This window comes from Primulina eburnea, chromosome 1 (genome assembly GCF_022965805.1).
Source record: "Primulina eburnea isolate SZY01 chromosome 1, ASM2296580v1, whole genome shotgun sequence".
NCBI lineage: Eukaryota > Viridiplantae > Streptophyta > Magnoliopsida > Lamiales > Gesneriaceae > Primulina > Primulina eburnea.
Window position 1 is genome coordinate 6,320,227 of NC_133101.1, and position 109,045 is coordinate 6,429,271.

Genomic DNA, 109,045 nt, shown 5'->3' on the forward strand with positions numbered 1-109,045 from the left:
ACTGATTTATGTTATTTAGTTGGTTATGTTTGCTAAAGATCATAGTTATGGTTGCGATTCTATACCATTGTCTGTTTCAATTTCTCACATCTATGAATCATAACTGACTGGTTGGTCATCTGTATCAGTTGTTGTTACTCTCAATCTCGGAGACAAAAATAATATGTGCAAAGAATAACAGTAAATCGAGGCAAGGATGTATCACTCGTCCGCAAGACAAAATTGCCCGTATACCAGTGTTTTATGTTTGTGACAATCGTCTTTAAGATACAACGATTCAATCCAGATAGTGCAGCACAACAAGTTCTAGATGACAATGAACAACAGTATGTCTGAACTCTCAAGTTTCGGAAAAAAATGAATGCAGCGAAATGAGGATGCAAAAAGTATCTAATGAATGTCTACAGAGGACTATCTATAGAGTGAGTATCATAAGCCAATGGACACACCCTTCTGTCCAGAAGACACCCTTTTACCCAAGGGACACACCTTTCTGTGATAAATCAAGGGACATACCCTTCTATGGTAAGTTACAAACAGAGACGAACGGTTGCGCAAGAAGATAGACAGTCACACGAGATGACGCACGGTTGCGCTCAAACTTAGAGCTAATAAATTAGATTTTTCTTGGCACATTTTCCAACGTAGGACAAGACACATTTATCAATGTTCATTCACCACTCATACAAAACTAACATCAGTTTGGATTGCGATTTCGGATTTAAAACCGGAAATAAGAAACCATTTCATTCAAATTTTTAGAGACGGTCTCGGTTTCGGGTCATGGCTCGAAGGGAAAATATGATAGGATCTTCGTGTTGCTGACAGTAAATTCATACTCTTATGGGTATTTCTCTATTTAAGCCTTTTAACAAATACCATATTCCAGACTTAATTATAACAAATCGCTATTTTTAACTCAAAAAAAGTAAAAATATTCAATTGTTACAAAAATAATCCTACATTTTACTCTTGATTAAAAAATTATACATAGGCAATCTTAAATCTTTTCAACAATTTTTACAGGAAAACTTGAGATATGAAAATATTATCTAAAACCAACTTCAAATTTTCTGTCAAAATATCATAATATGTTAACATAATTGAAAAATCAATAATTTCTATTTGACACTTTTTAAAGAAGTCGCACTCATGCAAAATGTGCCACCATTGAATAAATATCACAAACATTACTTTGCCCATCTATAGGATGGTTTAGTTTAAAGGAGAATATGCTTCATTTTAGTGGAATTTACAATCGGAATAGACAAATTGGATGTGATCCACCACATATATATAGGAAAACGACCTAATCGATCTTCAATATTTTCGTAGTTCCACAAGAATTAATTAATTTATATATAAAGTCCTAATTAATAACGAGTTATTTTCAATGTAATTGAAATCTTTTATTTTGATTTAGGGGAGATATTTCAAGTAAACTTTCCATGTTTATTTTTACTAATAACATTTCTTCCCAATTTCTCATGACAAGATTACCATAAAATTTCGGAATTTTTTTGCATATTTAGCATACATAAGATCAAATAAAGCAAATATACGCGCGCGCACACATACAAACATATATATATTGTCTTATCACGACATAGATATAGCAACTTTTGAGTACCGTAATGTTGCAATGCACGATGGAAAATATTTCAATATTGTAACGTCCTTGACAACATAACGGGAAGCTATATAAGTGGATTATAAGCAATGTATGAATCGCCGAGAGTCGAGTCCAAAGCCATAAGAGATCCATGGTCGAAAATCGCGGTATTCTGCATCGATCTAAGCCCGTTATAAAATTTGGCAGAACGAGGGATTTTGTAGCTCTCGGACGAGGTACAGTTGGAGAGATCGAGTATCGTCATGTCATGAATGCTCGGCCTACTCTTGTCCTTGCCTCTCGAAACCTGCCTCAGGTAGTATTTCTGGGCATGGCTAGCTACCTGAGTCGGCGTCTTGGAAACCACGAAGTTTCGCGATATGCTCCGCCAGTCGCCTCTGCCATGCTTTTCAAGTCCTATAAGAAATCGTCTGCAATTCCATCCATGGATCGTTAGATCACTAAACAGTCCACACTATAGAAAAACATAGTTGCTAATTGAAGTGGCTGATTTATCTCTCGTTTTGCAATAATTTTGAGCATTAAGCATAGAGGGCAAACATGTATTTTCACAAACTAATCTAAGCTATGGCTGATATTCGTCATTTTGGCACCACATCAATCCAACAAGACACGCACCATGATTAAAATCTCCAAAAAACATCAAATCTAAAATATATTTTAATTTTTTTTTTTTGAAAAATTGGGTTTTAATATTAACTCCATTTATCAAATTATTTCTCAATTTACTTATTCAAGCTACTAATTAGTTAAATTCAAGAACACTAGTTTAAGTTACCGCCATCCCATGAACTAAAATCTTTTTTCTAATAAGCATACAAAGCAAGAACACAACATATATGGTAATATGGAGCCAAGAATTTAGTGCGAAACAGGAAGAAACTAGCTCGAACTCGAACTCGAAAAAAAATAAACGAGGAAGTTTTCGATCAGCAAGTTTAATGTAAATATATAAGTTCGCTAGATGATTTCATATATATATATATGAAGAGAATTATATGCATGACCTGTGCTCGTCCTCAGTCCAGGGCACCCCTTTCCTCCTCTGTGGAACACTAGTCCTCCCCCTCTTCCTACACATGACATGATCAAACACTCTTCCATCTTCCAAATCCAAAGTAAATGAAGAAGACAGGTAGCCCGGGATCGGAACCAATCCTGCCTCGATATTGCTGACGTCTTCGACCAACTCCCTGTAATGATTCATCACATCGCACACCGATTTTCCCGGGATCACGGACGCAACCTTAAACCATCGGTGCGGGGTATTTTTCTCGTCGTACTTTGCGAGAGCACGCTCGAATAGCTTGTTCTCTTCTTTCGTCCATGGCGTGCTCTTCCCTTGGTGGATTGGCCAGCTCGAATCTTCCGGCATATACGGAGTCGGACACAGTATTCTCTCCATGTCTTCATCACAACTTAGTAACTTGATCATATGCTGTAATAAAGTGATGGGGATAAATTAGTTAAATTTGCAGAGAGAGAGAATTTTTTTAATTAGATGGGATTCCTGCGATGAATATAATAGTACCTTTTATAGAGTGGCAAGAACAGAAGAATCGTGAAAGGCAAAAACTTGTGTGAGATAGTTTTACGAGTCGTATTTGTGAGACATATCTCTTATTTGGGTCACCCATGAAAAAATATTACTTTTTATGTTAATAATATTACTTTTTATTGTGAATATGGGTAAGGTTGACCCGTCTCACAGATTATGATCCGTGAGACGGTCTCACATGAGACTCACTCATCTTGAAAAGCTTTATCAAAAATATATATGGTCTCATATCAAAACTCCATAATTGATTATTCGTATGATACATATTTTTTCTTATGATATGATCAAATGTTAATATTCGACCGGAAATTCTAATCCTTAGACTTTTTTTTCAAATAAAATAATCTTCAGAGAAAATAAAGAAATTGGGAACTGCTCAACTTATCTTATGATTTTGATAAGAGGGCTGATCAATATGTTTGATTTGTTAAGGTAGAATTGATCAGTGATTTCTCTGTCCATACAAAAAGAAAAGTTTGCACTCTTTGTCACGCTCATTTTTTGTCCACAAATTGTAATTTTAGCTACTTGTATTTATATTTTCCCAGTTTTTACTTTTTTCATTAAACTATCAAATTTCAATTTTAATCTTGTATTTTTTTTAATTTTATTCATTTTTCATTAGAAGCAATACTGATTAGATATTGTATATGTTGAAGTCGTATCATTTTTATTTTAGCCTGATATAAAAAAAAATTAATTCTAAAAAAAATAGTTGACTATGACTAAAATTTGATAACATAAAAATGCAACTCACCGAGAGTCAAATAATTAATATCAAAGATGTGATTTCCTGTTTATAAATTTATTAGATTATGTAGGTTTGGTTGAGACTTTGATCCAAATTAATCTCTTATTGGATAAGAGTTAATATTAATATCGAAATCAATTTTGGTTGTTTTATAAGAACCACCAATAAAAATACAATTCCACAATCTTTTCAAGATATACATTGAAGCGTTCGAGTTGATCACGCGGCATCTTTGAGCAAAAACTCTTTTGAGATTGTTTCATAAATCAATTTTTTGATATATTCTATTTGAGTCACTTATGAAAAATATTAATTTTTATTATAAATATAGACAAGAGTGACCCATTTCGCAAATAACAATCAACAATATCTTACTCAGATTTGATCTGAGAAACAAATTTCTACTTATATCAATCTTAACTGGTTTTTATCTTAAATCCATTTTAATTTTATTATAATTTCTTAAATACTATTCTCGTTGTTATTTATTATTTTTATCTAATATTCTGAACAAAATATCAAGTTTAAGTTGCTATTTTAAAATTTGAACTTTTCACTTTTAGTGCTTTTGTAATAGGTAAAAACTTGTGTGATATGGTCTCACGGGTCGTATTTGAAAGACCAATATCTTATTTGGATTATCTATGAAAAAGTATGATTTTTTATGCTAAGGTTATGTTTGGTGTATATGATAGGATAACTAATTCGATTGATGAGAAAACTTAAGGTAAGGATATATAATGTATAGTGATGAAGAATGTTTTGTTTGGTAAGATTTTAATGAGTATGATAAATTTTACATTTTTTGTTGTTGAGACAAAAATATCCTAAACTAACATTGATGACAATTTGGTATATAAAATGATATTTGTAGCAATATTTTCAAAATCATGTATTTATTTTATAAAATTTTAAATTATAGATTATGTATAATCTGATAATTTATTTTTTAATAAAAATTAATATGATTTTGTATTTTATCTCATTTTTTTCTCTATTTTTTTAAGCTCAGAGGATGATATGTGGATTTTTAATTATTTTTTTTCTCTATTTTTTAAATTTTATTTAATTTCATCATGAAATTATTTGTGTGATGTGTGTGCAAATAAAAATACATAAACCATCAATTGTGGGTAAAATGGTAATTTACTTTATACTTTAGGAATTGGATTATCAATCAATCCTCTCAAAACAATGGGATGTTTTTTCACCCAAATAGGTTTAATTTTTTTATAATGACCTTCATGATTAATTGGATCAATAAAAAATGAGACAAACATGAGTTTAACAATCTATCTTTTGCTTATCACTCATACCAAACATATCCTGAAAGTATTACTTTTCATTGTGAATATGGGTAGGATTGACCCGTCTCACGGATTCTAATCCGTGAGACGGTCTCACATGAGACCGACTCTTTGTAATATCGTTTGCCTCGTTTCACCTTTGTCTTCTTTGTGTTTTTGGCCAATTTGATTCAATTGGAAATTCAATTTTTTTTTTAAAAAAAATAGTTGAGCTGAGAATGGTTGGTATGACATATGAAAATCACACTTTTTTTGCTTTAGTTGTAATTATCTTATGTGGAAATAATAATTTTTTTGAGTAGAGATATACAGTGAAACATACATTTTTTATGTGCTTCATATTCATAGTGCATATCTATGCGAGAATCGATAAGTTGACACTCACCTATTTTATTACATCAAATAGGCGAGTGTCACATAATCAATGCTCACATAAGTATGCACGATAAGTATTCAACATATCAAAACTGAATGAACCTGATCCTAGTACCGATTCTACAATTGTTTCATGAATGATTTTCTTGGTCATCCCCAACTTTATTTATAATAGATATTTCTTTCTGGTTTTTTTTTTAAAAAATAAAAATTACTTTTTCAGACTCAACTACTAAAAAAAGATCGAGGTGAGAAAGGCCTCTCAGTTTTCTTACATAGAGGAAAATTGTCAATGTGAGAACCCAAAATTTTGGAAGTGTAATTTTTAAATATAGACATATATAAGAATTTATTTTCGAATTATGATATTATTGTAAAAATAATAAATTTGAAAATATTAAATCATACATTATATTCAAAAAAATTTCCAAGCCAATAAATACATGAAATTCGAAATCCAGTGAAAGGTACACGATGAATTAAGGCTCGATATCCAACTAATTAGAAAGAAATATTATATACAAGGCAGTTTTCATGAACAATGAAGCACCTCAATATTTTTGGAATGAGCATCTCGAAATTTATAAAAGGAGCATCTCCAAATTATGAAAAGATATCAATCGAATTATGATAAGATTTTCACATCTCTCTATAAATAGGAGAAGCTTTCATTCAAAAATTACACATCTATTTTCGAGTTTTTGCTCCAAATTTTCGAGATTCATATCCAAAATTCTACTGCAGTCATCAAAGTTCTGTCCAAATTCAGAAAAATATTTCTCTTGCAAAGTGCACATAATCCGATCTCCATTGTTCGGAATATGATAACCTATATAAATTTCAGCCAAATCCAAACGATTACTTTTTATTTTATAGCCTTCGTAAGAAAAATGTTCAGATTTTAGGCAAGAACATCATACCTACCGGTTTTCGTCCATAAGCAGGTCAAAACGCCTTCCAAACTCAATCTCCACTGTTTATAATGTATTTGACGTAATTATGAACGTACTGTAAAAGTTTAAGCCCGATCCAAGGGTACAATAAGGCATAAGAAATTTTACAAGGCGGCTTCGGTAGATGTGCTGCTGAGTTTTCGAAGTGTCGGTTGCATGATTATTCTATGGTTTCCGAGTTCTTCGTGTTTTCTTCCATATCTAAGGTAAGTGGGCTTGTTTTAAAATATTTTGTATATGAATTATTTCGTTTTTGAAAGTTTCGGTCGAACACCGTTATTCTGTTTTTACCTTTTCTTGATACGATTATCGTATGTTTTACGTTTTGGCACTGTGAGGATTCAACTGGATATGGGTGTGAATTCCAATATGCATGATATGTTTATGACCATTACACGATGGGATTGTAACCATTATATGGCATCGCTCCCCCGGAGGATAAAAAATTAGGGACTGATATCAGTAAACCATGGAAAGTAGAGGAATCTTATTGTCTTGGCCAAAATTATGTTTATGGTTATGATGATATGTTATGAGAATCATGTTATGAATTATATGGTATGTGGTTTTTCGAAATTCGAGGGTATTTGTCATGTATATGCTCGAACGATATCCGCTTAATGAGTGAGGATCATACCAGTCACCCTTACTCTAACCTTCCAGGATAAGTCAGAAGATGAAATCGAGGAAGATGAACAAGACAAATTTTGGGACTGATAATAAAATGATCAAGAAGTTTATTTTAGTTTTTGCTCAGTAAATTGTAAACGCATATGCATATTTTTATTGTTTAAGAATCTACGTTGTAAAAACAATTTTATGATTGATTATGACTAATAAACATGTTTTTGGTGTATACTGTACTACGAGGCTTGTTGTTTTCAATTATGTTGTTGTAAAAAAATGCTGGTGTCGACTAACCCTGATCTTGGGCGTGACGTTTAAGTCGTTTTGACAAGAGCCGATGTAGTCCACTCCGATGTCGTTTTCGACTAACCCATCATACCTACCAGTTGGGAAAGAAATGGGTTAGATTATGGAAAAGCGCCGATGTAGTCCACTCCGAAACGGCCCGACGATTAACATTCACAACTTGTTGTGAGGAATGGTCTGAAAACGCGAAATTCATTCATTTAGATCTTCGAAATTGCGTTTTTGCTGTCTTAGAAAAGTTTTGTAGGACTCATTACTTTTGGTAGGAAACTCGGAATTTAATTCCGTCAACTGTTCTGTAATCCTCTCGACGTATTCTTTCTATCCATGGGTCAATGTCCAAGCTTTCTATTTTTGGAAAATTTTCGAAAAATCTCGTTCAACGCGTTTTTTTGTACTGCTTATAGGATTTTTATGGAATTGTATTACAGAGATAATTGGTATTTATATACATTGTTGTGAATATACCTTTTAGAGATAAATCGACTTAAGCTTTTGACTTGAGATGAAAGATTTGATTTGTGGATGATAAGTTATTTATGAAAACTAATATGAGAAAAGTTAATATATGAATGTATATCATAAGTTTTGGGTATTCTACTACATAAGTTGATTTTGTGTCAATAGTTAACTGTGTCGGCATTAATTTTGGGTTATTAAAAATGCTAAGTGCTAACTTTAAATATATACGACATTGAAATATCATGTATCAAATTAATGCGGGAAATAATATCTTCAGTTTAAGAAATTTATATTATTTTAAGATAACTAGTAGGCTATGACCTAATGTAAATAAAATAAGTTATGAGATATTGGTGGATATAAAGGAAAGCACAGCACCATAAGTTTTGACCTTTTTTACGACATTAAGAATGATTCAAGAAGAATGACATTCAATAAATTCCTTTGTGTTAGAGCTTGATAGGCTCGTGGTCTTAATAAAAATAAGATTTAGTAAAAGAATAATTATTTGAATGACTAAGTTATAATTTTTGGGATTTAAATCAATACGCTATAAATCAATATTGAGTTAAGTTTCAATATTCTATATGAGTTCTAATTTTTGATATATTAATCTGGATAATTTCAAGTTAGAATAAATCAACATCAAATCGCATATATTCAGCGCCGACTTGATTCAATGCACTTTGGTAGATTTCGACTAACCACGGTCTCGGGACGTGATAACAAACACAACTACACTCAAAGTAAATCAACTACGATAGAATCCTGAACTCAAATGATATTACGCACGCTAATGTAATGTAGACATAGAGTCAGTATGATGTTGACGTATGTAATGTCATACAACATTCTCGATGAAAAAAAGAGGAAAATTATCAAGAATTGAAAAATATTATACTACAACGAGCATTATAATATAGAAGCCCAACATCGCGCTAAAAACAATGCAGAGGACCAAAGGAAAGTAGTTGGCAAACTCTCATACGCAATACCAACATTACTGCTTCGTTAGTCTGGATAGAATGCCAAGTTGATCTAAACTAACACGAGAAGAACAAGAACACTCACTTGCATGGTATGCCAAGGCTGTGATAAATCTCGCCATACCAACGGCCAAAAATTAAACGAATTGAAGGCACACAGACGAATTGATGGAAAATAATATTTTTAGCATAAAAAAATAATATTTTTTTCACGAGCTAGGTCGATTCAGATATCTCTAAAATAATTTCTAAATATTTAATTAAAATCACTTAAAATAAATTTTTTCAAACACTACTTAGGTAAATCCCGATAAATGGGTTAGACATAATAATATTGGCATTGAAGTGGGCCGACACCCAGAAAAAAGCCCACCTAATTAACCGAGGCTGGTAAATACATCTGGTCTTCACCTGACTAGTTTATTGGGCTTTATGCAGTTTGGGCTTCAAAAAATTTTGGTTAATGCATGCACTGTATGGCTTAACTTTCCTGTAAATAAATTAAATATTTGAGAATCAGAATATTTATGTATTTTCGAATTGTAACTTTATTATTATACTTCCACTTTTTATGAGCGTTAATGGGATTTTACAGTAGTTTTTTTTTTTTTTTTAAAAAAACTTAAATTTTTTTTTTCATAGCTAACTAAAATATTGTTATGAATACATAATTTAATGATTAAATTTTTACATACACATAAACCGCGCGCACAACTCACTAGTTTTTATAATGGTCATAACATTTCTTATACCCAAATGAAAATACCAAAGAATTAAAATTTGCAATAATTCAAGCCTTGAAATAAAAAAAATGATTTTTCTTGTTTTTTAAACTTTTAAAAGATTTCTGTTGGACAGAGCGTTTGTCGGTTTAGCAAAAGATATCACTGGTAGTAAAAACACAAATTTAATTTTCGATTCCATACATAAAAATAAACGTCACATTTTGATTGATCTCCCAAGAGATATAATTATTGTATCCAACAATGCATATTTCAATAACTGTACATAGTGTAATCCATGTGAATCAACACATGATCTTTGATCTGATATCAACTATATGACCGAATGCTACCCGTTTTAGCAAAATATATATCTAGTAATAACATAGCAATTCTAATCTTTTAAACCATATACAAGCTCGAACGCTACACATGATGTCAGGATGAATAATTATTGCAACAAATTTTTTTAATTGAATTAGATGAAAAACTTTATAATTGAGTACTTATATCTTAAAAAGAAGAAGAAAAGTTAAGTAAAATGAAAATAAAAATCATTAAAGGAAAAAGAGACAAGACAATGCATAGTTTGGGGCTTTCCGAATGAAATTAAAAGAAGTGGGGTCAATTTGGAATCATAGAAAAAGTGGAGCCAAACTAACAAACGACCCTTGAATAATCTATATTAATGAACTGATCTTTAGATAAATACTTTACATTATCTCTAAAATGATTCTGCACGAGGGGCTGCTTAAAGTTTGCATTGTGTAAATAATGATATTTCCACATACTATTTTTACATGAATAGAGATAGTTGACTCTTTTTTTAAAGAAAATATTCAATCCGTCTCAATTTATATCTACTTCTTTTCTTTTTTTCGATTTCTACTCACTCTGTCCCAATTATATCGATTTTTTTTTCCAAATATATTATAAGCTTTTTACATAGAGTAGGTCTTTTGTGAGACGATCTCACGAATCTTTATATGTGAGATGAGTCAACCCTACCGATATTCACAATAAAAAATAATAATTTTTCATAGATGACCCAAATAAGAGATCTGTATCACAAAATACAACACGTGATACCGGCTCACACAAGTTTTTGTCTTTTATATATAGTACCATTTTTCAGTTTTTTTTTACTGATATAAATGTTGCGTGCAATAATTGTCCCTGTTTGGTAGAGCGATCGAACCGTGGTGCTTGAGCTGCTGTGCGGTTTAAAAGATTTGAGTTGCATCATTACCACCAGCTATAGCTTTTGGTAAAGCGGCAACCGCTCGGTCCTACAATTGGTATCAGAGCCAATGTCACGGGTTCGATTCCCATTTATTGCAAGGAGTGCAATTATTGAGAGGGAGATTGCTGGGTGCAATAATTGATCCCTGCTTGGTAGAGCGATCGAACCGTGGTGTTTGAGCTGCCGTTCGGTTTAAAATATTTGAGTTGCACTATTACCACCAGTTATATCTTTTGGTAAAGCTGCAAGTGCTCAGTCATACGATAAACCTATTAACTAAATTTTGGAAAACGTACAACCATTATTGGTATGAATTAAATAGAGATAATCAAGAAGTTTTCTTGTAAACTTTATTTTTTCTAATGATTTTTTTAATCTGTGGAAAAATAAACAAATCTATATATTGTGAACGATGGAGTATTATTTAAAAACATAGATTTGCTTATTTAAAAAAAGTGTCATAGTTCTTTGGCTGCCCAATTGCTTGTTTGGAATCAAAGTCATTGACTTAATCATGACAAATAAATTAATCAAGAGATATTGATTCAATTATGCTCAAATATAAAGTATAATTTTACTTGTGAGGATCAAAAGTTTAAGTAAGTTGGAAATCAACCTTTAAAATAAATTCAAAAATTGTTTATTCTTCTATAGTTCTATTCATCATGAGACGGTTGATATTGACTCTTCATATTGGATAAAGAAGCAATTTAAAATTGAAAATTTGCTACAAATTTTGGAGTTTAGGGATATTTTTTTTTTGTGTATTCAATATTTTTTATTGTATATTTTTATATTTTTCATTTTAGTTCGTCAAATTAATATAATGTTTTACATATTGCATATATATACTTTAAAATAAATTTTTCCTGATAAAATTTTGGTATTCCTTACATGAGTTCAAAGGTAATTCTATTATCGGAAAGAGGTGGTTTTGAACTACAATTCTTAAAGAGAAACCGATCAAAATGTGTTACTGAGTTACTGCATAGTTTAAAATTTTTTAATCGTATTGTCGCCATCAATTGTACACTTCGATAAATGACAAACGCTTGTTCTTACATATAGTTTGATGAGTCAAAGCTCATAGTGTAAAAATTAATTTGGCAATTAGCACTGAGAATCTTATTAGATGCTCAACAAAATTTGAAGGAAATTAAATGAAAATTAAAGTTTTATTTCTATGAAATTTTACCCATCAATTTTTCGATTGACAATATAATAGTAAAAATTAGTACGAGAAATATATAGTCAATGACATGAATTCGAAGTAGTGCTTTGGATTTTTAATTTGTTGAAATATGTTATTAAATGATGTGTGGTAGACATCTTTTCGAATCTCACATAATTTTTTCTAAAGTGCTTCTTCCATTTAAATTTGTACTAATAGTTTTAAAATTTTAATTTTTGGCCAACTACTGATGATATGTTTAATTATATATATTCAATTAATTATATATATTCAAGACATGATGATATCAAATGATGAGTAGGTCTCTTGTGATACGGTCTCACGAGTTTTTATCTATGAGACGGGTCAACCTTATCGATATTCACAATAAAAAGTAATATTCTTAGCATAAAAAGTAATATTTTTTCATTAATAACCCAAATAAGAGACCCGTCTCACAAAATATGACCCGTGAAACCGTTTCACATAAGTTTTTGCCTCAAACAATTCACTATACATACATAGAGATGTGTGTGTATGTGTATTGCTTAATTTAGAAAAAATAAAATAATTTTAAGATATTAAAACTTAAAGTTTAATATTCTATCAACAATTAAAGAAATAGATTATTTATAAAATTCATAAAATTAAATTTTGCATATGAAGAATCACAAGAAATCTAAAGTTATATAATTTTCTCATTGAGTTAATAAATCAGAATTATACAAAATTTCACTTTTAAATCTTGATTGGAATACATATTTTTCTCAACTTTTGACCCAATCTTCCAATCATCTAAGTTGAGAAAAAGGAGAAAATGGAATTAAAATTTTCACGTAGTAATGATATAGGAATCTATGGCGACTTTAGGCCCTTAATTTATAGATGAAGCCGGAAAGAATCATTTCGACTTTATCATATATTAAATTTTTTTAATATTTCAATAGAAAATTAATTTTTCATGGCTTGAAATTTTGACTTTCTAAAAAAAATCGATTTTCCATTTTATGTAAAGTTTTAATCTTTCATATTAACGTGACTATCACATGTGTATTATCACATCACAAGTCTCGAAAATTACTAAATTACCAAAAATTAAAAAAGATATAGTACTGATTAACTCTATAGGGAACAAAAAATGTAATAAAACATACAACATACGAATATAGAAACAAAAATTACAATTTTCTCATAATTTAGACTTTTAGTCTTGCTAGTTGTTATTGGGGATCAGCATGTGCAGACCGTCGTCTTTAATTTCCACAAATTTAAAAATTGAAATTTGTAAAATTATTTTGAAAAAAATTAATTTTAATTTCTCCCATAGATTTTTATATTGTATGATTTAAATGGTGTTAAGATTGGTCTGAGATTACTTAATATGTGATTCATGGTTTGGGTTAACAAGTGATGAAAATAATCTTGATCTAAACCGGTTAGTCGATTAACTTTAATTTATGTGAAATTGTGTAAATAACTCAAGGTGATGCAACCGTATTTTAGTCAAATAGATAAATAATACATGAAATCGATAAGGATTGTGTGTGTGTGTGTGAGCATTGACTGTGTAAAAGAACTTAAATGAATACACAAGTTTGTTTCTGGAAGTTCCAGAACCAAATCTCTCTATGTCTCGTCTTCTTCTGTCTGCAGAAGGATATTAATAAAAGATTTTGATTTATACAAGTCATTATACAAACCCATGTTATAAGTTGTTACATACGTAACAATACCTACCTAATACAATTGTCAATAAACGTTACGTAGTACTTTTTCCCTCCTCTAGTTTACACAAATTTTAAATCACCAAGATCATTATGTAGTTCTAGAGGAGTTGTACATCTTTAATTTGATAGAATGGAAAAGCGTTTTGGTCATTTTTTATTCAGCACATATCTCGCATTTATGTGCTGAATAAATGTTGTATTTAAGAAACGATTATAAATTCATCAAACGTCGCAGATTATTAAAATTTACGTGTCCTATTAAAATTTACACAAGTAAACAGAATTACTATTAAAATTTACACAAGTAAACAGAATTACTACTTTTATTGCCATTAACATTATGAAGAACTCTTGTTACATTTATCTTGAAGAGGTTCTCATCGAGATACATTTTCCCAATAAAATTATCATTTTGGTCATTACAAACTCATTAGACTCAAATACTAGTCTAAACCCATTCTTGACCAACAACGAACCTGACTCGAGGTTTTTGCTTATGTCTGGAACATGAAATACATCATTAAGGGTCACTTCTATCCCTGACATCATCTTCAAGACCACATTTTCAAGTCTAACTATATCCAGTGTATAGAATTCCCCGTGTAAAGTTTCTTTTATAAGAACTTGGATTATACGTGGAAAAACATCTCTTTATCGGAGTATATGTATCGAGTTGTACCTGTATCCACCCACTATTTGTTTGGGTTATCTACCATGTTTGCCTAAAAAATAGCCGCATATAAATTAATTTAAAAAAATCAAAACCATGTTTGTATTTGTCATAATTCGCTGACGTCATCTTCAAGACCACATTTCCAAGACGCTGATGTCACACTCTCAATTGAGAATCCTAGCATACTCGGTCTGTAGAGACGAAAAGCCTTAACTTATCTAAAACCGATATGTGATATGACAAACATGCATGAAGATAAACTCTAACTTCCACAACTATTATTCTTCATCTTCACGAGTCGAAATGATCTGAAGGTTGAGCCTTTGACGTAGATGTTGAAGTCATGATCTATTATGCTCGGATTTATTCCTCAAATGAGCTGATATGATCCTGTAAGGCGTAAGCATTATTTTGGACGAACCTATGCTTGAAAGATTGAATATCCATTGTGATTTGAAAACATTATCCGTCACTCTCTGGTTGAGGTCTTGAAGTTTCTCCTCTGTATAACAGCTTCTTTGACGTCCAAATTGTGTTTGAAAAATCTTATTGTACTTTGTTTTTTACTGCAGCCGCATTAATTACTTTCGGCTCAATGACTAGTTGATTTAACATTTTTTTCATCGGATGGATTTAGGGTTTGGAGCCAACGTATGCCTAAGACTGGCATCTTATATATCAGTTTTTTTTTGTTTTCGATCGTCAGAAATTAATATCCTATCAAACGAATACTTATTTATGATATTTTTGGGTTTGTTCTTATAGGAATTGAGCAGATTATCTTATGCGATGAAAGGATCGCCCCATGTTAACTATGACAAAAACTTGTGTGAGACGATCTCACGGATCGTATTTTGTAAGACAGATAGATATCTTATTTGGGTCATCCATGAAAAAATATTACTTTTTATTGTAAATATCAGTAGGAATGACCCGTCTCACAGATAAAGATTCGTGAGATCGTCTCACAAGACATCTACTCTGTTACTCTAGGCTTAAACTACATAATAGGAGGAGTTCACCATTTAGATCTAATTTTGTCCGATATAGCACGAGAGAAATTGGTAAAGCCAAAGCGAGGAACCACTAGTATCAATTTAATTAATCTGCATAATTTTTTTTGTTAATTAATTTAAAATATTATCTTATTCACCAGTTTGTTCAAATTTGTCATGATCCCGCGATAAAAAAATAGAATTAATCACATTATCAACAATTGGTGGCCAATTTCTTTTCATAATGAAAGCAGCCGCAATAACATAATTAATATTAAGGACACAAGTGGTTATGATGCTACTGAATTAAATTAATTAATTAATTACATTTTATTCTAACCACCACATCATTAACTAAGGGTTTACCCTAAGCTTTTTGTTATTACACCTTTTGTTTCTTCTTTTCTAGTCGAAAAAGAGTTAGTTACTCACAAGACAAAAACTTGTGTGAGACGGTCTCACGGGTCGTATTTGTGAGACGGATCTCTTATTTGGGTCACCCATGAAAAAATATTATTTTTTATACTGAGAGTATTACTTTTTATTGTGAATATTGGTAGGGTTGACCCGTCTCACGGATTATGACCCGTGAGACAGTCTCACATGAGAATCACTCTAGTTACAATTGAGTCTCGAATCCGAAAACCTATTCGATCTGATGGACTTTATATGTGTGAATGAATACGGATCATTGGATGCAATGTTAAGCTAATCGGTATAATTGTCATGGAAATTGGTTTAGTTAATTTGATCATGACATGATATATAATTAAGGGAAAATTAGTAAATTTGGTCATTTTTTTATTTTTGAATTTTTTGTTATCTACATTGTTAAGTTCATTTTTCATCTGTTATATTTGCTTCTTTTGCAATTTAATCTTCTTATTTTCGCATTATTCTAAGGTGACGCTGATGTGACATTGCCATGATATTGATATGTCCAATACCATATTAAAAATTCCATGAAAACATATTAAAATTACAAATAAAAATACCAAAATTGTCAAAAATGAAATATACTAACATATAAAAGATCAAAATCACATAGAATAATACGGGAAAAGAAATTTTTTCCCTATAACAAATACTGTCTATCAAATATATCTCGATAAGTAGAAAATACAATGGTATACTTAACCGATTAATTCTAAAATAATAAAGTATATATAATATTAATACACATATTAAAATATAATGTATTAATGTTTAATTCACAACCTCAACTCATGATTTTCATTTTTCTAAATGAGTTGGTTCCTCCTCATTATTTACTCATTTCACTTCCTTAATTTTCTTAATTTGTTTCCTTATTTTATTCTTTATTGGTTACTCTTCTCCTACTATACATTCTTATTCCCATAAAATTTGAATTTTCTCTTGGTCATTTTTTAATAGTTAATACTTACTAGGTATTAATTTTTGGATTAAACATTAAAAATTTTAAATTTTATATGAAAAAAGTTAAAAATTACAAAAAATTACATTTAATAAAATAACATATTCTAACTTCTTGAATGATATAATCATCCGCATAAAAAAAGAACTTCATCGTCTCTTTCAAAATTTTTTTTAATTTTAAATATCCTTTTGTAATTTTGGGTTCAAAATGTGAAACTAAAACTAAATATGAAATTTACAAAAAAATTGAGTTGTAACATATTTGTAACATATATTCCTAACATTTTTGTGTGAAACGTGATAATTTTAAAATAGAATTTAAAATGAGTAAAAATTGAAAGAAACAGTCTAGTTTTATTTTTTGTGGATGATTTAGCATTTATAAAGATTTGGGACATATTTTTTGGAAAATTTAAATTCTTTGTAATTATATCTGATGCCCCCAAAAGAATCCGGGCCCGGGTAAAGCTCCCGACCCAGAGGGTACTTGAACTCGGGTGAGATGCGAGCAGGGAGGAGATCCCAAATTACGACTATATGCAGAGAACCGTTATGAAAGGTGGATCCCGGATCTTCAGATATCAGGCGAGTTATGCACTCAAGTGTCAGAAGAATTCCCAATGAACTACTCGGCAAGCCATCACCCGGGGTAAAAGCTTCCCAGTCCCAGAGACACCTCAGGGGCCCCCGGGTGGAAAGCACCCGGGAAAGAGGCTCAGTCTCTCCCTTACAGTCGCGTCTTCCGGAAATATCGGAACCCCTCATCCCACATTCTATGACAAGGTCAACACTTAATACGTGGCCCACTATTTTACCACGTGGCCCACCATCCCGAATCGTGGCCACCACTGAACTTTGTGGGCAAGTCACCTACCTGACTCATCTATAAATACCCTCTGTAGGTACTGCACAAGGATGTAACTCTTCTCTGGATATTCACAATCACTCACAAATATTCTTATTTTCTCTCTAAGTCTTCCTTTGCGTGCATCACTGACTTGAGCGTCGGTCTGTGGGAAATCGTAGCTAAAGACGTAGATATGGTTACCACTCGTAAAACTACCGGGAACCATTCTGGTCCTCACAATCCTGAAGGAGGTCAAGAAAATCCACCGCCCAGTCACCTCCCAGAGGAGTTGTCTCAGTTAATAGCTGCTGCGGTCCAAAAAACCCTCGCCGAAAGGGCCCTACCTGAACCCAGCCAGTCAAAAGAAAATGAGGCAATGGGAGAATCTCCTCCCGAGAAAGAGAAAGACAGAGAGGAGAATTCCCAGGCGTTTTCCAAAGATCCTAACCTCACTATGGCCCAGGAGCTGGAAGATTTGAAGAAGAAAGTGAAAGAGTTGGAAGCCAAAGCCGGGTCATCTCATATTTCAACCCCGGCTGGTTCCCATGGATGCCCCTTCTCCCTGGAGATTGTAAATGAGCCTCTCCCTGTTCATTTCAAAGCCACCAAGATCCGGGAGTATGATGGGAATTCAGACCCCGATGAACATCTCACCCTGTTTGAAAATATGGCAATGCTGCATTGCTATTCTGACAAAATCAAGTGCAAGGTATTCCTCACCACCCTGGTGGACTCTGCCCAGAGGTGGTTCGAGAAGTTGGAGCCCCGGAGCATACAATCTTTTGCAGGTTTCAGAGACACCTTCTTGCACCACTTTAGCAGCAGCAAGAGGTACAAGAAGACTGCTTTCAGCCTGTTCGAAATAAAGCAATCAGGTGATGAGTCTCTTCGGACGTACATTCGCCGGTTCAATAAAGCACCCTGGAGGTGCCGGCTTGTGCTCCTCAGACCAAAACTACAGCGTTCACGCAAGGACTCACGGAAGGAGATTTTTTCAGGTCCCTAGTGAAGAAGCAGCCTGGGAATTTTGAAGATCTGTTGTCCCGAGCAGAAAAATACATAAACATGGAGGAAGCACAGCGGCAGAAAAGGAAGTCCACCCACAGAGAAAGAAGTGACCGAGTTGGGAAAGTTGATGACAACGCCCGGGGAAATAATCTTGGGCGTTTCTCTCGATACGCCCCCATGAAGCCGCACCGGGGGGAAGGAGTCCATCTGTGCGACGGTGATCGGGGAGCCAAGCTATACCGGTCACCTCCAAGCCTGCCACACACTCTCAAGATGTGCTCCTATCATGGAGAGTGTGCTCACAGCACGAGTGAGTGCCGGAGATTGAAGCGGGCCCCTTCCCAGTCGGGCCTTGGGGAACGAGCACAGTCAGAGAAGAAGTCCCGGGGACCACCGTGGGTAAATAGAGAGGCGGGGCATCGGCCGGGGGATAAAGGTCCGGTCAGGCAAGAGAAGGATAACACTGGTCAAACGTCTCAGAACCGGGAGAATAAAGATCGGGGAGGATCACTAACACTTGGGGTGATTAAAATGATCTCGGGGGGATCAACAGATGGAGACTCCAACCGGGCCAGGAAAGCACATTCCCGGCATGAGAGTTTTGGAGTGGATGATGCAGTAAGGAGTGAAGGGCCGGCTATTAGCTTTGGCCCCCGGGATCTTCAGGGAGTCAGCCTCCCACACAACGATGCTTTGGTCATCCAGGCAAAAGTGGCGAATTACGATATTCGCCGGGTTTTCGTCGATTCTGGAAGCTCGGTGAACATCATTTTTCAGGAGGCCCTGGACCAGATGAATTTGGAGGATTATCAGTTGCGGCCAGTAGAAACAGCCTTATTCGGATTTGCTGGCCACACTGTTTATCCTCGAGGGGAAATCACTCTGCCCCTCACACTGGGAGTCGAGGAGCTCAGAAAGACGCTAATGACGGTTTTCACCGTGGTAAATGTCCCTACCTCTTATAATATCATTTTGGGCAGGCCAGCTATGAACGCCCTTCGGGCCGTGGCCTCGGCTTACCACCAGAAGCTAAAGTTCCCGGTGGGGAACAGAATTGGAGAAGTAAGGGGGGACCAGCCATCCTCCCGCAAGTGCTATGCAGAAACTGTCAAGATCGAAAATAAAAGAGTCCGACGAGATGGAGAAAGCAGGAGGTCAGGGAAGGAGGAGGTGCATTCTATCCAACAGGTGCACATGGTGGAAGGTGAGGAGCAGGAAGAAGTAGGCGTCTTACCCGGACAGCCCATGAAGACAACGAAAATAGCCCGAGATCTTGAGCCAGCCACCCGGGCCCAACTGCTACAATGCCTAGAGAAGAATGCGGACATTTTCGCATGGTCTTCATCAGAGTTGGTAGGGGTCTCCCCTCACGTGGCGGAACACCGGTTAAACATCATCCCGGGCTCCCGGGTGGTAAAACAGAGAAAGAGACACTTTGGTCCCGAAAAGGACAAGGTGATTGCTGGCCACGTGGAAGAGCTATTGAAAGCCGGACAGATCAGAGAGGTACAGTTTCCCACCTGGTTATCCAACGTATTCTTGGTTCCCAAGTCAGCCGGCAAGTGGCGGATGCGTTTTGACTTCAGGGATCTGAATAAAGCTTGCCCAAAGGACTGCTACCCCCTGCCCTAGATTGATCAGCTGGTGGACTCGACATCAGGGTATGAGTTGTTATGTTTCATGGATGCATACCAGGGGTATCATCAAATCCCCCTGGCCCGAGAAGACCAAGAGAAAGTTAGCTTCATTACTTCGGGGGGGACTTTCTGCTATGTGGTCATGCCCTTTGGTTTGAAGAATGCCGGGGCCACATACCAAAGGTTGATGGACCGGATATTCGCCAAGCAGACCGGGCGGAATATCGAAGTCTACGTAGATGATATCTTGGTGAAATCCCGGGCACACCCTGACTTCATCCCGGACCTCGAAGAGACCTTCTCCACTCTTCGGGAGTATGGGGTGAAGCTGAACCCGGCCAAATGCACATTTGGGGTCAAGAGTGGCAAGTTCCTCGGGTTCATGGTCACCGAGAGAGGAATTGAAGTCAATCCGGAGAAATTCAGGTCTATCACTGAAATGACATCCCCAAAGTCAATCAAGGATGTACAGAGACTCACGGGAAAAATCGCCGCCCTGTCACGTTTCATTTCCCGGTTTGCACACCGGAGCTACCCTTTCTTTCAGGCTCTGAGGAGGGCCCAAAAATTTGGCTGGGATGAAAAATGTGAAAAGGCTTTCTAGGAATTGAAGAATCATTTGGCCGGGCTCCCTGTCCTTGAGAAGCCCGGACCCGGGGAGAAGCTTTGGGTATACCTTTCTGCCACTGAGCATGCTGTCAGCTCTGTACTGATCCGAGAAGAAGGTACTGATCAAAGGCCGGTCTATTATGTGAGTCATGCACTCAAAGGGCGCGAGATCAGATATACAGAAGTAGAGAAGGTGGCCCTTGCCCTGGTGATCACAGCACGAAAACTTCGCCCCTACTTCTTGTCTCATCCCTTCACTGTGCTGACCAATACCCTTCTAGGGAGAATCATGACTCAGCCAGAGATCTCGGGAAGGTTGGTAAAGTGGACTGTGGAGTTGGGAGAGTATGACATCGAGTACCAGCCTCGGCGGGCCATTAAGGCCCAGGCCTTGTCAGATTTTGTCACCGAGATGGTTGTCCCCGATACCGTGGGGGTTTGGAGGATATTTGCAGACGGGGCTTCCTGCAAAAACGGCAGTGGTGTGGGAGTATGGCTGATATCACCCACCGAGGAAAAAATACGGCTGGCAGTTAGGTTGGACTTCCGGGCTTCTAACAATGAAGCCGAATATGAGGCTGTTATCGTCGGAATAAAAGCAGCCCGTAATGTTGGAGCTAACCAGGTCATTATTTACACGGATTCACAGCTGGTAGCCCAACAGGTAAAGGGAGTGTACGAGGTTCGGGAGGAGAAGTTTGTTAAATATCTAGCTATCATCAAGGAGTTATCCACACATTTCGTAAGTTGGAGCATAGAACAAATTCCCCGAGAGGAAAATACTGAAGCAGATGCCCTGGCGAAGATGGCAGCTTCGCTTTCCGATTACCAGGAGCCGGGCATATCTTATCACACTAACCTGGTATCTTCGGTGGATACCGGGACTCCTCGCGCCCGGGAAGATAACTGGACCACCCCCATCCTCGACTACATCTCCCAATCCTATCTGCCCGAGGATATCAAGGAGGCCAGTCAAATCAAGAGGAGGGCAGCACGGTTTGTTGTGATTGATGACCGTCTTTACCGGCGATCTTTCCAGGGCCCCCTTCTCAAGTGCATCGCCGGTGATGAATCCATTTATGTTCTAAGGGAGATCCACGAGGGCTGCTGCGGAGATCATATTGGAGCAACTTCCCTGGCTAGGAAGGCTTTGCTTGCCGGGTTCTGGTGGCCTACCATGCATCAAGATGCTGCCTGGGTAGTCCGCTCTTGCGAGGGATGCCAAAGGCATAGCAACGTTAACCACCACCCGATTGCCTTTATGAAGCCTATCTGGGCATCTTGTCCTTTTGACCAGTGGGGCCTGGATATTGTGGGATATTTTCCTGTGGCCCGAGCTCAGAAAAAATTCCTGCTGATAGGGATTGACTAATTCTCCAAATGGGTAGAGGCAGAACCCCTGGCCAAAATCACGGAGGAAGAAGTTCTTAAATTCCTATGGAAAAATATTGTCTGCCGATTCGGGATACCCCGGAAGCTTATATCTGACAATGGCAGGAAATTCCTGGGGAATAAAGTCAGAACTTGGTGTGAGGAGATGAAGATTACTCAGGCTTTTACCTTCGTTGCCTACCCACAGGCTAATGGACAGACCGAGGTAACCAACCGCACTATTGTCCAATCTCTCAGAGCCCGATTATTTGGAGTTGGTAAGGATTGGGTAGAGGAGCTGCCCAGTGTTCTTTGGGCATACGGACTACACCTCGAACAGCTACCAGGGAAACACCATTTAGCTTAGTGTATGGCTCTGAAGCAGTGCTCCCGGCTGAAATCGGGCAAACTTCAGCTCGGATAAAAACATATCCGGAAGACAATGATAACGCCCGTGCCAGTGAACTTGATCTCATCGAAGAAAGGAGAGAGAGAGCGGCAATCAGAATGGAGGCTTATCGGCGTCCGGTGATGAAAGCTTATAACCAGAGGGTCCGACACCGAGAATTCCAGATCGGAGATATGGTCCTCAAAAGAGCGAACCCGGCTGGAGATGTTGGCAAACTTGATGCCCGATGGGAAGGACCCTACAAAGTGGTGCGCAGAGTCAGCTCGGGCACCTATTATCTTGAAGATGGGCAAGGCCGTCCTCTTAAAAGACCTTGGAATGCTCTCCATCTTAAGAAATAATTTTCTTAGAAACTCTTGTAAATTTATTAATTATTTGACAATAAAGGGAGATCAAGTTCTTGGGAAGAATATTCTTAAAGCCCGGTAGGTCCCGAACCCCGGCACATATAAAGGGCCCGGGTGATACCATGCCTCGGCTTCCCTTCAAATTATAAAGGGCCCGGGTGATACCATGCCCCGGCTTCCCTTCAAATTATTGAGGGCCCGGGTGATACCATGCCCCGGCTTCCCTTCCAATTAGTATTAAGGGCCCGGGTGATACTATGCCCCGGCTTCCCTTCAATCTATTATCAAATCAGGGGGTCCGAAGTCTCGGTTGCCTAAGTTGATTAACCGTCGGTACTAAACAGTACTAAGTGTTATCATTCAGATGTTATCATAACCAGGTTATCTTCCTACACTTGGCAAATTTTTCATATTCACAAGATAGCACGAAGACACCGGGGTGAATGGAAGATATCTCATTAGATTAAGTAAAATTATTACAACTACCAGAAACAGAAAAAGTACTAAACATCTAAGCGGCAGGCTCTGGCTCTGAGTCCTCTTCCGCCTCGGATTCTTCTTCGTCCGGGAGCTCAGCACCATCATTCGGCAAGGAGTTGACAGCCCGGGCCAAATCTAGCAGGCCTTTCTTCTCCAAAGGAAGAAGGCCGGCTTCTTTCACCTGCTCTTTGCATTTATTAAAGCCCGCCTTGAAGTAGGGAAAGGCTTTATCTATCACTATCTGCTGGAACCCTGCAGTAGCGAGGAAAGAAGCCCGCCACCCCTCCTCCAAGGTGGCCCGAGCCGCAAGATCCGCCTCCCGGGTTGCGAGAGTAACCTCCAGCTCACCCACCCTCTCGGTGACCATCACGAAATCATCCAGGGCAGCCCGGGCATCCAAATCTAGTTTCTCGGCCCGGGCCTCTGTCTTCTCCAGTTTAGCTTTCAGCGAAATGATCTCTGCCTGGGCCTCTTCGAGCTGAGCCTGCAGGAAATTTATGGTGGTGCCCTGGCCGAGGAGGGCCTCCTCATGAAGGTCTCTAATATGAGCCAAGCGTGCCAGGGCATCCTCATGAAGAGCCGTGGCGGAGGCGGCCCTTGCCTCTGTGCTCTTTTGCAAAGAGCCCATCTTCTCAAAGGCAGCTCTAGCCATCTGCCCACTCTGCAGATAAACGAAAAGTACATAAGGAAGAAAGCCTACCAATAGGGCAAAGAAACAAAGGTGGAAAAGAAGATACTTACAGCCAATATGAGGTTAAAGCTCTCCAGCATGAGATCTCCTGCCTTCGCAGTCTGAAAGATGGACTCTTCGGCAGGAGTCGCCACCCGCTTCAACAGTTGGAATCCCATCTTTGAGCTTCCAGCCGAGAATATAGTCTCGGGCACTGCAGGGGGGGTGGAAGTAGTGATAGAAGGGACCTGAGGAGGGTCGGCGGAAGACACTAGTGGGGCAGGCGCAGACCCCTGAGCCACCCGGGTAATCACCCGGGGCTCAACACGGACAAGCTCTTTTGAATCTTTCCTTTTTTTGGTGGTCTGGAGGGGTTGGTCCGGGGACTCGTCCTCCTCCTCAATCAGGATAATCCCATGCTCCTGGGACCCGAGGGCCTCGGCAGTCCGAACGCTCGGAGGAGTACAAGCCTGCCCACCCTCAGCAGGGGCCCGAGTCTCCTTTTCAGCAGGCACTGGGGGTGCCAGCCCCCCCTCGACCGGGTTTTTCAGTAGTCACCCGGGATGTAGACCCCTGGCGCTCCTTGGCCTTTCCCTCAGCAGCAGCGGCCTTCCGGGCAGCCTTCTTAGCTGCCCGTTCCTCAGCCAGCTTTTGGGCGAAAGCCTCTTTCATCTCGGCGTCTGCAGGAAATAAAACCACTCATCAGAAACAAGTAAAGCAGAAAGTAAAGGAAGTACGATAATGGCTAAACAAGGAAACCTACCGGGGCGGGAGGCATCGAACTCCTCGATAATGCGGTCGGTAGGATCCCCCGCCCGGGGCTCAGCCCATAGGCCACCAGTAGCTTTTCACTAAGGAGGGCAGAGGAGTTATACACTTTACTACCTACCACCTCCTCACTTTGGGTGTAGGAGTCAAGTGTGCGATAATTTTCGGGCAGACCCGGTTGATGGGGAAGGGCAGAAATGAACCCAACCGGACATTCGGGGAGATGGGAGGGACGGATGTAAAAGAACCAGCGTTTCCACTCCTTGACGGAAGAGGGAATATCTCCGAAAAGTTTCTGATGAGACCGGATTTTGAAGGAAAAGGCGTAATCGCCAATATAGCAGATAAAGAAAAAATTAAAGAGGGAGGGCTCGAGGGTGATATCGGGATGCATAGACATCAGCGTAAAAAAGCAGGTCATCATCCTAATGGCATTAGGATGAAATTGATTAAGAGGAATATCCAGAAGGGAAGATATCCCAATGAAGAAGGGATGAAAGGGAAACCTGAAGCCATTGGCCACCTGGTCCCGGAAGAAAGTAAGGTATCCTACTGGTGGTTGGTCAGCCCGGTTACTAGGGCCCGGGATGACAATATCATGGGTTGTGGGGATGGAACCAAGGAGGCGGATCTCCTCGGCAGATTTGGCTCGAAGGGAGCTTACCATGGTAGAAAACCATGGCAAGGGGCTAGGATCACCAGACCGGGCGGGAGAAGGAATAGCCCGGGCTGGGGGTTTTGAAGAGGTAGCCTTTTTCTTTTTCTTATGGGTGCTTGAAGGCCCAGTCCCAGGGGAAATTTTGGGTTTCTTAAGGGAAGGAGGAGAACAAGTTGGATTTTGGGGGCGATAGGTGGAAACAGGAGAGGCGGAAAGCGGGGAATTATCGCGCATGGCATCTGACTCAAAGTCTGAGGAGCCCCTGCGATTCTTATCCGATGTAGAAGAAGTGTTGGAAGAAGACATGATTATGAAAAGAAGAACTTACGCGGATGGGAGGAAGAATGGTAGTGGGAACACCGGGGAGTGATCGGAATTTTGGCAGAGTTGCAGACGCGGAAGCTTGGTTAAATTTGACAAAAGTAATGAAGGTTTGGGGAAGGAGGTATATATAGGAGTAGGGAAGTGATCCAGACCATCGATCTAGCCATGATCCGAGGGTCCACATTGGCTTTGAAAGACGCACCGGATCATGGATCTTAGCCGTTGAAGTGGATAGGTATTAACGATCGGGATGCACCTCGTAAGTTGTGCAAGGCGCATGAAAGGACGTGTAATCATGAAGGGGTCAGACTTATCAGATCCTCGGGAGACGGAACACTGCCGACCGTTGGAAAGAAAAAGGGGGGCACGTATCATCCTGGCATCGTGCATATCATTCAAAAAAGATAATTGGCATGTTACTTCAAGCCCGGGAGGTTTAAGGCCCCGGCGTGTTATTTTAAGCCCGGGAGGTTTAAGGTCCCGGCAAGTTATTTCAAGCCCGGGAGGTTTAAGGCCACGTTAAGTTATTTTAAGCCCAGGAGGTTTAAGGCCCCGGCAAGTTATTTCAAGCCCGGGAGGTTTAAGGCCCCGACAAGTTATTTCAAGCCAGGGAGATTTAAGGCCCCGGCAGGTTATTTCAAGCCCGGGAGATTTAAGGCCCCGGCAAGTTATTTGAAGCCCGGGAGGTTTGAGGCCCCGGCAGGTTATTTTAAGCCCGGGAGGTTTAAGACCCCGACAGGTTATTTCAAGCCCGGGAGGTTTTAGGCCCCGACAAATTATTTTTAGCCCGGGAGGTTTTAAACCCCGGTTTTTTACTTTAAAACCCATAAACTTGAAGGAAGTACACAAGCAAAGTGCGCAAAGTAAAATTTTATTAATAGAATCGGTGAAATATTGCAGTGGCTAGCTTAGAGCCTACATGATCCTCCCACTCCGACATCCAGCTATGCAGCTCAGGGAAGGGAAGGTTGGCAAAGGACTCGGTAGCAGCAAGCTTGCGTAGCTGTTTCCACTCCTTCCGCAGCATTGCCTGCAGCAGAACTTGATCAGTGGCTAGCTCGGCCACGTGCGTCGCATAAAATATCCGTTTGTATCTCCTGGCCAGTGCTCTCTGTGGCCTGGTGAAAGCCAGACCATCTTGGACTGATTGCTCAAGATTATGAATCTTATGCCAAGTGGACATGACTTTCGCCAGAATAAACTCCTCGATGGTCCTCTTCAACGACTCTAAATGAGCACGCGTAGAGGGTGGCAAGTGGCCATACGGGCTGCTGTTGACGGTAGTTTTGCTTGAACTCGGCATGTTGAAACGATTGCTCTCACTTCGCCTTCATCTACGTATTTATAGGCAGAGGGTAGGTAGTCTGGAGGAAGCCGAAAAGTTTCCGACCATGCGAAACGACTCCGTATTTATGGAGGAGAGAGATTAATCGCAACCGTTGGCTTAAGCATACGTGTCTGATCAGGAAGCGCCTCGTAAATTGTTCCAACATAAAAATTTTATATGGTTATGACACCAGACCACAGACCGGGAAACCTTAGGAAATCGACATTGTGTGAAGCCCGGGGAGCAGGAAGCCCCGGCATTTCGTAAAGCCAGAGAAGCTCAGGCCCCGGCGTGTCATTCACAACCCGGGAAGCTTGAGACCCTGGCATTTTGTGTTAATTTCCAGGGAGGTATTAAGCTCAGGATTTCTAGTAAATTATTTCATCAGATACTTCTAAGCAATCCGTGATATGGGTGTAAATTAATAGACCTAAAGCGTTATATCCGAGCAGTGACAGAAAAAGGGGAACCGAGATAAATTTTTATTCAACCATATACATTGGCCCGTACTACATCGTTATATTTCTCTTCTATGACAATTATTCGTATTTTCAACCAGGCAGACAGAGGGGCGGTGGAACCTTGCATGAAGCTGAGAGAGTCGACAATACGCTTCAGGAGCTTCAGTTCCTTCCGGAGCATCAGCTGATAGACATCGCCATCTGTGAAGATGTCCGCCCACTCAGCCATGCGTTGTTGTTTGCGCACTTTCTTCAGTTTGGATACCAGGGTAGGGGTGGTGGCTTCCCCAGAATCGTAAAGAAGTTGCAGCCCTTGGAGCTCTTCCCAGTAGCGAAGAACTTTATTAAGCACTTCATCTTCTATAATGGATTTTTGGACTTCCAGATTGGGCTCCGTAAGGGCTTCAGTCACCCCTGGAGTTCTCGAGCTGCTGGCACCGGCCATGATAGCTGTTGGAGTAATCTGCTAGTAATGAGGAAAGGATCGGGAGGATGCCATCTATATAGGATGAAGAAGAGTATCCTGATCATTGATTCTCGAAGGTGTGAACGGCTAAGATGAATATTGGAAGTTGGACCAAGTAGGCGAAAAGACAGGCGTGAATCTCGAGATATCATAACAGTCCTCGAAGCACGAAAGCTTGCGGATAAGTTTGAATTTTAGGGCTTACGACAGCACTGACGGTAGTATCCACATCTTTAAAATTCTAAAAGGCTCCGCTGTAATTGGAAGTGGGCTCTTTTTTACTAATCGGGACAGCGAGATAGACTCTAGCCCGACTTTTTTAGGAGGGAGTGGTGATGCCCCCAAGGGAATCCGGGCCCGGGTAAAGCTCCCGACCCAGAGGGTACTTGAACTCAGGCGAGATGAAAGCAGGGAGGAGATCCCAAATTACGACTACATGCAGAGAACCGTTATGAAAGGAGGATCCCGGATCTTCAGATATCAGGCGAGTTACGCACTCAAGTGTCAGAAGAATTCCCAATGAACTACTCGGCAAGCCATCACCCGGGGTAAAAGCTTCCCAGTCCCAGAGACACCTCAGGGGCCCCCGGGTGGAAAGCACCCGGGAAAGAGGCTCAGTCTCTCCCTTACAGTCACGTCTTCCGGAAATATCGGAACCCCTCATCCCACATTCTATGACAAGGTCAACATTTAATACGTGGCCCACTATTTTACCACGTGGCCCACCATCCCGAATCGTGGCCACCACCCGAACTTTGTGGGCAAGTCACCTACCTGACTCATCTATAAATACCCCCTGTAGGTACTACACAAGGAGGTAACTCTTCTCTGGATATTCACAAGCACTCATAAATATTCTTATTTTCTCTCTAAGTCTTCCTTTGCGTGCATCACTGACTTGAGCGTCGGAGTGGATACGCCGGAACAATTTCCGGCGCCCCACTAACGTTATGTGATTTCAGGATTAATACTCAGGCCATCCGGGCGTTAGTCCTCAGGCGACAGGGAACTCAATCTTCCCAGACCACCAGCAACTCGCAATAAAGCATTCAAATCGCACATATATCCGAACACCCGACTTGGCAGATTGCACACCCGGCTACTATCCAATTTGTCCGGTCGACATCAATATCATATAAAATTTGATGTTTTAATTTCATCGTCTAAAATTGAGTTCATGTATGTAAATAAATATTACTGACTAAAGAACAAAGAGAACATTCAATTCTATAAGAATAGAGTAAATAACCAACAATAAAAAATTAATAAATAAGAAAGAAATCGAAAATAAGAAGAAAAAAAGTAAATAAATAAATAAATAAGAGTAAAGAAGAAAAGGACGGACGAAAGAAAATGAAGAGTAGAAAAGAAAAAGGAAAAAAAAAAAGGAAAGAACAAGAAAAAAAATAACATGACACGTGTCAATTGATTTGAGAGGAGTAAAGTTTCGGGAAGAGCAGAGACTCCCCACGCCGTACAGATATTGCATGCACAAGCCAAAATCTTAGATATGAGGTCCAAGTAAGATCTTGACTTGTGTCAAAATAGGACAGTTGTCAAAATCCTAACTAGTGTATGTCATATTTTGTCCAAATGATAAAAATTAAAGATCTAAAAATGATTTTATAATTAATTAAAATGGATTTTTATAGTAATTTGGGTAATTATTTTCCTAAAACGAGGACGAATACGAAGTACTTATTATAGGGTCTATTGTCCTCAAGTCACAAAGGAGCGGGTCCCGGCTCGGGGCATGACATAATGGTATCAGAGTCAGTCACCGGCAAAGAACACCAGTAAATAAGTGTTATACGGGGAAAAGTGCTACGTGCATGAGAGCCACCTCTTGAATCTGCGGCAACATGATGAGAGCCACCTCTTGAATATGTAGGAGTCACCTTTAGATTCTTGGCGTTGGTGGATCGAAATGTCAGACTACAACGAAGTGTTCGTGTTCTGAAAGAAGTCGTCTCATATAATAAAAATTAAATATTTAAAAATGTGTTTATAAGGAGTTACAATAGACTTCTACAACAACTTGCGTTAATTATTTTCGTAAAACGAGAACGAATACAAAATAGTTGATATAAGAATTCTTTGTGCAGTCACGCAAACATGAACATGGGCTCGGGAAGTGACAGTGCCGATTGCATCTGCGGGGATAAGATCAAATTCTCTCGTTTTATCTCTCTAGTATACTTATTTACTTCAACGGAATGAATCCCTTTTAGGCAAAAATTAAATGATACTCTTTTTTAATTGATGATTAGATAGTGACGTTTAAGTGGCACCAACAACAAATAAAGTGACAAGTTGATTTTAAAATATTTTTACTGATTATGGACTGCATAATTAAATTGATGTCCTATGATTTTAAAATATTTTTACTCAATATGGACTGCATAATTAAATTGATGTACGAGGAGATTTCGTAAAATATTTTAAAATCAATTGGTTGATTAAAAACGATGCATAAATCTCGGATTTCAAATGAAAATAAAAAAAAATTATAAACCAAAGGTTAGGATCGAAATATTGAAATATTTTTCATTTAGAATTCTGATTCAATCCCTATATAATTCGAAGACGGAAAGTTTTGAACATAGAATTCCATATCAAACTCTTGTGGATTAAATAAGGATAGATTAATAGTCAAATATTTATCGTTAAAATTTTAAGTTGTTTTGATAATTATTTTGATCCGGTTTAAGATCCAATTTTATGGATAACTATTTGATTAATAAATTGGATCTTAAACCGGATCAAAATGATTATTAAAACATCTTAAAATTTTAGCGATAAATATTTGACTATTAATCTATCCTTATTTAATCCACTCAACCAAACACACCCTTAGTGTAATATATTGTTTTGTTTCACATTTAATCCATACTTTTTGCTAGATTTCTCAGCTGACAAAAACTTGTGTGAGACGGTCTCAAAGGTACTATTTTATGAGACGGATATCTTATTTGAGTCATTCATGAAAAATTATTACTTCTTATGCTAAGAGTATTACTTTTTATTATGAATATCGATAGGGTTAACTTGTCTCACAGATAAAAATTCGTGAGATCGTCTCTTTATAAAGACATACTCTTCTCAGTTTTAGATCAATAAGCGACATATCAATAAAACCAAATTTATAATATATTGATTAGACTACCAAAAATATATATCAGTCCAACTTAATGACCAATTTTAAATTTTAAATTTATTTATTTATTTATTAATTAACACGTGTGAAGCATTGGCTCGTGCGTATTGTATGTGCATGGCTCTAACTTCTCCCTCTCCGCGTATAAATACCTCTGACACTTCAACGGAGTTCGCAAATTTTGTCTCCTCACTTTTCTTGAAAAATATAAAAATCAACCAAAGATTTTGCTCTTATTTTTTCCGAATCCGAATTAGTTGCATACGAAAAAGATAAAGGAAATTGTGCTGATTCCTTTTCTGATATTCTGATATATCTTTGTTCATGGCAGTAATGAGGATATCATTGTCTGCCTGCAATCAAGTACAACCACTGGTTAACTTTCCGGGTAGTTTGATCAATATGGATCAACTGATACTTACCCGCCAACGCCGGAAGGACAAGGTGGTGGTGGTGATTGGTGCCACCGGCACCGGTAAGTCTCGGCTTTCGATCGACTTGGCTAATCGTTACGACGCCGAAGTTATCAACTCTGATAAAATGCAGATTTACAAAGGTTTAGACATAGTAACCAATAAGGTTACGGATGAGGAACGTCGTGGAGTGCCCCATCATCTGCTCGGAATCGCCCCTCCCGACGAGGATTTCACGGCAGGCGATTTCGTGTACCATGCATCACTTGCTGCCGACAGAATAACGAAGAGGGGCCGGTTGCCGATCATCGTCGGAGGGTCGAATTCTTATGTGAAGGCACTCGTGAACGATGACATCGAGTTCCGGAACAAGTACGAGTTTTGCTTTCTTTGGGTGGACGTTTTGATGCCAATCCTACATTCTTTCGTCTCGAAAAGAGTCGATCGAATGGTGGATGCTCGACTGGTGGATGAGGTCAAGGAGTTTTTCGACCCCTTGGGAGATTATACTCGTGGAATCCGGCGTGCTATCGGGGTACCGGAGATGCATGAGTATTTCAGAAATGAACCATTTCATGATGATGAAAGTAGGGTTAAGATTCTTGAGGAGGCTATCAAGCAAATCAAATCCAACACTTGCATTTTGTCTTGTAGACAACTTCAAAACATTTTGAGATTGCAGGGATTATTGGAGCGGCGGATGCATCGCCTCGATGCCACTGAGGCTTTCCTCAAACATGGCGACGAGGCCAATGAAGCTTGGGAACGATCGGTGGCAAAGCAGAGTATCAAGATCGTGGACCGTTTTCTCTCGAGAACTAATACCACACAAATCTCCTCAACCATATCGCCAACCCACATGCCAATTATGGCACCGCCAGTCCCATCAATCTTTCTTGGATCCACCACTGCCACTGCCGTCGTGACCGCCACCCGCTAGTGTGACCATCATTACAAACGACAATTTCTTGAGACGTTTTGCCTAATAAAATTCATTGTGTTTATGTCTTCAATCCTGTGTTTTCTTGTTACACAAAAGGAGTGCATATTGAATTTGAGAGAATAAAAAAATGTTGTAGAGTAGCTTGCACGGTTTCACTCGAGAAACAAGAAAAGAAACATCACGTGGAAGTCCACGTGGCGAGCATGGATGAAGCCATGTGGCAAGCAAGTAAACTTTTCCCCCCCCTTATTTTTCGTGAGTTTTTTTTTTTCTATGTTACACCTGTCGTATTTACGGTGTTTTGATTTGATCAAATTTGTAACTTTTGTTATCATGTCACCAAGTACTCATATTGGTCATCCGTACAACTGGGATCTTTTGGAACTAACTATTAATAGGTCCTATTAGGGATGTGTAAGAAAGAAATGATTATAAAAAAATGATATAAATGGCCCCTGAACTTTGTCAAATTGCAAATAGGCCCCAGTTCAAGTGATGTATTAATTCTTGGAGTTGACAACTCTATGGTATAAAATAAACTTATCGAGTGGTTATGCGACACAACCATCTTCTTTTTCAATGTTTTCTTTTTTTTTTTCCCGCTAAGATTGGAGTATCGTATTCCTTGTGGAATCCAATTTTGCTCTTACCAATCATTGAAAAAAATGCAGGCCAGTTGCTCAAGTTCTATATGTCGATTCTTGTTTCCGTTGGCATAACGGGTTCGTACAAGAGAACTTTTCCGATAAGAATTTTATAGTGGGAATATTGCAATCTTTGTCGTCTTTTAACAGTATGTTTGCGTGTCATATAAAAATTAGTTTAATATTGTACGTGGCACGTCCCGGGCTCATGCTCGTAAAAGCACGACTACACAATGAGTTTCTACAAAAATTATTTCGTATTTATCGTTTTATGAAAATGATCAATTCAAATTATTATATTAATCTGTTTTTAATGAAATTTCATTATAAACTCATTTAAGGTGTTATATAATATCACAACATCTTTCAACATTTTGACCATTTTAATCTTTTTTTCATCAGATTGTCGACGTAACATTAGATACATAAATGTCATGTTTACCTCAAGTTAGCGTCATATTGGCGGGATGTTATTGTCATATGAGAAAAATGACAAAATTGCAGGGAAAAACGACAATGAACTAACCTATAATTTAACAATATAAAGAATACAAAGTGCAAGTACATATCAAAATTATAATTTTATTTTTGTAATTATACTATTTTACGAAAAAAATGATTATAACAATGAGAAATTTGGCTTCAGTCCCCAGCCGCCTTTTTTCTTTGTTTTCAGTCCCTAGGTACTTTTTTAGTACCACATTTCCACATGAAGTGTACCACATTTCTACATGAAGTGTACCACATTTTGTATGAAATAGTACCACAATTTTGTGGGTAGGGAGTGAATGCAAAGAAATATTATGATTGGGGATTTTTAAATAACTTCCCCTTATAACAAATTGTCACAAGTCCACTGAATTTCATTTCAAAGTTATTCATATCATTCTGACAGATTGAAATTTTCAATTTTTTTAAATAAAAAATTAATTATTATGTAAAATAGTGATGGGAGTATAAAGTATTCTACATATAGTGTTATATTTTGATACTTTTAACTTACAATATACACTGGTGAAGAAACAGAACTTCTTGATATTTTGATTACATCAGCAACATACAAAGTAGAAGAAGAAATGTTATATATTAGGAAAATCTAAAATAGTTTGAATTAATGAGAAGCAGCCAAATAGATTTATCTCTCTTTATCTTAAACATTTGCAAGTTTATCAAAAACAACAATTATAGATTGTATAACTCAAATATTTTAAACTATATGACAGTCAAATCATCATATTTTGACGTACCCGATCTATACATATAATGAAAATATATGACAAAAAAATAATTTTTTTCACTCAAATCAAATTATATGACACAATATAATTTTTGCCATAAAAATAAACTCAAATCGGCACAAATACAAAACATTTTTCATAACATAATTAACAAATACGATATTTCTGAAGTAGAAAATAATATTTTTGCCATAAAAATTGTTTTTTTTTAAACTCAAATCGGCACATATACACAACATTTTTCATAACATAATTAACAAAAAACGATACTTTCGCAGTAGAAAATAATATTTTAGATATTAAAAAAATATTTTTAATGTGTCAAATACTTTTTACTGAAACCAACATATGTTAAATAATATGTCTCCATATCATAATTAAAAAAAAAATGAAAAATTTTCAGTGAAAATTAATAATTTGATATAAAAAGTAATATTTTTATGGATCGAGCAGATGTCTCACAACATTAATATGTCAAACATTATCACATGAGCTTTTGTGTTCTCCTAATAGAACATCAATTGTTTATCAATAATTTCATACCAATAATTACACTGCCATAAAACGTATAACAATCAAATATGTGAAGATCGATCATTTGTCGTCCTATCAAAAAATATAATCATCTGGAAATTGCATTGCACGGTGAATATACAACTGTAAATTTTGATAATTTTTGAAAAAAAATTAATTAGAGAAAAACTAAAATTCATATGTAATTTGTAACTATAATAAGGCAATGCATGTCGCCCGCATGGGCTTAGCTCAGTTGGTCAGCAACAGTGAATCTTGGAGCAATGACCAGTGATCGAGTCTCGCAAGCGGCAGTGTGGGAGTTAAATTTCCTCCAATGAGAGGAGGCTCCTTGTGCGCGGCGTAGCATAAGGTCTAACTGCTGCTGGTTGTCTGAGTCACCATGATTTACCTCCTCTCACATTCCTGTCGGGCCGGGGGTGAGGGGTGGCTAATGTGAGCGATTTCACCTTTTTTTGGAGCAAGGCAATGCATGTCAGATAAAATGCAACTTTCATCCTAATATATTTGAAAGAATATTTGTTGGAGATCGATGAAATAAGAGTAAATAAATAACCACTTTTAGGTTTCTAATTGTCTTTTAAAAATTATTCTTTTTTTTCTGGAAAGATCTTCAACTTTTTCGAATTCCACTCGGTTTTTACGCTGAAAGACAATAGATGATTCTTTGATAAATCAATATTATAATTCTGATTCTATTCTTAAACAAGACTATGAAAACGAATATATAATTATGAATAATAATTTTGATAAAGTCCACCAAAATCGTACCCAAAAAATATATTTAAAATTAGGAATAGTAGAATTTAAAGTTTTAAATCTTTCTATATAATTAGAGAAAATGCTAACACAACATTCAAAAATGCTAATGTGAGATCGAAGACTACTCATGACTTGTCCAATGTCACTTCAACAATCAGACCAAAATAGAAAAAAATTAAAATTTAATGCACAAAAACCAAACTTCGAAAAATTAATGGACGAAAACCAAATTGGGCAATTTATTGGATAAAAAAATTATTTATATATGTATGTAGATGCATAAATAATTGGAAAAAATCGTTTTCGTTCGCAGGATCTGCGTTGCAGACGACAAATCCTTGTCGATTTGTTCACTTTGCTTAGTTTGTTGTAGTAAATGAGTAGATCTCATGTGAGACCGTCTCACGGATCTTAATTTGTGAGACGGATCAACCCTACCCATATTCACAATAAAAAGTAATACTCTTAACATAAAAAGTAATAACTTTTCATTGATGACCTAAATAAGAGATCCGTCTCACATATATGACCCGTGAGACCGTCTCACACAAGTTTTTGCCGTAGTAAATTAGTTTGTGATTCTCTACTTGTATTTGGCTTCTAGTCGCTTCTCTGTTTGCAATTTATTTTTCTCTTATATTTAATTTAACATACATAAATATTGAAAAATAGTAATGTAGCATGCTGTTACATATAAAGGACTAGGTGAGTAGTACGGAAATAGGGTGCATTTTTCTCAATGAATATGCATCATAAAATTGACATTTGATGTGTTGTAAAAATCCCACAAAATATTTGTCAATGGCGACAGTGATTTGGAATAAATGGAAATGGAACAATTTAAGGGCACCAAACAGTTGTGAAACGATGTTGCCCGTATATATGGGATCAAATTCCTAATCATTGTTAACCAAACACTTCTCAATATATATATATATATATATATATATATATATATATATATATATATATATATATATATATATATATATATATATATATATATATATATTTGATATAACGTACCTCCACCATGGGAGTACTGATAAGATAACATTCACCTATTGGATGCGATGAAACATATAAAAAATATGTATCAAATAGTTGAGTGTCACATCTTCGATACTTATACTGAGTGAGTGTGCAACATATATAATTTTGAATCAGATGAATATAATAAATTTGAAATCAATAATTCTCAAATCCTTTTATACAAATAAAACCTTAATATTTCAATTTGGAAAAGCCCAAATGAGAGGCCCATAGTTTAATTAACTTGCTTCGATTCTATCACAGGCCCAGCCCATAAAATTTAGAAACAAAAAAAATATATATTCAAAACTTCTTTTTTTTGAAAAAAAAAAAGAAATAAAAAACGAAAACCTAAATTTTATTTTAGTCCTCTAGTTATGATTTGCTTTATTGTGTTATGTGTGTGCGTGTGTATATATTCATTTTAAAAAAAAATTCCGACAACCATCGTTTTCATGATTCTGTTTATAAATAACGAAATTACAAATTTGGTTTTAAGTTTACCTAAACTTAATTTTAGTATTCTATTTAGTCAAATCAGGGTTTTAATATTATAATTTTATTTGCTGATGAGAAAATTTATTCTTGGTATTCTGAATAACGTGGAACAGCAAATAACAGTAAGTCGAGGCAAGGATGTATTTTAGTCCTCTAGTTATGAAAAACTTCTTTTTTTTGAAAAAAAAAAAAGAAATAAAAAACGAAAACCTAAATTTTATTTTAGTCCTCTAGTTATGATTTGCTTTATTGTGTTATGTGTGTGCGTGTGTATATATTCATTTTAAAAAAAATTCCGACAACCATCGTTTTCATGACTCTGTTTATAAATAACGAAATTACAAATTTGGTTTTAAGTTTACCTAAACTTAATTTTAGTAATCTATTTAGTCAAATCAGGGTTTTAATATTATAATTTTATTTGCTGATGAGAAAATTTATTCTTGGTATTCTGAATAACGTGGAACAGCAAATAACAGTAAGTCGAGGCAAGGATGTATTTTAGTCCTCTAGTTATGAAAAACTTCTTTTTTTTGAAAAAAAAAAAGAAATAAAAAACGAAAACCTAAATTTTATTTTAGTCCTCTAGTTATGATTTGCTTTATTGTGTTATGTGTGTGCGTGTGTATATATTCATTTTAAAAAAAAATTCCGACAACCATCGTTTTCATGACTCTGTTTATAAATAACGAAATTACAAATTTGGTTTTAAGTTTACCTAAACTTAATTTTAGTAATCTATTTAGTCAAATCAGGGTTTTAATATTATAATTTTATTTGCTGATGAGAAAATTTATTCTTGGTATTCTGAATAACGTGGAACAGCAAATAACAGTAAGTCGAGGCAAGGATGTATTCTCTGTCTTCAAGATGAATTGCCCGTACACTAGTGCTTTACGTTGGCGGCAATCGTCTCTAAGATACAACGACTTAATCCAAAAAGTACAGCACGAAAGGTTCTGGATAGCAGCGAACAAATAATATGTTTGAACTTTCAAGTTTTGGAAAGAGAGCGGATGCAACAAAATGAGGGTGGAAAAAGTATGCAACGAATGTCTGCATAGGACTATTTATCGAGTGAATCTCATAAGCCAAGAGATACACTCTTCTGCCCAAAAGACACACCTTTCTGCCAGAAAACATAAGCCATGGGACGCGTACAAACCAGGGAACACACAGTTCTATGCCTAAGGACATGCGCATGAGATGCATTAGTTCGGACATGGGACGCAACGAACACAACACACTGTTGGTCTAAGAGACACTATTTCGAAAATAAAAATTATTTTCTTAATAAATTTTGTCCAAAAAGATATATGGTCAAGAAACCACACCGCACCGCGCGCACGCGTGTGTTTCATCAAGACCTGACCTGCCAGATTCTTCCCCCTTTCCGAAAACTTCTGGTGCCCCTTGGGGCCCAAACCCTTAGCTCAAACTTTGAGCTAATAAAGAAGAATTTATTTGGCACATTTCTTATGTGAGACAAGACTTCTCATTACACATTATTCAAGGTTCATTCACCTCTTATCCAACATATATTAATAATATTATTACACTAAAATTCAAATTTGATTGATGAGATCCGCTATGTAATTTAAGCTTCAATAGCACCATGTATTTTATCAATACATGACTTATAAAAATACCCCATGAAATCGACAATGTAATCCTCGCACACACCTTCCACCGGATTTATCTCGAACTTCCAGTCGATCAGAGTCGTGTCGTTGCCATAATCCACGAGCTTCAACGAGTTCGTCGATCCATCTAGGCCTACATTACTTGCTTCCATAGTGTAAACATAGCTGTGAGATAAAGAATCCATGAATACTAACCTTTCTTTGATCCAAGACCTGTCACCATCTTTTTGGGGAAACATGAAACCAGACACTAATCGGATGTAGCCGGGGACGCCTTCCTCTCCGGCTATATCGGTGCAGTTCTCGATCATTGACATCCATTCGTGCAGTCTGCTGCTTTTTGACACTATGTTCCATACTTCATTTATCGGGGCATCCACGATGCCTCCTACCGATCCCCGCCACCTCTTTTTTCCCAACTCATTTCTCTGCATGCATGAATTATACAATGAAATGTTCTCTCCAAATCAAATATCGAGTAATATATCAGCAATATCCGAGAGAAAATAAAAACATTAAAATCCAAAATATGTCATTTATCTTAAGAAATCGGATATTTTACCAAAATTTTCTTAATTTGACAACGTACCATATCCATGAATGATTCAGCTTCCTAACAGAAAAGGAACTCCTAGCCCTTACAGATTTAAATATGAACGAATTCCAATTCCAGTTTCTTCATGATACACTTCTTTCTTGAAATTACTGAGTTGTTTGTATGACGGCTTTTATATATATATATATATATATATATATATATATATATATATATATATATATAAAAGATAAATTAGTAAAATAAATCAGATCAACTATTTTTTTTTTAAAAAAATACCTTCTCAAGTACTGTATTTCAATAAATATATAATCTGATGTTAAAAACTTGTATGAGACAATCTCACGAGTCGTAGTTTGTGAGACACGTCTCTTATTTGGGTCATCCATGAAAAATTATTACTTTTTATGCTAAGAATATTATTTTTTATTGTGAATATCGATAGGGTTGATCCGTCTTATAGATAAAATTCGTGAAATCGTCTCACAAGATAATTACTATAATGGGTTATTTCTTCTAAGAATGCTGCCATATTTCTTGTGAAAGTATCCTAAGGAACAATTAATGAATTATTTGCATTATATTAATAATTTGACATGACAGGTGGTCTGAGTTAACCAGGATGAATTCGAGAAACAGCTTTGGTTTCTACAAAATTACGAAGTCTACTTGATTAATTGACACAATTTTTAACTTGGTAAAATTTAGATTTATATCTTACTCAACTTGATCAAAAGCTAGTTCAACTGAGAATTTGTATATTTTGCATGCCCAAGGTTACTCCGGTTTTTTTTTAAAAAAAACTCAAGAGCTAAGTTTTGCATTAATAATATTTTAAAATAATAAAATCCCAAATATACTATCTAAATCCCATTAACTCGATGAGCGCCGGAACTTGACGTTTATGCAATTGTCCTCATATAAAACAATTTTTCGAATTACTTGAATTTGTATTTTTTGGTCCTATAATTTCCATGTTTTTTCATAATTCACGGGCGTTATAATATACTTATTTGCACTTTTATCTTCCAATTTTAGTTTTTTCGTTGAAAATGGATGAAGTGGAACAAAACAAAGTTGCTGACGTGCTAATGTCAAATATTGCTAACATATATACGGTTACATAAACATTTCGCTGAAAAATGATTAAATTTTGAAGCCATTTACTCCATGGCATGTTTTAATGTCAAATTCGAAAGTATTATTTTGCAAAATTTTCGGTACAAAATTGATTATGTAGTAAACTTTTTGTATCCAAATAGACAATAATTTTATTTAAAGTACGTTATCATATTATTATTTTTTTTTGAATGAGAAATTTTTGAAAACATAATTTTATGTTCTCGACTCTGAGATAAAAATTCATCACCATCGAGTCATTATCATATAATTTGTATTTGGATTGATAGAGTAACTTTATAGAATGAAAAACATAAACTTCAGATCCATAGTTTGTATGTTTATGTAGTGTTTTATTTAGTTAATATGAATTTCAACTTCACTTAATAATAAAGTCAATTGAAATTTTATTCCACTTTGTGTTATTAACCTGCACATAACTAAAAATTTTATATATTGTTTTATTATTAAAATAAAAATATATAGATTTCGTATTCGTCCATCAAATCTAATTATTCGTAACTTTTCCCACAAAATTTCGGAAAATTTCAGAAAATATTTAATTTTTGTGAATGAGAAAAATGGAGAGATAAAATTTATTTTGGTAATTAATAATTATAATTTCAAAATTTTGAGGTCAATTTAACAAAATAATTAGCAGTCATCTTCTTCCCGCTAACGAACATAACAGAATCCACAGCTCCCCACACACCACACACTAGTCAGTTCTCCGCAAGATGAACTTCCCTTTCTTCATCTCCGCTCTCTTGCTCCTCCTCCACGCCGCCTACTCCTCCGCCACAACTGTCGGAGTGACCTACAACACCATGACCCCGGACGTTCCACCTCCGGAACACGTAGTCCCCGTCCTCCAGTCCCTTAAGATCTCCGCCGTTCGACTCTTGAACCCTAGCCCAGCCGCAGTCCGCTCCTTCGCCTACACGAACATCAGCCTCCTGCTCTCCGTCCCTAATTACCTGATTCCTTCTTTCGCCGCCAATCGCTCCGCCGCAGACCTCTGGCTGTACTCGCATGTCCTCCCCTACCATCCTCGTACCCGAATTTCTCTCATATCCGTCGGTTCTGACGCAATCACCGATGTTGCTACTACGTATTCCACGCAGGACCCTTCGACTATCCTCCTTTCCGCCATGCAGAACCTCCATCTCTCTCTGCGGGACCTTGGGGTTCACACCGTACGTGTTTCCACCACCTTCTCGTTCGTCGAAATAATGACGACTTCGTTCCCTCCTTCCGCCGCCGAATTTCAGGAACCTATCAGTTCTTTGATCCTCAGGCCGCTGCTTCAGTTCTTGGACGAAACCAACTCTTCCTTGTTGATCAATCTTTACCCTTACAATGTCTACAGAATCAACGCTGAAATACCAATTGGATTCGCTCTGTTTCAAGAAAACCCCTTCAATTTCCGAGATGACGTTGTCACGGGAGTCCGTTACAGAAATCTATTCGACATGATGGTGGACGCGGTTGTCGCAGCAATGGCAGTTGCCTGGCAGGAGAATATTCCGGTGATCGTGACCGAGACCGGGTGGCCGAGTGAAACCGAGCCTCAGGCTGCAGGAAACTATGCAGAGATGTACTTGAAGGGGTTGATGAAGCACTTGAGGTCCGGGTTAGGGACGCCTTTGAGAAAAGAAGGGGTGACTGAGGCATACGTCTACCAGTTGTTCGACGAAAGCAATTCAAAATACAATGGTAGCAGCGCGAATGGTACATACGATTATGCTTCCACGAGAGAAAGAGCAGGGCAACACTGGGGCATTATGCATCCAAATTTGACTATGAAGTTCAAGGTTGATTTCTCAGCTTCAACATGGATTCTTGGGAATGATAAAAGATGGGTGAAGGTGGTTGTTAGACTATGTGCATCTCTGTTAAGTGTTTCTCTTCTACTTTAATATGCTTTCTTTACCTGAAATGGGAATTGAAATGTATACTTCACACTCCAGACACTGTAATCTGTCGAGAAGTTTGTTTTTTAGGACATTCTTCATCTGTAAATTTGATGCAACCTAGTGTAATTCTGTGACCATATCAAAGTTGATTGTAGGACGTATTATGGCTGATTTTAGTATTGTAAATATTGAGCTTCATTGAATCAGTACTTCATGCTTTTCACTGATAAAGTTTATATGCCATTTATGTGCCTAATGGTGTATATGTATAGCCTTTTGCATGTTTGAAGATGTGATGAAAGCTAACAAGTGGTATACATGCATTTTAGGTGAGTCATGTTGTGTTTTACAAGCAAAATTTGATTTGAAGTTTCCAAGGTTTATTCCCCTTGATGTAATATGATTCTATAAAAAAAAATGTATGAAACTAATGCTACATTTGGATTGAAACATTTAATGAGATAGATTTGAAATCAATGGTATGTGATTTGAAATTTTATCATATATGCATCTCAATTGTTTTATTGTATTCTAAAGGTACATTGTCACACAAATTTCAAATAGAAAATGCAAAATGGAACCCCAATGTATTTTATTAACCTAACATTCATTATGAAATATATAAAGAACTCTTACATCACTCGCCCTCTTTTAGCCGAAGGGCAAGTTAGAAACAATTGCAACCTTTTAAACAAAGTATCACTATAGAATCTTCAACTTATTTACCAAAACTTTTTTAGGCTAAATAAGTTGCACTTAATTTTCGCAAAATATAAAAATTGCCCGAAAAAATTTACATGAAATAAGTGTCCTTTCAACAATCAATCTAGTCAAATATTTGAGCAGCCGGGAAAAATCTCCATGCTGATGGCATTTCAACTCATTTTCTTGATTTCAAAGATCCCAAGAATTGTTCTTCCCTTTATAAAAACCACACCAAAGGTTCATTTTCAGCAACCATCACATATATATTATGAATATAGGATCACTTCATTCTCATGTCTTGATCTTTCCATTCCCGGTACAAAGCCATGTAAATGCATGTCATGCTAAATCTGGCAGAGATATTCACCATTTCTGGCTTCCAGGTCACATTCTTAATCCCAGAACATATTGAAAAGGGTTCCCGCTTCTCGAACATTCATGCCCGTTGTATCCCAGTTTTCACTTGAAAACGATTTCGGATGGTCTGCCCAGCAACCATCCAAGAACAGGTGAAAGATTAAAGGATCTTTTCGAATCCATATATATTAACTCCGAAATCCCTCGACTCTACACAATTGGACCGTTGCACGGACATAAACATGCAAGGGCATCACACGCACAAAGTAGCCTTACCAAGGAGGACAGAGAATGCTGTTATGGCTAGATGCTCAACCACTGAAATCTGTAATTTTTCTCAGCTTTGGAAGAACAGCGGTTTTAAAATGGCAACAATTCATAGAGTTTTGGCATGGTTTGGTGAATAGTGGGAAACCATTTTTGTGGGTCATACCCGGTAATTTGATCAAGGGTGGAAGACAGATTCTCGCGAGTTTATGGAGGGGAGTGAGCATTGTGGAAAAGTGGTGGATCGGGCACCACGGGATGAAGTTCTATCTCACCATGCAATAGGTTGTTTCTGGACTAACAGTGTGGATTGTATTCAACACTGGAAAGCGTTTATGAAAGCGTGCCGTTGATATGCTGGTCATTTTATGATGATCAACAAGTCAATAGTAGGCTTGTAGGGGAGGTGTGGAAAAATTGGGTTGGGTGAGGGAGGATCATCGTGTGCAAATTTGGTTCGTCTGATTGAAGACATTAAACTTATGAATGAACCAAGTCTAGTTAAACAGAATAGCTATGAGATAATTACACATCCTTTTAAATAAAGAAGTTCTGTATTCAAATGATACGGATATTTTCCACGTCAAATCACAAACTGAGGCACTGAGGGTTGGGAGAGAAAATATCACACGACAGCTACTCATACAATTCTATACATAATCCTAATGCTCGGATTCATCTCTTAGCTACACACATAACTGTATCATAGACATGTTTTTCTAAATGTTACAACTCGAACAACAGATGTAACAAGTTCAAGAAAGACACGTTTCTGAATCAAACAAAATCAAATCGCATAAGAAGCTTAACAGAATTATACTTATCTCCCTTTTCTGAATGCAGTGGAACTGCACGGATACCTTTTCTCAACTCTGATACTGGTAGACATGTTTGGCCAGCAAAATCATCCTTCTCCGACATATCATACTCGTGAACTTCAATCCGAAGCAGTGCCAATTCAGGAGCTCTTAATGGAAACTCAAACACCTCATCCCAATTAGGTATCCAATTATCTTCAAGAGTCTTTGTTTTCTTCATCACGGCGTCACCAGGCACCCCAGCAATTCCCAACTGAACGTAGAAAATTCTAGACATAAATAAACCTACGGTATCATACACTTTGAATCCAATGCCGCAAAATAGCCACAATTTGAAATCCAATCAGGACAATGGAACTAACAAGCATGCAGAAGAGGGCAAAAAAAAAAAAAAAACTATTACCCTTGCATAGAAATCAGGAGGAGAGTATGCATCAAAGTGTGTTTTCTTGAAATCATAATACCATCCTTCGCCCATAAAAACAGTCACCTGTTTAACAGAAAGCAAGCGCGGATGAATCAAAGTCAGATTACAGAAAGCTTTCGTATATATAGAGTTATTCATCAGTTTCTACAACCATCCATCTTACTCTCAAAGTAACTTTGACAGGCAACACATCATTAGGGTCGAAGACTTTGCCATCTGGACCAGCCTTTAATAAAAAGTCCGGTTTTTTAACATATCCGCAACCACCATTAGCCTTGAACATGCCATGCATTAACCAAAGCGATCTTCCATAACCCTGTTGCAACATAACAAAATTAGGTTAACAAACCTGTGAGTTATTAATTAATCAAGGAATAAAGCTGAACATATTAAGTTTGGACTTGGATTTTGGTGAAGAAAATAGCACTTGATTTCTTCGCTTTCATAGAAAATCCCGTTTCAAAACACATATTATTTCCTTCATGCTTAACTCAATTTAGATATTTTTAAGCTGATACTTGACGGCCCAAAAGGAATATCTGGTGGAATTATTTTACAACTCTTTTACTCTTCTTTCTCACTTTGCAATACTAATTCTGGGTGCCAACAGAATGTAAAAGAGAAAATGATGACTCGGAATGCCAATTTGTCTATCAAATTTTAGTATATTGTTTTAACAACTTATATTACATAGACCTTTAAGCATTTTGCCTTGAATGTTGAAACTACAAACAATGGCCTTGGACTGTTGACCTTTGGTATCAGTACATTTATAAATCTTTGACTCAGTCTAGAATTATCATAATTCTTAATCTCCTCATGGACTAGACAAACTTACCTGCATGTTAAATGCAACCATTTGAGCCCCATGCATCCATCCAATTAGTGGATTGTAATTTGATGAGTCAAATCGTATTCCCTTTGGGTATACTCTCAGCAAGTTCCTTCCTGTAAATCTGAGAAAAACAACAATGAAATGTTAAGAAGTCCAAAAACACAGACAAGTTCTAATGAAAACAAGAGATTCACTAGTATTACAGCTATAAAACTGCAGTAATTCACAACCTCAGTTTTGAAGCTACAATGGCAGACCACATAATGCCACATTTGGCCAATTGTTGTAGAGATGGTATGCTAATTTTAAAAAGTTACAAGACATTAAAATCTTTCTAGGCACTAAAAAGACAAATAATCAAGAAAATAATTTCTTCTGACATTACTATTTTGTACCCTACTCGTGATCTGGTTATCTGATATATTTTCATCATTACTTTATCAGAAGCTATATATTTTTTCCCTTAATAGGTTTCCACAACACAACTTATTGTCAATCCCAACATGTCCATATTTTCCATTTTATAACCAAAAGGAACGGTCTGAAATGTTTATTCCATCTACACCACATTAATTCATAAAGCATGCTTGTTAAAAAAAAACATAAAGCATGCAAATGTAGAAAATGAAGAAGTACCTCACAATATCTTTTCCATAAGTTAAAATGGCCTTTCGCAGCTCATTCTCACTCAGGCTAAGACGCCTTACTTTATCTGGATCCACCCTCAGCCAATCCTGCATTCCGCCTTTTCCTTTTCCCGCATGAATAGCAATCAGGTGCTTATATTCCGGTGCTGCATTCTGCTGTGATTTAGGATCCTCTTCATATTCTTCATCGAACTCGTCTAAATCATCATCCTAGAATGTATACTGAGAAAAGGCTAAGAATTTCAGAAGATGAGGTAAACATAATTGATGTGAGTTGTACAAGACACCTTGTCATCATCAATATCGACTTTGAAACTTTTGACTTCTTTCCCCCAAGGTCCCTCCTTGGCAGATTCTTCCGCCGTATTTAATCCGGTGTCTTTTACGTCAACACCCTTCGCCTGTAAGTATTCCTTGGGTGGCTTGGTAGATATAATCACCCTTTTCTTTAGAGATTCTGGGGAAGGAAACTCTTTCAAGCATTCAGGGCCAGGAGAAAACACCATATCTCCAAATGTTTGAGTTATCATCTGATTCAGTCACAGGCATAGTGAATACGAAGCAACAAAAGCACCTAACAACTTGTATAAACTCCATAAACATACCTCAGCAACTTTAGCTTGAAGATCAGGAGTAAGATGATCTTCCAGAGTTATTACAACAGGATATTCCGACGCAATAAAAGCATATTCCTTAATCGATCTCAAACATTTGACGAGTTCAACAGGAGTGGTCAGCGTCCTGCAGAAAAGAAAAGCAAGGAAAGAAACAACTAATAAGGGAACGAAGAGAGTATAAAAGCTTCGGACAGGCAAACACATGTGCAGGAATCAGTGCAACACATTCTTTCAGCACAACTAGAGGACCTTTCTAAATGTTTGGGATTGGGAGCTAGGTATTACAGCTGCACGGAATCGGAAAAAAAAAAAGCGAATTTTCAAGGCCAATTTTTCTGAAAATTCAAATTTGACTTCCCAAAATTATGTTGTGTACCCCCACCCCCAACCATTCTGAATCGTTGGTCCTCCCTTCATACATTTGCTCTCAATAATACTTTTGGAAAGAAAGAGAAGGCAGAAGGTGACGGCAATCTATTGTATTTGGATAACTGCATTATAATAACCCTTTGAATTTGAATATCTAATATGATTAATTCAGGCACCACCATTTCTCATGGCAATCTGCATATCCATCTGCTTTTTCTCTATCCACCCTGCATATGCTTATATGTTCTTAGACAAAATTACAAGTAATTAGAGCTGCAAAATCCTCATGATGGAAATCCACATTGGATCAAATATATTTGATTATATCATCAAAGGTCATGAATTTGAGACTTGAACAAGGACAAGATTTTTTGATGGAGAGCTTCCGTTGTTATGAGTTAAACTTGGTTCGATTCTGAATTAACCTGGGTCCAATGTGGCTCCAGGAAATAGGGGTCTAAACCAACAATAAAGGTATCATTCCAAACTTTTCAGAACTATTGGGCCATCTTATTTTGTAAAATTAGTATTGATTTTGTTGCACATTCAATTTGTCCTTTTGATCTAGTACCTGAAGCTGCCAAAAATGTTTAAGCTATTATATATGCTAATAAAGTTCATGTGGTGCTCCAACCACCACAATTCTGGCAGTGGGTGGAGAATGGACCCTTGTTCACCCTTAGATTTCCCTCAACTCTTATAAGTGTTACTAGAAATCACCTGCCCGGCCAAATCACTCTCCGAATCAAAATTGCATTCTTCTTAGTTTCACTCTCAAAACGTCTTATGGTATCAGGACATTTTCAAGCCAGAAATAAAAGCAGAATTATAGCCACCAAACAAAAATATGTACACGATCAAAAGCATACCTCCCATGCAGAACATTAATAGTGTCTTTAGTGGCACTCGGCCATATATCCAACTCAATAACTCGTACACCATTACGCAATGCATTTATTATAGGGACATCACTACAGTCACTACTGAGTTGATTCCCGGTTAGATAAGAATTGTGGCCAGTGTATATGAAGTAATGAGAGAGTGGAGCATCCATATCATGGTGAACCTGGAAAGCCGGAATTATTATTGGATAATTGGAGGAAAATCATTTGGTTTAGACAAGTAAGACATGAATATTCTCAAGGTAACTTACTTGAGTAGTAACCACAGAAAACATGAAACAGAAATAATTAAGATAGCACGAAGTTTTTCTCACAAATTCTAAGTGCTTACAAGAAAATTATGTTCGAAAGAAGTTCAAAATAATAATATGGTGAATGAAAGAAAGAACCCAACCAACAACAAATTAAATCGATAGAAGAATAATTCAAACCAAAATCCAATCACAGTCCAAAAATCCCACAACTAAAAAAACCTCACACTGATGAGAAAATTACCCCGAGTTTCGGATTAAGAGGAGAATTCATATCCCCAAACAAATATCTAAAAAATGCCTCAAGATCCAGCCCCCGTCGATGAAGTATATGGAGATGCTTCAGCTCACTGAGGCTATCCATTACAGCCTGCGCATCCTCCACCGTGGCACTCTCCTCCCTCTGCACCTCCACCAGAAACCGCCGCAGCTCATCCAAACCCATCACGCCCTTCTCCGAGTACTCATTGAATATAGCCTTGATGTCCTCCGGCGCCTCAGACGCCGCCAGCCGGAAACGCCGCCGGAAGCAGAAACACACTTTGTAAGTCTGTTTCGACATAGATAAATCACTAGATTATGTCAAATTCGATCAACAACCCATCAAAATACGAACATCACGAAGCTGTTCCTCTTGATTTAGCTTGAAAACAAAGGAAAAGAACTTGAACTACAGCACTAGACAATTTGAGAACCGTTATTGGTGTCCAAAGAACATATTTTTTTTTTTTTAATTCCAAATGGGGTTTAATTCGGCCAGCTATCCTCGGATTGGACGTGATAATGCAAGAATTTTTGGATTTCGTTATCCTCCACGTGTGGATCAGAAATGGTAGTTCTTTGTACGTAAACTTTGCGTTTGGCCCTTCTATTATCTTTGGATTCTGCACCTCCTATATTTTGTTACCTAATCTTAGTTATTTTATTGCATTTTAAATATGTTCGAGGATCTAATTTTTTTAAAAAAAATGATTGATCAAATCTATTTTCTTGAATATCTAATTTTCTTTAACTTTTGCTAATTGTCACCATATATCGTATGAAACTAAATAAAAAAAAAACAAGTGCATTATTTATGCTTGAAAATAATGGAAAGATGTATCCTAAGGCTGTGTTTGGTTTGGAGGCTAAAATAAACTAATGATTAGTAAGTAAATGATAAAGAAAATGATTGTTGTAGAAATATAATATATGGTGTTATGTTTGGTATGATTTTTAAGTGTAGGATAATTTTGAATTTTTTGATGAAATGACAAAATTGCCCTTTTTTTTCTTTTTTTTCTTCTTCAACTCCGGCGGCGGCAGAGGTCCGGCGATGGAGAGGTTTTGCGGCTGTCGGTGGCGGCGGTCGGTGGTGTCACGCCCCGAGACGGGGGTTGGTTGACACCGGCGTTGCTCTCAAAGTTACATTCGAAAACAACATGTCTCAGAAGTACAAAATTCAGAAACAAGTCTTTTTATTCATAATACGAAATAATTCATTGTCTGATACGAACTCAAAGATAAATGTTTTACAGCGGAAATATAAAACAGACAAAACATTGCTTCTACAGATGCAGCGGAAAATATAATTTAAAACTGATAATAACAGTCTTCTTCACCAGCCCCAGAATTGGATCTGGTCTTCCTCTTCTAACATTTCTTTAGTACTCTTATCTGAGATGGGTTTGGTGGGTGAGTGATATGATTGTCACTCAGTAAGCAGGGGCGAGAATAACTCTCAGTTTTCGAAATCATTATCATACAGAAACAGTAATTCGAAAATATACAGAATTCTTATTTTCATAACGGAAATCAGTATTCGATATTCAGAAATCAGTAATCAGTATTCAGTAATCAGAAATCAGAAGTTTAACAAGTAAGCACTGAACACGTTCGTGAATTTCATGGATAAACTGATATCAGTCCCATATATGTTCTCTCCTCTAAGGGGTGAGGCCAGTAATCAGTAATCAGTAATGTTCAGAATATATATTCCAACCATTAGTTCACTAAGTTTCAGTGCTTCGAAATCAGATATCAGGAATCAAGAATATACTTTGCTTTAAAACAGAAATCATCAAACAGTTTTCAAGATATTTAAACATAAGCCCACTTACCGTAATTTTCTCAAAGAATTTCGGTTGCAGTCTTCTGGAATCTGGTTGCTCTTTCTACTGGATTATACAGCTCGAAAATAAGCACTCTCTTAACTCGAAAATTCAAGTGATAACTCAGGATTTGTGTAACATCAATCAGAGATTTGAGAGTGTTATTTATAGGTCAAAATATGACTGTTAGACTCCCCCTTAATGACCATAATTTGCATTTAACAGCCTTTATTCCATTTTGAATACTTCAGTTATAAGTCATGAGTTTAATTATTAACTGTTTGCTGGAATCTCGTTCTTCTGCTGCTGGATTCTATCTGCTGGAATTCAATCTGCTGGAAAATATCAAGTTCTGGAATATTAGCTTGATGCTAGAATTGCTAGCTTCTGCTGGAATTTTCATTTGCTACTGAAATTGCTAGCTGCTGCTGAAAATTCGAGTTCTCACAGGTGGTCGGCGGCGGCGGTCATGGCGGGAAGTGGTAGTGAATTTGGATATAGGAGAAGGGTAAAATTGGAAAATAGGAAGGATTAAGAGTTGGATAAATAATCTTACGGGGTGAGTAGGTATTATTTTAATACACCTAATATAACTTAATCATTCATAGGAGATATTGACTTGGTTAAATAATCATGCGAACAAACTAGTGATAAGGTGGGTTAAAAAAATAAACCCATCTTATCCATCAAACCAAACACTCCTTAAATATTATATGAGAAAGGAATTTTGAAGCAAATCCAATGACCCCGATGTAATTGAGATCATATGGTCCATATCTAAACATGTCGAACCACAAGCTCAAATGCATCGCGGTTGTTCGGATTTATTTGGCTTTAAACCAGCATCGAGGATTTCACTTCAGTCAAAACCAAGAAACATATCAAATCAACCTGGAAAAATACGAAGCCTCTTAATTCCATGACCATTTTCGTGGCATAAGATAATCCAAGTTCTAAAAGTAAACTAATAAACTGAATAATGCATCAGATCCAATTCTCCATCAAGTTCCATGTTTTTCCTTGATGTAAGAACATATTATAATTCAAAATGATAACTAAAATTAATGCAAGTTGCTTAGACAGAAAATCGCTCAAAATTTAAATATTGTTCGAGCAAATTAGGGTCACTTAGTTGCTGAGGTAAAAATCACTCACCGCTGACAATTTTTTTAATTAAAATCCTCTAAGCTTAAAATTTAAAAATACTTAGACAGATTTATAGTCGTTTTTCCATCTTTAGCAACAAGATCATAAGGTGAATCCTCCGAAAATTCGATGGGCATGGAATCCCTTCTCAAACTGGGCTCCCACTCAGCTTCCTCCAGCACCTTGAGTATTTCTTCTGCTACTACCTTGCTCCCCTCCGCAGACAAGTGGATTCCATCCCTGGGAAACCAAGAACATGGGAGAAAAGGCAAGGTTAGTACTTATTTCCTGAACCTACTCATCCCAGATCCAAAACTGAGGTGAATGACCCCCTCTTGCTCCTTGAGTGATACACCATCATGGTTTTAAAGCAGTTTCTTGATGCTTGTATGATGTTGATTATAGTCTCAAAGCTGTTACGAAAGATATAGTAGAATGTACTCACGTGAAGCAGGCGTTTAACCAATTTTCTCTCTTCTGGATTGCAGTCCAAAGATCAACTACCTTCACGTCCAATTCCCTACACAACTCTATACAAGCTTCTGAATATAATCGGCACAACTCATTTGTTCGTAAAATCTCACTGACATGTGGACTGTTTAGAAGGCATGAAAAGAAAAAAAGAAAGCAGAAGATGGGTAAGCTCTCAATATTGAAGGGTGTAAGTACTAATTATCATACAGTGTACCTTAAGTTCTCGCGAAGTTTAACCTCATTAACTGGAGGGCAACCGAGAAAGATTATGTGAGGTTGTTGTGGAAGGTTCTGGAATAGAAACTCGCTGTTAGAAAAAAAAAAGAGTTTATAATTGAAAAGGCAGAAAACAAAGAAAAGGTAGAACTAGCCTTGTTTGACTTAGTACCCCATAATTGTACAAACCTCAATGGAGAAACTACACAACTATGCTATTTTTTCCTGAACTATGATATTTAGCTACATTTTAGTTAACTTGGAGTTTTTCTCCCCTGAAAATTTGAATGTTTTCAAATGTAACCAATTCTTTTCAATATCAATTTTCAAGCAAATGTTCATCTAAAAGCAAAGGAAAAACTTGAAAGGCAACCCATCCTATGATTCGCAACTGAAAATGATGAAAAGTACCATACGTTGCATTAACTCATAGGAACAGAGTTGTATCAGCACAAATTTGAGAAGTTACCTTGAGATGAATAGCAATTTTTCTCATGTTCTCAACATATTCTTGAAGTGGCACATGGGGCCCTAGTCCAGATTCATGAGGCCCCATGGAATCGTTTCCACCAAAGTATACAACCACCAATGAAGGCTGAGTAGCAGCATCCTGCAACAGCAAAAAAAAATCACGAGAAAATCCAAGAATGGAAAAATGTTAAAAGGTCATTGGTGTTATCATGGTCTTAATAGAACTTCAGCAATGCATTAATTTTACTTCAGCAGTCGTTAGTAGAAAATGCTTTTATTATATTACCTCAGTTATAATTACATGAAAAGTTTCTATCGTTATAACAAGTAACATATGCATAGATATAGTCGAGATCCTCGTGAACCGAACAACATATTGCATACGGTTGCATCAAAGTCAAAGCAAAAAGATATTAAGATATTTCAAGCTATTTTCATTAAGTTTGAACAGTTACCTGATGCACTCTGCTACAGATAGAACGAACTAATTTAATTTGTTATGGAACCCATAAACATGCAGGATTCTTTAATTTCTGATCTTCTTGAATCATTTATGGTAACCTCTACATGTAATGAACTGCTGGTACCTTAGGGAAAACTAGATCAAGTACTTGAACAGCACGTCTTGAATTCCAGCCATAATATCCTCTGGAAATTATGTCAGCCTACAAGAGATGAGAAAAAAAATCCAGTAACAGACAAGCAAGAATTCACAATGAAATCTAATCTAAAAAGTTCAGAAGACAGCAAATTATTCTTTTTCACTATAAAACAATTCTCTGGTTCAGAAATCTATGGAAAGCCTATGCCTGCCTAGAACGGGAGTACAGAAATCTATGGGAAGCCTGTGCCTGCCTAGATGGGAACTTACACAAGACTATAAAAATAGTGAAGATACCTTTTAAAAATAAAAAAAAATTGTTTGAGTCTTTCATCTTGATCTAATCTTTGCAATGACTTCAAAGGTTTCTTCTTTTAATGATTTCACAGAGTATAAGCTGCTACGACGTTGTAGGTCGTCGAAAAAATTGACTCCTCGAAGATAACGAATACAGAAATGTGTAAATTCACACCGTGTCTATACAATTGCGCAAATAGTAGATCAAGACACATGTTTCTGCATTTATAATAATCTTGACCAAGAGTTTTAACACAATTTGGTTTGTTGTCATTCTACCAAATTCCAGCACCAGAACTTATAATTCGAAAACCGAAGAGCAAAATTCAATTCAAGTTGCAAATCTCGTACAAAGAAAACAATAATAAACAGAACAAAGGGTGTTTCACGTCAAACTGCAAGCATACTCTGCGGGAGTAGACGTCGGAGAGAATCGCACCCCATCCGCCAGTGCTGAAGCTAAGCTGGACTATTGACGATCCAAACAACACGAACAATGGCCTCGTCGGACCCACCATCTCTCCACCACAATTCTTCCGATGGTTGAGAAATATAATATATATATCCCCAACTACTTCTGGGATTTTGAGAAATGGGGTGTGAAGTAAATGTGGCAGCGAACATGGCAGCATGAATTGAATGAGGATGTTAAAGTTTTACCGAATTGTACTTCACTAACTCATCAAATCAAGACAAAAGAAAATGTCATTTCTTTTTGTAAATGAAAATATTATTATTAACAAATAAATTAATAAAGACAAGAATTCTCAAACAAAAATGTCTAGAATTAGTTTGATCACAACATCAACCACATGTTGATAATCCGAATTCATTTCTTTCTTTCTTTTTCTAGACATCTCGATAATCTCACTAGATGCAAAGATGCAAAGAACTTCAGCTTCATGTCATCAACTGCTTGTTGAGGTACTTGACTGTGGACAACTGATACAAAGCAGAGAAATAATCTTGCTCGATTAACATATTGTATCTTTACGTCTTCAGTCAATATCCAAGAGTAAGTCTTTTGTGAGACGATTTCACGAATTTTTATCTATGAGATGTGTTAATCATAGCGATATCCACAATAAAAAGTAATATTTTTCGCATACAAAGTAATATTTTTTCATAGATAACCTAAATAAGATATATGTCTCACAAAAGACGACATATGAGACCGTCTCACACAAGTTTTTACCAATGCCTAGAGATGAATTGAGAAAAATCCTGAGTCTAGATGATTCGATAGCTTTGAAGACTTGAGTAGCAACATCTTCCATAGAATGAATTGATTCGACATCGATTACAAGAGTTTTCATGACATAGGAAAGAGTTGTTGGAGTAGCCATTTCTGAAATAAGTTCTTAAAGATAAAAATTACATATTTTTTATATGAAAGTGAGCTAGAAGTTTAGGAGCAGATATATTTTGAATAAGAAGATGCATATACTTTGAATGAGAAGATGCAAAGGTAAACGGAAAGATTTAGAAATTTCAATTATTCAACATGTGTGATTTTAAAAATTAAGTTTTATTAAAAAATCTAAAATAAAACTGAATTTAATAAAAATTAAATTGTAATGAAAAAAATCAATTTATTTTGTTTGATTGATAAAACGTAACAATTTTTTTTTTCAAAAAATAAAATTAAATCGAATTTTCAGAGTTAATTCGATTCAATAAGTTATTACGGTTTAATAAAAATTGTATTCAACCCTAATTTCGCTAAAGTTATTTTATTGTTTTTATTATTGTTAATTAATTTTGTTAATATCGTCGTTTTTAATATTTTTAACAACAATATTATTAATTTATTTCACATTATTATTATTAAATAATTTATTATATTATCAATAATTATAGTAAATTATGGCAAAAGCTTGTGTTAGATGATCTCACGGGTCGTATTTTGTGAGACATATCTCTTATTTGGGTTATCCATGAAAAAATATTACTTTTTATTGTGAATATCGGTAGGATTGACATATCTCACATGTAAAAATTCGTGAGATCGTCTCACAAGAGGCCTACTCCTAAATTATTATGTGTATAATTAATAATATTGTTTTTAAAAAATTAAAGCTTAAGAATTGGGTCCAGTTATTATAAATTTTTAAAAACTATGTTTTTCATGATATTTTGTTTATTTATTTCATATAACTAAACAAACCTAAGTTTGTGATATCTTTTTATTATGAAATTATTTATAGAATAATTAATTTTAAATAAGTTAAATAATTTATACAGTAGTTTATAATTCCATGCTTTTAATTATTTTCTAAAAGTACCAAATACCATTATATTTGGACATTTAATTTTAACAATATATTTTATAAATCGTTTGCTCTTGTTCTCGTAATATATAACTATTTTAATGGGAATCATTTATTACAAGGAAAAAAAACTTATAAACTCATATTTAATAAATTAGTTTAATTTATTTTTTTCCGTTAAATCATGCAAATGTCGGGGTCAGTTTTACGGTGCATCAAGTAACCAAGTTAACACTCGGCACATCATGTCTGTTACTATTGAGAAATTAATGATTCACGTTACCTACTTAATTATTAAAACACTACCATCCTAATTAGAGGAAGATAATTGATTTTCATATTATGTTTTGGAGCATGACAATCTCGAGAATATTTTTCTGTCAGACGACTTGACTCAATTCATATTTAAAATAAAAAATAATTTTTTTCTTGAACTTGAAAATTCATCTCATAAAATTGACATGTAAAACATCTAACAGGAGTCTTTGTGTATGTTTTCGATTCAAGTAGTTAATTAAGAAAAGTCTCTTTAATAAAGACAGCACATATAGAAAATTCTAGAGATCAAATGCAAACTATTTTCATTCGAAATGAAGGAATGGACTATAATCTACTTTCTCCCAGGAAACCAATATATCAACAATCAAAGAAACACAAGGTAAGGAAAATTGTACCCTTTTGCTGTTATAAACAGATTTAAATGAACGTTGTCTGTCCAAAGTTCACAAATTTCATCTCAAAGATGCCTGGTTTGGGGTGTCTGTAACACCATTTATTCAATAATACAGTTCGCCTTTGGGAAAATAATGAATCTGAATCTATTGTTGGATCTATGTTTATATTTTCTACAAACATTGTTGTGCTTTCTGTGTGATAACATGTCTGATCTGGTCTCAAAATGTCAGAGCTTTTGAAGTTTCAATACCCACAAATCAATCTACATTGCAAACAGTCGAGTGTCTAACAGACACTCCTCAAACCACACGTGAACCCGAGTAAGTAACGACCTGTTTTGCAGCAATCGTGACTCTTAACTGCCTCAGAATTCTTCCAACAATCAAGAATGTTTCAAGTGACGAGCCTTGTATCTGTTTAAGAAACACGCTGGTTACTTGTTTGCAGTATCGAGCATGAAGAGTCGATAGTCAAGCTATTAGCTTTGCTTTATTGCTGAATATAGCTAAGTGGTAAAGAAGGAAACTCGTCTACAAAATAATGCAAGAAAGAATACACTTCAAGCTACCTCACAGTAAAATAGTGTACAGGCATTCTCTCACTTTAGATTGACATCGATGTTTCTAATCATTCTAGAGCTGAAATTGACGAAATTCTATATCAAAATTGATCAACTAGAAACTCTTCATACAATTACAGTCACGTCAAAAGGTCTAGCAAAATACTCGGAAAGCATATAGATGGATTCCTTCCACATAAGTAAAATAACCATGCCAGTAAGAAATTTGTCAAAATCTCATAAATAAAGTTTCAACTTCATGGACTACAAGTGCGTGACAGTTCAAATTTCATGTGCTAAATGGTGTTTCATCTCCTATTTCATGGACATGAAATGATTCCTAAAATAAGTTTTAAAAAATGATTAAATACATCCATCATTCGTCTAAATGACACGAGTTCAAGCACATATCGTACTAGAGATCTATTTATTCATGATTCCCTGTAAGGATGATGTCGTCTACATCTACATAGACAATGAGTACAGTAATCTCGCCTTTCCCCAAATGCTTTACAAATAAAGTGTGGTCAACCCGACATTGAGTGTATCCATCACTCTTAAAACATTGATAAATCGAAAAAACCAAGCCCTAGGTGATTGTTTGAGGCCATACAATAACTTTTGTAATTTGCATACCTTATTGTTTGTAACTGCTGGTGCAAAACCAAGTGGAATGTCCACATACACCTCTTCTTCAAAATCTCCATTAAGGAATGCATTTTTCACATCAAGTTGGTACAAACAAACCAATCTAACTTGGCAGCAATTGATAAGAGGACTCAGATGGTGTTGAGTAACACCACCTGGCTACAGAAGCAAATGTTTCTTTGGCTACAAATTTTGTTTTTAACAGATCTATGATTCCGTCAGACATGTGTTTGACCATGAAAATCCATTTGCAATAAACTGTTTTCCCGGTGGGAGATTTGCAATATGCCATGTTGTGTTCTTTTTGAGTGCCTTTCGAAGTTAATGCAGCGGGATTGACTGAGAATCGGCTAAATCACCGTATTCTTCTTTCTTATTTTCTGTCACTCAATGATTAGGTTACAAAGTCTTAAATAATAGAAACTCAAGAGATAAGATAATCTACTCCTAATCTAATCCTAGGAAAACAGAATACAAATGAATCTAGATAATGAAGATAAAAGATTGATAAAAGATCATATTCAACTAATTATGAAGATAAACGAATAGCTAAGATAAGATAAGATAAGATCTCCAACACTCCCCCTCAAGGTGGGTCATATAGATTCATCATGCCCAACTTGGAAGATAATTCAGCAAATGTGGGACGGAACAGAGCTTTTGTAAGTATGTCAGCTAGCTGAAGAGTAGAAGGAACATATGTGACCGTAATAACCCCATCTTCAATCTTCTCGCTTATGAAATGACGATCTACCTCAACGTGTTTTGTCCTATCATGGTGTACTGGATTCTTTGAGATGCTAATGGCAGCTTGATTGTCGCACAACATTTCAACTGGAGAGTTGTTTTCCACCTTTAACTCTATTAACAGTCGTCTGAGCCACATTCCTTCACATATCCCATGGGCCAATGCCCGAAATTCTGCTTCTGCACTACTCCGGGCAACAACAGATTGCTTCTTACTCCTCCATGTCACGAGGTTCCCCCACACAAAAGTACAATACCCTGATGTCGATCGTCGGTCGGTAGTGGATCCAGCCCAGTCAGCATCGCTGTATACCTTAGTTCTTCGATCGGTAGTCTTCCTAAATAGGATTCCTTTACCAATGGATCCTTTGAGGTACCTCAACACTCGATATGCAGCAGTCATATGTTCCTCAGTCGGATTGTTCATGAATTGACTGATAACACTAACCACAAAACCAATGTCTGGTCGAGTATGTGAAAGATATATTAGTTTTCCCACTAATCTTTGATATCTTCCCTTGTCTACTAGTCGATGGTCCTCTTTGTTACCCAATTTGATATTTGGATCCATTGGTGTGTCTGTCGGCTTACACCCTAGCATTCCTGTTTCTTGCAAAAGATCAGTAACATATTTGCGTTGAGAAATAAATATGCCGCCATTGGATCTGGCTATTTCCATTCCCAGAAAATATTTTAGATGACCAAGGTCTTTCATCTCAAACTCCCTACTGAGGAGAAGTTTCACGTGATCAATTTCTTCTTTGTCATTCCCTGTTAGTACAATGTCATCCACATAAACAATAAGAATAGCAATATGACCTTCCCTGGAGTGTTTCACGAACAAGGTGTGATCAGCCTGACATTGAGAATAGCCGTCCTTTGTCAACACTTTCATGAAGCGATAAAACCAAGCTCTAGGAGATTGTTTAAGTCCATACAAGGACTTCCGCAGCTTGCACACCTTGTTACTCGGAATCTGAGATTCAAAGCCAGGAGGTATTCTCATGAAGACTTCCTCCTCAAGATCACCATTGAGAAATGCATTTTTTGACATCTAGTTGATATAATGGCCAGTCGAGGTTAGCCGCGAGAGACAGAAGAACTCGGATAGTGTTAAGCCTAGCAACAGGAGCAAAGGTTTCTTGGTAGTCAATGCCGTATGACTGAGTATATCCCTTGGCTACAAGTCTAGCCTTTAATCGTTCTATACTCCCATCTGATTTCTGTTTCACTGTGAAAATCCACTTGCACCCGACCGGTTTCTTTCCTGATGGAAGATCAGTGATGTCCCACGTGTTGTTCTTTTCTAATGCCTTTATTTCATCAAAGACAGCAATTTTCCATTTTTGATCATTTAAAGCCTCTTCGATATTAGAAGGAATCCGAATCTGATCTAGATTGGCTAGGAAGGCACAATATGTAGCTGAGAACCGTTTGAATGAGACAAAATTGCCTATAGGGTGTTGTGTGCATGATCGGGTTCCTTTCCGTAGTGCAATAGGCCTTTCATCAAGATTATCATCAAGCTCACTGCTGTTAATAACATGAGTATCAGTATTAGTCAATTCTCGAGAGTGTGTACCTGGATTTATTTTCGGGGAGATGTCATTGGCAGCCTGAGGTGCTGTGGGAATTTGTATAGCCTCTTGATGATGATGCTTTCTCCGAGAATATGTGTGTATTAGCTTTCTATGATCCGTGGAGGAATCCATAGATGCAAGAGGCTCTATGTGAGGGATAGATGGGATTGTGGAATCCAAACTGTCTGGTTCATTAATGGATGACTCCCCCTGAAGTGAGGAGCCTTGGTAGTAAGGCTGAGATTCAAAGAACGTGACATCCATAGAAGTGTAGTATTGTTTCATGGCGGGAGAATAGCATTTGTACCCTTTCTGGCATGGTGAATAGCCGAGAAAGATGCACTTGGTAGCACGAGGTTCGAGTTTGTTGCGGTGATGTGAGTGTATGTGGACAAATGAAGAGCAACCAAACACTTTAAGTGGAATATCATGTAGTAAATGAGGTGAAGGATGAGTTTCTAGGAGGGTTTGGATAGGCGTTTTAAATTTCAGTATCCTTGAGGGCATTCTGTTTATTAGGTATGTGGCAGTGAGTATGGCGTCACCCCAATAGGACTGAGGAACATTCGAGGTTAGGAGTAATGCGCGAGCAACCTCGAGGAGATGACGATTTTTGCGTTCAGAGACTCCGTTTTGTTGAGGGGTATAAACACATGAGCTTTGGTGAATAATCCCATGTGATTGCAGATAACTTCCCAACTCAGAATTGAAATAGTCACGAGCCCTATCAGTGCGTAACACACGAATATGAGAGGAAAATTGGGTTTTGATCATTGAATGAAAATGTTTAAAGATCTGAGTACTTTCAGATTTATTTTTCATGAGGAAAACCCATGATAGCCGTGTGTGGTCATCGATAAACAAGATAAACCAACGAGTTCCGTTAAGGTTGGGAGTATTAGATGGTCCCCAAATATCACTGTGGATAAGAGAGAATGGCGAGGATGGTTTATAACAATTGGATCTAAAGGTTGTACGTGTGTGTTTAGCAAATTGACATATATCACAATTAAATGGAGTTTTATTGCAAAATAAGTCTGGAAACAATTTTTGAAGATACAATGGATTTGGATGGCCTAAACGATAATGCCATAAAACAATATCCTTGATCTTATTAGAACTAAAAGCGGAGGTAGAGTGAGGTACTGATTTTGGGGCAGAAGGTAAGTCCAAAGCACCATCTGTCTTAAGAATATATAATCCCCCTGAGAGTTCAGCACTGCCAATCGTCTTCCCCGATGCCACATCCTGGAAAACACACGAATTACCCAAAAACTTAGTCAGGCAACCAAGCTCATGATTCAGTTTACTAACAGATAGCAAATTACATACAAGTTCTGGCACAAACAGGACTGAATGAAGACAAATATCTTTAGTTAACTGAATGGAGCCATAGCCAGTCACGGTGGATAGGGAACCATTGGCTATTCGGACGGTGTTAGGGTCATTGCACTGCTGAAAACTATGAAAGTAGTTGAGGCACCCAGTCATATGATCGGATGCACCTGAGTCGATTATCCAATAGGATGACATATCATGTTGTGAGGATGTAAATGAGGCAATACCTGAGTGAGCCATATTACCGATGTTGCTGAGGGATGGAGAGGGATTGACAGTAGGCTGTCCAAACAACTTCTGGAGAGCATCGAGTTGTTCCTTCGTGAAGGGTGGCTGTTCTGAATTTTGAGAATCCACGGTGGCTGTGTTTGCGCGTCGTTCTCTTGTTGGTTTCCAATCGGCAGGTTACCCATGAATTTTCCAGCAAGTGTCTATAGTGTGTCCAGATTTGCGACATTTTGTACACCACAGACGGCTTTGTTTGTGTTGTCCAAAACCGGGTAAATTTGGAATCATACGCATACCACCATTCGAGTCATCACTTGGTGAAGGCAGACGATGTTGGGCAGCCAAGGCAGAAGCGTCGACAGTTGAGGGAAGATCTGCCGTAGTTAACATAATCTTCCGACGACTCTCTTCATGACGAACAACAGAGAAGACTCCTCGAAGGCTTGGTAATGGTTTAGTGCCCAGAATTCTCCCCCTGACGTCGTCAAGAGATGGTTGGAGTCCAGACAAGAATCTGAATATCCTTCGCTGATCCACAATACGCCTAAATCGGTCACTGTCTGCTTGACACTCCCAGTCATATACTTCAAAGAGATCTAATTGTTGCCATAGACGTGTAAGTGTATTGAAGAAATCAGTGACGGATGACTCTCCTTGGCGGAGATCTTGCAGACGGCACTCGATAGCAAACAACTCGGAGGTGTTGTCTTTGCTGGAGTATGTGTCCTTTGCGGCGTCCCAGATTTCCTTGGCACTGCGATATAGAAGAAAGTTCTCTCCTATCTCGGTTGTCATGGAATTTATCAACCAAGACATAACCATACAATTCTCTGAAGTCCACGTCCGGGATTTTGGATCGTCCGATGTAGGACATATCGCTTCCCCGGAGAGGAAGCCATCTTTCCCGCGGCCACAGATGAAAAGCTTGACAGATTGTGACCATTGTAAATAATTCTTGCCATTTAGACGATGACAAGTGATGGGCACCGACGGGAAATCTATTGCCGAGGGGTTGTGTTCTTGAGGTATGGATATTTTCGGTGTCGCCATACCGTGTTTGGTCATGTATATGAACCTGGCTCTGATACCATGAAGTTAATGCAGCGGGATTGACTGAGAATCGGCTAAAGCACCGTATTCTTCTTTCTTATTTTCTGTCACTCAATGATTAGGTTACAAAGTCTTAAATAATAGAAACTCAAGAGATAAGATAATCTACTCCTAATCTAATCCTAGGAAAACAGAATACAAATGAATCTAGATAATGAAGATAAAAGATTGATAAAAGATCATATTCAACTAATTATGAAGATAAACGAATAGCTAAGATAAGATAAGATAAGATCTCCAACACCTTTATCTCATCAAATACAGCAGCTTTCCATTTTGGTTCATTGAGAGCTTCATCGATAGTGGATGGAACCTGCACCTGGTCTAAGTTTGAGAGAAATGCATGATATTCACGAGAAAAAGATTCAAGTGAGAAAAAGTTCCCAATAGGGTGTTGTGTGCAAGTTCTCACCCCTTTTCTTACAGCAATGGATTTATTGTCCAAGTCATTTTCTGACATATGAGTTACCTGAATTTGGTGTCATGGAAGAGTCTTGGACAGGTTGAGTTTGTATCAGATCTTGGCTCAATTGATGTTGTTTCCTTCGAGAGTACACTTGAAGCGGTTGGATGGGATTTCTCACTAGAGGTTTAGGGCTCGCTGGTAACGGGATTGGGTATTGTTTCTGGTTCAGTATGGAGTATGGTTGGCTTGATATATGGTGTGATGGGACATTGGACTTCTCCCCTCGAAGCGAAGAATTGGGTTAGAAAGAATCATTTTCGAATAATGTGACATCCATGGATGTGTACAGCTTCTTTACAGTGTGAGAATAACATTTATGACCTTTCTGGTTTAGGTAATACACAACAAAGATGCATTTGACAGCACATGGCTCGAGTTTGTTGCGGTTATGGGAATGGATGTGAAAGAATGAGGAGCATCCGAACACTTTGAGCGGGATACCATGAAGTGGTGTGAGCTGGGGAAACATTCAAGGAATGTCTGGATAGGGGTCTGTAAATTTAGGACTCGTGAGGGCATTCGATTGATGAGACAAGTGTTTGTGAGTATGGCATCACCCGAATAGCACTTAGAAACATTTTTGTAAACAACAAGGATCGGGCAACTTCCAGGAGATGACGGTTTTTCCTTTCGAACACATCATAGCTTTGGCGAATTATCCCTTGGGATTGCAGATATCCACCCGAAACTGAATTGAAAAAATTATGTGGTTTATCTGTACGTATAATCTGAATTTTGGTAAAGAATCCGGTATGAATCATGGTGTGGAATTGTTTGAAAATATGTGAAGTTTCAGATTTGTCTTTCATTAGAAAAACTCAAGATAGATGCGTGTGATCATAGATAAATAATAGGAACCAACGTGTACCACTAATATTTGTCATCATAGAAATAATAGGAACCAACGTGTACCACTAATATTTGTCAGGCCCCCCAAATATCACTATATACAAGGGAAAATGGTGTCGATGGTTTGTGACATTGTGTTGTGAAAGTGGAACATGAATGCTTTGGACAATTGGCAAATATCGCATTGGAAAGAATAAGAATTCTTAATATTATCTAACAAAAAGGGAAACAATTTTCCATGTACAAAAAATTTAGATGCCCTAGACGATACTGTCATGACAAAATCTCACTATCTTTATTTAAATTCAAAGTCGAAACAGAATAAGAGAGTATATGCATGTAAAGATTATTGCTCAGGCTTCTCTGGTAAATATTCATCTTCAGGAGATACAATCCGTCACAAAGGGGTCAGGACTGCCAATTAACAACCCAAATGCCAAATACTAAAAAACAAGAAATTGAGTCGTGCATTTGAGGTCGCGGTTGAGCATTCTCACTAATAAAATATTACACTTGAGATCTGACACAAATAAAATAGATTGTAGAGAAATATCCGGAGTTAATTGAACTGAACCATAACTAGCCACTTGTGAGCATCATTTGCAATGCGTACCATATGAACATCTTTTCAAGGACTGAAATGGAAAAAAAATTCCAGATCTCCAACCATGTGGTCCGAGGCACCAGAGTCAACAATCCAACTGTTTGATAATTCATGTTGTGTAATAAAGGCAAATGAAGAATTACCTCGATGTACCACATTACCAACAGGTAAAGAGGTTGGTGCTAAATTAGTTTGGTTGAACAATTTCTAGAGTATGTCAAGCTGCTTTTCAGCGAAATGTTAGAGACCATGGGGATTGATTTTTTGGTTACAGCAGCATTTTCTCTCCTTTCTCGAGCCGGCTTCCAATCAACAAGTTTCTCATGGATTCTCCAACAAGTGTCCAGTGTGTGATTCTAGGCTTTTGGGATTTTCCACGCCAAGGATGTCCTTGCACGTTCAGTACCAGAGTTATCCACATGCAGAAACGAAGGCACGTATGGGCAGCAATGGTTGATACATCCGACGAGGAAATAGGTGGTGGCGATCCCAGCATTATTTTCCTATGGCTTTCTTCATGGCGAACCTCCGAGAACACTGCACAGAGATTGAGCAATGGTTTGGTCGCCAAAAATCGACCACGCATGTCATCAAGAGTGCTATGAAGTCCCAATAAAAGTTTAAAAACTTGATTTTGTTCAACAATCGCCCAATAACATTTTTTACCGTCTGGGCATTTCCAATCTTAGACTTCAAACAGATCGAGTTGCTGCCGGTGTCGAGTAAGGGTACTGAAGTAAGCCGTGACAGGGGAATACCCTAGTCCAAGATCAAGGAGGTTGTTTTCAATCCCAAATAGCTCTGACGTGTTGTTTCTGGAAGAGTAAAAGTCACGAGCAGCATCCTATATCTCCATCGTTGTATGATATAGAGGAAATTTCCACCAATTTATGTCGTCCTTGAGTTGATTAACCACGACAAAATGATATTATTCTAGGAGTTCCATGTCTTAAACTTCGGATCGGCTGATTCAGGGCATGTCGTTGCGCCAGATGAAGTCATCTTTCCCTTTTCCTCGATGAACATGAGAACAGATTGTGACCATTGTAAGAAGTTTTCTCTGTTTAATTTGTGGTTCGTTATCAGGATGGAAGAGGTTTCAGCCCATGTTGGTGCGACGGGTACCACCGAAGATGTGGCCCTGGAACTGGACCTGGAAGAAGTGGACGGCGAAGCCATGCCGTATTTGGTCATGGTGTTTCTCTCGGCTCTGATACCATGTAGCTTTAGGAAAGAAGAATTTTCGAGAACGCAGATGTTTTATCGAATGAATGAAAAATAGATAAATTACGTTGTGATTTATAGAACTCTACGTAAACTAAATCTCTTAATCTAAGGGATAAATCAGATACTAGTTATGTCAATCCTAAGAATTCAAATACAGACAAATGTAGATAAGCTCCTACCTAAACTCAATTAACAGATAACAATTAAATATTCATTATCCAACATAACTTATATTAATGAACCGAGAGCATTAAATATTAATGCCAAGAAACAAAAACATCAATCCACATTATCTAAGTCATTGAGGCGGTAAATTGGATAAAACTCAAACAAATTAACGACTAGGCCCCGCTTGCTCATAGTTTCAAGAAGCAAGGGATAAGACACTAAAAGGAGTTGAAAAGTGACCAGAAACTCGAAAGGGATCTTGTGTCCATTTAAATGATGGACAGATGCAGTGATCATGAAGTTTAGATTATGTAATACAGGCAACATTTGCAGTATAGAAACAAACATATGGACAAAACATCAATTCCAAATATCAATATAGATTTATGACACAAGAATGTAAAACATCAAACCAAACAAAATGATGACAAATAGATACAAACAAAAGGATAAGACACTGAATTATGGGTTGAGATTCTTGTAAGAGGCTGCGAGAGCAGGGATGACAATTTTCCCCGCGGTTTATTCTTGTAGGAGGCTGCAAGAGTAGGGATGACACTTTTCCCTGCGGGGTCTGGAAACGGGGCGGGCTCGGAGATATGTTTCCGGGTATGGGTTCAAGTTCAGGGGTTTTTTTCCAAAGTAAATCGGGGAGGGATATGGGGATGTTATCTCCATCCCCGAACCCGCCCCAAGGCCCCAGATAATAATAATAATTAATAAATAATAATAATAATAAGAATGATGATGATGATTTTTCCTAACAATAAACAAAAATGAAAACTCAAATTCTTAAACTTTAAATCTCGTTCATGATCCAACTCGTCGTCCACATGATATTGATGTGGTTTCATCTTTTTTGTTTATTAAACCATGAATAACAAATGTTTGTATTGTTTAAGTAATACTAGTATTTATATATGTAATTATATTCTTATATCAATATTGTTTAATTAAATTTAAGATATTTATTCTCAAATCAACAGGTATTTGAAGCGACTGGGGCGGGGATGGGGATGGATTTAGGGATGGCAACTTTCCCCACGGGTTTAGGGCTTCGCGGGGAAAACCCGAAACGGGGATGGGGATCCCCGATTTTTTCGGGTTTGGGTTCGGGTTCGGGGATTTTTTTAAATCCTCGAAATAGTTCGGGGCGTGTATGGGATTACTATCCCCATCCCCGAACCTGCACCGAAAATAATATCAATAATAAAATAATAGTATTATTAGTATTAATAATATAATAATAATATAATTTTTTTAAATATTAATAATAATAATATTCTTATTAATATTAATATTATCACTAATAATAATAGATAATAATAAGTTTTGGTTTGAGAAAATCTCCAAATTCGTCATCGTCTTGTCATATTAATATTTTTGAAATGAGGATGGGGATGGAGGCGGGAATGGGAAGTTGATCCCCGAAGTTTCGGGTTTGGGGATTCCCCGAACCCGAAAAAGTAGGGATCGGGACGGGTACGGGGTAGAGATGGAATTCGGGGATGGGGATGGCAAACCATTGCCATCCCTAGATGGATTAGATTCGGGGGCGGACCATCCCTAAGACGAGGATTTAATCCACGCGGGGTCGGGGATGAGGTTCCCGATTAGATAGAAGTGGGGATGGGGGCGGGGATATAATTCGGGGGCAGGGATTGGGATGACAAACCCGATCTGCCCCCGCCCTGCCCCATTACGATACATGTGTGAGAGTAGTTACTGCAAGCTACGTCCAAGCATACCAATCCCCAAATAACTGAAAAATTATGTGCATCAAAACAACTGACCTGTTTATTTATCCTTACGTAGATGAGTCACCAAATTAATTGTTGATGATTGCCTGGATCAATGAGAGGTAAAGTTTCTGATCATATTCCACAGAAATTAGTATAATTTGTTCATTGGGTTTATCACTGGGCTTATCATCTGACAATCTTACTTTTGAAATCAGCTTCAATCATATTTCCTACAGGTAAGACACATTACCTTTGCTGTAACCAACCACTTGAGGGATCTCGAGTCCTTAATGTCAAATCTTTGGATTGATATTCATTTCTAACCATTTGTTAGGGGGCATTCCTAAAACTTTCAACTGCACCCAATCATATTTCCTACAGGTAAGACATAATCTTCGCTGTACCCAACCACTTGAGGCATCTCAAGTCCTTAATGTCAATTCTTTGGATTGACATTCATTTCTAACCATTTGTTAGGGGACATTCCCAAAAGTTTCAACTGCGCTGCAACCAGGCACCTTCTTGTGCCCAATGGTTGTCATTTTTCTTCTAACTTTAGTCGCATCATCCCATCTACTGGCAGATGCATATATATGAGCCATAAGCGTATTGCTGCTAGAATCACGGGACTCGATCTCCAAAATCTGCTGGGAAATGCGTTCACCTATGTCAACATTTTCATAGTTCCTGCAAGCACTAAGCAAAGCTCCATAAAGTGGGACAATAAACTTGTTATCTTTTGTCGATACTTTGTTTACCACATCCTCAGCTTCTTCTAGGAGCCCAGCACGACCAAGTAAGTCTATCAAGCAACCATAGTGTTCCAACTTCGGTTCAATCTGATAGACCTCGGTCATAGTGTCAAAATACCTTCGGCCTTGATCAACTAGCCCTCCATGACTGCAAGCGTTTAAAACACCAATAAAAGTGATATCATCAGGTTTAATCCCTGCATGAATCATTTCTAAAAAGAACTGTAATGCTCTATTGGTACTTCCATTCATTGCAAATGCACAAATTATGGCAGTCCAAGATGCTGTATCTTTCTGATTCATCTGATAAAAAATCTTCAATGACATATCTAAGATCCCGCATTTTGCGTACATCTCTATAAGAGCGGTACCAACAACAACATCTATCTTTATTCCGGTCTCTTCTATGTAAGAATGGATCCATTCACCCTGTTCTAAGGCTCCTGACTGAGCACATCCAGTTAGCAAAGCAACCAAAGTATACTTGTCAGGCTTAACTCTATCCATTTGCATGTTCCTGAACAACGCCATTGCCTCATCAACCTTGTTAAACTGTACAAGCCCATTGATCATGGTTGTCCATAGAATAAGATCTCTCACTGGAGCCTTTTCAAATAATGATGTAGCCTCGTCCAATTGACCACATTTCACATATGCTGACACCATACTAGTCCAACAAAGCACATTCTTTTCATGCATCGTATCAAATATTCCCCTGGCCATATCCAAACACCCACACTTAGCATACATATCCAACAATGCATTTCCGATTATCACTGTAAACTCAGTTTGTCCTCGTACATAATCATGGATTTCACGACCAAGATCTAATCTCTTTAAGGAAGTACAAGCCGACAATGTACTAGCAATCGTAGCCTCATCAGGTTTCACACTTCTATCTAGTCTCATCTTCATATAAACATTAATAGCTTCTTCTAACTTGTTACTCTTCACAAAACCAGAAATCAAAATATTCCACGAAACCAAGTCTCTATGAGGCATTTCGTCAAACATTTTACTTAAACTCTCACCACACCCCAACTCCCCATACATATCCAAAATTGAATTACATATGTACGAATCATACACATCCCCAGTTTTCATCACAAAACCATGAATTTTTTCTCCGTCAAGAACAACCCTCAACACTCCAAGAGCTTTAAAAACAAATGGGTATGTATAATTATCGGGGAGCAATCCACGTACACGCAATTCATCGAATAAATGAAGGGCTTTTCTACAACTACCCACTTTAGCACATGCCTTGATCATCACATTATAGATAAACAAAGTTGGAATCCCTATTTTAGCAAACAATTTTTCAGCGTAGGCTAGGTTTGTGGCAGAGGAAAAAGAAATGAGCTTGTGCAGGATGTCAATATTTGGATGCAGGCCGTGGATGAAGATCTGTGCCTGTATTTCCTTGAAATGGTGCATGGATTTGCAGTATTTTAGGAGGTCAATGCATGCTTTCTTGTTGAATATTTTTGATGTTGTTGCAATGGTCGAGAACTGAATTCCTGGAATGACAAATAAGGAATGCAGTTCAGTCATCCTCCATAAAAAATTGGTAATTTTCTCAAAATTTCCATCAATTGCTGCAGTTATTTTTTCACTGTACTGAGGACCATCTGCATTGTCTCTATGTTCGATACAGTTTTTTAAGTGTGACCTGTTACAATATAATTTTATTTTTATTTTTTTACGCACAATCAAATGTGTTGTCTTAAAAAATCTTTTTACCAAATGAAACTTAAAACAAGATATGCACTCAGAGCACTCAACAGAAGCGTGTGAACAACGAAATAACAAACTAAACTAAAATTACAAACTAGAAATTTTAGAAACCATGCATATGTGAAATTCTATGCCAAAAATGTACTGCTAGTGAAACAAAAAATGTACTTCAAATTGAATTAGTACTCATGAAACCAACAATGATAAATCCAAAAAATGCACCATGTCCTAAAAAAGAAATAAATCCGAATAGTAAATGATTAGGAGTGTAAGAACGAGCAAGAATTCTGCTACCCAAACAAACAATTAAACATAAAGAATGACATAAATGATTAAAAAAATATTGAAATTCCAACAAAATAAGTCACTCAAATCTTCAAAACTGTCCTTTCAAATTAATGTTGATCTGAACTCCAATAGTTCAAGTCAAAGATGTTTAGGAATTTGACATATATGAATGTGCACAAAATATACATCACAACAGAGGAAACATTTTAATTATTTGTGACTCCATGCTTGCAAACAAAACTAATACAAGAATATCAACACAGGAAAGAGTAGAAATACAAGAGGCGTTGTGATATGGCAAAAGCATTACCATAGAGTCTCTTTTAGATGCACGTGAAAGCAATAACAATATTGTAGGACAGATTCAAAAATCATGTCAAATAAAAAGCAGGAGATGATAGTATATTTAAGGCACCTTTTTCCTATCTATTTCTGGTAGAGTATTCAACAATATGAACATGATTCTTTCTGATTTCTGGTCAGAGCATGTTGAGACTTGAGAGACGAGTGATAGGAGGATTTGGCTATTAGAGAGCACAAGAAGAATGCAAACTTCTCTCTATCTCTCTTTCCTACTAATTATTCAAACTCCTCATCTTATATGCATGTCTCCCTTGTTTGGGAATCTCTATTCTTACCTTGTACAGTTTTTTATAGGATTTAATCACACAATTATTGTATAGCTGTGACGTACTACAATCAAGAAACCCTTAAGTGGCGATATGCGAAAATTAGTGTGAGTTTGCATAGCGAGTGATCAATTTAAAGATCACATTTTTTATCATGCAAACTCATGTCAATATAGCGTAAGATCTTGAAGAAATTTGGTTTTATTGAGCATAGCGACGAAAAATAACACACTTATGGGTCCAGATGTTATGTTTGAAAAGAAGAAACAATTCAGAAAGTTATAGAAGCTAGTGATACTAAAACAATTTGGGAATGATTAAACAACAGGAATGACAAACCTTTGGAGTAACACGTAAATGCATATCTCAATTATGAGACAACGTCAAATAACAGGTTACATCAATACATCTCAAAGAAATCTTAGTTTGCTCTTGTATTGATGGATTTCAAATGTAGTTTTGTTGTTTAGAGAAGGAAAACCATAAACTTCAAATTCATCATTTTCAAATTCATCCTTTACATGTTTATATAGTATTTTATGCTAAAAAAATATGGCTTTCAAGTTCACAAAATAATGATGTCGTTCAAAATTCATTATACTTTATATTACTATCGTGTAAATAAGTAAGACGTAGATTTAATATTTAATATATTATTTCATTGTAAATAATAAACTAATCGCAATCCATAGATTTCAATCTCCCCAAGTGCACCCAAAGAATCTCCATTGTATTTATTACTCATTGAATGGATACCTATGTTAGCCTGTCAACAAATGCTAATTTTATTTGTATTGAAACTAGGCACACAATTCAAATTGGGTTACCAATCTATGTGTTCCAAATATTGGTTAGAAGATATCTTATCCTTCAATATTTATTAATGAATTTCGTTTCTCATAAAAAAAATATATATTGTCATCAAAACAATTATGTGCTATATTAACAAAGTAATCTCCACAAAAACCTGATAAAGTCGATTACACAACAATACAACTGCTACGTAGTACTTACAACATTTTGAGTTCAGTTATTTACTTATTCATGTTTTCACTATGAATAAATCGAAGAGAACAACAAGCGCAAGCTAAACCGCAACACAAAACAAAACAAAAAAGAAACTCTGCTTCAGCGAAGGAATTTGCAATTGGTGGACAAATTTGAAGTTGAAACATACCCAACGCGATGGTTGATGCTGTGAAGGCATCACGGAGGAGGCGCAGAGGGACGGTGGTCGAGACCTTGAGAGCAGAGGCGGGGTCTTCGGACCTTGCGATCGCCGCAGCCCCTAAGGCTGCGCCGCCTCCCACCGTAGCCGTCAGAAGCAGCTTCCTACTGGCGCGCCACAGAGATCTGGCTGCCATTTCTGGTTCGCTTCTTCCTACCTCTCCTGTTGTCTTCCCCTGCCTGAGTATATATACATGCAAATATATATATATCGGCAACTTCACTGAACAGGCTGCCCGCTTGCCCCTAGTCTGTAGCTGGATCAAAGGTTAAACGGATTAAATTCAAATAAATATTTTTTTGGGAAAATGATTTTCTTTTTCTTTATATTTGTTGCGCAGAAGTCACGTCAATTTTTTCGATTAAAAAAAATTGAAATTACCAAAAAATAGATTATATAGAATTAAAAATGAAACAAACATACAAAAATAAATTATTTTAATAGGAACTAAATAAAATTTTGATATATATAAATTTAGGAATATATAGTTTAATTTTTTTCTTACAACGTTATATTTTATAATACAAAAACTTATATAATATCAACGAGTCAATTTTGTAAGATAAATCTACTATTCGATTTGATCGATGAAAAATATTGTTTTTTATGTCAAAGTAATATTTTACTCTCTAAGGCTGCGTTTGGTCGGAAGGATAGGATAAACAAATGATTAGTATGTAAATGATAAAGAAAATGATTGTGATATAATTGTAATATATGATGTAAAATAATATTATGTTTGGTAAGATTTTTAAGTGTAGGATAATTTTGAATTTTTTGATGAAAAGACGAAATTGTCCTTCCCCTTCGCGACGGCGACAATGGCGGCCGGCGGAAATGGTCGATCGGAAAAGGTCAGCAGGTGAGACGGCCGGAAACGGCTGCCGGAAACTTACCGACGGATTCTCAACAACCGTCGCTCATAGCAACGGTTTTTGAGAAAACAATCCGTCGCTCATAGCGACGGGTTTTGAGAAACCGTCGCCGATCTATTTTTGAATTATTTTAATTACTAAAAATTAGACATTTAGCGATATTTTTTAAACACACCGTCGCTAATTGCGACGTTTTATAAACAAACCGTCGCTAATAGCAACGGTGTTTTGACAAACCTTTCTACACAAACCGTCGCTAATAGCGACGGTTTTTTGACAAACTGTCGCTAACAGCTGTCGGCCGGTATTCAGCCGGTGGTCGGCAGTTCGTCGCTGGTCGGCCGGTGCTCGCCGCGGTCGGCGGTCCGTCTGTGGTTGGCCGGCGGCGGTCGGTGGCGGGAAATGGTGGTGAGTTTGAATTTAGGAGAAGGGTAAAATCGGAAAAATAGGAGGTATTAAGAATGGGATAAATAATCCTAGGGGGTGAGGAGGTATTATTTTAACTTACCTAATATAACCTAATCATACCTATGAGGGATAAGGTAGGTTTATTTAAAATTGAACTAAACACTTATTGGGCCGGATAAATGAGTCTATCACTCCTAATCCCTCTAACCAAACGGGATGTAAATATAAATCAGATTGATTCGTCTCACGAAAATAAATATTTAATATCGTCTTATAAGAAACATACTCATTTTGTAAAAATTGTACAAATAATAATGGAAAGTAGATTTCATATTTAATTTGATATGCATATGACATTACGATAGTTGTGATTGGTTAATGAGATCATATTTATGTGGACACTAACCTCACTTCATTTCAACGGGTAAAATCTTGCAACACATACAATTTCAAAAAAAAAAGTGGGTCTTATATATGCATGAGCAAATCTTGGTCATCCATCCTATCATGAAGACAATCAATGCCCACATAAGTAGGATGAAATAAATCGTTGTGATTTGCGAAGGTAGGTTTAAAATTTATGAAATTTGAAAGTTAAAATTAGATACGATGTTTCAAAAAAAAAATTAGATACGGTGTTGGGGGAAAATGAAATTTTAAAATTTTAATAATAGTAACCGAGAGGAAAAATGAAATTGAAATTTTGTCATCTATGATTGATCGATAGCAACGCAATATAATCGAATCGAGCCAAACACTAGTTTTTATTCATACTTAAAAATTATTAATTTAGTCTAGATGCATAGAAAAAATTTGATTTGTTTAGGGTTGGAATTTCGTTCGACTTGAAGTTTCTTGGTTCTAACTTAAATTATTATGTATTATTAACTACTAGACGAAGGCTCGAAATGAAGCTCTCGTGTAATTTTCTGTATAGTTATTTTGGGAAGAGATGTGCATACAAAAACAGGACACTTTCAAAATCTAAAAAACATAACAATCCATTTGTCTATGAAGATAGACAGACAGGAACAAATTCCGTAATAGTAACTCAATCGCGTCCTGGTGTTGTATTTGGATTAACTAGGAATGTACACGTGCGATGCACGTAGATGACTAATAATGAAAAATATAATAACGAGAATTAGATAATGTTTAAAGTCGTTTGAATAACATCATGTTTATAAGTATTTATCGATCTAAATATATCGAAACACAGTACATAAAAATTAAATCATATATATTCACTTATTTATATGACATTTTTCAATCCGCGACATAATACAACTCTCTTAAATGATAAATCAGCAAAAATATTTTTCATTCCAATATCATTCGAAATGGAAAAAATAATAAAAATAAAATTAACATAAAAGTGAATTTTACCAAAATCAAAACTAAAATTTACTTAAATAGAGTATACAGAGACAAACGTCAAATAAAATTCTCTTAATTTACTAAATTATCATAATAATGTTAAAATAAAATCATTAAAATTGTTATTAAGGTAAATATCACTTTTGCTTTTGCTAACTTTTAACTTGCGGATTTTATCTAATTTCTATGTTTTTTAAGAATATATATTATAGATAATTAATTTTATATTAGAATCAATCATTTATAAATTAATATTGGTGATTAATAATTTAAGAAAAATAAAATTTTAATATAATACCACTCAAATAAATATATATAATAAAAACATATATAAATAAAATAATATGTAATACTCAGTTAAAAAAATTATATATAAAATTGTAATATATAACAAATGATAATAAACTATCAATATAATTCATATTTATTATAAAGATTATATTGATTAAATTTTTTTTAAAGATTCTATCATAAATTTAGTTTAAAATTTAGAAGAAAAAAATGAATGTGTATTAATGTCCAAATATATCTAAGATGGGCAATGAAACACACAAATTGACTAAGAAATGTAAATAAATAATTTTTTTTACATAAAATTTAGAAAATAAAGAATAATGTGAATTAATGTCCAAATCTATCAAAGATGGACAATGAATCACAAAAAACCCTTAAAAAGATATATTAATTTAATTTGCTAACTTAAATGAACAAGAAAATGTAAAAAAATAATTTTTTTGACATAAAATTTAAGAAATAAAGATAAATATGTATTAATGTCCAAATTCATTTAAGATGGACAAAAAAAAAAAAAAATACTCTTAAAATAACCTAATAATTTAATTGACCAACTTAAATGAACAAAGACACATATGAAAATTCACAATTGAAGTGGTATATTTATATGTATATGTTAGATATATTTAAAATGATAGATTTAAACCTTACTGACGTGTTTTGATGTACAAAATTCGAATAAATTTCAAATTAACTTTATATCAAGTTAATCAATTTCAATAATGATTTTGATGGATTTCAAATATACTCCAAGTATAATTTGAAATATATCACTCTAATATTTCAACAAATCAGTCTCTCTTTCTGAATCAAACTCATCTATCCAATGCAATCTATGGTTTTTCTTCCGTAGATCGAACTTTAAAAGTTGATCATCTCAAATAATAGAATACGCTTGATTTTTTTTCATTCATGAAAGTGTTTGTTTGAATGAGCACAAATATCAACAGTAAAATGATAATAACTTAAATTATATACACTACTCTTGGGCATTGTTTGGTACATGAGATAAGGGTAAGATTGATAAATAATCCCCCTTATCCCATGTTTGGTACATTTTTAAAAAGTCCATGATAATAAATAAATTTTGAGAAGGATAAAACATCCTTTGTAAGAGGTGTGATAATTTTAATGTAATGATAAAATAGATTACAAATGACTTAATTATCCTCAATTTAAATGCATTTAAATTAATGTTAAATATTTATTAAATACATACATATATACAAATATAGATACATATATATATACACACACAAATATATTTGTATATATAAATATACACATGCATATATATACACGTGTGTGTGTATATACATACATATATATACTTGTGTGTACACATATATACACGTGTGTGTCACGTGTGTGTGTGTATACATACATATATATACACGTGTGTACACATATATATACATGTGTGTGTGTGTATATATATATATATATATATATATATATATATATATATATATAACGTAATTTAAGAATTGAGATATGCAATTACAAGATCTTGATAACAATGAAATATATGTTTTTGTGGTAGGGTTAATTTTGTCGTTACAATTCAATATATAAATTTAATCACTCTTGTTAAAATCATACCAAACATTCAACATATTATCTTATCATTATATTTATCCTTGATTTATCCTTATACTATATATCATTTACTTATCATATCCTATGTACCAAACTGTACTTTGAAGTTTTGATGGTAAAGGTATTAATCTAACCTAAATTTTAATATATTTTTTCTATCAACAATATTACCAATCATCAAAGGTATTAATCTAACATAATTTTTTAATTTTTTTTTCTATAACAATATGACCAATCATTTTTTTTCGTCACATAATTGAACGAAGATAAGTTATCGTCCATGAGTTTTATTCATCAATAATGGCACACCAATTCACACGCGTAGTGTATCATACCAAAGATGTTTTTATTGTTTTGAGTCAGGGGAGGGGATTGTCGCGACGTGGCCTTTTACCACAAAGACTTGCATTATTTTATGGACGGATGGGAAATACGAAATAGAATGCGACATAAACTAATAATATAGAAAATTAATTTATGGAATATACAGCAATATACTGAGCATTGACCTACAAAGTTGTTTCCCTACATTCTATTCATCTGCATATAGGATTAATGCTTTGATCTTTACATGGCTCGAACTTCATTCAACCTTTGAACCAGAATCGGATACCGTTTTTGGGTTCGGGTGGTCGGAAAGAACACCAACTTGTCGTGTTCCGCTGGCACCCAACTGTCAAAAAACAAATTTTAGTTGATGATTACCGTCTGATAAATAAGCTTGAGTGTGGGTTCATCGGCAAAAAATCGATGTGTTACGCCGTTACCTGAACTGGGTGACTAAGCGATGAAGAAAAACTGAGAGCTCAACCCTGGCAAGCTCAGCTCCGGGGCAACGCCTTGGCCCTCCGCCAAATGGAGTAAACACGTTCGTCGAACAACTAGTAGTTCCCAAACCGTTCTGCTTATCACATATGCATATTTGTACTAGAATATTAGAATACATTGCTATGATCAGACTGAGCATGCTATAAAATAAGTAGAGAGCTAGGGGTTCGAATTCGAGGGAGAAATCGACCTGCCAGCGCCAGGGATTAAACATGCGAGCGGCTTTGAAATGATCATGATCCATGTGTACTGCTCGGAGAGAAACAAAAACCTTCCATCCTTTGGGAATTGTGTAACCATCTGATGCCAATCAAAATACCACCATTCTTAGAACAAACAAAATCTAAGAACCTCATTTCTCTACGTATAATACATTAACATGCAAAAGAATGCATATTGGATCTCCAGCGGCTCAAACAAATCTACCCCTGCTCGAACTCTAGTTACGCACTCTTGAAGGCTAATCAATGTCAAGTTTGAGCACTTCACAAGCCAATAGCTAACAAATGATTATCGAGCAACTAGAACTTGACGTGCGTCTATCTACTTGTCATCGATCAACCACGAAAAGGGCTTTTCAAAATTTGTGTTATTACCTTTGATAGTAACATCTGTCATTGCTCGTCGAAAGACCCCGCTGATAATGTTAGATACCCTGAGAGTTTCATTCACAACCTGAAAAACATATGAGTGAGCTATGTTGGAATTATTTTGTGGGCTCACATAATTTAATTAATTGTACATGGACAAGCTATCTAATAAAGGACCCAATAAAGTGATCTAATTAATTATGGGTTTCCAAAGTATTAAATAAATTGGTATGGTCCACCTTATGTGTAGAAGCCCGGCCCAATTAGGTCTTCTATGATGGGTTGAAGACTGCTAAGGCTATAAATAAGGTTATGGTCCCCAAGGCACAGAGAATATAACACAGAATACATACGGCACACGTATTTTAGATCTCTCTCCTTCTCCCCATCAAAGGCAAGAATAAGGTGGTCGATTCTCTGTTACCTTGGAAGATCCATAACTCTGACGCTAGATCAATCAATGGATTCTGGTACGTATTTAATGTTATTTATATTTTCTGATAATTCGACATGAATTCCTGGCGTGTTGTGATATATGGATTTAATCACATGATTTATAGATTTAATATTTTATTAAATCTCCAACAAGTGGTATCAGAGCCACGTCAATGTTGAATTATGAGAATTTTTGTTTATTGATGGATCGAAGCAGAAAAGTATGTTTTATTCTCAGATCTGAGATGATTTTCTTGTCTGTAAATTTTTGGATTCAGATCTCTTTTTTTTTAATTTTTCTGAATTTGGATCTGAATAAATTCATGTTATTTGGATCTAGTATTTTCGAATTTTACACCCAAAATTCAGATTTATTTTCGTTTTAAAAAAAAAAAAAAAAAAAAAAATCGAAATCCGATTTTCGTTTTTTTCGTATGGGTCGCCGGATGTCGGCAAATCGGCCGTTCTCCGGCACATTTTCGGCGGTGAATCCTTAGGCGTTTTGTTCTTCACACTTTTTCGCTCCATAACCCTCCATCAATTAGCCGTAAAAGCCTCTGTACCGATCGAATTTGGATGATATTTCTTCATGATGCGCGAGTCCATGCGATTTTTTTTTCCTGGCCATATTCCGGCCGATTTCCGGCCTGATTTTGATCGGATTCTGTTCTAACGTGGTCGCCACCTTATGGGTCGTCTTTTCCCGGCAGTTGGTCGGAGTTCAGGCGGCGGCCGCGGCGGCTAGCGGCGTTTTTTGCTGTTGAAATTAGGGTTTCGAATTTGGGGATAATTTTGGTTGAATTTAAGGCTTTGTTTGGTTTCTAATTTCGAACCAGATTTTGAAATCCCGAATTTTGACAATTTTTAAATTTTGACTTCCGCAATTCTGATTTGTGAAATTAAATTAGACCATTTCAAAATTTAATTGCATGAAATAAAATTAAAATGTAATTATTCGTTATTTTATCGTATTTGTTTATTGTGATAAAATATTTGTGGATGAATAATTATGAGGTGTAAATATTTTATTTCTTGCAAATTTGGTCTTCATGTTTTATTTGGCCCAATCAAAGTTAAATTAATATCTTGTATCTCAAATTTGGTTAAATTTAAATTTCATGTTAATAAAGTGATTTTTTGAGATATGTAGATATTGTTCAAGTCCAAAAATAAATTGTGTTTTAATTTATGCGAAAAATAGTCGGCCCAAAGGAAGACTATTTTTTGGCCAAATTCCATACACAATAGATGATTTTAAAGTGTATCTAGATCTATGCGGAAAATAATCGGCCCAAAGGAAGATTATTTTCTGGCCAGATTTTAGATTCAATATATATTTTTCAAGTGCATTTATATCTATGCGAAAAATAGCCGGCCCAAAGGAAGACTATTTTTTTGCCAGATTGCAGACATAATAAGTGACAAAAAAAAAAAAAAAAAAAAAATGTGTTTATATCTATGCAGAAAATAATCGGTCCAAAGGAAGGTTATTTTTTGGCCAGATTATAAGCACATAATTATGTGATCTTAAAGCGTGTCAAAACTATGCAGAAATTAATCGGCCCAAAGGAAGATTATTTTCTTGCCAGATTGTAGACACATTATATGATATTAAATTGTGTTATATTTATGCGGAAAATGATCGGCCCAAAGGAAGGTCATTTTCTGGCCAAATTTTAGCACAATATGTGGTAATAAATATGTGATAATTTCGGATTTATCCATGCATGCAATTGTCGGTCCAAAGAAAGGCATATTGTTGGGCGGATTTATTATCAATATTTAATAACCATGATGATAGAGTGCATCATTTACAAATTGTTATTTTTCTTCAAAGATTAAATATCAATGTTGTGCAAGGCATCTATTTTTTATGGGCCCACCACCATCTGCATGCATATATATTTGTGATTTATTTAATTTAAATATATGCATGAACTATATTTTATTGTGAGTTTTTTGTTCTACTTTGTTATAGCATCTTCTATATCTGCCAATCTGAACAACATTCCAGTACTTAATGGCTCAAACTTCAAGAAATGGAAAGAGCATGTTATGATAGTGCTCGGCTGCATGGATTTGGACTATGCGCTAAGGGAAGATCGTCCCGCACTTTTGACCAGTTCAGGAACTGCTGATCAAAAGGGTTCTTTGGAAAAGTGGGAGCGATCAAATCGCATGAGTCTGATGATTATGAAACATTCCATTCCAGATACTATAAGGGGTGCAATTCCTGAAGAAAATGATGCTAAAAAGTTCCTTACTCAAATAGCAGATCGTTTCACTGCAAACGAAAAGGTCGAGACAAGTACAATTTTGAATAAACTTGTCTCAATGCGGTACAAAGAGAAAGGGAACATAAGGGAGTACATAATGGAAATGTCAAATCTTGTGACTCGACTAAAAGCATTCAAGTTGGAATTGTCGGAAGACATAGTCGTGCATTTAGTCTTGATCTCTCTGCCTGCACAATTTAATCAATTCAAAATAAGTTATAATACCCAGAAGGAAAAGTGGACTTTGAATGAGCTTATTGCGCAGTGCGTTCAGGAGGAGGAGAGATTGAAACAAGATGTGATTGAAAGTGCTCACTTGACATCTAACTATCAAGGTAATTGCATCAATAAGAAAAGGAAATGGAGCAATAAGGAAGGAAACTCTGGGACTTCACATCATATGGAGCAACAGAAACAAGATAAAGTGATCACTTGTTTCTTTTGCAAAAGGACTGATGGGCATGTGAAGAAAGATTGTCCCAAATACGCCAATTGGCGTGCAAAGAAAGGGTTGCCTAAGGAGCCGGTTGCCAACTGATGTTGAAAGATACATTTTATGGAAAATAACAATAAAACTGTTGGTTTCTTTTTTTTAAAAGCTTTATTTAGGAACTGAGATTTTTATTTTCTGGTATTTGAATTTGCAAAAACAAAATTTGATTTTAGTATCATGTTTAGACAAATCAAGTTTTTCCTTTATTCATGTGGTATTTTCAATTTTTCGAAATTCAAATATGTTTGGTATGAGTTCCTTGATTGATAAGCTTGATAAAATGAATATCAATATTTTAAATGATATTGACATTATGCATACATGAAAATTTGAAATTAAATGCAAATTAATTTCGTATGTTGACTTTAGTGGGAGTGAGTATATTGGAAAGTCAACATTGAGAAGAATATATTGATGTTTATATGTACATATGTGCTGGTATAAATTTTATCATGTGGTAATCTCATTCAGATTTATAGAGAATATTGTTTAGATATTGTGAACATCATTAGAATGTTGGGCAGACATTTAAGAAACCCGATATTTGATTATTAATCGGGTTATGCGGTACATAAAGTGAACTGAGGATTTTATGCTCACACATCGGAAATCTGACATTTGGAAATAGTTGGATATTTGGACTCCGAATAAAGTTGCGGGATTTTATCACCGGTAATGATCATTGGTCTAAGAAACCATTGAGGATCAATTGTGATAATAAAGCCGCTATATTATATTTAAAGAACAACTGAAACTTGTCAAAGTCAAAAGATATTGACATGAAGTTTCTAGTTGGAAGGAAATAATTCAGAGTGATTGTGTGTCAATTGAGCATGTTATTGCAAACTCTATAATTGCGGATGCGTTTGTCATGGGTTGGCCACCCAAGATTTTTTGGGCATGTGACACACATTGGTGTTGTCCATATAGTTGATATGCATGTACAGTGGGAGTTTGTATTCGGTTTAAGCATTGGCTCATTTGACATGATTTGAGTTTCTGTACAGACTAAGGTTTATTTGAATTACTCTGAAATAAAGTGATGATTTTCATTGCGGTTTAGCATTTGGTTGAAAGTCTGTTATTTGCCTCTTTGAGTCATTATGAGGACCAGTTGGAAATGCAGGTTTTATTCTGGGATCACATTTATGTATTTCCATGCTACACATCCATACTTGATCTATGTTATTGATTATGCTAATATTGTGATCATTGATGGGTCTAGTGATTTTAAATGTAGCGATGACTGCTTTGGTTCAATATTGGTATAATTGATAGACCAGATTGTTAAGGAATATTTTGGTTCAGATAGCAAGAGCTCAATCCAGTTTTTGCATGTACAATATCCGGATAACTTATGTGGCCCAAGTGGGAGATTGTTGGAATTATTTTGTGGGCTCACATAATTTAATTAATTGTACATGGACAAGCTATCTAATAAAGGACCCAATAAAGTGATCTAATTAATTATGGGTTTCCAAAGTATTAAATAAATTGGTATGGTCCACCTTATGTGTAGAAGCCCGGCCCAATTAGGTCTTCTATGATGGGTTGAAGACTGCTAAGGCTATAAATAAGGTTATGGTCCCCAAGGCACAGAGAATATAACACAGAATACATACGGCACACGTATTTTAGATCTCTCTCCTTCTCCCCATCAAAGGCAAGAATAAGGTGGTCGATTCTCTGTTACCTTGGAAGATCCATAACTCTGACGCTAGATCAATCAATGGATTCTGGTACGTATTTAATGTTATTTATATTTTCTGATAATTCGACATGAATTCCTGGCGTGTTGTGATATATGGATTTAATCACATGATTTATAGATTTAATATTTTATTAAATCTCCAACAAGCTAGTCTCAATGAAGTGCTGACGAGAAAGCAATGCAAGTTTTGTCACTTAGAATGAGGTTTTCATGAACTTACACATTGAGTGAAAGGCATAGATTTATAATCATCCAATTGAAGAGCCTCATTTTCACCTTTCTTAGCCAAAATTTCAATGTGCTCTTCCTGTTAAACAAAAGGGGTTGGTTAGCTATGTATAATCTTGGGCCAATAAAATCATAACTCAACTCGCCAATTATTCATGACGGCACGGGCTGGCTCGACAAACCAGACCGTTTTGACGGTTCTATTCAAAGGAGTGGAACTTCGCCTACCATCACCACTTGTAGCCCAACCCACATGCCTAATTCTTTCCAACACCACATGTTGTTTGTTGCAAATGTATTCATTGCATTGACCCATTTGAGATATAGATATAAATTTATTGAGGAATAAACTTTGTATAATTTTAAACATTAAATTGATGACATTTTAGATTTTTTTAAAAAAAGATTTAACATCTGAATAACGATTCTTTTTTAGAACACTGTAAGAATTTGAAGAAATAATTATAAAATATACGTATACAAAAAGTTTCTAAACAATTTTTAAGGTGGTGCAAAAGTAATTAAAATCCAAATCGTTCACGTTTAAGGAGAGGATAGTGACTTTATTATATGATAATAACATTTAAAAAGACAAACTAATCTTATTTTTGTCCTCATTGGTTAGATGAGAATTTAGGTAAGGAGATCAGAATAAAAACGGGCCACCTTAAAAAGGAAAATGAAAAATGTCAATATATATATATATATATATATATATATATATATATATATATATATATATATATATATATATATAATCATAACTAAATTATACATCCAATAGATAAATCAACATCGACACGGTGAGCAGACAATATATCACAACTATATATATATAGCCAGAAATTAACAATTATAAAGATAATTTATTATGGATAAATCATATTAATTACGGCTACTGACGTAATTGGGTGTAAATATGTAATATGAAATATTAATGAAAGATAAATAACAACATACTCAATTTGATTGATTAAAAGTAAAAAAAAAAAAATTGTAATTTTAGTCATTTTTTCCAATGTAGCGTTTACCAAAAATTGATAGATACAAATACTGAAATTTGGTATCATAGAATACTAAAATCAGAAAAAAAAAATATATATATGACAAAAAAACGATCTTTTTCTAAATTATAAGTATCTTAATTTTGGTTATAATAAATAATTTTATACACATTTTATTTTCCCCATTTTCGTTATTATTATTATTTTTTTTGTCCTTGTCATAATAATTCAAAAATAGTGTGAGAGAATTGAAGTAAAGGGAAAGTAACCTTGAGTTGAGCCAATGCATGCGGGGTCTCTGTGAGGAACTTGACGGCGAGCGTCATAATTGTGGACGTGGTTTCATAGCCCGCCACCAGCAAAGCGAGCATGAAGTCCACAATTTCCTCATCGGAGAAGGTCTCGCCGCCGCCTCCGCTGCCCTCGTCTAGAAGCGCCGTCAGCATGTCCTTCTTTCTCTCCCCTTTCTCGATATCTCGTCTCCTCTCCCTCACCACCAAACTCAACGCCTCCGCAACCTTTCTCCGAGCCTTTCCAATAATAATGATAATAATTAGAGCACACATTAATCATTAATTCCATCTTATATTTAAGCATGCTTGATTTAATCAATAAACTAAACTGGCTAGTACAATTCAGGTTATTGAATTAGTCCGATGATTTATCTAATACGTACGGAAAACATAATATATAACTTCGAGTTTTATTGTCATAAAACATAACATGCATTAATTTATAAAAGATTTATACAATATTGATTTAGTGATAAAAAATTAGATTACTATAAAGTTTTTTTTATCATTTTATTAAAACTTTATATTTATTTTAAACAATATATTTTTTAAAAACAAAAACAAAAAACCATGATGATCAAGTACATAATTTTTTAAAAGAATTAATTTTTTTTTTACAAAATTGTTTTTATACAAATTAATTTAATTTAATTATGTTAAAAGAAAATGAACGCATTTTAATAAATAATTGTAAAATTTATGTAAAATCAAACGGAAAAATACAATATCCAGTTATGTGAAACCAAGTTGAAAATTTATTTTCTAATTAACCAAATTTATCATAAAATTCGAATATCAGCAAAATTTATATAAAAAATAAATCAATTGTTTTTTTTAAATAATAATAATAAATAAACAAATAAATGGAAGACTGATTAATTACTTGAATAGCCCTTCTATATGTGGTGAAGAAAAAGGGCAAAGGAATGGTAAAAAAGCCTTCAATAACTAGCATGTACTCCTTCATCAGATTCTCCGTCCATTCACACGGATCAAAGCTCATGAGCTGCTTCACTGTTAACTGAAAAGTTATCTGCAAAAAAAATACTTTATTAAATTTTTCGGATTGTGACATCAATATCTCAAATTTGAAACTAAATATCGTATTCGACTCGAAAATATATTCCATATGTTTAGATAATAAATAACATGCAAGATCGTGTTTTCCCCTTTATTTAGAATTTACAAATATAATAAGCAATTTTTTTTGGAAATAAATTATTAATGGTTCCCATCATAATTAATATTAAAGCATATTATTATTTATTAATGTTTAGGTATCTAAGCTTCTTAATTAATGAAAAATATATTGTATCCATTGACATACAATGACGAGAGAACAAAACAAAATGGAATAAAAGGCAAAGAGAATAAGTGGATCATACTACACGCACATGTGTGTGGGTTCATTATGCTTCCAAAGCTTATATTATATGTAATTATCTTCAAATAATATTATTAAATATTATAATAATTTATAAAATATATATCACACACACCCGCATGATTGTGTGTGTGGTGTAAAAATGCCAACTTAAGCTTAGAAATATGTTGGAGATCCGAGTCATCAAGTTCGATATCGGTGCTCGTAACATGAAATTATGCCACAATTAAGCACTCAAAAACTAAACACAAAAATCCTATTTTGGACAATTATAATTCGATTTTAATGTTTACTCTCGTGAAAATAAGGTTACGTTTTATTACTAACTAATATACTATAGATTATGATTATTGTATAATTTATTAATTTAAATATTTTTTTATAAGAAGAAATATGGGTTTATAAAATTTAAACAAAAGATTAATTAAGTAAAGATGATTACTCGTATAAATATAGGTATTTAAGAAGAAAAATGACAATATAATTAACGAAAGATTGAGAATAATTAAGTTAGTTTGATAATTTTTAAAATTAAATTTTAAGACAATTTTTTAGACAAAAAAAAATTAGATTGATTACTCTTTATGTGCTTACCTTCTTGGCTTCCTCCATGAGAACCACCCGACCGGTCCAAGAATCCATGTTGAACCGGACGAGCCGGTCTATGTCGACCAGGAGATGGTCCCTCATAATCGCCGAGTTGGCGAAGCTCATCGTCAACGAATGCATCCTCTTGTGCAGGCTGCCCCTCATCAGCAGCAGCGAGTGCCGGCCCAGCAGGTTCTGTATCGAGCCGGGGTAGCTCGACTCGAATAGCCGGCCCTCGTTCTGCAGGATGAGCCGGTTCGTCTCTGGGTCGGCCGAGAACACCGTCGGCTCGCCGAACACATGCGTGGTGAAGACGGTGCCGTACCTTGACACCCTGTCGTCGATGAATGGCTCCGGGTTCTCCGTCTTATAAGCGGAGATGAGCTGCAGGGTTTCCCCCAAGAACGGCAGGCCCAGGTTCCCCGGCGGCAGGCGGAGCTTTCCGCCGCGCGGTGGCGCGTAGAACAACGAACAAAGAGAAGAAGAACACAAGTGAGACGAGGATGGCGGACAGGAACACGATCAACGAGGGATCCATGGGCTTCTATTCACGCAGTGGAGGGTGCAGTGTGTGAAAATTGCGTGCATTAATGGTGGGCGAAGCACACGGGTGGGTATCTAAAATCTAATCTAAATACTGAGTGAAAGGGAGAACTGTGTGTATGTGTGTACATTACAGAAGGGGAGCAGAGGATCGAGAATTGCGACAAAAATTTAATGTTTAGATTTTCATTTTATCTGACATTTTATTTACTTTTTCCACCGTGTGATTTTTGATTTCTTGGTCTGAGGATTTTAACTCTGCTTTCCGTTTTGGTTGACACTGTAATTATAGGAAATCGGAAAGGAAAATGAGGAAACCTCTATGGAAATGTAGATTTATCTATATGGACAGTACTCTCATCCATTTGAAATATATAACATATATATTAAGTGAAAAATAGGGATCATTCATCCATTAATTAGGATTAAATGATTGATCATGATTTATCCATCTAGTACATGTGTCAAGTTTTAAGTAGATAAAGACATTGCTCATATGAGTAGTATGAACAAAATCCTGGAAATCTATGTCAAGTCCCGAGACCACGTGTTATTTAACCATCATAAAACCGTAAAACAACAAGACTAAAAAAATAGAATTTCCGAATGAGTCAATTTATTTTATAAAAAAAATATTATATTTAAAACTTCAAAACAATATATCAAATCATAACAATATATTTTACAACATCGAAATGTAAAATATTATCTCACGTAAACGAAACTAAACAACTACAAAAGTCTTATTTTTTTCATCATCCTCAAAACTGGGCTTATGATCCCCGTTCTATAAATGTTCCCTCTTTCTTATCGTAGATGGAGTGATTGTGTGAGTGAATCGTCTACTACTCATTTTTTTTTAAATATACTAGGCAGCCGAATATATACACATATATATTGTAAATATAGTTTGCACCATTTAAAAATTATCCAACCAACCATGTTATTTAAAAATCCAAAAAAACACGATGCAACACATAAAATTCGTAAACCGTCCAACCAACCTAAAACTAGTATTTTTCAAAATAAAGTATAAGCATCATAATTCTTTCAAAATTACTCAAAAACATCAAAAGTCATAAATGTCATAAAATCTTTAATGTATTCTTAAATCATATAATTGTGGAAAACTAGCAAATGTCGGGTTATATGCATCATCAGTCCAGTTAATTCAACCATCAAGACCTCCGTCATCAACAAAATCATGCTCTGAAAAATAATTCTTTTTTCTGTTATGGGAATCCGGGATTTCAAGAAATGACATATCTATTCCCAAGGTCTCATAATTATTATTTGAGGGATAATTCGATCCTACCCCTGCAGGCACTGAGGGATAATTCGATCAGGGGTACATCCAAGGGCCAGAATTTTTTATAGCCAAATTTTTTTTTTTTAAATTTTTTTTCCTCATGAAGTGGAATCTCAACCACTCATATGGGGTGTGAGCACTGCCCCCACACCCAGGATCGAACCTACCTTGTTTGAGATTGGTAATGAAACCAACCAGCAAAAAACATTAATACAGAACTTTTTGGTTGTGAATTCCAATGTGGTAGAAAAAATTCTGACCCCCGGTCGGAATGATTTGCATAAATCCAAAGCTTCGAACCGAGGAATCCCTTAGATATGATCACAATTTCATAATCCAACTTTGAAATTTATATAAACAAATACAGATACTTAGTATCATAATACAATTATCCGTGAGGCTTGCAAATGGAGCAATAAATTCCTTGCTAAAGCAAAAAATAGGTCTTGGGGAATCCCATAAAGATTATGATTTGGATATATTGACGGCTATTTTAAATCTTGCAGAACCTCAAAACCGACACAGGTGGGTAGGTAGAGAATCTCACCGGTGGATTTAAGAAACTATTGATTGCAGCTTTCTTCAGACCTCCAGAAAAAATATAGAATGCCCTCGTGGGGAATAAGCCAATTCATTTGGGACCCCCTCCTTGCGGTTAAGGTAACAACATGATAATAAGTAATACTTACACATTCACAAGCAACGGTAAAAGATAATTTATTAAAATAGCTTTTCATGAACATGCATAACTATAAATCTTTTTTCTTTCATTGTATCATTTTTCTTTCATCATATACGTATATATTTCTCTTTATATTGAATTCAGATTATAATCAATTGTGACTTTCGTTTCAACTTTTGATCGATGGATCCATCTACGTATAATCATGGTACCAGCCGAGGGAAAATCAACGACACTCTCATCCGTCAACTGAGCGTTGGCCTTATATATCATTATATTATCGCATTAGTCGCAATCAAGTCACCTCATTCAACTTTTCATTATTTTCATTATTTATAAAAATTTATGCACATATATCATTTTTCTTTCAAATCAAGCATGCAACATATCTTTAGCGTTATCGTTTTTCATCATGAAATCCCATAATCTTTTAAAATAAACATTTCATCATTTATTACAGCGTTCAAGGAACTGTCAGGACGTCTAACTTTTTTCATGTGTAAAATGTCTATTCTGTCCTGAAACTCTAACTTTCCTAATTTATCCTTATACCTTAAAACGATGATCAAAATCCATCCAAACTTAACATAATATCTTAAAATACACCAATAAACATTTCATTGACGTAAACTTAGGCTCCTCGACTAAATTCCCAATACGTTTTAAAACTTAAACGTGTGTCCCGGTTTTAACCCGAATCGACTAAAAACTTAACCAAACTTTACCAAACTTTGATCATACCTTATTAACTCCTAACTATACATTATGCAACCCAAAGCAGGCCAATTAAAACCTTTGATCAAGCCTGGAACATCCATTGAAATTCTGCACCGTTTTTTCTCCTTTTCGAAACCCTAGTCCTAATAAACCCTATGCCCCTTCGTCCCCGGCCTTCAACCAACATGTCCAACCCTTATGCCACCATCCTAGGACCGTACTAGAGCGACTAACAACCTACTGGACCAAGCCCTACAACCCATGCATGAGGACAGCCCTTAACCCGTGACCTGAACCTTGCGCATCCTCTCAACTAGCGTCCCATGCCCTAGCCCTTGCACCAGCTGTCCCTTAGCCTATCTAGGACAATGACTGGATCCCTTTAGGGCCCTTGAACACATCCCAAAAACAGCAGCTAGAAACGCAAACCCTAGTTCCTTAAACCCAAATTTTTGTTTAACATGTTACCCCTTCATGTCCAGCACTTAGTCATGCATCTATGGACCTTTAAACATGTTAAAAAATGTCTCTCCTAATAGCCCTATCATGGCAGCCCCTAGCACATCATAATCATAAATTTAGAGGCATACAAATCAAAGTTTTAACATATATATGCCTCAAAAACGAAAATATAAGAGATTGTATCATATTATTCATTCAATAATGTTAAACACACATAATATGGTATGAACCATGAGTGAAATAAGACTAAGACGAGCCTTTACGTATTTCACGCACGAAAAACAACTTGAGATGCGAAGGACGTTGGCGAAAAGATGGGGGACAATTCAACATAATTTTAGATTACAAACTTGTAATTTTTTTATATAAAATAATATTTATACAATTTTAGTAGTTGATTTTTATTTAAAATAAAATAACTGATCTATTTATTTTATTTAGAAAAATTAATCTTCCAAAAAAAAAGAAGAAAATTTGTGTTATATATAATTATGATAATTTTATCTATTATAATATGATATTCATCCCTATATTATTTTTTTGAGTTGAGGAGAGGTATTTTTGTTATAACTGGGTCTTGAACTCGAAACTCCGTCCCAAACACTGATATAATATCCCTGATATTGGGACCAAAAAATGCATTTTAATTTGTTAGAATGCAAATGATGCTCTTTAGATCATTTTTTTCAGGTATAGACTACCCCGGTTCAGCGGTTCTAGGGTTATCACCTGATCGTATCCAAATCAATTCGAAGTCGAGTCGATCAGATCCAGTATTAGTCGATCTTCACAATTATTTTTAAAAAAAAAAAAAAAAATTCCCCCCACCCCCCCCCCCCCCCCCCCCCCCCCCAAAGTCGTGAGTGGTATATATTCTAGTCTATAACACACTAATATTGCATCACAAATAGCAATAATATAAACTTGGTTTTTAAAAAAAAAAAAAAAATTCCCCCCCCCCCCCCAAGTCGTGAGTGGTATATATTCTAGTCTATAACACACTAATATTGCATCACAAATAGCAATAATATAAACTTGGTATGTACTTTTGGTTAAAAAAAAAATTATGCTTATAAGAATACTACGTGAAAATATAACTTTCTTCGTTCGAAAGATGGAACCGAAATCGTCTGCGATGCCGATCTCTCGTGATGAAGTATGTAAAAGTTCTGGCGAATGCTTAATTAATGGACCACAAGATCTATCACAAAATCCTACACCTATTTATGAGAAGGGGACCAAGAATTTGATGCATGCCATCGACTCCCAACTTGGATCATCATACCTTTTACATACACGAGCAATGTAAAAAATGTTGTGAGACGAAATGAAAAAATATTATTTTGTGTCAAAATTATTATTTTTTATTGTAAATTTGTGTGAGGTTAACTCGCCTCACGAATAAATATCCGTGAGACCGTCTCACAACAGACCTACTCATAAGGTAGCTAGACACATGTCATTAGACCGCATCTAGATAAAATCATTTTTTGGTTATATATATAAATTCTATGATAATGATGTTAGAATGATGATCGCTCGTTAAGTTGTAGTTAATTGTTATCTTTCCATTTATGATTGATCTCATCTGTATCGGAACCGATAAAGATAATTCTTGAACATGTGAAAAGTTGAAAATTTGGCAACATTGAATAAGACATTATATGCACAAGTCTTTCGAAGCATTTGATCCAAATTAAATTGCATGTCAGGATTGCGGAAAGATATACACAAAAGAAAAGGTGATGTCAAATTTCAACTCGAAGAAATTAAATATCTTCGGGTTTGAGTTCATGAACTAGATATTGAGTCTTATGACGAAGGAGTATATGTTATAACATAACCGCGTTGAATCAATATACAACTGAGGCGGAGGAAGTAGAATATGTTGAACAAAACACTTTCTCATGTCAATTTTTTTTAATCCAAATGTGTTCATAATTTCTTTCAACCATATCTGTGTTTTTGTCACATCTAAGGATGATCAAATTAATTTCGATGAAAAAATTAAATGATTTTTTCAAATTGTTTGATAATAATATTTTACAAGATAAATACATAATAAATTATTGTCAATCATGTATGGAGATTGGAAGTTGTCTTAGCTGTGATTCATGTCAACAAAGGGGCCTTCGATTCATTGTCAAGTTGGTCAGTTTGCCAATAATCGACTAGCATCTCATAAATGATCAATTGACCCTTTTTATTTGAATTTGATAATTTATTTATTTTTTGGATGGTTGTGCTCGATCATTATAATAATAATAATAATAATAATAATAATAATAATAATAATAAATAGAAGACGGATCAAACACAAATATATCGATATTATACATATTTTGTTTCGAGAATTTTAAAAACAATATGACATTTAATTTTATAAGATGTTTTTTTAGAGTAGGTCTTTTGTGAGACAGTCTCACGAATCTTTATCTGTGAGACAGGTCAATCCTATCGATATTCACAATAAAAAATAATACTCTTAACATAAAAAGTAATATATCTTTTTATGGATGACCCAAATAAGATATTTCTCTCACAAAATACGATCCGTGAGACCATCTTACACAAGTTTTTGCATGTTTTTTATATGTAATTTGTGAAATGTTAAAATTTAAACCTAGTGGTTTTTATCATACTTACACTAACTCTAAATCATATAAATTCTACAACTTATATCTTTTAAAAAGAAATTTTTATTTTGATCATGTAATTTAAATATTTTTCATTTTTTTTTGTTATCGGTCCATTTATTGTTTTAATTTAATTATTTGATTTTTAAATTTTTTTAATTAAAATATTGATGAGACATAAGAAATTTTCTTGTGAACCGAAAGTTTCTATATTTAAAATCCCAACCACTTAATATTTATTATCAATGTTTTTAAAAATACATATATTATAATATTTGAAAAAACCGTCGCAATCAACAAGTTTGGCACGAGACACAAGGTATGGTAATGCACATGTGTGCACTGACATTATTAAAAGAGACATTAAATTCTCTCACAGTTACTTTCTTATGGGGCTTGTTTGGTTTCATTTTCTTGTTTTCTCAAAAATATATATGTTATTTAATTTTGGAAAAATATATATTTTAAGATCACCGTAGCTAGGATGCATGCTTAAAAAATTCAGACGATTTAGTTTTCTATGTCACTCCCAACTTTCAATTTTTCTTTGGTTATGAAACAAGTCCTAGCAGCAGGCTCAATTTTACGGTCAATGTTGTATATATATCTTTCCATTTTTCTGGTTAAAAACGACATATTTATCTTGTTAAATTGGCTAACGCTTAGTATAAATCACATTTCATTTCAATTAACATGACATCACATATAATAAATTGGCGCATTTAACTTTATTTTTTTCTAGTATTTTACCTTTAGAATTGTCACCAAATTGAGATCTTTAATGAACATAAGATTGGTAGGTATTATCGGTCATGTTGTATCACTTAGTAGACATCCGATCAATCTTAGAATTCCTCTCCGCTTGATTTCTATTGTAGCGTCAATATTGTTTGAAGTGATAATGTATTTAAATGATTTTAATCGTACAAGAGTTAAATATATTGTTTCAATTGATTTCTTGAGAGAGACGGTGCATAATTATTTCCTAATTATAGTTCGTTTTCGATAATTGCATTAACTTTCAACTTGTAAAGATGATCAAATCGTGATTTTGGTAATAAAAATGGATTAGTGTTGGAACTTTATGGACACTAATAATAATTACTTTGTGAAAAATGACACAAACATGTTTAATAATTATAAATGATACAAAAAGTAAAGACATGTTTTTTCACTTTTGAAAATGGTTGGTTTCTAGTCCTTCTCTTTCCTATTACGTTAAACATTATCATGCACGAGTCCCGTCAATATTATATATATATATATATATATATATATATTTTTTATAGGCATTTTTCTATGACAAAAGCTTTTTGGGAATTTTGTGAATTTAGCATATTATTAACGGTAAAAATTTGCGTGAGACGATTTCACCGGTCATATTTTGTGAGACATATATTTTATTTGGGTCATTAATGAAAATTATTACTTTTTATGCTAAGAGTATTACTTTTTATTGTGAATATCGGTAGGGTTGACCCGTCTCACATATAAAGATTCGTGAGACTGTCTCACAAGAGACCTACTCATTATTAATTAGATTTTAATTAATGTCACGTATATATTTATTAATTTTTGGAATTATATGGAAGCTCGTGGGGCTAATTCATGAATCCATGAGTGGCTTGGATTAATCGTCGACGTAATTTCCCAGAATGGAGTTTTCTCCAAATCTCATTTAAAAAGCCACTATTAAAGATGATATGGTTCGTTCGAACTTATCTTTTGAGATAACGTCCAATGATTGGTCTTATGTAATAAGCAAAAACTTGTATGAGACGGTCTCACGGATCGTATTTGTGAGACGGATCTCTTATTTGGGTCATCCATGAAAAAGTATTATTTTTTATGCTAAGAGCTGTATTACTTTTTATTGTGAATATGAGTATGATTGAACCGTCTCACAGATTATAATCCGTGAGACGGTCTCGCATGAGACCCACTCTATGTAATATTATTTGGAGTGGATCTCATGTGAGACCGTCTCACGGAAAATAATATGTGAGACGGGTCAACCTTACCCATATTCATAATAAAAAGTAATACTTTTAGCATAAAAAGTAATACTTTTTCATGGGTGACCCAAATAAGAGATCTGTCTCACAAATACGACCCGTGAGACCGTCTCACACAAGTTTTTGCCTATTATTTGATCCATTGAAACGCGATGCACGAATTATTTAATGATTTAAACAATTGAGTTATATAATTGTAATTATAATTTTTTATAAATCGACAAACATGTGGTCTTAAAATGCGCGTTGGTGCAATCACAATTCACAGGTGGAGATTATTGGAATCGATAATTATTTTGTTGTGAGGGCATTCGGCATATAATGCTTAGGTTGTTGTATTATTTAAAAAAATTGAGTTACACAAATATCACTAAATAATTAGATTTTCGATCTCACACGTTGCATGAAGCATATCTTTGCTAGGTCTAATCACAATTATGTCCCAATATCGAAATAAATTTTTAAAGACACAATGAAGTTCTGATAAATACAAGAATTAAAATATAAAGTACAACTATAAAATGTTAAAAATTGTCTTAGATTGAAGTTAAAAATATGGATGGACATTTATAATACTTTAGAAATATCTCAGACTCGCATACTTTCATTTCTATTAAAAATAATATTTATAAAAATACTAGTTAATTCATTTTTTCCAAATGTTTTCATTTTCTTTGTATTTTTTAAAAACATTTTTTCTATTGCTATAATGTTTTAAAATCAGAATTATTAACGTCGTTAATTTTGTTTTCGAGTTCTTATCACATACCTCGCACATTAAAATTATATTTATTAAAATTGTAATAAAAATTTATTGCACTACATTAAAAATTATATTATTTTATTGACTCATAAAGTGAAAATAACATTTAATAAATAAATTTTAGTTTTTTTATTAATTATATACAACACTTGATGTTTTTAAATATTTTTTATAATTTTAGTTAATTTTTATCTTAATTTTATAACTCAAATTCATATATATGGTAGTAAATTAAAAATTTCATTCACTTGAATATATGTGATAATATACTTTTAAAAAATTTTGAATGCATATATAAAGATAAGTATATGAAATTATATATTAAAAATGTATAGAATTATACTAATTTCAAATATATTAACATACTTACATATACAAATAAATATCTTGTTTATTTTGTTATTAGACATATTGTCAAAAACAAATTTTATATATATTTTTCACATTTACTTAAAATATATGAAATTATTCTAAGTTTGACTGTTTAGTATTATTGAAAATTAGTGTTGCATTTTTTTAAAATTAAATAAACATGTTAAATTCATTGAAGAATTGAATTTTAATTGCAATGAATATAGTACTGACTTATTTATTATTTTTCGTAAATTAAATCAATAAGTAAAAAATATTATATTGATAAATAAATTATTTTAAATATATAAAATTATTTATGTTCAACTACAATTTCAAAGAAATTTTAACAAAATCACAATAATAATTACAAAATCCAATGATTCCATGAAAAAAATTATAAATGTCAATAAAAATCCTACAAAATAAATCTACAAGATTATGTGAAAATCTTCATAAATATGTGATATTTTACAAAAAAAATTAGTAGAAATCTATAAAAATCCATAAAAATTAATACAACTTTCATTGTCAACTTCTGAATTTGGGTTGATTCATACAGAATGGATCCACAAGATATAGAAAATGTCATCGGACTCATATGTATACCTAACATCCCTTTGTCTTCCTATTTTAATTTCTGTTTGAAAGTTAAATCTATAAATTTTAACAACGCCCTTTGCATCAATAGTTATCAAAGAAAAAATTATGGCCGACTGACCTACGTATCGAAATACATAGGATAGGACGAACTTGAAATATGTTTTCTGCAAAATATACAGATGTATATGCTGTTGCTGATTCAACAGTAAGACAATTCCATCTTTCCATTGTATAGCTTTACATTTTCTCTACTTTTTACGCCAACTCCTACTGATTCTCACAAAGTCCCTTTGGAAAAATAAATACGAGGATTCGTGAACAAAACCATGTAAGTGAGAAGATGCGTTGAGAAGATAACTGGCGGCACTGGGGGTGGTGTCCAAAAAAGCTGGTGATATGAACTTGCTGCTCGATGTTCTCCTTTTCAAACTAGCTCTGCTTCTTCCACTACATGTGAGATTTAATGGCCAAATGGAAAGGCGAATCCTATAAATATGTTTAGCATAAAAGTTGTTAGGATCGTCCAAAAGCAACAGATGGAGGTCTCGCTGCACGGAAGAGATGTGGACAGGCCAAGTCAAATGCAAGTAGTGTGGAATATATATTTTCTGACTCAACTCGCAATTTGACTGCTTGAGCTCTACTAGAGCTACACCAAGGAGTCGATTTTTTTACTCGCACATATATCTAGTAGGTCGAGCAAGAAATGACTATTAAGTGCTGTTTCTCTATATAAAACCAGTTGTCAAAAAATGTTATTCATAAAAGATTTAAATGCATGAAATGAGAGTCGAGCTAGATTATTTACTGCGCCAGAGCATGCTTAAATGTGTTCGAACTTGACTCAACCTACTCGGCCAGCTGCTCAAGTACCTTGAGTCAAGCTTTGGTTGAGTTCAGTTGCACCCCTAGTGCATAAAAACAATACCAAGAATTCAAATGATTAACATAATTCATTATGTCCAAAAAAGGGCTTTACCTATGAGTTCGGCAACAATCGGCCATTGTACATCTTGTCAAGTAATTCTTTTGCATCCGGCCCTCTAAGAAGACCTTTGTTGTTTGGCAAACCAGTCCCCAAACACACAGGACATACTAAGTTTCCTCGACCTACATCAAAAGTTGAGAAAATCTGAATACTGAAATCAGTATTGGAAGCACATCAAAGGCAAACAAATCATAATAAACCTAAAACTAAAATCCAACAAATAAATATCAGAGATAGTACCTTGTCCTATAAACGTTTATTTCAATAATTTTATTTCACTCTCACCGTTGAGGCAAAAGAAAAGTAACATTTGAATCAACTAAGCCAAATGAATCTATTCACAAGTCATTAAAAGTTGCATACCATAACAATTTGGGCATTCTGTAAACACGTAGACATCTTTGGCTCTTTTTCTGTTTAGAGCTTTCCATTTTCCTGTACCACCACACATGTCGCCTAAACAAAGAGCAAATGAATAACTCGCTCACCGTCACAAAAAATATATAAATTTGAAACATCAACTCACACTAGCATAGCAATGGCTTTAAACTTTATTTTAATATTATGACTAAAGCATGAAAAGGTTTACGCAATATAATGACCATGGAAATGGAATCTATACTTACAGATAATAGCACCACTACCCCCACAATTTTGACATACAGCATTTTCTTTGCCATCCAAGGCAATTGCCTTCGGTTAAGAACTAGACATTCTGGGTGCAACTATCAAAGCCATTGATGAACATAAACATGTAAGACAATGCCTCCGAGAGGTTCCCTCATAAGATATCTGTTTAATGACAAGAAAACTTTACTTGAGATGATGTACAAAAATCTGGAGTTGAAAACATGAAGGAACAAAAAATATTCAGAGGTCAGCAAGCAAACAATAATATGTCCAAGATTTCTCGGCAGACAAGAATATTCTACTACCAGAATTAACTCTTTGTACTGTTGAAACTCAAGGCCTATTTAAAGACAGACTGAAGGCCGAGAAGATAAAGATTCGTCGAGAAAGAGATTTAAAGATGCAAGTTATTTTGCTCTATGATATTTTGTGTTAATCTGTTACAAGAATACTCCACAAAACCTGAGTGAACTAGAAATATACAGGCTTAGACATAAAACTAAGTGAGGTATAACTGGTTGTAATACTAGAAGTTACAATCTGATTATAAAGGGCTATCGAAATCAAAACTCTTCCGCACACTTAATTAACTGCTTCACAAAAATTTGTTAATCTTACACCAAGCTAGGTCTTGACTCGCTCGACTAACTGTGACAAAAACATTTTGAATCAAGTATTTTGAAAAATGTTATAAGTCTTATCGGTGCTGCATTCACACCCTCTCTGCATTGTTTATTGGCTTACTTGTGACTGTCATAGCTATTGAAAATGCTGTGTTTTAATTATGATTGCTCCTTAAACTTTGTGCGAAGAGAGCAACATAATTTGGCGAAATATTTGCAAGAATGGGTTTGGTCAAAATATTTTAAAAAAACTAGCCTCTAGTGTCATGAATAACAGTAGAGAGATCTAGTTCTTTTTTCCCAAAAAAAATAAAATTGACCAAGCCTATTATTGCAAGTGGCCCCAATTTGGACTACAAACTCAACTTCGAATTTCATTGCAATGTAGAAGCAAAGGCCTCTTTCATAAATAAAAATGAGATACATCCCACTTTAGTTCTTCAACACACAAACACACACAAGACAGACCTCTTCTTTTCTGAGTTCCATGGAGTGGTCGGAAGAACCAGCAGAGCAGCTGTCATCCTCCAAACTGGATATAATGTGAAATCTAGATAGCTTTAATTTGGAAGCTACAAATGACTAATCAAAGCATGATCAAGTCACTTGGCACTGGATAAATAAAAATTTGAGTAGCATTTATTCGAAAAAAATTAAAGCAAAGAAACCAATAGCAAACTAAAAAGAATTCAAGACAAAAACAAAATATCATTCGTAGAACATTTTCCTAAAGCATTCACCTCCAAATTCACAAAAACCCAAATTAATCATTGAAATGTTGCATATTAATTGTTTCCTGCATAATTTGGCACATAACCATGCTCACATACATAAACAAAAACAAAATTTAATTAAAAAATGCGATTTTTTTTGTAAACCAACAATTATGACCACCGTCAATTATCGCAGTACATTATCCAAAAATTGAATCTTTCTTCCACAGCTTCACATTCCAAAAGTTACAGACGAATAGACCCAAGAAAATATCAACATGAGCCAACACTAAATTAGTTGTTTTAAAAAATATAAGCAGATAAGAAGAAAGCACAGAGAAAAGAACAAATACTTACAGCGCTTTGAGGAAAGCTCAGATTTTTGTAGAGAAAATCTTGAAATGGCAGAGGGTGTGTGCAAAGAGATATGAGCCATCTCTCTCGATCAATCTTTCTCTAAAGAGATTAGCTTTCTTGTGACGTCGCAGCAATCGGAATTTCTGTTGATATTCCAAGACTATATTTTTGTTCGAAAATTTTGTTTGCCATTTTTAATGCTAAAAGCTGGCTAGAGGGAGGATTGTTCAAGCTACTGTATACAATTCTCAGTACTGATGTGAGATAATTAACACATCTTTCTCACACTCAAGAATGAACAGTCTAACACATAATGGTGAAACGGACCTGACCTAACTCAACCCAAAAATTAGCTCAAAGAGGGAAGATTGTTCAATCAATATATGCAACCCCCAGATTATTTATTATACCGACGTAGGACAATTAACATTTAAGATAAACATTTTTTGGTTTAATCCTATAAATTATATTTTTTGTGTATCCTATAAATTAATTGTGCATTATATACGATAAATCTTTCACAAAAAAAAAAAATTGTTTAATCCACTTTTAATACTACTTTATAGACAATATTTGTTAAAAATACAAAATTTCTGTTTTTTTTTTTTTTGGATTCTCTTTTCATTTCCTTTAGATGTCGCAATGTTGGTAACATATATAATTTACCAAGATAGTAACCAAGTTTTAATTTACTATTTTTTTAAGGGTATATTGCAGAAATAAATTAAAATCAGTTGATTTCTTTCGAGACAAAAACTTACGATAGTCTCACGGATCGTATTTTGTGAGACGGATCTCTTATTTAAGTCATCCATAAAAAAATTAATATTTTTTATGCTAAGAGTATTACTTTTTATTGTGAATATCGGTAGGGTTGACCCGTCTCACAAATAAAGATTCGTAAGACCGTCGCACAAAAGACCTACTCTTCTTTCGATTATAATTTTATTTTTAAATGATATCATTCTTTAGTGAATTTGAAATATATTCTAATTAAAATGAACTATTATATAAACATTAGGGATGTAAACAAATCAAACCGTTTGCGAGTTATTCGGAGCTCGGCTCGACAAAAAGCTTGTTTGAGTTCGTTTGTTAATCATATTAAACAAGCACAAGCTCGATTTTGAGCTCGACAAATTAATCAAACCAAGCTCAAGCCTAAGCATATTCGGCTCGTGAGCTCGCAAACATGTTCGTTAATAGGCTCGCGAGCTCGAACTGGTTTGTTTAGGTGGCTCGTAAGCTCGAGTTTGACTCATTTATTGAGTTGACAAATAAAAATATTAGTACTAATAAAAGTTAAACTTTTATGTCTAATATAAAATTACTTCATACATATATTTAATTTTAACAAGCTCGAATCAAGCTCAAATTTGAGCTCAATTGTATGTTTTAAGAGCTCGAAAACGAGCCGAGCTCAAGTCAGGCTTGTTAAATATGATAAACGAGCTATTAATAAACCAAACTCGATCTCGATTTGATTAACATGATAAACGAGCTTTTAACGAGTCGAACTCGAGCTTTTCACAAGCTTAGTAATTTCAAGACAAGTCGAATTCTAACATGATGATAAAAACTCGAATAAAGCTCGAGCTCTATCAATCTTAAACGAGCCAAACTCAAGCCAGATGATAAAAGCTCGAATCAAGCTCGAGCTCGAGCTTGAGTTAGAATTAATCTTAAACGAGCTAAGCTCAAGCCTGATACTATTCAGTTTGGTTTGGATCATTTACATCCCTAATAAACATGTTAGGAATTGATTTGAAGTTTATAATCTTATTTCTATGCACAAAAAATATATTTTTTTGTCATCCAAAGCTTTGAAATTCATCAATTCAAACACAACCTAAAAAAATTGGGATGAGTTAATTAATTTAACATAGATATTTCAAAAAAATGTACAAAGTATAATTAAATAATATATAAATTACAAAAAATTTCTGGATAATAAATATAAACAAAAATAGTATTATTTATTCGAACTTTTGATTTGAGTAATATATTGTGCTTATATCAAATCGTTGTTGGATTCAATAATTGTCTATGATATCTATTTTTCGTCATTGATAATTTCATTCATATTCACAAAATATCGATTGTCGCCTATTCTATGTAAAATATTAACCCCTTTTTTTTACGAAATTGATCAAATTTTATTATCTCTTACAGAAAAGTGTGATACATATGAACAAATGATTTCCATATAATTTTATTCTTGACACAAAGATAAGAAAAGATATTATTGTCTATTCGAACTTTTGATTTATGTAATATATTATACATAAATGCTCTTGTTGTTGGATTCAATATATGTCCATGATAAATATTTTTCTTCATAGATAATTTCATTCATAAATATTTAATATAGCTTATTCTATATAAAATACTAATCTTTTTTTTTTACAAAATTAATCAAATTTAATCTTTCCCCTGCATAAAGTGTGAAAAGTAGCGTGCTCATCGATTGATTCTGTTATTTTTTATTTCGATTTTTTCAATATTCGGTTTGAAAATGTATTATCTGATATCCGAAATTTTTTCCTTTGATTCGATTTTTTTCGATTTTCTAGCAAAACGATTATCTATTCGACTTTGATAAATATTAAAGTTAATAATTAAAATATAATTTATATTAGTTTTCAGTTAAATTTTTTAGTAAAACTTTAAAATATAAAATCTAAATGGACTAAATAAATAATAACCAATTTAAAAGTAACAAAAATATTCTTGATTCACTAAATATTATTTCGTAAAACATATCGTCTAAATAAAATATAAATAAAATTATTAATTTAGTTAAATTTAGATTTTTCCGATCAGTTCGAGTTTGGCAAATAAAATCTAAAATCAAATCATATAAATTTCAATTTTGCGATATCCTTTTTTCCATTCCTGGAATTTGAATTTACAATTTCTTTATTTTCTGACAAATCTGAACATCAGGAAAAGCGACCCCACACACCTAACTACACTCGTCCCACAATAGAAAGAGTGCAGTGTACATTGATATCGGGGGAGCACGTCCTCTCGGTGTACTTATTCTTTTGTGATTTTTTTGAAATCCTGAAATTAATCTTTCCCCGCATTTCTTGAACTGCTGATTTCTTGGAAAACCTCGTATAGATTTCTTTCTCAGACTACTATTAATTATTCAAGAAAATCGATTGGTCTAATTGATTTTTCTACCTTTGCCGTTTGTTCCAAGCACCCTTTTATCCTCTTCCTCACGTCTACTCAACGACCATCTAGAAATCTTGTAGAACACAGCGTCATGTGAATTGATTTCTAAATTATTTAAATCTTTGACACCCATTTCTGAATTTTCATTTTTTTATATTGTTTGGAGTGAAGATCAGAGGATTGAGTTATTGGGAGAGATGGGAAGGGTGTTTGTTGTTTTTCTTGAAGGAAAGATCTACAGTTGCAAGCACTGTGGGACCCATCTTGCTCTCAGTGAAGACATCATGTCCAAGGTTTTGCGATAATTTCCTATCGATTCGTGGAAAAGATCAAATTTTGTGTCACTTTTTTGAGATGATGATTAACCTTCTTATTATTGTTTCTGGGGTGGATGAGAAATCTTGAATTGGGCTTGTTGTTTTTGATGATTTTGATGAGGGTACCGTGGGAAGTGGTTGACTTTTCTTTTGATGATATGATTGTTCTTGAACCATTTTCAGTTTTCTTCCATGTCTTCTTCTTCTCGTTTTTTTTGGTGGAAATGTTGGATCAAGTGAAGTCCTTTATCTCTTGGACAAGAGGAGTGATTCAATTTGGTTGTCTGTAGAACTATAATGGCACCACACGAATCTTAATTTGATTGCTGATGATTTTATCCCGATGATGTAGCATACTTTTCACAAAAATCTACAGCCATATGTTTGAATGCATGATTACGGTAACAAGTTATTACTTTCATTATGCAGTGTTCTTGGATTTTTTCTGTTGCTTTTATCTTAAATATATTTAAGTCGATGTTTGAGTCACGATGGTTTGAGAGTCCCGAAGTTTATGCCAATTGCGTTCTTGGAACAATCCGCCCGTGAAGATAACTAATGCATCGCCGCAACAGTTAATCCGTTGTATAGCATCAATCCTGTTTTAATAAGCATCTTTGCAGGGTGATTTGAGATTCGTGTTGGGGAAGGTGTGATCTTAGCAAAATCCAAGACTTTTTCTGTGGTTTAATCAGTGGAATATGATTTTTATTTTGATATTTTGTTTCATGTATAATATCTCAGTATCGATTTTGAGAGGTTCTGTGCCGCACGAAGTCCTTAGTCGGTGTCAAGATCTTCACAGAACCTTAGTTTGTGTAGGAGTCTGCCTAACCCCTCATACCGGCGGTGTTTTATTTTTAAAAAAAAAACAAAATTGAGTGATGAATTTACAGAGACGGGTCTCTCTTTGAAAAGAGTACTATGATATGTTTTCTATGCATTTCCTTGGTTCATTTTTGGGGTCGACACTCAATCCTTTCTTTCATTTCATCGAGGGCCTGAATTAAATATCTATTTCTTCCCTTTTGAATGTGTCAGAAGACAACTGAATCGCGGGCTGAATAGTTTTCTAGGGAAATTAAGGACATTGGTTTACATAGCTTCATTAAGAAGAAAGAACTTTATGTGATGGACAGTCTTTGTTTCAAATAATTATAAGAAACCTTACATTCTGAGGAGTTCGATGAGTTTGGCTTAGGCTGCACTGCACTTTTTTTATGTCTAAATTTTTTGTAGCTTGGGATATTACAGGTTAATCTATTAGTGTGGTTCAATATTGTAGGCTAATTGAACGTATCACCATTCGGTATAAGACAAGTTGAACCTGAGTCAAGCTTTCGAAATTTTTGAGACTCATATCTAAACTCGTGAACTTATCGTCGAGCTTGAGCTGCTCATTGACCTAGTGTTATAAGTGATCTGATTCAAAATTGAGTGCAAAATAGGGTATCCCACGCTATATTATGAAGCAAAGGTTGGATCATAGTTTAATAACAAAGAAATTATGTATGAAAACAATTTTAAATGGTATATATTGTATAGCATATAACCAATATAAATAACTAGTGATAGTACTAAAAGCTCGTTTAGAGCGAACGTGTAGTGATTTGATCTCGAGTTGAACGGCTTACTTTCTAGTTTAGCTCATCTTACTCTCTTGATGGCTATATAATGTCTTTTATGGCATGCATTTTAGCTATTCACTTATGTTTTGCATTGTGGTTCTTTGCTTCAGTCTTTCCACTGTCGGCATGGGAAGGCTTATCTCTTCGATAAGGTGTAAGTTCTCCTTAATCAAAATCTTCCCAAATCTTCAAACGAAGGCCTATTTTTCTCTTCTTTTTCATGACTCTATGTTATTAATTTATCCGCATGGTTGGGGCAGTTGATCGTATTTTAAATATTAGTACATGGTTAAAAGATTGTTTCTTTGCGAGTCTTTGGATCAATTACAAGGGCTTAAAGCTTTTTATGTATTAACAAACTTTTGGTGTTGTGAGCTTGCAACTATGAACGAGTGCTGTTCAGTTAATTACTCCACACAGATATGTAAAGTTTTCTCGGTGTATTGACAAATTCTTGTGCTGTTGTATTAGTCAAGTAAGCTTTTTTCAATCTTTTTCATTATGGTAATTAATCCTCTCAAAGTCCAATCTCCATCTTTAATTTATTCAAAGTATTGGCTTTGAGTGATACTCGAGAAGCATAATGAACCCAGGTGGATTTCTGTGTTCAAAGACTTGAACTTTAACATGAAAGAAAATATTCGCACATGTAACTGCAATGAAGTTACCACTCAAGAACGATGTAAAATGAGCATGTGTATTCATTTGTTCTTAAATGACTTGCTCAGCTGTTGTGGCTCGGTTCAACGTAAGATCTGTGATGTGGAAAAACAGCAGCTCATTTTGGTACCCACACATTTCACTTGTTAATTTCTTGCAGAGTAAACACAACCTTTGGACAGAAAGAAGAAAGGATGATGACTACTGGGTTGCACATAGCTGCTGATATCTTCTGTGTCCTATGTGGTTCACTTGTTGGATGGAAATATGTAAGATTCACATTTGAGGAAACGACTGAACCCTTTACATGTTTTAACAATACTGATAATTTGTTCGATTTTCTGCAGGAAACTGCACAAGAAAAGAGTCAAAAGTACAAAGAAGGCAAATCTGTTCTTGAACGGTATATGCCCGTCCGTACCACCATATTTGGGCATTGTACAGTTTAGTGCAAATGGTTGCACGTTTCTGAGGTGCCTTGTTTCCATGGAACAGGTTCAAGATTTGTGGCCCTGATGGAAGTAGATATTGGGCCGGCCATGACATACACAGTGGAGGAAGCGATGCAGACGACGCTTGATTGAATCTTCACATTATTACATAATGTATGCATGTACAGATACAAAAACATCTTTCATTTCACAAAATAAATTATTTTAAAAAAATTACATGCAAAATCTCTAACACGAACGCACAAAACTCTCTAATTTCCCTCAAATTCTCACTTAAGCGATACCACATTCTCCAAAACCTTGTCTTCACCCATCGACCGTCAAAGATCATCTTCTTCTACAACCCAATCATCTCCACAACACCTAGCAAACTTGAGTAAAACCCTAATCGCAGGAGAAATTCCAGTTTCGTGTAAAGCAATTTTAGTTTTATGTGAAGCAATTCCATCATTGTAAACTTAAGGAACTATGTAGTTCTCGGCTAGCTTATTCATTACCATCTAAAACATCACCATATCGCGGCCATTGTTGGATCAAGACCACAACCATATGCTTATTTACCTCCCTAAAGAATGATGCATTTGCCTTCGATTGTGAAAAATGAAGTGTTGATTTTATTGTGGATGAAGGATGAGGATGGTATAATTTTATAATGAAAATCGATCACAGATGATTCTGACAAAAAAGTGGTTTTAAATTATTTTGTATGTTCCTCCACCCTCCTTGGATTATTCGAATTCAGGTTTCAAAATGTACAACTTGGGTAAGCTATGATGCCCCTTGAATGTATTGTGTGCCCAAAAAAAAAGAAACATCAAAAAGCATTTTCTGCTGTACAATTAATAAAATGTTTTGTATTGTATAACATGTCATAATGTATCTTTACCGTCATAATATCAATCAAGACAATTTAATCTCATAAATTGTAATGTAATAATAATAATCAACACTGAAAATCCCAGCATCCAGCTACAACTCTGAGATCCAGTTCATTTCAATCAGCAGAAGAAACCAACATGAATGATACAAAACCAAATGATTTCCACATTCAAAATCACTTGGACATGCAACTTCTGGCAAATCATCGGGCTATATGCGTAGGAAACACACCTGAAACAAAGATCGGTCTGTGAAGAAATCATCCCAGAGAGTAAACCATTTGCTCAGAAAGTTCTGTGCCCACAACTCGAACATATCTCTGCAACTGGGCTTCCAGTAACTTCCTCTGACTGGAATCAAAAGCATGTCGTATGGTCTGCAGACAAAGGTAAGATGGAAATTATGATACAGCACAAGCAAGGTGAATCTTCTTCAAGATTTTCCCGGAAAAAGTAGATTGGAAAAGTTTTAAAGGGGTTGGTGGCACTTAATGTGATGGTGAATAAATCAGTTGTCACACAGACATTTTTTAGGTGAATGATGGAGGCAACTTTGTGCAAGTTATTTTCTATCGGAGACCTGCATTTAGAAAAATTGCAAGTAAATTGTTTCTCATTTTGAGTGGAGGTAGTACTATCCTTGTTTTCGCTCAACTGGTCCCTACTTTATTGCAATTAAGCACTAGCATCCTCCTCAGGAATCCTTCCAACAAAATATTGCTTGAAGAGTCATAGGAGATTTTAACTTCTAGTCCATCTGATATTAACAATACAAGAAGAAAAGTAAACTCACTTGCAAGATTTTATGTACCTCGTATCTCAGACGAGCTCCCCTCAATCCAATCAACAAATCACTGAGGTCCGCATTTTCCGATTCCACTGAAGTTGCACCAATAGCTTCTGAGTCTGCTTTATCATTAGAATCTTCCGAGTCCATTTCAGCCATCTCATCCTCATTTACAGCATCACTCGAGGTGTCTTGGACGAAGTCATTTTGTTGCTCCTCCAAGATATCAAAAACATTTGGCAGCAATGAATCTTCATTTTGTAAAGCAGAAAAATCAGATAACGAGACATAATTTCTTCTATCAAG

At 35.3% G+C, this 109,045-nt stretch overlaps 12 protein-coding genes, 2 long non-coding RNA genes and 1 pseudogene across 23 annotated transcripts in view; 6 read left to right on the top strand and 9 right to left on the bottom strand.

The window, feature by feature from the left end:
* Positions 1-1,540: 1,540 nt before the first annotated feature.
* Positions 1,541-3,191, bottom strand: LOC140810731 (transcription factor DIVARICATA-like). Of its 2 annotated transcripts, XM_073168623.1 has the most exons (3): positions 3,165-3,191; positions 2,641-3,071; positions 1,541-2,043 (listed from the first exon to the last, which is right to left on the bottom strand). In XM_073168623.1, the coding sequence occupies exons 2-3, from the start codon at positions 3,066-3,068 to the stop codon at positions 1,698-1,700; spliced, it is 774 nt and encodes a 257-aa protein (XP_073024724.1). In that variant the 5' UTR covers positions 3,069-3,071; positions 3,165-3,191; the 3' UTR covers positions 1,541-1,697. The 2 variants fall into 2 exon arrangements, with proteins under 2 accessions (XP_073024724.1, XP_073024719.1); XM_073168618.1 differs by lacking the exon at positions 3,165-3,191 and having other exon boundaries at positions 1,542-2,043; positions 2,641-3,151.
* An 18,086-nt stretch (positions 3,192-21,277) lies between these two features.
* On the top strand, positions 21,278-22,360 carry LOC140803065 (uncharacterized). The gene has a single exon (XM_073158761.1). It carries the CDS (start codon positions 21,278-21,280, stop codon positions 22,358-22,360), a length of 1,083 nt encoding a protein of 360 aa, XP_073014862.1.
* A 165-nt stretch (positions 22,361-22,525) lies between these two features.
* LOC140803075 (uncharacterized) lies at positions 22,526-23,109 on the top strand. Its single transcript, XM_073158772.1, has 2 exons — positions 22,526-22,637; positions 22,745-23,109. The coding sequence occupies exons 1-2, from the start codon at positions 22,526-22,528 to the stop codon at positions 23,107-23,109; spliced, it is 477 nt and encodes a 158-aa protein (XP_073014873.1).
* Positions 23,110-31,608: 8,499 nt separating this feature from the next.
* On the top strand, positions 31,609-33,290 carry LOC140810746 (adenylate isopentenyltransferase 5, chloroplastic-like). The gene has a single exon (XM_073168633.1). The coding sequence runs from the start codon at positions 31,751-31,753 to the stop codon at positions 32,777-32,779; it is 1,029 nt and encodes a 342-aa protein (XP_073024734.1). The 5' UTR covers positions 31,609-31,750; the 3' UTR covers positions 32,780-33,290.
* A 5,797-nt stretch (positions 33,291-39,087) lies between these two features.
* Positions 39,088-39,731, bottom strand: LOC140803084 (lachrymatory-factor synthase-like). The gene is made up of 2 exons (XM_073158784.1): positions 39,723-39,731; positions 39,088-39,591 (listed from the first exon to the last, which is right to left on the bottom strand). Exons 1-2 carry the CDS (start codon positions 39,729-39,731, stop codon positions 39,088-39,090), a joined length of 513 nt encoding a protein of 170 aa, XP_073014885.1.
* A 1,718-nt stretch (positions 39,732-41,449) lies between these two features.
* On the top strand, positions 41,450-43,082 carry LOC140810754 (glucan endo-1,3-beta-glucosidase 13-like). The gene has a single exon (XM_073168640.1). It carries the CDS (start codon positions 41,546-41,548, stop codon positions 42,725-42,727), a length of 1,182 nt encoding a protein of 393 aa, XP_073024741.1. The 5' UTR covers positions 41,450-41,545; the 3' UTR covers positions 42,728-43,082.
* A 274-nt stretch (positions 43,083-43,356) lies between these two features.
* On the top strand, positions 43,357-44,893 carry LOC140824700 (uncharacterized). Its single transcript, XR_012116449.1, has 2 exons — positions 43,357-44,358; positions 44,396-44,893. It is a non-coding gene; the product is annotated as an uncharacterized lncRNA (long non-coding RNA).
* LOC140824691 (phosphoinositide phospholipase C 2-like) lies at positions 44,552-49,759 on the bottom strand. Its single transcript, XM_073186239.1, has 9 exons — positions 49,164-49,759; positions 48,636-48,832; positions 47,386-47,521; positions 47,068-47,310; positions 46,770-46,990; positions 46,137-46,254; positions 45,462-45,614; positions 45,275-45,361; positions 44,552-45,124 (listed from the first exon to the last, which is right to left on the bottom strand). The coding sequence occupies exons 1-9, from the start codon at positions 49,479-49,481 to the stop codon at positions 44,831-44,833; spliced, it is 1,767 nt and encodes a 588-aa protein (XP_073042340.1). The 5' UTR covers positions 49,482-49,759; the 3' UTR covers positions 44,552-44,830.
* Positions 49,760-51,986: 2,227 nt separating this feature from the next.
* Positions 51,987-54,887, bottom strand: LOC140824707 (GDSL esterase/lipase CPRD49-like). The gene is made up of 6 exons (XM_073186254.1): positions 54,622-54,887; positions 53,904-53,981; positions 53,315-53,455; positions 52,844-52,920; positions 52,601-52,750; positions 51,987-52,395 (listed from the first exon to the last, which is right to left on the bottom strand). Exons 1-6 carry the CDS (start codon positions 54,844-54,846, stop codon positions 52,206-52,208), a joined length of 861 nt encoding a protein of 286 aa, XP_073042355.1. The 5' UTR covers positions 54,847-54,887; the 3' UTR covers positions 51,987-52,205.
* Positions 54,888-57,143: 2,256 nt separating this feature from the next.
* Positions 57,144-73,327, bottom strand: LOC140824724 (pentatricopeptide repeat-containing protein At1g31430). 7 transcript variants are annotated; one of them, XM_073186315.1, is made up of 4 exons: positions 73,009-73,327; positions 68,676-70,697; positions 57,835-57,907; positions 57,144-57,572 (listed from the first exon to the last, which is right to left on the bottom strand). In XM_073186315.1, exons 1-2 carry the CDS (start codon positions 73,193-73,195, stop codon positions 68,899-68,901), a joined length of 1,986 nt encoding a protein of 661 aa, XP_073042416.1. In that variant the 5' UTR covers positions 73,196-73,327; the 3' UTR covers positions 57,144-57,572; positions 57,835-57,907; positions 68,676-68,898. The 7 variants fall into 7 exon arrangements, with proteins under 7 accessions (XP_073042416.1, XP_073042373.1, XP_073042409.1 ...); XM_073186272.1 differs by lacking the exon at positions 57,835-57,907 and adding an exon at positions 58,355-58,678 and having other exon boundaries at positions 63,614-70,697; XM_073186308.1 differs by lacking the exons at positions 57,144-57,572; positions 57,835-57,907 and adding exons at positions 66,404-66,498; positions 68,477-68,529.
* Positions 73,328-78,055: 4,728 nt separating this feature from the next.
* On the bottom strand, positions 78,056-88,336 carry LOC140824769 (3beta,22alpha-dihydroxysteroid 3-dehydrogenase-like). The gene is given in 9 exon segments (XM_073186325.1): positions 78,056-78,285; positions 78,380-78,513; positions 78,631-78,740; positions 79,037-79,115; positions 84,166-84,252; positions 85,447-85,707; positions 86,354-86,503; positions 87,449-87,877; positions 87,879-88,336. Coding segments are annotated over 9 exon segments (1,458 nt in total). The 5' UTR covers positions 87,981-88,336; the 3' UTR covers positions 78,056-78,179.
* Positions 88,337-97,969: 9,633 nt separating this feature from the next.
* LOC140824781 (protein PHOTOSYSTEM I ASSEMBLY 2, chloroplastic-like) lies at positions 97,970-101,025 on the bottom strand (annotated as a pseudogene).
* Positions 101,026-103,821: 2,796 nt separating this feature from the next.
* Positions 103,822-107,770, top strand: LOC140824809 (protein yippee-like). 2 transcript variants are annotated; one of them, XM_073186364.1, is made up of 5 exons: positions 103,822-104,735; positions 106,073-106,116; positions 106,783-106,891; positions 106,970-107,025; positions 107,118-107,770. In XM_073186364.1, the coding sequence occupies exons 1-5, from the start codon at positions 104,715-104,717 to the stop codon at positions 107,200-107,202; spliced, it is 315 nt and encodes a 104-aa protein (XP_073042465.1). In that variant the 5' UTR covers positions 103,822-104,714; the 3' UTR covers positions 107,203-107,770. The 2 variants fall into 2 exon arrangements, with proteins under 2 accessions (XP_073042465.1, XP_073042460.1); XM_073186359.1 differs by having other exon boundaries at positions 103,827-104,310.
* LOC140824825 (uncharacterized) lies at positions 105,200-106,787 on the bottom strand. The gene is made up of 2 exons (XR_012116464.1): positions 105,935-106,787; positions 105,200-105,594 (listed from the first exon to the last, which is right to left on the bottom strand). It is a non-coding gene; the product is annotated as an uncharacterized lncRNA (long non-coding RNA).
* A 118-nt stretch (positions 107,771-107,888) lies between the features above and the next one.
* The window catches only part of LOC140824791 (arginyl-tRNA--protein transferase 2-like), a 5,524-nt gene continuing 4,367 nt past the window's right edge, over positions 107,889-109,045 (bottom strand). For both annotated transcript variants that reach the window (XM_073186342.1, XM_073186348.1), the window contains exons 5-6: positions 108,764-109,045; positions 107,889-108,329 (exon numbers count right to left, since the gene is read on the bottom strand). The exon at positions 108,764-109,045 is cut by the window's right edge and continues 31 nt beyond it. In XM_073186342.1, coding sequence (XP_073042443.1) covers positions 108,213-108,329; positions 108,764-109,045 — 399 coding nt within the window. In that variant the 3' untranslated portion in view covers positions 107,889-108,212. The remainder of the gene's footprint in view (positions 108,330-108,763) is intronic.

Excerpts from the sequence above, each read along its gene's own strand:
- LOC140810731 (XM_073168623.1), bottom strand. The coding sequence starts at position 3,068 with ATGATCAAGTTACTAAGTTGTGATGAAGACATGGAGAGAATACTGTGT. Across the intron at positions 2,044-2,640 it reads TGGACTGAGGACGAGCACAG|ACGATTTCTTATAGGACTTG; the intron begins GTCATGCATATA and ends ATGGAATTGCAG.
- LOC140803065 (XM_073158761.1), top strand. The coding sequence starts at position 21,278 with ATGACTCAGCCAGAGATCTCGGGAAGGTTGGTAAAGTGGACTGTGGAG.
- LOC140803075 (XM_073158772.1), top strand. The coding sequence starts at position 22,526 with ATGAAGATTACTCAGGCTTTTACCTTCGTTGCCTACCCACAGGCTAAT. Across the intron at positions 22,638-22,744 it reads AGCCCGATTATTTGGAGTTG|TGCTCCCGGCTGAAATCGGG; the intron begins GTAAGGATTGGG and ends GCTCTGAAGCAG.
- LOC140810746 (XM_073168633.1), top strand. The coding sequence starts at position 31,751 with ATGGCAGTAATGAGGATATCATTGTCTGCCTGCAATCAAGTACAACCA.
- LOC140810754 (XM_073168640.1), top strand. The coding sequence starts at position 41,546 with ATGAACTTCCCTTTCTTCATCTCCGCTCTCTTGCTCCTCCTCCACGCC.
- LOC140824691 (XM_073186239.1), bottom strand. The coding sequence starts at position 49,481 with ATGTCGAAACAGACTTACAAAGTGTGTTTCTGCTTCCGGCGGCGTTTC. Across the intron at positions 47,522-48,635 it reads ATTAATGTTCTGCATGGGAG|GACGCTGACCACTCCTGTTG; the intron begins GTATGCTTTTGA and ends TCTTTTCTGCAG. Across the intron at positions 46,255-46,769 it reads TATGGAAAAGATATTGTGAG|ATTTACAGGAAGGAACTTGC; the intron begins GTACTTCTTCAT and ends TGTTTTTCTCAG.
- LOC140824707 (XM_073186254.1), bottom strand. The coding sequence starts at position 54,846 with ATGCTGCCATGTTCGCTGCCACATTTACTTCACACCCCATTTCTCAAA. Across the intron at positions 53,456-53,903 it reads TTGATCTAGTTTTCCCTAAG|GATGCTGCTACTCAGCCTTC; the intron begins GTACCAGCAGTT and ends TTGCTGTTGCAG. Across the intron at positions 52,396-52,600 it reads TGGTTAAACGCCTGCTTCAC|GGATGGAATCCACTTGTCTG; the intron begins GTGAGTACATTC and ends TTGGTTTCCCAG.
- LOC140824724 (XM_073186315.1), bottom strand. The coding sequence starts at position 73,195 with ATGGCAGCCAGATCTCTGTGGCGCGCCAGTAGGAAGCTGCTTCTGACG. Across the intron at positions 70,698-73,008 it reads AGCATCAACCATCGCGTTGG|GAATTCAGTTCTCGACCATT; the intron begins GTATGTTTCAAC and ends TTGTCATTCCAG.
- LOC140824809 (XM_073186359.1), top strand. The coding sequence starts at position 104,215 with ATGGGAAGGGTGTTTGTTGTTTTTCTTGAAGGAAAGATCTACAGTTGC. Across the intron at positions 106,892-106,969 it reads CACTTGTTGGATGGAAATAT|GAAACTGCACAAGAAAAGAG; the intron begins GTAAGATTCACA and ends GATTTTCTGCAG. Across the intron at positions 107,026-107,117 it reads GGCAAATCTGTTCTTGAACG|GTTCAAGATTTGTGGCCCTG; the intron begins GTATATGCCCGT and ends TCCATGGAACAG.